The sequence below is a fragment of the Diabrotica virgifera genome, chromosome 4 (assembly GCF_917563875.1).
Source record: "Diabrotica virgifera virgifera chromosome 4, PGI_DIABVI_V3a".
Lineage (NCBI taxonomy): Eukaryota > Metazoa > Arthropoda > Insecta > Coleoptera > Chrysomelidae > Diabrotica > Diabrotica virgifera.
Window position 1 is genome coordinate 51,976,540 of NC_065446.1, and position 144,179 is coordinate 52,120,718.

Below are 144,179 nucleotides of genomic sequence, written 5' to 3' on the forward strand. Positions count from 1 at the left end.
AATTAGTGATGTCATTTATAAAGATAAGGAACAGAAGAGGACCCAATACTGAACCTTGCGGTACTCCACATACAATGTTTTTGAGACTAGAGTCAGTATCATTTGCTCTAACTAGTTGTTTCCTATTATTCAAGTAGGATTGGAACCAATTCAAAGAAATACCTCTAATTCCATAGAAATTTAGTTTTTTAATCAAGATGTCGTGATTTACACAATCAAAAGCTTTGGCATAGTCACAGAAAACAGTGACAGTATAAGGATTATTGTTTAGTGCTTGATAAACCTCATGTAGTACAGAAAACATGGCATCAGTATGTACCATTTATTAGTTAGAAAGCCAAACTGATTTTGAGATAAAATGTTGTTATCAACGATAAAGGACATAAGTCGAGTTTTAATGAGTCTCTCAATAATTTTGGAGACTGCCGGTAGTAAAGCAATAGGTCTATATTTGCAGGCATTAGATTTTTCACCACCCTTATGAAGAGGAATAATAATGGCTGTCTTTAGGCACTCTGGAAATTTACCTTTTTCGAAGGAATCATTAATTAGTGAGACGAGGATTTCCAACACATTTTCTGTGAGATTAGAGAAATTTTTTATAGATAGTCCATCAGTACTACAGGATGATTTGCTTTTGATACTATTGATTGTTTGGGTCAGTTCAGAGTTATCGACTGGTTTTAAAAAGAATGAATTCGAGGCCTTTCTTGAATTAGGGAGATAAGAAATGGGATCTTGTTGCGGCAGAATAGTTGATGTTATATTTTTACTCACATTAACGAAGTAATCGTTTAGACTTTCAGGATTTGGAAGGAAAAATGATTGAGCTGTATGAGTTTTATTTCGAAGATCGTTTATTATAGACCAGGTTTCTTTTGCAACACTTTTAGAGCTTCCCAGACGATTTTGATAATAGGCTTTTTTAGCTGATTTGACAAGTTTTAGATATGTTGTCCTGTACTTCGTGATATATTCAGTGACAGAAACATTGGTAGTAAATTTCTTGATGTATAGAAGTGAACGCATATTCTTGGCTGATATGCGGATACCTTTCGTAACCCAAGGTTTCCGATGTTTTGGCTTAATAGGAATTAAAGGAAATGCCTTAAAAAACACTGAAATTATAGTCCACGTCTATAGAAGGAAACTGCCACTCAGAAGTTAAGCATAAATTTTGGAATTTACGAAAATTCTGGGCGGAAAAAATCCTACCTAAACGTCGGGTTTTTGAGGAGGGTTTGCTAAAGATGTTAAACTTCGTATACACTGCTTCATGATCAGATAGTCCCGCATTAATAACTGTAGAGCAGACATCAAGGGGTGAGAAATCTGAGACAATATAATCGATTATGGTAGATGTAGTTTTTGTAATTCTTGTAGGAGAACTAACGTGCATTGAGAGACCATACCATTCAAATATGTTGACCAGGGACACTTGGGTAGCACAAGCAGCAGCATAATCAATGTTAAAGTCACCGCATAGAATTTGTCTGCTTTTATGAGTCATGTCGTCTAACAAATTTAGCAGGTTCTGAAAAAATAGTTCCACTGTAGAGTCAGGTGATCTATAAATTCAAATAATGTAAAGATTAAGATTTTTATAATAAACTAAGGAAAACTCAAAGACGGATTCACTTAACAAAAAGTCATATTTTGTTACCAGAGAAAAATCATTATTTCTAGAGAGAATTAGGGTGCCTCCATGAGCCGAACTTGGACGATCATATCTGGCAATTGTGGTATATTTTTCTACAAAAAAAGGCTCGTTGACTTCAAGCCAGTGCTCTGTAACCGCAACTATCGGGGGAAATCCTAATTCCTCCAGAAACAAAAATAATTCATCAGTTTTATTTCTTATAGAACGAATATTAATCAGAACCATGCCAAAGTTGTCATCACTAAAATATTACCCCTTAAAGTTACCCCTTAAAGAACATGGCTAGTTGTTAACCTACCTAACTTTTTTATTATCCAACATAATCAAATGAGTCAAAAAAGAAAATGTTAATAGAGCCTAAGGCTATAATTGAGTTTTAATTTCAATATTTTATATATGCTAGAATATTCCACAGGGTGTTCCGAACTTTAAGGAAAAAACACAGTATGATAGTTACACCCGGTGTAAAATTAAATTTACCTATCTAGCAACAATATTATTACACTGATTTTTTTAAATAATAAGCCTATAACAATAAAAAAATCAGGTTTAGGAAATTCGAGACATCCAAAGTGTATAATTGATCGAGTGACCCGATTTTTTTGCTCGCAAGTGTATTATATAATATTATGTATAATTCAAAACCACTGAAAATGTCCCTGCCTATATTAACATTATTTTTATTCCTTTTATCAAATACATAGTCTAAAAAAACGTTAATTTAGAGGTGTTGTCTAAGCTATAATATCACACTCGTTATTTTAAAGAGGAATTTTGTTTTTCCATCGTTACAGCATTTTGCATGCCGCCGGCGAAAGGAATCAAATTAAATCGAGGCAAATTGGGTTTTCGCGCAAACGTACACCTCCAATATAATTTTCCATCCCGGATTTTCATCGGTAGAGGATAAAGCAGTTGTAAACATAATTACCCTTAAAATTCCTTGCCTATAAATAAGATTTTATTAAATTTTAGCAGTTGTTTACGGTCGGCATTATCTCAAATTGTTGTAATAAAAATTATCTGATGGTTATCGTTTATAATCGTTTGGTAGGACACTGCAGCATTAAAGAGATTTTACGTGCACTTGCCTAGCAACAAAGGGATTCCGATAATTAGAGGGTGTTAAAAGATTAAGCCACACTTTTGTACCGTTAGACACGTTTTTAATGGATAAACAAACTGTAGGTTCCATAAAGTTTCATTACTTGTAAAGCTTGTTATTAAAGCTAAAAACTGTTTTATGTTCATCCACGTAATCATATTTTTTTGTTTATTTAAACTTACTTTGCAGTACGAGTATCTATTGTCACATCTTTTCCTTCATATCATTATTGTGATACAGTGGAACCCCGATAAGTCGGCCCCCGATAACCCGGATGTCGGGCTTACCCTGACCGATTTTCATCAGACAAACATTTCAACAATAAAAATGTATGTAATATGTATTAACATTTGAGAGATAATGTGTATTTGTGTCATTTGAACTATACGATAGTAAAAATGACTCATGGCACACGGCGGCAGAGCGACGTTCATTGGCTCGGATTATCGAAACAACAGGCACCTGCATTTATTTCAAACTGTGTTAGCATTGTTCAAACACGTCTAAAAGACTATTTAAAAAATTCTTTTTTAAACAATGGTCTTAGTCTCCACTGTTCTTAAATAACATAACATCGTTCCGATTGTGACCGTATTGTGTGTAGTACAGTCGTATTTTTGGCTTCCGTTCTGTAATCGTGCTTCAGATAGGTTTGTGTTTGCGTGTTTTTTTTGTCTACGCATGAGTTTTTTACCAGGAAATGAACAATACTTTATACTCCATACAACTATAAGTAATTTAGATGTGTACTGTGCACAATATAGATTTCATGTTATTTCAATTATAACTGAGTTTATCTGTAATTATCCCGTATTTTATTAATTTTTACCATATTCTCCGGCTAACCCGGATTTTCGATAACCCGGATCGGCCGCGGTCCCGATTAATCCTAGTTATCGACGTTCCACTATAGTAGTATTTTTCCTTGTTTTATATTCACTATTTCACTATACTCCTTTTAACGATAGTCATTGTTTGGGGCACACAAAATGAACGAGACTTCGTTGCTCAGAATTGGAAGAGATGCCGGTGGTTTTTTGGATCAGCGTTACTAGCACATAAACAAAAATAAAATTGAAGAAAAAGAAAAAATTTATAGAATGGATAGCTACTAGAGCTAAACCAGGAATAGTGAATAAATAAAACGAGTAACGGGTAAGAACAATTTGCCAAAAAGGGCAACCACTTTGTCTTTCTTTGGAGAAACAAACAAAAGTGTTAACGCCAAAATACATAAATAAACAAATATCTAGTAACAATCACACCTACCTTGTATGCTCGTTCAGCAAACCTGTTAGCAATTATTATTTTGTGTCTAAGACAAAAGAAGATTATCAGAGATTATCTTGTAACATACTGATTATATTTATTAATAGCTGAATCATAAATTTGCTTCTTACAATCTTCATACAGATTTAATGGAACAATACATAGATAATAATTCTCTTTTAATTTCGAGAGTATCAACAAAAGATATAAAAAATATCCCAAATGCACTGTGGAAGCTGTCACAACATTACCATTAAACACTGACAAGTTTATTTTTATTGTTTTTAAAAAATTGAGTTTCCTTCCATAGAAAATATCAGCTTCCATTGTTTGGTCAAAGAGAAAAACGGAACAAAAAAATTTTATAACTTACCGTTTGTCCTGATTTCACAAAAATTTTCGTAGGCTGCAGAAACACCTTTTACCTGCATACTACAACTAAATATCTGGAGAATAACTTGCTGGCAAATATTTAATTATCTCATATTGTTTGACTGTATGATATCACCAAACAACACTACTGCCAAAGAGAATTTTGATCTCCAAAAAATACTCAACTATGAGTACTGCCTCACGTAGCGGAACGATGTGATTCCCTCTAGATGCAATTCGGGAATTAACAATTTCTTAACGATCCAACGCCAAGGGAATTTTACTGATCGAACGGTTTACTTAAGCCAATCGAAAAAAGTTTTCAGACAACATTTAACAACAAAGTGCTTATATCCACTTATGAGATTCTAAGAGAAAGCGTAACTAAGGAACATCAGATATACAGAGAAACGATTACCCAAGGTAATTTTTTCTGAATAAAACAAACATTTTTAAATTTTGTTTATTCTATTCCAAGAAAACTCAAGTGTTTTCTTGGGAGATTTTTAAAAGCAAATTATAATTTGCAAAGGGCCCCGCACAAACCTTATGGAAAATAGGTCCCAGTGGATTTCGTTCATACTTTGGGAAAATACTGTTTGAAGCATCCTGATAAAAAGTTCTCATGGGCACAACTCAATCGTATGAAGGATTTTCAAGATATAGAGGTCCAAACTGGGAAAATTATAAGATTTACGGGGTATTCCAGTTCCGTGAGTTACTGGTTATTATCAAGGAAAAGTACTAGTAGTCTAGGATTTTTTCCTAGCTATCCAATGGCAACCTTTATTTTGACCTTGACCTTCAACGGACGTTATCTTCTAGAGTTTCGAGGGTTTTAGGCATTAAATTGATATAAACTGATTACTCATGGGTTTTTGGGATCGCAAAACACGAACATGCCACCGACTCCCGGAGCACCTGGTTTCCAAGGTCAATGAAAGGGTCTCCTGGAGTTTCGAGGGTCTTTGGTACTACATTGATGCAAACGGATTAATTATAGGTTTTTGGGGTTGCTGAACACGATAACATTGAGTGAGTGAGTGATCACTAGAGAGCGGAATATATGCAACACAACATTACCAAAATATGCGCATATATATGCATTACTTTTACTACAAATATGCAGATATTTTTTCTAAATTTGTCTAAATATGCAAATGCATATTAAAAATACTCAAAATAAAACAATATATTAAGTCGTAAGATCTTCAGAAAAGTTGCCTTCAAAAATACGTACAACTTTCCTCAAAAAATCGAAGCCGTCATTTTTTTCTAAAATAGTTTTTAATTTTTTCTAATTGTAATCCCTGTATTTCCGGGAATTTTTTGTCAATGAGCAGAAAAAGTGTTAACAAGATTAACCGAATCACTTAATTGTAAATTCCTTTGTTCTAATGACTTTATTAGATCTAGTAAAAAACTAAAATTAACTTTTATGAACATAAGTTCTTTAGCAATTTGTACGTTACTTAAAGAACAAAGTACGTTACTTAAGCTGAAGAACAAAAGCGGAATGGTCTACAATTTGATGGATTTTTGTATTTTGATGCTTCTCTCTATGTCCGTCTTTATAGAAGTAAAAGCGAATTTGTCGAATAAAAACACTCTTTCCAGAAAAATTTCTTTTGTGGGACATAATGCTTTTGTTTGTCAGTTCCTCATTTAACCCGCGAGTAGTCCCGCGGTGAGATAGAATCTCAATTTTTATCCTTTTTCGCAATAACTTGATGAAAAATTTTGCAATTTTGAAAAAATTTCGTAAGTGCCTCGAGGAAGGGTGTAGTAATGCGTAGGAATTTTTTTTCTTCTTCTTCTTTTTGTGGAATTTATGGCTTTGGGGAGAGCCAATTAGCTTTAACCCGCGAGTAGTCCCGCCGTTAGATAGAATCTCACATTTCATCCTTTTTCGTAATACAGTAAAACCTGTCAGTAACGGCCACTAAAAATGAAAGAACTATTGGCCGATATAGAAAGGTGACCGCTATTGCCAGTTTTTGTATTCTACATATAATTGGTTTGGGAAATTTTTAAACTGGCCGTTAGGACAGGTGGCCGATGTTGACAGGTGGCCGTTAACACAGGTTTTACTGTACAGTAAAATTTGTCAGTAACGGCCACTAAAAATGAAAGAACTATTGGCCGATATAGAAAGGTGGACGGTATTGCCAGTTTTTGTAGTCTACATATAATTGGTTTGGGAAATTTTTAAACTGGCCGTTAGGACAGGTGGCCGATGTTGGCAGGTGGCCGTTAACACAGGTTTTTTTAATGAAATTGTTAGAAATATATATTTTCAATATAAAAAGTAGATAAAAATAGTACAAAATAAAAATTTGTTTTAAATTCGTATTTTGAGATAGAATCTCACACGCGACTATCGACGTTACAGAAGCGAGCGCGACTACTCCCGGGTTAAAAAATTAAATGTGAAAATGAATGTAACTTACGATTTTGGAACAGGCCTTGCAAAATACTTTGTCTCTACTTAGCTTTAACTCGGGAAAATACTTTATCCAAGCACTTTTTTGAATGGTAGACATATTTAAATTTAATATATACCAATCACTTCAGAAACACTAAATACGATAGATACAACGTTTACTTTAAACAAATGTTGGCCGGAAACTAACAAAATAATTATTAGACCCTTAAAAGCAGGTAGGTACCTACGACTTGCTACGCTAATAAAATAATATTTTTCTGGGAACACCCATAATTGTTAAATTCAGGTAGTAATGGGAAAGTTCAGATGAGCGATAGATAGATAGATAAATAACGAGCTCGTTCATATCGAAGTTATAAAATTCCAACTAAGAGAGGAAAATTTTAAACTTTTATATAATTTATTTTTAAAATATGCAAAATAAATCGTGTTTAGCTTAAATATGCAATGTTGTGTTTGTTGTCTGAAAATATGCAATATATGCATCTATATGCACTTTGCATATATTCCGCTCTCTAGTGATCACATTGTGCCGTAGGCACAATGTGATTCGTGGGTCGGATCTGATAGTGTACGCATATTCAGCAACCCCAAAAACCTATAACTACTCCGTTTGCATTAATGTAGTACCAAAGACCCTCGAAACTCCAGGAGCCCCTTTCATTGACCTTGGAAATCAGGTGCTCCGGGAGTCGGTTCTGATGCCGAAAACCGTCGAAACTCTAGAAGATGGCGTCCCTTGCAGAGGCCCTGGCCACCACGTCATCCGGAGGGCAATTCTCATGGCATGTTCGTGTTTAGCGATCCCAAAAACCCATAAGTAATCTGTTTATATCAATTGAATGCCGAAAACCCTCGAAACTTTAAAAGATGACGTCCGTTGAAGGTCAAAGTAAAGGTCACCCTTGGATAGCCAGGAAAAAATCATAGACTACTAGTACTTTTCCTTGATCCAAACTTCTACATGTTGCCAAATAACCAGAAACTCACGGAATACCCCGTAAATCTTATAATTGTCCGAGTTTGGGCCTTTATATCTTGAAAATCCTTCATACGATTGAGTTGTGCCCATGAGAAGTTTTTATCAGGATGCTTCAAAGAGTATTTTCCCAAAGTATGAACTAAATCCACTGGGACCTATTTTCCATAAGGTTTGTGCGGGGTCCTTTAAAAAAAATAATAGATTTTTGAATTCTGTAAAATCTGTAAAGTCTCTAACAGAGCTATAATAGTGACAACACGAATATGGCTAGAAGACTCAAGAGGAAGAAACCCTTCCTCTTCAGTTAGAGGAGAGAGTTAGTGAAGTGCCGTGAAAAGCAGAGCATAGTGCAAGTGATGGTACAGGTTAATATTTGTACAATAAATTAACAGAACTAGTAGTATGGTAAAACTAAACCCAAACCCAGACATCCAAAGTGAAAGTTATCCTCCAACACCAAATTGTTCTATATGGTCCACATAATGTTCAGAAAAAAGTCACACCATTTTGAGCGTCGGGTTTGGGGGGAGGGAGAGAGGGGGGAAATCGGTAAATTCGTAGTTTTTTACGTTTTTCGTCAATAGTTACGGAGGGTGAAAGGTGGAGGTTTTCGATACTTTTTATATTTTCTGGGCAATTTATAATATTATTACTGATGAAAGAAATTTTTTTTAACAGGATTCTGTTTGGTAAATAGAATTTGCTATTTCAGTGACCGATGGTATGTTAGTGATAAGCCCTTGAAGAAACGTCAACCTCACCACCCAAAATCATCATCAATTGCCCAAATAATATAAAAGCCTTCACTTTTCACCCTCCGTAACTCCGGAACCGTTGATTTTATAACAATTATGTATAGGACCTCTTTTGTTTTAAATTGTATGTAGAACATTTTTGTATAGAACGTTCTTTACGCTAGAACATAGTTTTAGAAATATCGACGAAAAACGTAAAACAAACTACTAATTTAGGGCTTCTTCATTCGTGGGCGGCTTGCCAACTTCGACTGCGCGGTTTACCTGTTTAACTTGATTTCACCCTAATGCCGCCTTTGAAGTTTCACCCAAATACCAAGAGAAAAACAGGTAAACCGCGCAGTCGACGTTGGCAAACCGCCCGCATATGGACAAACCCTTACCGACTTCTCCCCCCCCCCCCCAAACCGGACGCTCAAAATGGTGTGACTTTTTTCTGAACATTATGTGGACCATATGGAACAATTTGGTGTTCGAGGATAACTTTCACTTTGGATGTCATTCACTTTGGTGGTTATGCTATTATTTGGATCAATTGTATCATACTATAGGGATACTAGTGAGTTTGTCCTTAGTCTAAAGTTTTTAGTAGTAATCTTGGCTAGAAAGAAGTTGCTCATTGATCATATTGTTTGATCAGATTGTAATGTTCTTAACCATCTTGTTAGTTAAAGAATTAGTAAATTATTAGTAAATAAAAAAGAATAAAAATTTATAAGAGGTACGTAACTAAAACGTGAAAGTCCCAATAGAATTTTAAAAATTCCCTTTTAAGGTATTTGTAAGGGGTGCTTGACGTATAGTTTGTGAGTAAACTTGGATGCTGGTAAACTGTTCCAACTAAACTGTAACGTACCAACCAAATAAATGTAAGTCAACAAGGTAAATGTGTTGGTAGCGACAATGTTTGAATTTGCCGGAACTGGCCTATCGGAGTCCCGCCTTGAAGAAAATTACTCTGTAAACTTAGCGGTGGTTTATGTTCGCAAATTACCCACCGGTCGCTTAAAATAAACAACTCCACGATAGTGGTTGAAGTAACGATGCCGGTGATGTGTCGCCGTACATAAATTAGTTAATTCTGTACACATACAATTGCCTGACTGCCCTGCCCTGTTTTTCCTATAATTTTACTTAGCTAAGTAAACTGTCCGATAAACGAATCAACATCGTAAAAGTGACATCAAGTCTCGTATTTCATAACAATGTTTACATACAAAAATACAGGGTTGCCCCCTTTACTTTGTTTTCAGGTAAGTAAGATCTAAGAAAATGTAATAACCGTGGAGCAAGATTATTACTTGGTTCATTGTTTTTGAATCAAGTTATTCAAGTAAATTCTATTTTATATAGGAAAATTATTAGTTCAGAGAAATAAGGAAAAAAATATCCTGTTGGTGACACAACCCCCTCTAGGCCGAAACTAAATTTTTTGAGTAGTATGGACATTGGACATCTATTATAATAACAACCTATATGTTTCCTGCAGCCGATTTGATGATATACATAGTTATAAACAAATGAAGATCAAAAAACGGTAAATTTTCGGTTTTTTCGTCTATTGCCAAAAAGTTAAGCATTTTAAGCATATTTGAGAGTAAGAATCTCATAAATCGGATAAAAAACTTCAATATGGCGTTCGCTGAATATGTCTATCCTTATTGGTTGCTTAGAAAATTGCAAAATAAATCATAAATTTTGAGATTTTATAAATATTCATAACTTTTGTAAAAATTAACTTAGAACCTTCTTATTGCACGGAATGCTGAGACCTCTGGTGCTTAAATCATAACCTAAATTTCAAATCAATCGGTCAAATAGTTTAAAAGTTATTTAATTTGTTAATTAATTATTTACTTAATTAATTTTAATTAATTTTTTAATTATTTTTTTTTGCAACACTATAAGTCAGAAAATGATGAAGTTACAGTAATACTTTGGATAGTTTATGAAAGAAGAAGATTTACACTATTAATTTAATTAAAAAAAATGACAAAAAATAATTCTAAATATTGCAAAATTATTTTGCAAGAACATGTGAATTAAAAAAAAGGTGGGGGCTAACTTCGTCCCTAATTGTCCTAGGACAATTGTTTTTCTTTCTAAATGTGTATAAAAATTCAGTCTTTCTAAATATGGAAAAATAATTTTTCTACCTGTAACGGTTAAAAAGTAATTCTAATTGTTTATAAGTAAGCAAAAAATCGACATTTTTTGTTTACACTGTTTAAAATTACTTTTTGTCATTTTGTAATTTAAGTTAATAGTGTAAATGTTCTTCTTTCATAAACTGTCCGAAGTATTACTATTACTGTAACCTCATAATTTTCTGACTAGAGTGTTGCAAAAAAATGAATTTGGGATAAACAAATTAAATAACTTTTAAACTATTTGGCCAATTGCTTTGAAATTTAAAATATAATTTAAGCACAAGAAGTCTAAGCATTCCGTGTAATAAGAAGGTTCTATCTAATTTTTACATACGAGTAAGTTATGAAAATTTATAAAATCTCAAAATTTATGATTTATTTTGCAATTTTCTAAGCAACAAATAAGGATAGACATATTCAGAGAACGCCATATTGAAGTTTTTTGTATGATTTATGAGTTTCTTATTCTTAAATTTGTTTAGAATGCTTCACGTTTTAGTAATAGACGAAAAAACGAAAATTTACTGTTTTTTGATCTTAATTTGATTATAACTATGTATATCATCAAAATCGGCTGCAGGAAACATATAGTTTATTACTATAGATGTCCATACTACTCAAAAAATTTCGGTTTCGGCCTGGAGGGGGATGTGTCACGAGAAAAATCTTATTTCTCTGGACTATATATAAAATTAGTGAAACGTAAGTAAAAACAACGAATGCAATTAACGGAGACTGCTTAGAGGGATGACTCCTTGGAGTAAAAAAAAGATAAAATTGAAATTGATACTTCGCTCTGTGCGTGACCATGGTGGGGATACACGAAACTATGCCAGCGACCTTAGCGGCGAAATATGACAATTTTGGCCAATTTTTGTAATGTTAGTGTCATTATGTTCGTTCGCGGACCCTGTCGGTAACTTTTAGTCCACGACAACGCATGTGCGCTTTAATTCCATGTTATGTTTATTTAATGTATTACCGTTTATTGATAAATATACCGGTATATTAATAATTAATTAATAATATTAATTAATAAAAATATACCGTTTATATTTATCTATCAACGGTATTATTTATGTTAATTTAAAGTGCTCATGCTTCACTCGTCGTGGACTAGTCCCTGAGTGTCTCTGCGAACACACCTATTGTTTGTATAACAAATTTGATTAAAAATGGTAAATAAATGTTATATATTAACGTCAAATATGTCATACGTGTATCAATATGTTTAACGTCAAAATATTAACAAAAATATACAATATTCTATCATCATACTATTTTTATAGTTCCAGTTGCTTTGTTACCATTACTAATATGAATTCTTCTAATGAGGAATTGATTAAACTGGTTTTTGTGCTAGGAGAACGTAACAAAAATGTGCTACTAGCAGTAAGAAGCAATTCCCTGATACACGGCTACCAATAAGAGAAACTTTTGAAAGTACATATACTAAAACGGTTTTAACAGACTAGACACAGATTATAAGAACGGTCGTACAAATATGCAGATCCTCAGTGACATTAAGGATTACATTTATTTCCTTTTTTCTTCACTTACAATAGTAGTTGTTGTTCGATCAGATTTATCGTAATATAAGTGTCAAGTCCGTTGAAACCGTTCTAGTATAGTTTCAAAAGTTTATCTTCTTGGTTGTCGTCTATCAGGGAATTGTTGATGAAAAAATTTTATTGATAGTAGTTAGCACATTTTTGTAATGCTCTTTTAGCACAAAAAAAGTTTAATCAGTTCCTCAGTAGAAAAATTCATATTAATAATGGTAACAAAAGCAACTGGAACTATAAAAATAGTATGATGTCAAATTTTTACTTAAGTAAATTTAGTGTCATAACCAACTAGGTAGAATATTGTATATTTTTGTTAATATTTTACGCAAAAACAATCTGAACTACGTTGCTATGTAGATAGCTCATCCAATGTTAATACATTAAGGATCAGTCTAGGTTATTATGTAATATTTTCAAGGCCACCTAATAGAATTTCACTTAATTTTTGTTACAATTAATGTTTGGCTTAAAAAATCATGAATAACTCACAAATTAAAGCACTTATGTAAAGGGTTTGCTTAAGAAATAAAAAAGTACCATAAAATATCATTTGATTACAATACTAAAATACAGGGTGTTCCATTTAAGAAAACTCATAAAATAATCATTCCCAGTTTCGACCAAATCTGTATACTAAAATTAAACATTTTGCCATATTAATAATGTTTAACAATAGTAGACTATATTAAAAATTGTTTGAACATAAATAGAGATTTTGATGTGAAATCACTACAATTCTACAGGGTGTGAACGTTGCTACGAAATTAACAAAAAAACATAATTATCTTTTAAACTACCTCGTATAATATAACACAATCCTATATTTTGAGACGAAGACATTAAGGAGAATCCAAAAATGTAAAAATATACAGCATGTTCCATTTAAAAAAACATAAGTTTGTGTCACCCTGTCAATACGGGTGGCCCTGTATATTTGAAAATATTTTTAAATTATGGTCTTATCTGTACCCCAACTTTTACCTAAAGAACCTTTTTTCGTATCGCTTACTATAAACGAGTCATTGGACTTTGTCACACTAATGCCCCACCCTGTATATTATAATTTGAAATACAATAATAAAAGTGTTTGCAATACATATTTTTATTTATTTTTTTTAATTTTGAAATAAATTGTTAATAGGAAATTATCTATTATTCGTACAAAAAAAATAATTAGGTTTTTTGTTTCAAATGATATGAACACTCGATTACACTTCGTTCTGATCAGTAGTCTTAATTTGGGGGGTTGTTTGGTTTTTTATCCATATTTTTGGGGTGCGTCGCTTGCCTATAACAACACTTCCTGTTAAATTATGAAATTTAATATTTCCTCCCATGATTGAATTAAAAAAAAAATTAATAATATATGTTGTTTTCACATCATATCTAAGTATAGCTTTCTGCTACTTATAAATATTATTCTTTCTGAGTCACTGATCAAGTGCGACCGCAGACTTGTAAATAAATCTTATGTATTGCAAAATTTTCGCAGTAAAACATGTCATTGAAACACGAAGCCAGTGATTTAATTAATTGAAATAAATGTCAATGTAATTTATTATGTTCGTGGTTACCTACTTTTCATACCATTTTTACTCAATGAAGAGATAGATCATGTTTTCCTCTTATGAATAATCTTGTCTTATTGATAATTCTAAAACAAACAAGTGGTTATGCTGCAATTTTAAAACTTTTTACATAATATGTAATTACATCTATAGTATATACAGGGTGGTTTCTTTAAGACAACGTATTCAGAATTCTCATTTGTATAACTGCGCGAATTTGAATATTTTTATTCGTATCGTAAGGTGCCATGTTCTTTCAAATGTTGGTGAAGTGTTGAAAGGATTGAAATGAATTAGAATCAACTTACTTGCGAATTCAAATTCATAGCAACAGATCCACTTTAGAATTGGTACTTTTGCGAAAAATGTATCTGGATGGCAGATATACCTACAATCTGATAGAAAAATCTATCCGATTTTTCGTTCACACAGTACTTTGCTCATTCAGTTCCAGTTAAACAAAGCATACATTTTGATAGCAATTTCTCGATATAGTGTCCCATTTTCGTTATGTAGAAGTCAAGATATTTTAATTCTCTTACTCATCCTACTTTTTCCCCAAGCAATTCTGTCACCAATAATTATTGTTCCTCCAAACCATATATACTTCGTTTTCGGCGATAACCTGTTAACTTGATAATTCCGCTAACCTTAAGACCTCCCACTTCAATACCCTGTCCCAGCCCTCCAACTTCTCTTCCAACATATCTTTGCTCTACGGACAAGATATCTTATAAGCACTAAAATATTTATCTAATATAAATCATTCAAAGTTTATAATTTATAGTGACAGTAAAAGTTCTCTAAGTAAAATTAGTGCTATAAATGCTAAATCAAAAGTGAACTACATTGAATTATATATAATAAATAAAATTAAAGAACTTCAGCAACAAGGAAAGTCTGTTAAGTTACCATGGGTTAAAAGCCACTGTGGAATAACTGGAAATGAAATGGTAGATGAATTGGCTAAAAACGCGGTGACAAAAGGAGTATTAACACATTATCTTTGTACGTCTGGAGATATTGAATCAGATTTATTCAAGGAGCTTAAGAAAGAATGGAAAGAAAGGTATATTGATGAGAACATAAATACAGGAAACCACTACAGATCAATCAGAAACTATATCACAGATAAACCTTGGTTTTCTAAAATGGAGTCGACAAAGGATATGACAAGAACCATATGCAGAATGGGATTTAACCACTGTCTTACACCATCATATATATTTAAACTTAATATAGCTGATAGCCCTCAATGTATTTGTGGTCAGTTTGGTAACCTCCAACACAAAATTTTGACCTGTTCTCTTATTTCTAATAAAGTTAATATGTTTTTAAATTCACTGTATTCTTTTTCTGATGTCCACCATCCCATTAATTTAAATTATTTATTAACATTAGAAAACAATGAGTTGGTATATCGACTATTGTATAAACATATTTTAGATATTAAACTTAAGTTGTATGTAATTGTAAAATATAGTTTAAGTATTTCTTGTAAATTGTTATATATTAAAAGAAAAAAGAAAAGAAAAAAAAATAAAAAAAAAGAAAAAAAAATAAAAAAAATAATAGAAAAAAATATATAATAAAAAAATATATAATAAAAAAAAAATGAATGACGAACTTGGACAGTCCATAGTAAAAAGCTTTCGAATGAAGTAGAGGGCCAAAGAAGAAAAGAAGAATGTTGCAGTTTTTACTGTGGAACTCTGAGAACATCATTTAGAAAAAAAATAAAAAAAAATATAATATAAAAAATTATTTAAAAAAAATCCAAAAATAATTATTTATTAGTAGAATTGTTCATTAGAGATTAATATTAGTATTAGTTTTAGGATAAGATACGAAAAAATGACTAATAAAATAAAAAATAGTAAAATTGATGAATGGATTTAGTGTCCGCAGTCATATAAACCCAAATAAACAACAACAAGATATCTTATGCACACGGTATCTATGCAAAAAATATTGGCCAAGGATCCCCTACCTTACTTTCTCTGTAAGTACATCCATATTGAGATTAAACAGGTAGGGACTCAGTGAAAAACCTTGATGCAAACCAACAGTCACCGTAAAACTTTCGGTTAATTCGATACAAGTCTTTACTTTGATACGCTTCCTCATACATGTCCTTCATAACCCTTACGTACTTCTCAGGAACCCATTTCTCTCCCATTCACCTCCATAGCTCTTGTCTTGGAACTGTGTCGTACACCTTCTCAAGATCCATAAGTACCAAGTCTAGCTCTCTGTTCTTATCGCCGTAATATTTCTCTATCAACTGTCTCAAAGCAAACAATGCATTTTATCTATCCACCAACAACTTTGTTTTGCTTAGGAGGCCCTTTATATACCAGATATTTTAAATAATTGATGGATTCGACCGTTCATTTTATCTAACAATAAAACACTGAAAACGTTTGTTTTCTGTACTTCCCCAAAATTTATTATAACTATGTGACTACAGCTGTTTCGGCAGAGTGCCTTTCTCAAGTGATTTAGTTTACTATGTGTTTGCCTTTTTAAAGTCTTTAACTGAAGAGGTTGAGGAGTGGGGAGCTGTTTGTCTCGAGTTGTTCATTCAGAATTATATCTGTATTTTTCAATTTATTAATTTCCATAGATTCTAATAAAGATAGCTTAAGGCCTTTATTTTGAATATGCAGAAATTGAATTTCTTCATTAAAACAATGATTATGATCTAAAAGGTGAAGTGCGTATGTAAAAGTGTCTGTTTTTGTATTGTTGAAAGCCCTTTTGTGTTCTGCTATCCGTTTGTCAAAGGTTCTGCCAGTTTGACCGATGTAAGTTTTCGGACAGTCACCACAAGTTAGTTTGTAAACACTACTCTGTAGTTGCTAGCCGAAAGAGAAAGCAACTACAGAGCGGTTTTTACAAACTAACTTGTGGTGACTGTCCGAAAACTTACATTTTTCAAACTGGCAGCTGTAGTCACATAGTTATAATAAATTTTGTGAAAGTATAGAAAACAAACGTTTTCAGTGTTTTATTGTTAGACCAGATATTTTTCTTAACATTTACTCTCCTAAATGTACCACAACTTTGCTGTTAGCCTCCCACCCGTCACTGATCGTATCTTTTTTCTCAAACTCTTCCATCACTCTACTCATGAAGACTACCAAATTCTTATCCTTCAACTTCCACCACTTTACTTTCTGGTGTCCTACTTTCCATCCTTTTCTCCTCACCGTTGTAACGAGGTCGTTGCATTGTTGCTCCAGGTAACTAAATCAGTCGAAGAAAAGAGTTCGCTTTTTAAGACCTTTTTATTTGGAATCAGAACAAACAAAAGATAAGATAATTAGCATTAATTACTCGTTAATGTCGGTAATAAAATATATTTATAATCTACGCATCGAGCTTTCTGTTCGGGCCGATGTGACGATATTTTGTACATGAATGAATGATTTTGACGATCGCGTGAAATAGGAATTGCTTTAATTAATACGACATGAATGTATAAGCAAAAAGGGAAGAAAGAGAATCTCGCTCAGCTCGCCAGATGAAAAGACATATTAGGGATATACGATCACCACTCTATAAGGATAGGTAAAAGGATATGTAAGAGGAAAACTGTCGGATTCGCTCAGCTTGCCAAAACGACAGCGGAAAATGGTCGGAAATACTACCTACATAAACTCATCTCTTATACCTCGCTGTTGTTTATTATTCTTCGATCAACGCTCCAAGAAAAATAATCAGCTAGGCTTTTCGTTCCGACTTTTATATCATCCAAGACGGTACAAAAACACGTTTTACTTAATTCATTGGCGTACTCTAGATGATAAAATTATATTATCATCATACCGTGTGTACCCAATGTACTCCAATATACTCTGATTTTTGCTACCTGGCGAAATCCGAGCTCAGTGTTGCTAATAGCAACAAAATCTATTGTTTTGTATATGCGGTTATGAATAATTTTCAGAATGAGTTTTAGAGTGTGGCTCATTAATTGTTCTGTTCTATGAGTATGGTGTTTATATTATTTGGCGGTGTTATTCTTCAGCTGAACAGACTTTAGAAGTTAAGTACAAATTAGCACAAGCACGTAGAAGAAGAACGCAAAAAGTCTGGTAGCCTATGTAATAGACAAATGTATTTATGACTGTATGTTCCAAAATCTACTATATTCATTTATTTAGAACACGAACACTTCACCAGTTGGTAAATTGACTTGGTGAATGTCTCTTGTTCTTCACATAAGACAGGAACCAGCTACTGTAGTGGTTGATTACGAAGGCTCTGATTATTTTTGTCGAATCGAAGCAAGGTGTTTAAGTGAATAATAAATGGAGATAAATGTTTTAATTTATAACACAAACATTTTTTACAAACACTGTACAATAATAACGATTACGAATTTTAATACACAACTTTGCTATATCTTAGCGAACCGGGAGTAAAGTAGACCGCGTTTTGAGTGTCAAACTTGTACATAATAATGATAGAATGAGAAATATGCGTAATAAACGCGATATTGTCCAAAGTATGGACGAATCGAGAGTAGCGGCGAGACAATAATTGTAAATTGATACTACATTAGTGTGTACACTGTGACTACAATACACTGAGTTGTATTAAATGCGACCAACTAACTCTGAGACTGGTTGGTAAGCAACTAAACTGACTAACTGAGCAGCATAAGAAATCGGCTTCTTTAGACTTTTACAAGGAGGGGGAAATCAATAATTAAGTCTGGCGGCATTTTAGGGCGGTCTGGTACCATAAAGGACTTTTAGAGGTTTGGAGAGCATAAATGCAATAATACCGAACTGAGATTCTGTTTCTAATCCTAGCTATGTTAATCCACATATGGTGAATTTAGGCTATAAATCGTTTTTGTGAAGGCTCAAAACGTATGAAAAAGAAGAAATAACTGGGGATCGAGATTATAAATTTGTTTTCAGAGCGTAGCAATCTTTGAGTCAAAGTTTGCGAAAGTGCCAACAGAAATATTGTATTAATTTGATGACCTTTCTCATATTCGAGATAATTGGAAGCTGCAAAGGGACAGATGGGATCTTGCATGAAGTAGTAGAAGATGTGATACATTATATTAAGATCGTGTAAATAGAAATACTCTTATCGATATGTTACGAAATTGTAACACCATTTAATAATAACACTTTTGTTGCAGGTATGTTCACCAAATATTTTGTTCAACCTCACCGAACCATTTTTGGTAAGTAATTCTAATGAAGAGCGATTTTTACACTGACTTATTCCAAATAAAATCAAAATAGAATTGCGCATTTTGAAACTACTTGACTTAAGCTTTCATCTCATATTTTCTGTTTTTTAAATTCGATATAAGCTTATTGAACAAATAGCCTCTAAAAACGCTAAAATTTGTATTTTTCGGCATTTTTAATGTTTATTTACATTTTGCGCCTAAAATAAACATTTTACAAAAAATCACAAAAATAGCGTTCGTCGTGATTCCAAGCGAAGAAAGTAATTTTTTATCATTTGAAAATTGTTGCAAATAAATAGGTAGCCATGGATAATTTTCGATAAACTTTTAAATATAGCATCTTGTCATCATAATCTATCAATTAAAACAAGTTTCTTGGGAGTATGAAATCGACTTATTTAGACAAAAAGCCACCCACCTATAAGGAATGTAATCAAATTAATTTTTTTAGCCAAGATTAAGTTTGAACTACCATTTACATTCAATTTATCGTCATCATTATAAGCCGTTTTGAGTCCACTGCTGGACATATGCGTCCCGTAAATAATTTCATCTTGATCCATCTTCCATCTTTGAATCTGGCAACATGTCTCGCCCAGTTTCATTTCAGCATTGTAATTCTTTTAGCTGCGTCCATAACACCAGTTTTTCTCCTAACTATTTTATTTTAAACTCAGTCTCTGAGGGATATATTCAACATTAACCTCTTCATTGCTCTCTAAGCCATTTAGGAATTGATTATTTTTTGATTGATTGACATTCAATTAATATTCATTTAGCTACAGTTAACTTCCTTAATTGGCGTATATTCTGTTAAACGATCTTTGTAGTAAAAGTAGAATATATAGAACGTTGAGGTCGTGTTTTCTTTTTACACTGAATGATCATCTTAGCTTTACTTACTTTTTCAATTACCATTAGAAAGGGAACATACGGTACACATTCCTCGACCAATTTGAAAAGTGACCAGGCCATTTGTTCGCGGTGTGTTCTGGAATTTGTCGTTCTCTTCTTATATAAAATTCGTCGTTTCGAGAAAGAACCATTGTTCGTCGTCTAGTAGTCCATTTTACCAGGAGAAGTCTGTACGATATACATTGAGGACAATCTTTCCAGTGTTGGATGAAAGGGGGTCGAAGTGACAAAATGTTTTTCTTGTATTATAGCCAAATATAGACCACATTAATACTGTGAGGGTAATAATGGAACAATCGGTTGAATGAAACACACCCCTATACACGGTTCTTGTTGATTTCGAACGTGCCTTTGACAGCCTATCTCATGCTGCCATATGGAAAATTTTAGAGCTAAGAAACATTCCTCATAAAATAATTTCCATTATAAAGTCACTGTACACTGAGGTGACATGCAGTGTGACGCACAATGGAATCAACAGTGACAAATTTGACGTACTTACTGGAGTCAGACATGGATGCATGCTTTCTTCGTTTCTTTTTAACATGGATTTAGACTATGTTCTCTCCAAACTAGACTCCGACACAAAAGGGATACAATGGACGTTAACTACACGCCTACGCGATCTAGAATACGCCGACGATATATGCATGTTAGGACAAAGGTTCCAAGATGTGGCCAACCAATTGGAAACACTTTCCACTGAAGTCAGTAAAATAGGTTTGAAAATCAAAATCAGTAAAACCAAATCTATCAGAAAAAAATGCAAGGAACAACACGCTATTTACTATCGATAACATACAGATTGAAAATGTGGAAAACTTCACGTATCTTGGAAGTGTCATAGAAAACGGAGGTAGAGAAGACGATATTCGTATGAGGATACGAAAATCTCAACAAGCATTCAGCATACTCAACCCTGTTTGGAGGTCTGGCGAATATGCTACAAGGACAAAGATCCGAATAGTCCAGTCAAATGTCATGTCTGTTCTACACTACGGATGTGAAACCTGGAAAGTGACAAATTGCCAGTCGTTGTTAACAAATTTCTACGTAGAATGGTCCGTATTTTCTGGCCAAACATAATCAGAAACGAAGATGTGCTACACCTGACCCAACAATAGTAGGTAGAAAATGTAACTAAGTCCAGAAAGTGGACTTGTGGAGTGTGTGACCGAAGGGTCACACACTCCGAAAAGATAGCTCCAGTATTGTAAAGACTGCTAGGGTGAAATCCCCAAGGAAATAGAAAAAGAGGCGCCCAGCGCAAACCTGGAGAAGATCCATCATGGACGAGATAAGAGGTCAAGGAAAGTCTTGGAATGAGGTGAAGACCTTAGCGCAAAATAGAACCCGATGGCGCGTTTTCACTGAAGCTCTATACTTCACTTAGGAGTTCAAGAACAATATATATAGCCAAATATTGGGAAAATTAGTGTTCGTACAAGATTGATCTTATTTTTTTTGTTATGTGTATGTTTCAATATTTTAGTAAGGTTGGACATATACCCCAGGCTGTGGGTGAAAAAACGTGATATAATTCAGGAATTTTTGAAACCTATCAGGTGTTGTAAAGGACGATGCCAGGAATAACTTCTACTAAAATGTAACCAAAAACAAGAATAAAAAACCGCTAAACGCCGTAAAAATGAGTGGCGCATAAAATATTCCAGCTACAAAAGATCTGATATGAATGTTACGTGGCGCGAAAATGGATTTTCATTTGATGCAAAACAAAATTTTAGTTTTATTTTAAAATATTTTTCCATAATATTTGCTAAATTTGAAGTAAACGCGCCACAAAAGAGTTACTTTGATACAGTTTGAATTTTGAAACTCTTTTGTGGCGCGTTTACTTCAAATTTAGCAAATATTATGGAAAAATATTTTAAAATAAAACTAAAATTTTGTTTTGCATCAAATGAAAATCCATTTTCGCGCCACGTAACATTCATATCAGATCTTTTGTAGCTGGAATATTTTATGCGCCACTCATTTTTACGGCGTTTAGCGGTTTTTTATTCTTGTATCATGAGTTTTTCAAAGGTATTTACAAATTAAATGTATGAAGTTGAATGCAATGTTCCTCTATTACACGTCAAGCTTTATAAATTGTCACCTTTGTTGCATTATCTCCCAAATGATCTAGTGTCCATCGAATGTATACTAGATTTTTTTCTATTCGAAATAGATTGAAAAAAAATATATATTGAGATGGCCGGTAAATGAAGTCGGATTGCCCGTTGCCAGATCAAATTTGCATCGTAACCACTACAACTACATAAACCATTTGGGGAATAATTGTTAATTGGATTATACTTTTGTATCTTAATAACTTCTAAACGGCTTAACCGATTTTGATCAGTAAACATGAGTTTGAAACGTATTAACCAGTAGTATCTGATGGATCTAAGGTCAAGTATGATAACTGAAGCTATTACAGGAATTATTGAGCTTTCGAAACCGTTGTTCCCACAGGAAATAGATTTTATCATATTTATGAAGCCTATAACCTAAAAATTCGAATTTTCCCGGATATGAGGTATACATCGTTAGATTCGTCTTGAGTCCTTCTACAAACGCTAAGTTATTGGAGCAATAATTCGTACGTTGAAATGTTAAGTAATTGTCGAAAGACCAAAATTTTCAAAGTTTAGTTTTTCAGTTTTTCGGCTATACTGAGCCGTGTATACGTTTGATCCTGACGGCTTAGACACCATTTGAAAGCTTAAGTTAACACTATTGATTTGATGTATTTGCAGTTCTCCTGCCTCTTCGTGATCCGAATATATATATCCCCAAAAATATGCCGTTTTGTACTTACCAAGTCCTATAGCTGGCTTATGGGTCGTCAAAAGTAACAAACTACACCGGTTCTAAATCGGCCCTGACCCCCTCTTTAAACACAGAGAAAAATATCAAATCGGTTTAACTTTCAAACACACATACATACATATCCACAAACATTTTCCCTTTTTTAATTAAAAATTGAGTCACATTTCTAAGCTCTATAACTTTTGAATGGTATAACCGATTTTCAAAATTAGACATGCGTTGAAAAGGTAATGATCAGTTCTATTAGAAGCCGCAAAGGTTGGACAAATTTTTAAACTTTTTGGGAGTTTTGGTGACGAGAACGAAAAAGAGTCCCTAAATAGGAAGGGCCGTAAAATCTACACCCTTGGACCAAAATCGATGGTTGACATATAAATGGGTGAGTCTTTTCTTAACTTTAAGATGGGAGTTGGTCCAATTTTCAATTCAGTCAGATTTAGAAAATCGAAAATTTTGTGTATATATAGTGTCACGTGTAGGGTGGTGTGGGTGTGCGCCACTGGCGAGAACTGCCGTTCTCTGGTAATGTTCAAAATTAGACATGCGTTGGAAAGGTAATGATCAGTACTGTTAGAAGCCGCAAAAGTCGGACTTAAATTTTCGAAGTTTTTGGGAGTTTTGGGGACCAGAACGAAAAACAGACCCTAAATAGGAAGGGCCGTAAAATCGACACCCTTGGACCAAAATGGATGGTTGACATATGAATGGGTGAGTCTTTTTTTAAACTTGAAGATGGGAGTTGGCAAAATTTTCAATTCAGTCAGATTTAGAAAATTGAAAATTTCGTATATATAAGTGTCGCGTGTAGGGGGGTGTATTTCTGCGCCACTGGCGAGAACTACCGTTATCTGGTAATCTTTCCGATATAAAACTAACAGCTTCGATAACTAATAAATCGAAAACTATTAATTTTATAAAAAAAATGTATAATGAACATTTTTTGCTTATAATTAATATTTTTACCAGCATTTGTGGTCAAAATATAAAAAAAATTCCGCCCTCGAGATGAGATGGCAACCACCCCATGGTAAAAGCGTCTTTCGGCATCATATAGATTTTGATCCTTGGACTATCCACTACTTATTGTCAAATTTTTAAGCAAATTGATCCATTCTGTAAAAATTGCGAAGTGAAAAATTTCAGTTCCTGGACTAATTCTACATTTGAAGCTCTATAACTTCTGAACGGCTTATCTGATGTTGATCACTAAACATGAATTTGAAACGTATTGACAAGTAGTATCTGATGCATCCAAGATCGAGTATGATAACTGAACGTATTACAGGAATTATTGAGCTTGAAAAACCGTTTTTTCCCATAAGAAATAGATTTGATCATACTTATGAAGCCTATAACTTAAAAATTCGAATTTTCCCAGATATAAGGTATACACTGTTAGACGCTTCCTGAGTCCTTCTACAAACGCTCAGTTATTGGCGAAATTCGTAGGTTGAAATTTTGAGTAATTGTCGAAAAACCAAAATTTTCAAAGTTTAATTTTTCAGCTTTTTGGCTATGGTGAGCACTGCGTATGTCTCAGCTTGATCGCTTAAACGCCATTTGAAAGCTTAACTCAACCCTATTGATTTGGTGTATTTGTGGTTTTCCTGTCTTTCCTTAAACCTAAGATATATACGCCCAAAAAATATGCTATTTTGCATTTACCTAGTCCTCTAGCTAACTTACGGGTAGCCAGAAGTCAAAAATTGGACCGGTTCTGAATCGGCCCTCACACCCTCTTGAAACACAGAAAAAAAAATTCAGATCGGTTTAACTTTTCCACACACATACTGATGTGATCTTGATTATTGATATGAGATAATATTCTTATATGTCACTTAATTTAATCAATGTATTAATACTAATCTAATTAATTAACCAGATCACATATCAATATGTTTTCAATCTCAGGGCGAATTATAAATTAATTACTTACTTTCGTGGCTTCTAAATATTTCTTAATGGTTCCTAATCGGGATAGAAAAGAAAAGAGTAAAAAAAATACACATATGGGTTACAATTATAATCAAAATATTTTTTATTTTATTTAAAAGGCAATCAATGCTTAATATTTGCTATTTCTTATTATTCTTAAACATAACATTTACAAATGGGAATCTTATTTCCTTTTGGTTTTCAATTGAAAGTTTTTATTAACATTTAACTATTAGGAGTTATTAGGAACAACTCTATTTAAGTTTGATGAAGCTTTTCTGATATTATTGATTATGTTATTCAATTTTTTATGTGGAATTTAATACGAAAAACCCATACATTCATGTCCAAACAAATGAGACTGACCTTTTCCTGGTGAACTGAAAATGTCCTCACACAAGACCCGTTTCCTGCTATCCTTGGCTGCGATCAAACCTCGTCCTGGCTTCCAGTAATGTTCTCCTTTGAAAAACTAGCTCGTATAGCTCTCGTTCCTGCGTCTGTCGTGATGCTGTGTTCTACCTTTCTCGAAACTGCTATCAGCTACCGGGACACTCTTGGCTCAAGGAGGTTCTTTTACTCTCGACCTGGCCTACTTCTCGTTCCACGATAGATACTCCACACTCACGGAACTACATCGGCTTTCTCACTCTCCGTACACTACCGTCTACTACTCGACTTCACTTCTCGACAGCTCAAAACATTCTGATCTCTATTTTTCATTCATTCCCCTACTTTCTAAATATCCCTTCCAGATTCACAAATCAACCTTCCACCACCAACTCTCATTCGCAGTATTCCTCAAAACCAATTTTTAAACTTTCTAAATATGCTTAATGGATTTCCAAAGAAAATATTTAATTCCCATTCTAAAATACTTTCTAACTATTTACAAATTTTAATGACCTATTCTCTCTTTCAAATGAGTCTTATTTAGCATAGGCTAATGATCGAAACCTTCCGAGAAGAACGATAATGGTACGCGTCATTCACTTTGTTTATCTAAGCACATTGTTCCGAGTTTCGTACGCTTATTCTAATCACTTCTTAAAATTAAATATAACAATTTGTTGTATACAGGTTGTTCTAAATTTATATGCCCGAGGTTGAGAAAATTAAAAATATTTTATATTAAAGTGAATTTTGTTTATAATTATCAAATTTTAATTTTTATATCAAATAGAAATATAACAATACATACATACATACATACATACATATCCACAAACATTTTCCATTTTTTAAATAAAAATTGAGTCATATGTCTGAGCTCGATAACTTTTGAATGGTATAACCGATTTTCAAAATTAAACATGCGTTGGAAAGGTAATGATCTATGCTATCAGAAGCCGCAAAGGTCGGGCTTAAATTTTTGAAATTTTTGGGAGTTTTGGGGACGAGAACGAAAAACGGGCTTTAAATGGGAAGGGCCATAAAATCCACACCCTTGGACCAAAATGGAGAAGTAATATATGGATGGACGATTCTTTTCCTAAACTTTAATATGGGATTTGGCCCAATTTTAAATTCAGTCAGGTTTAGAAAATCGAAAATTTCGTGTATATATAGTGTCGCTTGTAGGGGTGTTGTGCGCCACTGGTGAGAACTGCCGTTCTCTGTGGATATTGTGCGCTTTTTTTTAATTGCGATTTTCATTTGTTAAATTTGCAATTTTTATTGATTTTTAATTTTGTAGCTTAGGATATTGATTTTAGAGAAAAACTTTTTAATAGAAAGTTGTAGTAAATTAAAAAACCTACAATTTGAGGTACGGTAAGTTTAATTTTGTTAACTGGTTATTGCAAAACAGCCTGCGAAAGGTCCAAAATGGCCGTTTTTTACAATTGCATTATTTATTGTACAAATAATTTTTTTATTTTTTAAAGCTTTAAAATGAAGATCTTTCGATTTCAAACATAAAAAAAAATTGTAGAGCCAGATTAACGAATTTGTTGCTTAGATATTATAAATTGTTTATCCCAAGAGGTCAAATGTCGAAGGCCATAACTTTTTGAAAAAAAAATCGTAGAAAGTTGGTGAAACATCCAGTCTCCTTCGAAAGAGTTATATTTTCATATTCTGATGTAAATAAATGCGTAAAATATTTTTAAACCTCTTTGAAAATATTTTTGGATTTGAAAATAAGGGGGCAAATTTCGTTATAAACATTTAGAGCTGAAGCGGCCCTGTACATCCTATGAGTTTTTAACTTACATTATTGTGTTGCCGAAGATGAAACGAAGATTTATAAAAAAAATTAAAAATTTCTACGACCAACTGAAGCCGAGATAATTGTTTTTTTTTTTTCTTAAATCATAGTGCCTTTATTTATAACAATTAAGAAATTATTTTACAGTCATTGACTAAAGAAAGACTATTATCTTAAAATAAAAATTATTATAAAATATAATTACATTTAATTATTAAAAATTATTTTTTAAATCGGTGCTTTTGCAAGCGGCCGAATTTTGCAAATCGCCCGGCTCGCTTCAAATCCGCGCGCTCGGAAAATTTTTACATAACTTGTATTAAATTTTGACAGAAAACAATTTAATAATATTACCATTATAATATACAGTCTATTTACCACTGTATTTGTTTTCCTTGATAAACTTTTATATGTGAAATCCAAAAAGAATAGGCACTACAAGAAAAAAAAGTTTTATATTGTATATTATAGTAAGAAGTAACATTATTATTATTATATTTATATAACAATGAAAAAATTAAAAATATAATTATATATTTCATATATGTGTATCATTTTTGTAATATTATTTCTATAAAAGTTTATCAAGAAAAACAAATACAGTGGTAAATAGACTGTATATTATAATGGTAATATTATTAAATTGTTTTCTGTCAAAATTTAATACAAGTTACGTAAAAATTTTCCGACCGCGCGGATTTTAAGCGAGCCGGGCGATTTGCAAAATTCGGCCGCTCGCAAAAGCACCGACTATAAAAGTAATTTTTAATAATTAAATGTAATTATATTTTATAATAATTTTTATTTTAAGATAATATAAGTCTTTCTTTAGTCAATGACTGTAAAATAATTTCTTAATTGTTATAAATAAAAGCACTACGACTTAAGAAAAAAAAAACAATTATCTCGGCTTCAGTTGGTTGTAAAAATTTTTAGTTTTTTATAAATCTTCGTTTTGTCTTCAGCAACAATAATCTGTAAGTTAGAAACTCATAGGATGTGCAGGGCCGCTTCAGCTCTAAATGTTTTTAACGAAATTTGCCCCCTTATTTTCAAACCTAAAAATTATCTCGGCTTCAGTTGGTCGTAGAAATTTTTTATTTCTTTTATAGATCCTTGTTTCATCTTTAGCAACAATAATCTGTAAGTTAAAAACTCATAGGATGTACAGGGCCGCTTCAGCTCTAAATGTTTATAACGAAATTTGCCCCCTTATTTTCAAACCCAAAAATTAGAGGTTTAAAAATGTTTTACGCATTTATTTACATCAGAATATGAAAATACAACTCTTTAGAAGGAGATTAGATGTTTCACCAACTCTCTACGATTTTTTTTCAAAAAGTTATAGCCTTCGACATTTGACCTCTTGGGATAAACAATTTATGATATCTAAGCAACAAATTCGTTAATCTGGCTTTACAATTTTTTTTTATGTTTGAAATTGAAAGATCTTCATTTTAAAGCTTTAAAAAATAAAAAAATTATTTGTACAATAAATAATGCAATTGTAAAAAACGGCCATTTAGACTTTTCGCAGGCTGTTTTGCAATAACCAATTAACCAAATTAAACTTACCGTACCTCAAATTGTAGGTTTTTTAACTTACTACAACTTTCTATTAAAAAGTTTTTCTCTAAAATCAATATCCTAAGCTGCAAAATTAAAAATCATTAAAAATTGCAAATTTAACAAATGAAAATCGCAATAAAAAAAAGCGCACAATATTTTTGGTTACATTTTAGTAGAAGTTATTCCTGGCATCATCCTTTACAACACCTGATAGGTTTCAAAAATTCCTGAATTATATCCTGAAATCGACCTATTTTTTACCCACAGCCTGGGGTAATAGCGGTTCTACCGATCTGTACACGTTGTAGAATTTTCTGTTTACAGCTTTCATTGTTATTGACGATGCTGTCTAAGTAAATGAAATTTTCAGCTACTTCATATCCAGTAAAAGTGAAGAATCTTAACAAATTAGAAGCGTTCGAGTTGTGGTGTTACCGTCGCATGCTCAGGATCCCGTGGACAGCACACATATCCAACGAACGTGTGCTGGAGACCATGCACAAAGAGTGAGAATTGACCAACGTCATAAAAATGAGAAAGGTTCAATACTTCGGTCATATAATGAGAGGACCTAAATATCGCTTACTTCGGTTGATCATTCAGGACAAAATCGAAGGAAAACGCTGGATTGAAAGAAAACAACTGTCCTGGCTGCGTAGCATTAGACGATGGACAGGTCGTCGAACGGACGAGGAGTTGTTTCATGTAGCTGCCAACCGAGAAACATTTCATCAGCTTTTTAATACGACGACAGCCAATGCTTGAAAATAAGCACGGCACACAAAGAAGAAGATACCCAGCAACGTACTGAATGTCTGTTCTGGTGTTGTTGGTTTTATCGCCAGTCATTACTTTTATCTTTTTTTTTATTTTGCAGAGTATCAATATGCTCTTTTCTTTTTTCTTGAAGAAAAAAGAATGGCCAAAAATAGATCCGTCCATCTGACTTTCGTAGATCTTAAGAAGGCGTATGACTCGATATCTAGAACCAAGCTATGGAAAGCAATGGAAGACATCGAAGTCCCACGAAGATTAATAACAGCAGTAAAAGCACTCTACAAGAATAACACAGTAGCTATCAAAATGGGCAATAGAATATGCAGTCCATTTAAGACGACAAAGGGACTACTACAGGGCTGCTCCACATCCCCTACCCTGTTCATAATATTCCTCGCTGTCCTTACTATTCTATTTGTTGTCCTTCGGCTGATGTGGTCATTCCATTCTATTCTTCTGTTTCGTACCCAGTTATTATTGTTATCCACCTTACCTCTCCGTCGCATATCTGTACTTTTAGCTCTGTCCCATAGAGTCTTACCATCGATTTTTCGAAGGGTTTTCATCTCCGCTGTTTCGAGAAATATTTTTGACCTTTCTGTATCAGGTCGTGTTTCTGCCGCGTATGTCATTATTGGTCTGATGACTGTTTTGTAAATTCTGCGTTTCATTTCTTTTCCGATATTTTTATTTCTCCATATTGTGTCATTCTGGCAACCTGCGTCTCTGTTTGCTCGATTCACTTGATCTTCCACTTCTGTTTCGAGCCTTGCCTATCTTATTGGAGTTGCTGTTATAACCATGCATTTTGTCTTTTTTGGGAAAATTAATTTTGGGGAGTTAAATTTTCTGGCGGCTATGTTAAATTGGTGCAGCATACGTTGTAAATCATCTTCATTTTGAGAGATTAGTATTGCATCGTCTGCATAGCAAATTATTTAAAGTTGTTTTTCTCCCATTTGGTATCTTTTTTAGTTCTTATTTTTTTTATTATTTCATCCATGATCAGGTTTTACAATAAAGGACTCAAGGAATTCTCCGGTCTTATCCCAATGCCGGCTTCAATTGGATCAGTTAGTTCATCTTCTACTTTTACTTTTATTGTGTTGTTCTGGTAGATGATTTCGATCGTTTTAATTATTCCTAGAGGTATCTCTCTTGAGTATAACAAATGGATAACGTCCTTTAATTTGACCCTGTCAAATGCTTTCTTAAGGTCCACGAAACATAAATATGCCGGTTTGTTGTATTCTAACGATTTCTCTTAATCTTGTCTATTATTATAAATATAGCGTCGGTGCATGATCTTCCCGACCTAAAACCTTGTTGGTCTTCTGCTACTGTAAGTAGTAATTGTATTCAGTTTGTTTGTTATCACTTTGGTTATTAATTTTAATGTTGTGTTTAATAAGTTAATTTCTCTGTAATTCTCCGGGTCCGATTTGTCTCCTTTTTTGAAGAGAGGTATTAGGATGCTTGATCTCCATTCTTTTGGTATTCTGTTTTGTTCTATTATTTATTGTATTAGTTTTAATAGTTGTTTAGTCCGATCTTGCCCTCCGTACTTTAGGAGTTCGTTCGATATTCTGTCCTCTCCTGGAGATTTCCTATTTTTTAATTTTCTTAATGCTTTACCTCTCCTTCATCGATTCTTCGTTTGTCGTAACTTTAGATGTTGGTGGTTCATTTTCGTCGGATTTAGCAAATAGAGATTGGAAGTTGTCTGAACATGTTTCCTTCTGAATCTGTTTCGTTTTTATTAATTCCCTTATCCCATTTCTTTGTCCTCTGATCATTCTCCATACTTCTTTCCGATCAGGTTCTGAGGTTCTTTAACCAGGATGTTCTTCTTCCTGGATTTCTTCTTGCTGAACGTCGCTTTCCAAATGTTTCCCTTGCAGGATGGCTTGTAGGAGGGCTTATCTGGATTCATTTCGCATAATGTGTCCGAAGTGCTCTAATTTTCGAGATTTGATGTTCCTCAGCACCTCTCGGTTTTTCTTCATTCTACTGAAGACCCCGTCATTTAGTGACTTCCTCAGTCCGCGGGGTCTTAAGTATTATTCGATGATATAAACACATCTCAAATTCTTCCAATCTTCTGCACCTCTCTTGGTTCAAGGTCGACGACTCAACACCATAAAAAGGGCTGAGAAGACATAGCATGGCAGCATTCTTACTTTTATACGAAGAGAGAGGCTATGGCTCTTGACGAGCTTTTCCGATGCGCTCTCTTAGCTCTTGGTTATTGGTCCAGTCTTCTTTTATTATGGTGCTGAGGTAGTTGTAGTGCGTCACTCCTTCTACAGGGGTTTGATTAAAGTAGAGTTGATCTTCTGTTTTTTTTTTCCTGCTAATGATCACAAGATTTGTCTTCTTTACGTTTATGTATTAAGTTCATATTGGTTTACTGTAATACGTGATTTTGGTCATAGGGACTTGTAGGTTTTCTAGGGTATCCGCAGATACTATGGTGTCATATGTATATCTGATGTTGGTCCATTCTTCCTTTATTACGGTGCTAAGTAGAGTAGAGCTGACCTTTTGTTATTTTTTCCTGCTAATGATTGTCTTCTTTACGTTTATATTGGGTTCGTATTGGTTTACTGTAATGCGTGATTTTGTTCATAGGGACTTGTAGGTCTTCTTAGATTCTAGGGTGTCCGCAGATACTATGGTGTCATGCGTATATCTGGTGTTGTTTAGTCGGTACTCATTTATTAAAATACTTTTTCAGTTTCATGAAAAGCTCTGATAACTATTCTCTCAGTGTAGAAATTGGAATTTCGAGGTAATAAAATACAGACTTGCCCCACTCCACGCATGATTTTCACAGACCGGTGTGTTCACCTTTAACTCTTAGATTTACAGTTGATCCAAGTAAAGGTTTCTACTTATTATTAGATCTTTATTATTAATTTCTGCTTATTTTACTATTTGCATCATCTTGACATGCTGTATTCGATCAAAAGCTTTCTCGTAATCCATATATGCGTATGCGTTTGTGTATCTGGAATAAGACTTGTACTGAGAACAAATCTTTTTTCGTACTTTCAGTAGTACTTTTAATTTTATATTTTTTATTTTTAATTTTATAATTTTTTTAATAACTTTTCTTTGCAACAATTATAAGCATAAGACACCGGTCCTGCATCGATAACTATAATGTTGTATTCAATGTGGGCTCCGAATATTTTTAATATTAAAACAGTTTAATATAAGTTATAAATTGTAAATCTCAGTGATATATTGAAATAAACTGTAAGTGTACAAACTCTTTATATAATATCCAGTTAAATTAGCATTAAAGTCAGCAAATTGCAATTATTTGTTATTGTTGTCAATAAACAAATCCAGTTTTACCAGCAAAATAATCGCTTTTATTAAAGACCGATATATGGGCCATTCCACGAACATACGCCTGTTTTGGATTACTTCGACAACGAATATTTTACTGTGCAACATAAGAAGTACGAAAGTAAATGGCGCTAATAATTATTCCAATAAACAACAATGTAATTTGCAATTTACTTTCGTTCTTCTTATTTTGCACAGTAAAATATTCGTTGTCGAAGTAATGCAAAACAGGCGTATGTTCGTGGAATAGGGTATACCTGTTTTAGCAGGTGTACAGGGTCGGACTTACAAACATGGAATCACACAACAGTTCTACAATACAAGACCATCAAAGTCAAATAAACGGATCACAGTCATACTCTTTGGCAGCGTCGAGAGTGCAATTTCCTTTAAAGTCTCAAGCAATTATCTTTAGTGCCTTAGAAAATACCAAACTTCAAGACTACCTTCTCCCACTTGGAAATATATTTCAACCGAAAAATATAATCTTCTCTTCTAGTTTATCTAATAATCGCATATGTATGTATTTATCCAATAAACAAATAGTGGATGAATTTATGAATAATCATGATCAAATAGAAATACAAGGTGAAATTGTCAGAGCAAAAAGGTTAGTTACACCAGCGGAACGACTTGTGCTCTCCGGCGTATGTCCTTCAGTACCGCACGACTTGCTAATCAATGAGTTACAAAAAATCGGCATAGTTCCTATCTCCCCCATGACATTCCTCAAAATTAGTGCTACTATGCCTGAGTACAATTACATCCTTAGTTTTCGAAGAAAAATCTATATCAGTCCTCACAGTCTAACACTACCAGAGTCATTTACTCTTGTTTTTGACAACACGATATATAGAATATTCATTTCTCAAGACAGTTTAGTGTGCTTTAGATGCAAGAAGCCAGGTCACATTGCATCACAGTGCTCCGAACCACTAGCTCAACTAAACCCCAACCAAAACAATGAAGCATCGGTATCCAGCGCAACAAATATATCTTTACAAGCACCCAATGATACAAAGCCTTCTCAGTGTGAACAAATGTCTATTTCTAATGTCCCAGAGATACCGAACAAAGTAGATGCTTCAAATAAGGACAGTCACATAATTAATCAACCAAAACGTAACTTTGATGAAATTATTTCACCTGAAGCAGATCCATCTTCAAAAGAATTTAACATTTTTCCACCACCTAAAGTCCAAGCAAAATCTAAAAAAGCTAAAATTAGTTCAGCAAGCACTTCTGAATGATCATTTTCTCTCTTACCTGCTAAAAACTTCATAGAAAATCACCCTTTACCTTTCCCTCTAGAGTTAATATGCTCCTAACGAATATCACGGGATCAACGGATCCTATAACCACAATTCAAGAATATACCACAGACCTATCAGCTTTGTCCCATATGCTCAGTCAAGTTTACCCCCATTTAAAGGAACGATCCATAAAACGAAAATTCACGTCCATAAAGAAAAAAAATCAATAGTTATCTTGGCAGTGAGGCATCGGACTGGGAAAGTGACACATCTCAATTAAGCCAACATTAAGATTCAAGTTTCTACTTCAAAAGAATATTGATGGATTTTTTCATCGCCTTGCTATGCTCCTACATCGTTCTCTGAATTCCAGCATCTATACTGCAGAGCTCTTTGGTTTGTATAAAGCCATCAGACATGTATATATTAAAAACCTCCCTTGTTGTCCAGTCCTTTCCGACTCTCTTAGCACAGTTAAAGCTATGCAAAATATATACCATAAACACTCCATTGAGAAAAGAACCAAGGCCAAACTAATGGAAGCTCAAGAAAGTTTCAGAAGAATCCACTTCCTGTGGATACCATCCCACATAGGTATAGAAGAAAATATAAACAAGCAGATATTAGTGCTCGTAACGCTATCACTAATGATGCATCAGAGAGAGAGAGAGAGAGAGAGAGAGAGAGAGAGAGAGAGAGAGAGAGAGAGAGAGAGAGAGAGAGAAAGAGAGAGTGTGTGTGTGTGTCGGAGTGTCTCTGGCGATCTAAAAGTTCATTTCAAAAATAAAGTGTTAGTGCGTGGAATTTAATTATTATTCCAAAGGTTTAATTGTCTACAAATTGTAATTCATTTTTACCAATTTTTGATTTAATATTGTTACAAATGTTACAGAAATGTCGCTAATAACCTTCGGGTGGATGCAACTTTGTCTTTTTTTAAATAAAAAAAAATTATAAGCATACTATCAGTATTAAGATTCAATGGTTTTTGTTTTATATAATTATTTATTTATTCATGAATTTTTTAGTTGTTTATGACAACTTTGTAGTAAATTGTCTAAAATTAAAAACCTTTCAGAATATCTTCTACTTTCAATCCGTTTAAAAGCGAAATATAATATTTAAAATATTCACCGTACTAATCAAAAGTCCTACATTTCTCCCGTTTCTAATAAATAAGAAATTACATCATTAAGAAAGACCTTAGAGCGTAGTGCTTGTTTTGTTCCGTTGTTTGTTCCTAAAATGTATCTCTGACGACCAATACCTAAAATAATCTTGTATCCCTCATAAAAAATTCCTGCTTACGTCCCAGAATAGTGGAACTTGAGACGGTCAGAAACGATTTTGGTTTTACGGTCCTAGTCTCGTCTGTATATTACGGAACATAGAATGTGTAATAAACGTTGTGTAGGGGACATGGAAAAAGAAGAAGCGATATCAACTCGTGTACCTCGAATACTTATTTTCTTCTATGGTCTACCGTGCACAATGTTATTAAAGGAATTTCGATGGATTAGCAGGTGTGTCTGAGAGTGCATTTTGTCGAAAATAAAAGCGCTTTGGACGTCAGTCGCTTGCCTCGTTGAGCATTATGGATGAAATGTTGTTCTATAAGATGTGATGTAAAATCAATAAGCTTATATCAATTTCAAACAAATTTAGTTACAATAATAAAGTAATCCCCTTTGTGGCTCAGGGTAAGAAAGCCTACCCTTGGATTCAAGTGTTGTAAGTTCGAATCCCAGCAGGGTAGGATTTTTTTCTTTATTAAAAATTAATAAAAAAAATAATTTCTATCCTTGTGGGATCGGTACTCAACTGAGGGACCGCAGACGTTCGGATACAAAGCGTCTCTTTGTAAAGACAATGGAATCGACTTTACTAAGTAACAAGACAACCCACACACACAAACACACACACAACTCAAAACACTCACCTTACTACACATTACACTATAATCTGATTGTGAAATCAACCGTAGTTGTCGAGGCATAAAAAAATAAATCAAATCTTTCCCATTGACTTATGTCTAGACTAGGGTGACGTCTCGTAAAAACGGGATTGTCCCGTTTTTTCTTCTTCTCCTTTTTTATATATAGACATTACTATGTCTGTTTTTCAATGTGCCTCCAGTAAGTTGTCATTCCATCTTTTTCGTGGTCTTCCCACTGATCGTCTTCCTATTGGGGAACCGTCTTTCGCCGTCCTTACTACTCTATTTGTTGTCATTCGGCTTATGTGGTCGTTCCATTCTACTTTTCTGCTTTTCACCCAGTCATTAATGTTGTCCACCTTGCATCTCCTTCGTATATCTGCACTTCTAACTCTTCTAACAGAACCTGCGGCTCTGTTTGCTTTATTCACCTGATCTTCCACTTCTGTTTCGAGCTTTCCGTAGCTGCATAGTGTGATGCCTAGATATTTAAACTCCATGACTTGTTCCATTATTTGGCCCTCTATCTCTAATTTACACCTTATTAGATCTGCTGTTATAACCATGCATTTAGTCTTTTTTTTGGGGAAATTAACATGTTAAATTTTCTAGCGGTTATATTAAATTCGTGCAGCATACGTTGTAAATCATCTTCACTTTGAGAGATTAGTATTGCGTCGTCTGCATAGCAGATTATTTTAAGTTGTTTTTCTCCCATTTGGTATCCTTTTTTTGTTCTTACTTTTTTTATTATTTCGTCCATGATGAGGTTGAACAACAGAGGACTCAGGGAATCTCCCTGTCTTATCCCATTGCCAGCTTCAATTGGGTCAGTTAGTTCTTCATCTACTTTTACTTTTATTGTGTTGTTCTGGTAGATATTTTCGATCGTTTTAATTATTCCTAGAGGTAACTCTCTTGCGTACAATAAATGGATAACGTCCTTTAATTTGACCCTGTCAAATGCCTTCTTAAGGTCCATGAAACATAAGTATGCCGGTTTGTTGTATTCTAACGATTTTTCTTGAATCTGCCTCATTATAAATATAGCGTCGGTGCATGATCTTCCCGGCCTAAAACCTTTTTGTTCTTCTGCTAATGTTATAATTTTATTTAGTTTGTTTGTTATCACTTTGGTCGTTAATTTTAGTGTTGTGTTTAATAAATTAATTCCTCTGTAATCCTCCGGTTCCGATTTTTCTCCCTTTTTGAAGAGAGGTATTAGGATGCTTGATCTCCATTCTTGTGGTATTCTGTTTTGTTCTATTATGTTGATTTTTATCAACCTAACACTAACAACAGTTCTTTCTGTATCACAGAGTAGAGAGTTGCCTTTTAGACTTTTACAATAATATCTAATTTATTATAATTTAAATTTCACTTTTATACAGTTACTAATATATAATCCAAATTTTAAACAACACTAATAATTTGAAATTCATAACCAAAAATTGACTACCTGTCTTGTCATGTCACTTCGGTCCGATAATTAGATTGTCATCTCCTTCACTTTTGTTGGTCTGTGTCCATTGAACTGGCAAGAACCACAAGTTCTTATCGAGCAGGGAAGCATGTTGCCCTTTGAGCACTCCTAACATATTTAATCTTCTAACATCGACTTTGAGTCGCTATAAATATCATACAATTATTATGTAAATGTAAACCATAATTCTCGATGTAACCAATTTCAAAAAGTTGCTAGTTTCATATAGTACGCAGAACGTAAGTATTACCACATTTTTCTTTAACTAGTCACAATTTTAACCTTTTGCATTCATTCTAACGTGGAAATACTTCGTTCTAGACACTGAGGATGATCTGATCCAGATTGAAAACGTTTTGCAAATCCTTTTGGATGACTTTTAATGTTTTTTAATAAAACTTTTTTATACCATTATACAAACGAAGTTTTTACTTCTGTATGATTTTATAAAAAATATACTTGATATTTTAGAGTTATTTGTAGTTTTATTTAAAGAGAAAGCGTTGTCAAAAAAGTTTTGTATTGCTTTTTAAATGAATTAAATATTATAGATAAGTCAACCGTCTAGTTGCGTTAAACATAATAGTCCGTTATTTAACGGTAAAAGATTGCTAAACCTCTAAATTAAAAAAAAACCGCTTGAATTGACATGAAATTTGGCATACACATAGCTAACAAGTCAAAGAAAAAAAGTGATATTGTGCCGATATGTGCTTTTGCCCCGGGGGTGCTTTTCACCCGCTCTTGGGGGTGAAAAAGTATTCTTTCAAATTAAGTCCGGAAATTGATAAACTGACTAATTCTAAGTAACTTTTGTTCAACAGAGTTTTTTTACTAAATCAATACTTTTCGAGTTATTTGCCAGTGAATATGTTCATTTTTTCAACAAAATAACCACACTTTTAGACAGTTTTTTGCAAATAACTCAAATAGTACGTATTTTGCCGAAAAAACATTCGTAGCAAAAATATAGCCTGTAAAAAAATTTAAAAAAATGGTGTATATATCACGTTTCTATACCTAGTAGAAGAAAGAGTTATAGCTAATTAAAAATAGGTTCATATTCGTCAAATTCTAAATGGAATACTTTAACGTGAAATAGTGTTTAAAAAAAGCTTTATTTTTGTTTAAAAAAAAAATTTTTAGCATCAAAAGTAAACAAGTTACGCTCAAAATAAAGTTAGTCCCTTTGTTTTTTGGTAAAAAAATCGGGAAAACCACCCCCTAATTAGTATCTCAAATGAACTTAATCGTTACGACTTCACAAGTTTCTTGACTCATGTATGTATTGTTTATATGATCTGTAAGTTTCATCGGTTCAAAGTCCTTATTTTTGAAAGGGCTGTAGTTATTAGGAGTTGAACGAGTCACTCATCACGAATGTATGCAAATTTAGAAACACCAAATCTCAATCAATTTTTGTCTAAGAGAAAAACAAAAAAATGCATGATATTCAGAAAAGCAATGCTGTCTTTTTTTGTTTTCGAGATTTTTGGTATCTCGTAACAATTTTTAAGTAATTTTGAAAAAAAGCATATTTTTCAAAATTAAAATTTTTAAAAATTTTACTTTAAAACCAAATTTTTTCCAAAATAAGCACTTTGAATTGATGAAACTTACAGATCATATAAACACAACAAAAGTAAAATAATTTGTGGAGCGGTAACGATTAATTTCATTTCAGTTGCTAATTAGGGGGCGGTCTTCCGGATTTTTTTTTGCCAAAACAAAAGCAACAAACTTTATTTTGAGCTTAACTTGCCTTAATTTAATGCTAGAAACTTTTTATAAAAATAGAAATAAAGCTTTAAAAAAGTTATAATGGGGTTTCCCCTAAAAGTGCTTAATTTTTTGGATATTTCACTTCGAAGTATTCTATTTGAAATTTGGTGGATATGAATCTATTTTTCATTGGCTATAACTCTGGTTTTACGAGGTCCAGAGACCTAACGCGTACACCATTTTTTTTTACTTTTTTACAGGCTATATTTTTGCTAAGAATGTTTTTTTCGACAAAATACTTACTTTTTGAGTTATTTGCGAAAATCCGTCTAAAAATGTAGTTATTTTGTTGAAAAATGAACATATTCACTCGCAAATAACTCGAAAAGTGTTGACTTGGCGAAAAAGCTCTATAGAACAAAAGTTACTTAAAATTAGTCAGTTTATCCATTTCCGGACTTATTTTGAAAGTCACCCCCAGGGCAAAAGCTCACATCGGCACAATATCACTTTTTTCTTTGACATGTAAGCTATGCGTATGCCTTTCATGTCAATCCAAGCGGTTCTTTAAAATTTAGAGCAAAAACCATGAAAGAATGGACTATAAAATATATTCAATTTCAGCAATATTTTTTTATAGTATGACCTAATACAGAGTAATCGCGATCGTGTTTAGTTCACGTTATCTAAAACGTGGTCACTGATCACGGCGTGATTTAAAAATCACCCTATTCACCATCACTATTTTGTATGTTAAAAAAGAATATTTGAAGTCCTAATACCGTTAAATCAGATCAAACTGAATCGAGGTCAAAGTTTTAAAAACATAATTGTGAATTATTCCGTCTTCAGGGTCGATGGAAACAGCTGCTTGAACAGTTAATGGCTTCCTATTCGCCAGGTCGGACACAGAAAGTCGGGAGCTAATGAAAATTTACAATTTTACGTTTTCACTCTGTGCCGCCTAATAGGAAATTATTAAGGTTCATCGTACGACAGATACCAACCTAACAGTATGGAAGGATTCTAATTAAAATATATACGACGATAGGACGGATCGTTGTGTATCGCCATTTCAATTAAAATGGCCGGATTGGTAAAAATTGGTTGGGTCGGAAATGAGATGGCGCGTATGGGAAAATAATACAAAAATATGGGGACGGATTGTGTTTTGGTAAATTTTAATTAAAAGAATAGCGATACAAATCACTTAGTTGCAGTGTATACAGTAGGAATGAAAAATAATGGATTTTGGATATTGTATTGTATACAGGGTAATGGATATTGAATATTACCTACACTGAGAGAAAAAGAAATCCTCACTTCATGAGAAACTCCAAAGGTGAAATAATTCTCGACTTAAACGAAAAAAGGAAGAATAAAATAATTATATAAAGGAGCTCTTCCTGGATATGAAGCCACCACTTAACACCGCAAAATATGCGCATGCTGGTCTGTCTTTTAAAATCGAAAGTAGAGAAAGCCATCGAACAAAGCAAAAATGGGAAATCTCCAGGCCCTGGCCAAATACCATTAGCTTAGCTCAAACTTCTGGATGAAGGCAATGTCTCTGAACTAACAAACATTTATACATAACTACATACACGAAACTGGAATAATGCCACAAATATGGTTCTTTTCCTTCTTCTTTTTGTATGGACATGACTCTGACTGTTTTTTCAATGTGCCTCTAGTAAGTTGTTGTTCCACCGTTTTGGTGGTCTTCACACTTATCGTCTTCCTATTGGGGAACCGTCTCTCGCTGTCCTGACTACCCTCTTTGTTGTCATTCGGCTTATGTGGTCATTCCATTCTAGAGTTGCACAAGTTTGACTTGAATGTTTGAACTTGACTTGAGTTTGACTTAATTTCAAGTTAAACTAAAGTCAATCTTTCTGACAAATAATTCAAGTCAAGTCAAACTGGTCAATTGTACAGGTTTGAAAATTCAAACTGTTTGTCAAACTAGTTTGAAAGAGTTTGAAAAATAATTTATTTAGTAGATATAGTTTTTTGTCGAGATTGGCATGTTAGTTGCCAATTAAGATAAGAAAATTAATAATACAATGAGTGCCACATAAAAGTATCTTGATACAGGAAGCGATTATAATCAAAATATGGTAAATTTTTTGAAAATTATTCCTGTATGCTTAGAATGAATTGCTTGGTGGTAAGTTTCGTTTTATCGATATAACTTTTTTATATTTGAGTGTCACTAGATTAAAACAAGGAATTCGTTTGATAGTTTTTTTATCATACCAAGTGTAATTTAATCTACTTTGGAAGCTTTAAAGTATTACGTAACGCAAGTTGGGGGAGGGTAACGCAAGTTAGTAAATGGACTAATTAAACATCTAAGATCTAACAACATCAAAAGAAAAAGCAAATGCAAAATATACAAAACCCTGATAAAACCGGTCCTTATAAATGGATCAGAGACATGGACACTGTCGAAAAGCGATGAGAACTTATTAGGTACGTTTGAACGAAAAATCCTCAGACACATATATAAGGGAATGAAAGAAAATGACGTATGGTGCAGAAGATATAATTTTGAACTATATGCAGCATACAACGAACCCGACGTCATAAGATCCATAAAGATCGGACGTCTGCGCTGGATGGGCCATGTTAAATGAATGTTGGAGACCGAAACACCAAAACATATAATGAAGCAAACACCAGTAGGGAGAAGGTCAAAGGGAAGACCCAAACTTAGATACATGGAACAAGTGGAACAAGATCTGAAAACACTTAAGATTACCAACTGAAAAAACAAAGCAAGGAACAAAACAGAATGGCGGAAAATCCTAGAATAAGCCAGGACCCAAAAAGAGTTGTCGAGCTACTGAAGTTGGGGGAGGGGGTCATGTAAAACGTTACAGCGCGTTATACGGGGGAAGGGGGTTCGAACAGCGCGTTACATAACATTGTTTTTTAACTTAATAAACAAAAAAACTACGGAATCACAATCTCCCAACTTTTCAACTTTCGTTTATATTTTACATAGAATCTCCGGATTGTATTATATGTATTACATAGAATTACATAGAATCTCATGTTACAATAGGACAATAGTATTCAAGTGAAAAAATCTTAAAATTTGTATTAACGCAGATCAAGCACAGTAACACGTGTTTGCAATAAATAGCTGGACCTTTCTTCACAACAAAAGATGAAAAGGTACAGATGGGATAAAGAGGTTGTAAAATTGTGTTAGGATACTTGAACGGCCCCTTTAACAAAAATTTATGAAGGAGAAGGAACAACAAAATATTATATTTTTGATAGAGTAGGTTTAATGAATTTTTTGCGACTTTGCAATGTCGTCTTAAAGAATTAGTTCACTAATTGTCATTTTATAAGACAGTTCTTTATTTTTACATATTACAAGTAAGCACTTTTCAATTTTCATTGTTTTGAAATCACCTGCCGCAATATCAAATAAATCAGTATATTTATTTTTCTTAATTAATTCTACTTCAACTACAGATTTTTTAAATTATTGCAGTGGAAGAAAAGGGATACCTTCAAAATCAGACTCAATTTGATCTGGTACTTATTCTGAGCCGAAAAATATTCAGGTTCAGATATTATTTCACAAAGCACACACTTCAAAACGAACGTAATAAACAAGCCAAGCACATGCTTCTTCAAGTCAAAACAAAAGTCGGTACGCTCTCAATTAGAATAATTGGAAATAAACACGTTGCGCAATATGATATTCAAACTTCAAACTGTTCGAAGAAGTTTGATTTCAAGTCAAACCTAAAGATATCGAAATCAAGTCAAGTCAAACCATTTTACAGAAAAAGTTTGGTTTTCAAGTCAAGTCAAGTTTGTTGAGTAAAATCAAACTAGTTTGACTTGATGCATCTCTATTCCATTCTATTCTTCTGTTTCTTACCCAGTTATTAATGTTATCAACCTTGTATCTCCGTCGTATATCTGTACTTCTAGCTCTGTCCCATAGAGTCTTGCCATCGATTTTTCGAAGGGTTTTCATCTCCGCTGTTTCGATCAATATTTTTGTCCTCTCTGTGTCGATTCGTGTTTGTGCCGCATATGTCATTATTGGTCTGATGACTGTTTTGTAAATTCTGCCTTTTATTTAGTTTCCGATATTTTTATTTCTCCATATTGTGTTATTCAGGCAACTTGCGGCTCTTTTTGCTCAATTCACTTGATCTTCCACTTCTGTTTCGAGCCTTCCGTAGCTAGATAGTGTGATGCCTAGGTATTTAAACTCCATCACTTGTTCTATTATCTGACCATCCAGCTCCAATTTACATCCTATTAGGTCTGCTGTTATAACCATGCATTTTGTCTTTTTGAAGGAATTTTGGACACAAATATGGTTGGGGTCTACATTTATCCCACTCCCAGAAAAACCTAATACATGATCATGTGAAGATTTTAGACTAATTAGTCTCATGAATGACTCTCTCACACTGCTTCTCAAGACAATTGTTACTAGAATTAAGCATAAATGTGAAGAAACAATGGGAAACAAACAATTCGGTTTCAGAGAAGGATTCGGAACAAGGGAACCTTTGTTCTCGATGCTAACATTACTTCAAAGGTCATTGATCATCAGATCATCATCATCAAGTACAGAAACCAATTTACGTCTGTTTTATAGATTTTGAAAAGGCGTTTGATAGGGTCCAACATAAAGGTTGTTTTTGAGTATTTAAAAATAATTGGAATAGATGATAAAGATCTGAGATTTTTGCTACATCTATATTAAAATCAAGATGCTTCTATTTTGGTAGACTGCAAAGAAACAGACAAAATTTCCATTCAAAGATGTATCAGATAGGGTTGTGTGTTATCCCCAACTTTGTTTAACGTGTACTCGGAAATAATTTTTAACGAAGCCTTGGAAGAGCAATGGGAGTTCTAATTGGGGAAAAACTATTAGCAATTCAATTCCTTATAGATCGACTCACTCGAGAATGCTCATATAAACTTTTCTAAATCCTGCCCGTTCCATAGGCTAATAATTATCCAGTTTTTTGGGATATTTTATATATAAAATCAGAAATAGCTACAGAAATGTCAAAAAGGTGATATTGCATGTAAAACGTAAGACTCGAAAAAAAGGGAAGGGAACTTTGCATACTCTCTATTCGACAAAATATTGAGAGATGTAATAGGCAGATAATATGTTGGCCCTTGGTAGTTTATTTATTTGTTTAGCGTATGTCATACATAGATAATATAATTACAAATTATTATAACATCGGTTAACAACAAATATACATTAATAGAGACTAACAAACAGTTTAATTATTTTTATACATTAATACAGCTTATTTTTATTTATACAGTGAGTTGAACTTGTTACGATTTTCATATAAAATTGGTTTATAACTTTGTAAATACCATGTATAACATAACAAAACTTTATATTTTTGTAATGGAGAAGTTAAGAAGATTTCGAATATAAAATAAAATATAGGGTCTTCCATTTAAAAAAACATAAATTTGGTCTGCCACTATGTTATCGAAAACCCTGTAACATTCTAATTAATTTTGAAATGTGAAGCTCAAACTTGGCTACAGTTTTTGTTATTAACTTTTATTGCTATCTATTACTATAACGAATCTACGGAGCTTTACCCCACTAATCGATCACCCTGTATAATCGTACTTACCATTATACAAATATGTGTTGGATTTGACAAATATTCAAAATATCTCGATAAAAGCTACTTTCGAGAAAGTACTAAGAGACAAAAAAGTTTTAAAAACATTGTGTTTAACTAATGGTATTACTACAATAATAATTTAATAGGAATGTACACAAAAGTTTAGGGGGTTTAAGGGAACAAACCCCCATAAAATTTTTATGGGGTGCACAAATTTCACTACATATAAGTTTTTTTAAGATGTTCCTCCCCTAAGAATACCACAAGTCCATTTTTAATAAAAAATCACTAATAGTCTTCGATATATTGGAAAAAATTGATTTTCATTTTTTAATTTCAAAGGGCTGTAACTTTTTTTGTGTGCACATTTTTATTAAGGTAAATTAGGTTCAATCAACCTATTTTGACCCCAGAATCCGTGGTATAATTTATGACCAATCTTTTCTGGACACCCTGTATATAATCCTATTGATCGCGCCGATACAACACTTGTCGGGTATAATACAAGTGTCTGTGTTTTCGGTTTGTTTTCTCAGTGTAAATTTAATTGGTTTATCAGGAAACGTTTGCCATTTATCTGTTCACAAATGTAAATTGTACTGTAAAATTCAAAACAATTTTAGTCAAATAAATTTTCGTATTGTCTGTGTATAATCGTATCGATCGCACCAATAAAATACTTACTATTATGTATATAACTACAATGAAACAAAAGATAAATATAAGGATGTGTTCGATTTCTATTCACTTAAAAATTTATTCCAACCCTCTCCAATGGAATTACCCTATTCCTACTTTTATTGGTACCAATAAAATTGTCCCGTTGTCCTAAATCTCTTTAATGTGTAGTACATTCCAAACCGATTTTGCAATAATTCCTAGTCTTCCTCCGCTTACCTTGGAAGCTGTAGATTTTATACCGATAGAAATGCCGATATGATGGGATACATATACAGTACACGTTTGGGCGTAAATACTCCACAGCAATACAGAGCTTACCGTTATTATTGTATTTGGGGTTTATGTGTGCATTAGATAGTTTCTCATTAGCAAATGATTGCTGAGCCTCCAATGGTTTAGTGTACGGGGATGGCATCCGTACTAATACGTTTATGGATTGCTAGATACTTGAGATACTGTATGGTAAATTATGAGGTTATAAAATTATCAAGGAGATTATAAGAGCTTAATTTTTATCGAACTAAGTTATATAAGCCGGTCCAATTAATAAGTCAAAAGTGAACGTACTAATTGGTATCAATCAAGTGTAGTTCAGAGAAATATGGAAAAAAAATATCCTGTTGGTGACACAGCCCCTCCAGGCCGAAACCAAATTTTTTGAGTAGTATTGACATCTATATTAATAACCTATATGTTTCCTGCAGCCGATTTTGATGATATACATAGTTATAAACAAATGAAGATCAAAAAACGGTAAATTTTCGCTTTTTTTTTGTCTATAACCAAAAAGTTAAATATTTTAAACAAATTTGAGAGTGAAAAACTCATAAATCTTATAAAAAAACTTCAATATGGCGTTCGCTGAATATCTCTATCCTTATTGGTTGAAGAAAATTGCAAAATAAATCATAAGTTTTGAGTTTATATAAATATTCATAACGTATCTAAAAATTAACTTAGAACGTTCTTATTACACGGAATGTTGAGACTTCTGGTGCTTAAATCATACCCTAAATTTCAAAGCAATTGGTCAAATAGTTTAAAAGGTATTTAATTTGTTTTTCCAAAATTAATTTTTTTTTGCAACGCTATAAGTCAGAAAATGATGAAGTTACAGTAATACTTTGACTAGTTTATGAAAGAAGAAGATTTATACTAATAATTTAGTTAAAAAAATGACAAAAAATAATTATAAATACTGAAAAATTATTTTGCAAAAACATGTGAATTAAAAAAGGGGGGCTAATTTCGTCCCTAATTGTCCTAGGACAGTTGTTTTTCTTTTTAAATGTGTATAAAAATTCAGTCTTTCCAAATATGAAAAAATAATTTTTCTACGGGTAACGGTTAAAAAGTTATTCTAATTGTTTTCAAGTAAGCAAAAAATCGACGTGTTTTTGCAAAATAATATTACACTGTTTAAAATTATATTTTGTCATTTTTTTTTAAATTAAGCCAATAGTATAAATGTGATTCTTCCATGAACTGTCAGAAGTCTTACTGTAACCTCATAATTTTCTGACTTATAGTGTTGCAAAAAAATTAATTTGGGATAAACAAATTAAATAACTTTTAAACTACTTGACCAATTGCTTTGAAATTTAAAATATAATTTAAGCACCAGAAGTCTCAGCAATTGAGACAATCGTGAGACAATCGTGTAATAAGAAGGTTCTAAGTTAATTTTTACATAAGTTATGAATATTTATAAAAACTCAAAATTTATGATTTATTTTGCAATTTTCTAAGCAACCAATAAGAATAGACATATTTAGTGAACGCCATAGTGAAATTTTTTAGACGATTTATGAGTTTCTTACTCTCAAATTTGTTTAAAATGCTTAACTTTTTGGTTATATACGAAAAAAGCGAAAATTTACCATTTTTTTATCTTTATTTGTTTATAACTATGTATATCATCAAAATCGGCTGCAGGAAACATAAAGGTTATTAATGTAGATATCCATACTACTCAAAAAATTTAGTTTCGGCCTGGAGGGGGATGTGTCACCAAAAAAATCTTATTTCTCTGGACTAGTGCTGTTGCGAGCTTTTTAAGATCTAATTAGAGCTTCACGATACGATACAATATCGATACTTTTTAAGTATTGAGTATTGTATTGGTTATGCCAATGAAGTATTGTATCGAGTATCGATATCGGCAATACTTTCTTATAAAAATATCGTATTGATATTGATTTCTATACGATATCGATACAATACTCGATAAAATATCGACATAAAAAGAATTATACATCTGAGCTGTGTAGGCTCTTTGCGCCCACTTTTGCATGTTTAGCAAATGGACATTATTCTAAAAACATTACGAATATTTCTTATAACTTATAGATTTTTATAAAAATTCAATATGGATGAATGCTTCTTTGAAAGTCGACTAATTCTCTATTGTTTAAAAACTGCTTTTGAAAAGATAGGGAAATCCCGGTGATTCAGAATAAATCACAATTCAATATTTTTGTTGAAAATTATTTTTGCGTCATCATCACTAACTTCCATAATATTGCCACAAGTGTAAAATATTACAACAGCTGATGCTTGGGTTGCAGATCACTTATAGTTTTATACATATACATAACTAATTAGTTATGATCTAAATATTCCACAAAATATAATCCAAACAACTGTGGCGCTTTATTTTTTTTTCTCGATATCGATATTTTCAATAATATCGAGGCAAGCGTATCGACAATACAAGAGTATTGTATTGATTTCAGATAATGAGTATCGTATCGACATTAATATTGCTAAGGATGAATTGTATTGGTATCGTATCGGTTTTCGATACGATATCAATAAAATATCGATATTTTTATCGAATATCATGAAACTCTAGATCTAATAGAAGGCTCATCTTCCTTTATTTTAATTATAAATAAGTTGGACGCTATACTCTGGGAAAATTAGCAAAATACACGGGAAAGTTATTTATCAGCAATTTTATTGCTGAAGTCGAATCTTATGATTCATAATACATATAAAATAACATACATATAAAATCAGAGTTTGGTGTTAGTTGTGAGAATAAACTGAATGTAAGACCAAATACTTACAATGTCGGGATAGTACAGTTGTACTAGCAGACTAAGAGAGTCATTAATATTTAGCTCAGCGGGGTGCTATTGTTGTAAATGTGTACTTAAATAAATAAAGGATTATTCCATAAAACAGGTAGATCCTTTGTTGATAGACTTTCACACCTTGAAGAATAGCGCCCCGCTGAGCTGAATATTAATGACTGTTTTATTATATAGTTCTGCTAAGCGGGGTGCCATTGTCTGAGTTGTGAAATTATACAGGGTGATTCATTAAGAATGTCCAATCTCTGAGTTGTAGATTCTAGACCTCAAAATATTAAGATTTAACCCAAATCACTTATACAGGGTGTTTCATTGGGAAACGGAAATACTTTAATGGTGAATAGAGGTCACCGAGCCGGTTCTAGATATAGTACATTTTTTGCCCTAACGACTTTTATAACCGAGTTACAGGGTGTTTTATCGATTTTGCCCATTTCTTTCCTAAGCCATAACTTTAGAACCACTCTGTATATTTTTTTGATATTTGGTACACATATGTCGCATTCAAAACCCAAACAACCGACATACTAACCATAAGAAAAATCCAGGTCCGGATTAACAAAAAATTATAAAGTAATTGTGACCTTAAAACAACACCCTGTATATTGAAATTTTGAAAATCTGTTTGCATATTTGACAAGAGCACAAAAAAGTAAGTTTAATGGTTCGCTTCAATTTTTCGGCCAGACAATTTTATGACTTTAATTTTGAAATTATATTGAATTTTTTTAGAACTTTGACATTAAAAAGCAGATATTATTAACTTTTAGTTATAAATTATTAAAGCTAATGAATAAATACTCATTTTAAAAATAATCAATACTTATTTACCACATTGGAACGACGCAATTACTAATGACAAGAAAAACCCAGGTCAGGATTAAGAAAAAAATATAAAGTAATTGTGACCTTGAAACAACACCCTGTATATTGAAATTTTGAAAATTTGTTTGTGTATTTTAAAACAGCATAAAAACTGCGTTAAAAGGTGCATGTCAAATTTTTGCGCAGATAATTTAATTACGGCAATTTTGAAATCATATTGATCAATTCTGTCAAGGTCACAAGAAGCTACCAGAAAAATTAAGAACAGTCCTAATGCACTTAGAAAATCGATTCGAAATATTTTAAAACGAGCAAGGAAATGCATCGAACAAAATGGCGGACATTTTGACCAACTGTTATAGTTCAAATATTTTTAATTTATGTTAAATTGTTGAATTGTAACGAATTTTTGTTTTATTAGATATAGCAGTTTTTTTAATTCTTTACTAAATCATTAAAATATCCAAATTCTCGCAATTCTAATTTTTAATTATGTGCATATAGCTACAAATCCAGAGAATATATGAAGCCAGCGTAGTAAATAAGTATTAAGTTTTTTTAAAATAAGTATTGGTTCATTAACATTAAATTATTATTAAAAGTTAACAATACCTGGTTTTTAATCTCAGAGTTCTTTAAAATTTAAATATAATTTCAAATTGATGTAATTAAATCAATGGCGAAAAAATTAAAATAAGCCTTTAATCGCAGTTTTTCATGCTCTTTTAAAATGAGCAGACAAATTTTTAAAATTTCAATATACAGGGTGTTGGTTCACGGTCACAATTACTTTGTATTTTTTTCTTAATCCAGACCTGGATTTTTCTTGTCATTAGTAATTGGGTCGTTCCAATGTGGTAAATAAGTATTGATTATTTTTAAAATGATTATTTATTCATTAACTTTAATAATTTATAACTAAAAGTTAATAATATCTGCTTTTTAATGTCAAAGTTCTAAAAAAATTCAATATAATTTCAAAATTAAAGTCATAAAATTGTCTGGCCGAAAAATTGAAGCGAACCATTAAACTTACTTTTTTGTGCTCTTTTCAAATATGCAAACAGATTTTCAAAATTTCAATATACAGGGTGTTGTTTTAAGGTCACAATTACTTTATAATTTTTTGTTAATCCGGACCTGGATTTTTCTTATGGTTAGTATGTCGGTCGTTTGGGTTTTGAATGAGACATATGTGTACCAAATATCAAAAAAATATACAGAGTGGTTCTAAAGTTATGGCTTAGGAAAGAAATGGGCAAAATCGATAAAACACCCTGTAACTCGGTTATAAAAGTCGTTAGGGCAAAAAATGTACTATATCTAGAACCGGCTCGGTGACCTCTATTCACCATTAAAGTATTTCCGTTTCCCAATGAAACACCCTGTATAAAATGTGCCTCGTTACTGAGTTACAAGGTGTTCTATTTAAAAATTTAATAACCATTTTTACCCGGTACTTTAAAACTATTGGACATATCCTTGTCATACTTTACAGAAAGTGTAGTTGCCGTACACTACCTACTAAATTATGATAAACAAACGTTTCTGGCTACTACCAGAGGCGTACGACAGGGGACAGTGCATGGTTTACCCTTCCCAAATTCTACGCCACTGGCGAAATTGCTATTTTAGCACAATATTTCGATTTTACAATACTTTCTATATAAATAATATACTCTTCATTCGTAACGTTAAGGTCATTAGTTTTCGAGATACCTATTTGAAGTTGAAAATTAAACTTTACAGTTATTTTGATTAATAGGTTTGTTCTAGCATCAGTTTCAAACGGTTTGAAACCATCAGCGAATAGCGGACCAGCGCCAGTAGAGGGGATAGCACTGACTGGTGACTGTATTATGTTCTCTCACTGACCAAATGTTTGCTGACGGTTTCTGACTAGTTTGACTGTTTGCTAGAACAAACCTAATGTATTGTGCTCTTTCATTTTTAACTTCAAATATCTCGAAAACTAATGATTTTATCGATACGAATAAAGAGTATATTATTTGCATAGAAACTATTGGAGAATCTAAAAATTATGCTGAAATGGCAATTCCATCAGTGGCGTAGAATTTGGGAAGGTTCAACCATTCATTTTCCCCTGTACGCCTCTGGTAATAGCCAGAAACGTTTATTTAACATAAATTAGTAAGGTGTGCAGTACCTACACTTTTTGGCAAGTATGATACGGCAATTTCAAATACTTTTAAAGTACTGGGTACAAGTAATGTTTAAATTTTAAATCAAACTTCCCTATTACATAAATATTAACTATTTGTATCCAGTATTTTAAAAGTATTTGACATATCCTTATCATACTTAGCAAATAGGATAGATACTGTACAACCTACTAAAATATGTTAAATAAAACTTTCTGGCTAGTACCAGAGGCGTACGACAGGGGAAAGTGAATGGTTGACCCTTCCCATATTCTACGCCACTGGCGGAATTACTATTTTTTGCAATTTTTCGATTCTCCAATACTTTCTATGCAAATAATATACTCTTCATCCGTACCGATAAAATCATTAGTTTTCGAGATATTTAAAGTTAAAAATGAAGGAGCACAATACATCAATCAAAATAGCTATGCCATTCCATTTTCAATTTCAAATATCTCGAAAACTAATGACTTTAACGTTACGAATGAAGAGTATATTACTTACATAGAAAGTATTGTAAAATCGAAATATTGTGCTAAAATAGCAATTTCGCCAGTGGCGTAGCATTTGGGAAGGGTCAACCATTCACTTTCCCCTGTCGTACGCCTCTGGTAGTAGCCAGAAAAGTTTGTTTGTCATAGTTTAGTAGGATGTATAGTACTTATATTTTCTGCCAAGTATGACAAGGATATCGCCTCTTTGCTTCAATAACGTGACAAGTCCAAAAACTCAATATTTTTTTTATTTGATAATTAAAACCGCCGTGTCAAACTTTATTTTCTCCAAAAACGCGGTATCTATTCAGTGAGTAATAGCAAATGTATGAGGAAAAGAAACAGTGGAACGGTGCTACATTGCGATATCACGTTATCTCTTTTTTCCGAGTGCTTTGCTTCAAAAACGAGACAAGACAGTTGTCATTCCGCAAGCAAAGCCTAGTTTTTCGACGAAAAAGTGATATCACGACCATATTACATTGTGATTGCAAAGGTATGTATTAATTCAATAATATTTTTTGATTCTATAGTGTGATATGTTTATTTTAAAACAGTGTTGTTGAAAAATGTCCATGGAGTGTGAATTGGTATATACCTTCGTGTCACACTGTTGCTGAAAATATATAAACTTTGCTTTGTGTTATCTAAGGATACCACGTTGTATATGATAAAAGTTTTCCCAGTACAAAAAACAAGTTCAAGTTACATTCTGATGTTTCGTTCTTCCAGAAAAAAAACAATATTTTTGTGGAGAATATTTTTGAATATTACATTGTTCATACTAAAATAAATAACTAGTATGTACTTATTTTTTCAGATGGAATCGTGATCTAAGAGGATCCTTGAACTTGCAATGGCAACCGAGAAATCGAACATTCCCGTTCTAATGACTAGGACAGGTATGTAAGTTTTAGTTATCTACGAAGTATTTAGGCACCCATTAGACGATAGGTGTTGTTGTCATTCATCGCCGATTCTGGCTACGATTGACCGATAACTTGTGTAAAATTTAAATATCTGTGTTAGGTAGGGTATGCCTAGGTTTACGTATATGACTGTTATTACTATTATTTTCTTGTTTTATTCTTATCTTCTATTATATAATATTATTAAATTTGACGTACCGTTTTTTAGATAATGGCACAACATAAAACATACAGAATGGAACTTCAAACATAGAGGACTCATTGTTAACAGAAGGAAAAGTTGACTTAACATTTCCTAATCGTAGTCGTTGTGATTCGACTAGCTGTAGTTCGTCTATTGACTCGTCAACCAGCTCATCAAGCTCTTTCAGTGAAGGTAATTTTATGTATTCAATTAATGTTCATTTCAATGTAATCAAAAGCATTTCATTTTTTTTTAACTAATTTCAGTAATATTCTATTCAATGTAATCAAAAGCATTTCATTTTTTTTACCTAATTCTGGTAATATTCTAACCATATCTTTCTTTACAGATAGCGACGACTCCGTAAAAGACCCAGACTATGAAGATGCAGAACTAAGACATCGTAATCGAAGAAATGCTTCATGTTCTGACGAATAAGATTTACCTATTAGCACAAGAAATCAAGACAATTTTTTATGTGAAAATGTGAATCAGCTACCTAGGGAAGATCATGAAATGATACTTAATAACATACCAATACAAAGTAAACCGTCTGATAAGGAAAATATAAGCGCCCCTCAACAGAAGTTAACAAATCCAGATTGTAGTCAAAATAAAATAGAAAAGAAAAGACGAAGACAAGAAGATAATTGGCAAAAAAATTGTAGTAAAGAAACTGATAAATTGTGGAAAATCTCATCAAACACTAAAGGCAAAGAAATCCATTCCAGAATGTACATTGAAACCACCTTGCAGAAAAAGTTGTGCTTTCAAATGTCGGTCAAATATCACAGAGGAGCGACGTTTGCAATTATTTAAAGAATACTGGGATTTAGAAAACATCGAAAACAGTGGTCATTTATCTCAAAGAGTGTTGCAGTAGTCGTCCCAAAATATCGTTACGTTAAAATGGATGCCGATGGGAACGTTGCACCTTCTCGTGACAATAATAACGCTTTCTTTTTAATTGTTGCTGATGTAAAGACTAAAGTGTGTAAACTATTTTTTAAAAATACTTTAGCAATTAATAACCGGCCTATTGAGACGGCCTTAAAGAAGACAAATAGAGCCAGCAGCATTTCAGCAATGAAAGATAATTGCGGATGTCATGAAGTTCTCTCACATATAGAGAAAGAAAATGATAAAAAAGACAATACAATTCTGGTCGCAGTGTATGACTTGAAAGCAGTGTTTCAATGCCCCAAAAGGGAGATCTCAGTCTGCTACTATAAATCGACATTGAATATTTTTAATTCAACCATACAACATTCAGAATAACTGTGTTGAAAGCTATGTTTGGGATGAGTCAAACGCCCATAGAGTTGTGAATGAAATCGGTACATGTGTTTACAAATACCTTAAGAAAGTTTCAGAAACAGTCAACAATTTGGACGTTGTGTTAATTCTGTGGACTATTCTGATAATTGTGTAGGCCAGCAAACAAATAAATTTATGACCTGTATGTATCTATACACAGTAAAAACAATTGAAAATCTTAACTCAGTAACGCATAAATATTTGATAAAAGGGCATACCCAAAACGAGAGAGATCCTGCTCATTCTCAAATTGAGAGAGAAATTAAACGTCAATTAAGATGCAGCCCTATGTAACGGCTCTAATTAACTTTTCTTTACTGAAAGATGAACATAATGAGACAGTAAAACTAGCAGGTTTAAAGGTGAATCAACTTAAAAAAAGCGAACCGATGCTATATTTTTTAAAAATTCATACGCTGACAAACAATTTAAGAAAGCAATAGTTATTGTTATTAATAAAAAGAAAAAGAGCAAGAATTTGGAATTGAGAGATGCATACAGCGCAAAACCAGGTATGCCCGATAATGAAAAAGCGGATCTCCTGGATTTGGTTAATAAAATCCTAATTCCAATATATCACAGGCCATTTTATGAATCGTTGTAGTTTTAGAAGTCACGTATTTTTGCTTGTTTTGACAAAGACAACATTTTAAGTGTTACATTTTCGTAAATTAATTAAATTAGTTCGTTTAGAATTTAAGTTTTTACGCATTATTAAATTCCTAAGAAATAGTTTTAATTTAAGAATTATTCCAGTTTAATTTCGCCTTGTAATTCTAATATTGTTTGTTATAGTTACACTTTTTCAATAAAGAACATATTCTCAAATTTAAAATCTTTTACTTCGACAACGTTTGTTTATTGTATAACCCAGTAACATAACAAAAATAATATCATCAACAACGTGACAAGTCAGTTTGTAACATTCATCTTATTACATTTTTGCAGGAAAAGTGTGACATATTATCACATTTTTTATAAATATGCAAATTTTTCGCTAAATTTATTACATCATCAGGCCTATCGAACATTTTCAGAGACGTAAGTAGTTAACATTTATAGTTAATATTAGATGGACTATAAAAATGCATTGCTTTGGAGACAATAATTTTTTGTAAGTTAAAAAGGAGGCTCCTGTAAAATTGTACTTTTTAACTTAACACCTTATTGAAGCAAAGAGGCGATATGTCAAATAGTTTTAAAGCCCTGGGTAAAAATAGTTATTAAATTTTTAAATAAAACACCCTGTAACTCAGTAACGAGCCACATTTTATTTAAATGATTTGGGTTAAATCTTAATATTTTGAGGTCTAGAATCTACATCTCAAAGATTGGACATTCTTAATGAATCACCCTGTATAAACATAAAGGTTTAATTTTATAAAACAGGTAGTTCCATTGTTTATGGAATTTCTCAACTCTGACAATAGCACCCCGCTCAGCTGAATATTAATGACTCATTTAGATAGTTGACTAGACATTATCATGAGTTTTTTTCCTGTTTTTTCCTCGTGATTTACCATGAAATTACTAACGCGATAATTTTAGGTTCAAAACCGATGGACCACGCCGCAGCGCTACGCTGCTGTGGATCCACAAAGTAGTTTCCGATGATTAACCGTATATTCCCATGCAAATCAAACGTACCATCCCAGACGAGCCACAGTGGCCAGCCACAGTCCACAGAGGCAGCAATGATGCTGCCTCTCTCTAACACTTTTTGAAATATATTTGGAGCAAGCTCTGGAAAATTGGAAACGGAAATGCAAGAATACACTCAAAAAAATTTAGTTCGTAATATTGATTAACAGTGATTATTGAATAGTATTTTGTTGTAACAACAATTTAATTTTTAGTTTCAACGAACTTTTAGACATTGATGAATTTATTTGGATACTGTGACAATGATTGAATAATAATTGTGAAAATAACTAGAGTACCTACATTAATCAATAACATTCAATTTATTCAGCCAATAAGTTAGTTTAGTATATTTAATAAATAATGTTAATTCTGGCAGCAACTCACTTTCTTGATTTGGTTGATGATAAAGAATTACCTTGGTTTATCGTGACAACGTGCAGATTTCATTAAAACAATGTACAAATGTTGTTAATATAGAGTAATATTTAATTATTCAATAGATGTAAAGTGATTGTTGTGACAACGAGTGCATTAATCAATCTACTACTGCGTTTAATAATCACAATCAATGCGTTGATGGTAACAATAAACGCAGTTGTTGAAACAATAAATGTTTTGCTTGACCAATTGAAATGTAACGGCTTTTCCTTATCGTGATACCCCGAGCTTCTCTGTTACCTCTGCCGAAGTGCCGAATAATTTCATTTCGTTTCCAAGTGTAGTCCGTACTGGAAGAAGGTTTTCGTGTGTCTAAAATCGTATTCATTTTTTTAGAATCTTGAGAAAACTAATTAATATTTTTTAAGAATTTAAACACAGAATAAAATACTACAGTATTATCGAGGGTCTGAAGTCCCTGAGAACTTCTATAATGATTATTTTAATAAGTCACGGGGGTGAAAAAGAGAAAATTTAGTATGCTTTTTAATTTCAAATATGTATACCATTCAAAAGAAACTTTCTGTTTATTCTAAGGGACTTTCAGCCCTCGGTAATGATATAATCTTTTATTCTGCGTCTAAATTTTTCAAAAATACTTAGTTTTCTCAGGATTCAAAAAAAATGAATGCGTTTAAAAAGAATTCGATCAAGATTTTGCACCTGCGCTCTCAAAAAGAATTAAAGTGTTATACATTTTTGGAATCACTATTTCAAACGCTTTTAAATGATCTGTCACATGATGTACTTTCCCATTTAAAAAAATCAAAGTTGTGCCTGTCACCTGAAGAGGAATAACGTAAAGTTCGAAACATTCATGTTATAATATACTTTGATTATTTTAAAAATCGACCTGTCCGAGCGTTTTGCTTATGTGCTAAAAAGAAATAAGTTAATAAGGGGGGGGGTAACACTTATTCCAGCGCACTGTATAAGTGAAATCATGTGAGAAATCACACGGTGTAAAGTCCATTAGGTTTAGGACAAAAAAGGGGGATTTGCAAAATTATTATTAATTAATTAATATCATACATTGAGCTAATGCATTCAGTAATTATTAATATATAAAATACGTTCATAATAGGAATGAACGAAACTGATCGTAGGAATAAATAGAATTGCTTGTAATAATAACCGTATTTATTGTGGGAATGAACGGGATTAATTGTAAGAATAAACGGAAATAATTGTAGAAATAAACGAAATTTATTGGATGCATGAAGCAGTATACGTTAGGAGAAATAACACTGTTATTGACACAACGAATAGTCTTCGTCGGTCAATTAACGACGTTGTTGTTTCAATGAATAATGTTCGTTGACTCAGTGAACAGTAAATAAATTAACATTTTTATTAATATTACGTACCTTTTTCGTTGAGTGTATGGGACTCCCATTGAATGACTATGACTATACACTATATACTCTTTGTTTCGCAGACGACCAAATACTAATAGCACAAGACTACGATGATATCTGTTAGATGACAAGAAACCGAATAGAGGAATATAGGAAATGAGAACTAGAGATCAACACAGGAAAAACTAAATATACGAATATGGGTGGGACGCAGCAGGACTTGATTTTAGACGGAGGAGAAACAATTAATAAATGTAACGAATATAAATACCTGGGTATGAACAGGACGAATGACGGAATACTGGACGGAGCCATTAAAGAACGAAATATTCTGGGCAGGAAAGGAATTACGCTTCTTAGGTCAGTACTCCGGGACAAGCAGACAAACAAGAAAAATATCTATAATGTCGCCGTAGTGAAAAGCATTATAACATACAGGTACGAAGTATGACCTATGAAGGAAAAATCGAAAGAAATATTAGAGGTTACCGAAATTGAGTTTTAAAGAAGAACTGCAGGAAGATCAAGAAGAGAACATGTCACGAATGAACGGATACGAGAAATAATGAAGGTAACACATACAATAAATAAGTAAATCAACGAAATACAACTAAGATGGTTTGGTCACGTACAAAGAATGCATGTGGAGAATCCCAAAACCACATTCTTTATTCAATAATCGAAACAAATGTTAGAGGTCACCGAAATGAATTTTTTGAGAAGAGCTGCAGGAAGATCAAGAAGAGAACATGTCACCAATGAACGGATACGAGAAATCGTGAAGGTAACACATACAATAAATGAGAAAATCAACTAAATACAACTAAGATGGTTACTGGATGGAAGATAAAAATTTGACATTTATCAAATTGTTAATTTCTCATAGCCTACATTAGGTTTGTTTATTAAACTAAGCAGAAAATGAGTGTATTTTGATGAAAAACATTGCTAGTTGTTAAAGTACCTAACTTTTTTGTTATCTGACATAAGCGAATGAATAAAAAAACGAAATGTTAAGAAAACTTGAGGCTATAGTTAGGTTTTAATTTCAGTATTTTATAAATCCTAGAGTACTCCACAGGGTGTTGCGAAATTTTAGAAAAAGCAGAGTTTGATTGGTACACCCGGTATAAAATGACAATTTACAAGTCTAGCAATAATATTATTACAGCGATATTGTTAGGCCATAAAATATTGGAAAAGTCACTTAAATCGGACAGCACATTTCGGAAATTCTAGACATCAAAAATTACCCATTTTTAATAGGCCTAGATCCCGCGTACCAAAAAAAAAGTTGATTAATAGCAAGCTGAAACTTTGTTAATAGCTTAACGGTGTCGAGTCGGACAAACGTTGATGTACGGAAACACTGGAACAGGGGAAGTTTTAATTGTGGAACATGATTTTAATTGTGGAACATGTCATACTGTCAAGCTTATGATTGTGAAAACTAGCAGGTTGTTTTTAAGTTTATTCAATAGCAAACTTTATATAATATATGAAAAAATATTTGTCCGACAAATATGTTGGGCGTTTTAATAAGTCCGACACGTAGAACATGTCAAATGACAGGAATTATATTGGTGGTAAATAGCAGTCTGGCTTTTGCATGAGAGTTTAATAAAAGGGTAACAAATCAATTGGAAGTTCTGTCCGATAAAATACATGGGACGTTTTCGTAGTCTGACTTTCGAAACCTGTAACCTGTTCCACAATTAACACTTTCTCTGTTCCAGTGTTCCCGTACATCAAAGTTTGCCCGCCTAGACACCGTTAAGCTACTAACAAATTTTCCGCTTACTATTAATCAACTTTTTTTTGGTACGTAGAATCCAGGCCTATAAGGTGGTGCGTTAATTTCTTGGAGAATTGTAGTATCATAAAGCGCGGTGTGTTCTTGTGAATTAGTCATCATAACAACAGTTTTAATTTATTTTATGAAATTACCTATAGAGTAGTGTAACATGTTTAAAGATGTCCTTAACTTCCATTCGTAGAGTTGTTAGACATGCAGACAAGCTTTCAAGTCGCAAGCTTTCGAGAAACTTTGATTTCCTGCTCGCTCTTCTCAAACTTTGATTTCCTGCAGTATTATGATAAGTTGATCTGTTTTTCGCGTGTGCCTCTCATTCTTACCCGGACTAGTTTTCGCTCGCTTCTTCAGTATACTCGAAAACGTAAATTTAATACCCAGAGATATTTGCATAAATTTACCTGACTAATAAAATTTCTGGCAGAGTTGTTTTTGGCCCGCTAAGGTAGCAGGGAATCTTCTCGTTCCTAATTATCTAAGTTTCAGAATAATGTTTGGCAAAGTGAGAGCAAACTTGCAGATGTTTTAAAAATTTGAATATCCCGACGAAACGGCATTAAAATTTAAATTATGGCGACCCCATTACTTTGCTGTTGCACTTCTCGTTGAGAAGAAGGCTTGCAGACTAAAATCACGTAATTATCTGTTCTTTTTTCACGGTGATAGAGGCAGAGGGTTTTGCTCTCTGAAAAGCGGTGGTTGTAACCATCACGTACGCCGTTTGCCGTTACGATAACGATATCGTAGAGGTGGCGACGACAGTCGAGCACATAATTACTAAAAGCAAACGACCAACACAAAAAATAAAATGAAGTGGCGCAGTTAGTAGAATATTTTGGATTGTGTTTTGCAAGCATAGTTAAAATACAATTGATTTTAATTTTAAAGCATATACCGAAGACAACATTCGTGTACGGTTTAGCCGTCTAAATAAAATGTAATAAAATAAGGTATGCTTGAAATATAATACAATGATAAATATTAACATAGCTATCTTTAGATTGGCAGGACTGAATATTTTTCTCTGCTGTGCATATTCACTTTTATCCAGACGATTGTTTAAAAAAATATTTAGTAGTAGGGGAGGAAAGTATGCTAAATTTGCAGTTACTCGAGCGTCATGGGGGCTTATTGGTTTGTAAAGATTAGGTCCTAAAACCAAAAAAAGTTAAGAAAGTTTTCCATTTAAGTGGGGACTTTCCATTTTTAATTTAATTTTCCATTTCCAATAATCGTGTTGTTAGATTATAGCGTCATTTATCCACAATTCGAAAAAATGTCTCGAATAAAAGATGCTTATTTTTACGTAAGGAATCTAAATCTGCAATAAAAAATGTGGGCTCATATTTAAGATTTTAAAGTAACCCCACGGGGGGATCGTGTTTGATGTGATTCGATAGATTTTTCAAAAATATTGAATGCGTGTATTTTGCAGTTTTCCGATCTGATGTTCATTTCGCGAGAAATCGCGGGGTTTCTATTTAAAAGTTTAAATTTTCCCTCTCCGTGGGGGTGGTGTTTGGTATTGTTCGATAGATTTTTGAAAAATATTGAATACGTATTTTTTAGTATTTAGATCTGACGTCTATTTCTCGAAATATTCGCTTTTCTCTTGTAAAACTTTGTGACTCACCCTTTTCCTTGCGCCCAGCTCAAATCGTCAGATTTTTGAAATATACACTGTTCTGCATGTACTTAACTTACCTTATCTTAATCTGACGATTTCGACTTTTTCTAAGGATAGATTTTTTTTCGAACCCCCCTTAACGAACTCCCCTGTATTAAAATCCAATAATATGGTAGAGGTACATTTACAGGGTATAAGGTTTCTCCCCATGTGATAATCTGACGCGCTTGAGTAACTGCAAAAATCGCCGCTTGGGTTCCCCTACCATAGTAACTACAATCCCTTAGAAGGTATTTTAATATGTTGTTTTGTTTTTGCACATTGAATCCATTGCATAGAAGACAAATATGCTATTAGTTTTCGTGTCTCCGTATAATATCTTATAAATTTATTGATATTTAATATATTCATAGTATATTATTCAACGAGCATGTAATGATGGCTATTACTCACGATGATGGAGTTTGCGATACGAGCCGTAGGCGAGTATCGTAATTCATCAGAGTGGGTAATAGCCATTACATGCAAATAGAATACTATACTTTTCCTACGACCTTTTTTTATTTTAATTAGTAAAACAACATAACTATCCACTACTCGAGATTAAAATTATAATTTACAAATATAAATTTTGTTTACCAATAGTACACGGCTGAATAATTGGTTGCTTACTATTAATTAGCAATGTTGTCTTAAGAGGATCGGTACGTATTTTCGGCTGCAATGCTATTCAAATGGGGATTCATTTTTTTCGAATCCTGAGAAAACTAATAAGTATTTTTGAAAAATTTAAACGCAGAATGAAAGATTACGTTATTAGCGAGGGCCGAAAGTCCCGGAGAACTTCTATAATGTTTATTTTAATAAGTTACAGGGGTAAAAAACTAAGAAAAAATTTAGTGTGATTTTTAATTTCAAATATCTCATTCAAAATAAACTTTTTATTTATTTTAAGGGACTTTCGGCCCTCGGTAATAATTTAGTCTTTCTTTCTGCGTTTAAATTTTTCAAAAATATTTATTGGTTTTTTCAGGATTCGAAAAAAATGAACACAATGCCGTGGTAATATTTTCCAAATCTATCTCTGTCTTACAACGCACTCAGCCGAATATAATATTGTCAGCATATTGTCAGTCAGGCACTGACAATCAGTGACAATCACGACAATTTTAAATATTTGACATTGCATCGGGAATATTTTAAGTTATTGATTAAATATTATTGATATATAGTGTATTTGATAAATAATTGATTTAATACGTGAACTTAATAAAAAGTTATTTATTGTGCATTATTTGTGGAAGATCCAAGCAGAGAATACATCAGGATAATAATATATTCTGTGATCCAAGTATTTTGTTGTTAAAGATGTTCAAAATTGTAAGCGTTCCATAACAATATATTATTAAAAAATCACTTTAACACTTTTCCTCTTTTCTCGATTGAGTATTAATTTTTGGTTGTACAAATAAATTATTACAATCACTGAATACATAGTTAGTGAAAAAATTATCACATTTTTTAACTGAATTAATAATTTGCAATTATAAAAATAACAGTTATCCAAAAACATTCAAAAGCCATATCTTAAAATTAATGATGACATTTTCAAGTAGAATGACATTCTAGTAATGTTTACATATCCATACCAGTGAGTTTTACTACACGTAATTTGCCGTGTAAAGGCAGATAAAGTAGGGATACACGTAAAATATTTGCGAATTATGTACCCATAGCCTTAATTATATATTGTAAAAGACACAACAAGAAATAGTCAATTGAAATTATTTTCATTTCCGAAAAATTATAAATATTTTGTATCTACGTAGTGTCATTATAATAAATAAGAAATGGCTATTACCGGTGCGTGGATGTATTTTTAAAAAGTTATAATGCACATTTATATTTATCTATACATAATGTTATAAGATAACTATCTATAATATGTTATAATATATTTAGAATATATAAAACAAGATAACTTTTTAAAATAGACACAATATAAGTTTTAAATTCCAATAAACACACCAAATACGCTAATGTCACTGTCATTGAACATGGTAAACGTCAAAATTCCTAATAGTAAACAGGGTATAAAAGTAAAAAATATACTAACGCATTGTGACAGTTAAAAATCCTTTAAAATTTTTCGAAGTTAATTATTGATATACATTACAATAATTATTATGTTAAATAAACAAGTTTTCCACCTACCTCTACCGAAAGTATACTTTTCCGGGCCTGATTGTAGGGAGCAAAGTTGTACTTTTCCTCCCTAGGGAGGAAAATATTTTTCCTCCCTAGGGAGGAAAAGTAAAAGTGACGTCATGGTATTTCATTCATGAAATATAACTTATTGACGCCCTGTATAATATCTATTTTCTATTACGAAGTATCTATACATTTTAACGTTTATTTATAAAACATCCTGTATTTTGCAGAATGGTAAAAAACAGTAAATTGTTATTTTGATTTAACAATGTTTACATTAATAATTTGACTTATATTTGACAGTTGACAGTTATATTGTACCTACTTGTTGTTTTAGTTCTAATAAATTTTGTTGGTTAGTTACATAAATAAATTAAGTAAAAATAAAAAAAATGACTTGTTATTTGAGGAAGGCGGAAAACCCATATGTATAACATGGGAGTAAAGTGCCTTTTCCTCCCTTGAATGATTACTGCCCTCCGCTACGCGTCGGGCAGTAAACTTCATTCTCGGGAGGAAAAGTTACACTTTCCTCCCTTGTTATACAAATAGCTATTAAGTAATTAATTTTATTTGCAGTTTATACAGGGTGCTTCATCTTATTCGCCTCGGTCTCTGTACGGAAAACCACTTGATATTTTAAAAAATTTTCTTCACAGAAATATACAGGGTCTTTAATACTACAACCCAAAAATAATGTGAATTATACAGGGTGTTCCAAAAAAGAGTGGTATATCAAAGTTATATTTTTTCTTATGGAATGCCCTATATCTGATAACATTATTAAATTGACCTTAAAAAATAAGCTATACTTTCATAAGGGTTCCCTATACCTAAATACAGAGTGTTTTGATTTATTTCGATTTTTATAAAAATGTAAGGTTTTAGAAAAAAATAAATATCTACGAATCTAAGAAGCAGTAACAAATTCTTTCTTGGATCTTAATAATAGACTATTTAGCATACTTAAACAGATGCTTATTGCAACAAAATTTCTTACAGGGTGGTCAAAATATGAGATTATTCTGTTAACAAATTCAAGCTGTAATAACTTACTTATTTTAAATGGAACACCCTGTATCTTACTAGTCTATCGCGTAGAAAATTTAATTGGCTTTCAATTTGTATTAGGATTTCCTATACCTATCTTTTTACAGGGTGGTCAAAATATTAGATTGTTCTATTAACAAATTCAAGCTGTAATAACTCACTTATTTTAAATAGAACACCCTATATCTTACTAGTCTATCGCGCAGAAAATATACTTAGCTTTCAATTCTTATTAGGGTTTCCTATACCTATCTTTTTACAGGGTGGTCAAAATATTAGATTGTTCTATTAACAAATTCAAGCTGTAATAACTTACTTATTTTAAATGGAACACCCTGTATCATACTAGTCTATCGCGTAGAAAATTTACTTAGCTTTCAATTCTTATTAGGGTTCCCTATACCTATCTTTTTACAGGGTGGTCAAAATATTAGATTGTTCTATTAACAAATTCAAGCTGTAATAACTTACTTATTTTAAATGGAACACACTGTATCTTACTAGTCTATCGCGTAGAAAATTTACTTAGCTTTCAATTCTTATTAGGGTTTCCTATACCTATCTCCCTTCGTTTTTTAAATATTTAAAGATTTCCTAATTTGTAAGCTTTAAAAATTAGAATTAAGTACCTATGTCGTGTTTATGTACAACATATCACCAACACCGGCAATATACTTAGAAAAGATACTGTCATTAATAAAATTTTCATTGTTATCATGTAATCACACAGAGTGTTGTATTATTCTAGTTGATTTTGGCCTACATGTGACATTGAATAATATGTTTATATTAAACTGCATACCCTATATTAGATGCCGTATTCTGGAAGATATTTAAATTATATTTCATTCCGTATAAATATTTTCCATATCTTAACCCAACGGTTATTAAGTAAATTTAAGAACACCACTTTTTGTTTGAATCTTTGAATCGCAATTACAAACAATTAAATGTAATGGCTACTTTGACGAAAACGAGCCTATTGTACAAAAATATGTAAAAATGGGTATTTACAGAATAACATGGAATTTATATTTACAGAATAACATGTGTATTGAGAATATTTACATGGAATTGTAGAGATTTTAAATATCTTCCATTATAAAGAATAGAATATCGAGTTTGTCATTTAAAATAAGAACAGTCTGTGTGATTAAATGATAATAATGTAAATTTTATTAATGAAACTATCTGATATTTAAGTATATTGGCGGTGTTGATGATGTGTTGTACATAGGTATTTAATTCTAATTTTTAAAGTTTACAAATTAGGAAATCTTTAAATATTTAAAAAATGAAGGGAGATAGGTATAGGAAACCCTAATAAGAATTAACAGCTAAGTAAATTTTATACGCAATAGACTAATAAGATACAGGGTGTTCCATTTAAAATAAGTAAGTTATTACAAAAATGAATAACCATTTTCAATTTCGTTGCAAAACGAAAATACAGCCGAACCATATTTCAGTCCAATCAGAGAGTGCTGCAAGCACCTCTACCGGTTTCGAAACTTATTAGTCTCTCATCAGGAGGCACATATGCTGCTCTCCCCGATCCAACCAAAACAAACCCCAGCGTGCAGTCCCGAATTGCAACGAACGAAATGGCATAGATGCCCTAGCGGCAACTGCTAGCAAAAGACTAAGTTTTCACTCTAATGGCATATAACATATCCCACCAGAATGAAAACAATGGGAACCTTCTCTGGTTACACCTCCGAGGCTTCTACAATTTGCAAGCCATACGGATGCTGAGACTAAGGAAGATGAGGGAATTCTACAATTTACAATTCACGTCACATCTGCTCAGCGCGGTAAAGTTCCAACGAGACTGGTTCCCTTCATACTCCACACAGAGTAAATGTAAATCAAAAATGAATAACCATTTTCAATTTCGTTGCAAAACGAAAATACAGCCGAACCATATTTCAGTCCAATCAGAGAGTGCTGCAAGCACCTCTACCGGTTTCGAAACTTATTAGTCTCTCATCAGGAGGCACATATGCTGCTCTCCCCGATCCAACCAAAACAAACCCCAGCGTGCAGTCCCGAATTGCAACGAACGAAATGGCATAGATGCCCTAGCGGCAACTGCTAGCAAAAGACTAAGTTTTCACTCTAATGGCATATAACATATCCCACCAGAATGAAAACAATGGGAACCTTCTCTGGTTACACCTCCGAGGCTTCTACAATTTGCAAGCCATACGGATGCTGAGACTAAGGAAGATGAGGGAATTCTACAATTTACAATTCACGTCACATCTGCTCAGCGCGGTAAAGTTCCAACGAGACTGGTTCCCTTCATACTCCACACAGAGTAAATGTAAATCAAAAATGAATAACCATTTTCAATTTCGTTGCAAAACGAAAATACAGCCGAACCATATTTCAGTCCAATCAGAGAGTGCTGCAAGCACCTCTACCGGTTTCGAAACTTATTAGTCTCTCATCAGGAGGCACATATGCTGCTCTCCCCGATCCAACCAAAACAAACCCCAGCGTGCAGTCCCGAATTGCAACGAACGAAATGGCATAGATGCCCTAGCGGCAACTGCTAGCAAAAGACTAAGTTTTCACTCTAATGGCATATAACATATCCCATCAGAATGAAAACAATGGGAACCTTCTCTGGTTACACCTCCGAGGCTTCTACAATTTGCAAGCCATACGGATGCTGAGACTAAGGATGCTGGTTATTCATTTTTGATTTACATTTACTCTGTGTGGAGTATGAAGGGAACCAGTCTCGTTGGAACTTTACCGCGCTGAGCAGATGTGACGTGAATTGTAAATTGTAGAATTCCCTCATCTTCCTTAGTCTCAGCATCCGTATGGCTTGCAAATTGTAGAAGCCTCGGAGGTGTAACCAGAGAAGGTTCCCATTGTTTTCATTCTGGTGGGATATGTTATATGCCATTAGAGTGAAAACTTAGTCTTTTGCTAGCAGTTGCCGCTAGGGCATCTATGCCATTTCGTTCGTTGCAATTCGGGACTGCACGCTGGGGTTTGTTTTGGTTGGATCGGGGAGAGCAGCATATGTGCCTCCTGATGAGAGACTAATAAGTTTCGAAACCGGTAGAGGTGCTTGCAGCACTCTCTGATTGGACTGAAATATGGTTCGGCTGTATTTTCGTTTTGCAACGAAATTGAAAATGGTTATTCATTTTTGATTTACATTTACTCTGTGTGGAGTATGAAGGGAACCAGTCTCGTTGGAACTTTACCGCGCTGAGCAGATGTGACGTGAATTGTAAATTGTAGAATTCCCTCATCTTCCTTAGTCTCAGCATCCGTATGGCTTGCAAATTGTAGAAGCCTCGGAGGTGTAACCAGAGAAGGTTCCCATTGTTTTCATTCTGGTGGGATATGTTATATGCCATTAGAGTGAAAACTTAGTCTTTTGCTAGCAGTTGCCGCTAGGGCATCTATGCCATTTCGTTCGTTGCAATTCGGGACTGCACGCTGGGGTTTGTTTTGGTTGGATCGGGGAGAGCAGCATATGTGCCTCCTGATGAGAGACTAATAAGTTTCGAAACCGGTAGAGGTGCTTGCAGCACTCTCTGATTGGACTGAAATATGGTTCGGCTGTATTTTCGTTTTGCAACGAAATTGAAAATGGTTATTCATTTTTGATTTACATTTACTCTGTGTGGAGTATGAAGGGAACCAGTCTCGTTGGAACTTTACCGCGCTGAGCAGATGTGACGTGAATTGTAAATTGTAGAATTCCCTCATCTTCCTTAGTCTCAGCATCCGTATGGCTTGCAAATTGTAGAAGCCTCGGAGGTGTAACCAGAGAAGGTTCCCATTGTTTTCATTCTGGTGGGATATGTTATATGCCATTAGAGTGAAAACTTAGTCTTTTGCTAGCAGTTGCCGCTAGGGCATCTATGCCATTTCGTTCGTTGCAATTCGGGACTGCACGCTGGGGTTTGTTTTGGTTGGATCGGGGAGAGCAGCATATGTGCCTCCTGATGAGAGACTAATAAGTTTCGAAACCGGTAGAGGTGCTTGCAGCACTCTCTGATTGGACTGAAATATGGTTCGGCTGTATTTTCGTTTTGCAACGAAATTGAAAATGGTTATTCATTTTTGATTTACATTTACTCTGTGTGGAGTATGAAGGGAACCAGTCTCGTTGGAACTTTACCGCGCTGAGCAGATGTGACGTGAATTGTAAATTGTAGAATTCCCTCATCTTCCTTAGTCTCAGCATCCGTATGGCTTGCAAATTGTAGAAGCCTCGGAGGTGTAACCAGAGAAGGTTCCCATTGTTTTCATTCTGGTGGGATATGTTATATGCCATTAGAGTGAAAACTTAGTCTTAAGTTATTACAGCTTGAATTTGTTAATAGAACAATCTAATATTTTGACCACCCTGTAAAAAATAGGTATAGGAAACTCTAATACAAATTGAAAGCTAAGTAAATTTTCTACGCGATAGACTAGTAAGATACAGGGTGTTCTATTTAAAATAAGTAAGTTATTACAGCTTGAATTTGTTAATAGAACAATCTCATATTTTGACCACCCTGTAAGAAATTTTGTTACAATAAGCATATGTTTAAGTATGCTAAATAGTCTGTTATTAAGATCCAAGAAATAATTTGTTACTGCTTCTTAGATTCGTAAATATTTATTTTTTTCTAAAACCTTACATTTTTATAAAAATCTAAATAAATCAAAACACCCTGTATTTAGGTATAGGGAACCCTTATGAAAGTATAGCTTATTTTTTAAGGTTAATTCAATAATGTCATCAGATATAGGGCATTCCATAAGAAAAAATATAACTTTGATATACCACTCTTTCTTGGAGCACCCTGTATAATTCACATAATTTTTAGATTGTAGTATTAAAGGCCGTGTACATTTTTGTGAAGAAATTTTTTTAAAATATCAAGTGGTTTTCCGTACAGAGACCGAGGCGAATAAGATGAACCACCCTGTATAAGACTAATATTAAAAGTGACATTCGCCAGTTGAACCTAACTTCAGCCCGTGAGTAATGACCCGTGAGTAACTTCAGCCCGTGAGTAATGAACTATTACTCACGGGTAAAGTAATGGGTGTTATTATCAATTCAAAAATAGCGAATAATGAGCATATTATTAAACGGTCGTAGAAAAAATATCTTATTTGATTATTTTATGTAGTTCTATTTGATATAAATAATTAAAAACATCTATATTTGGTATATTTGGTTTAATATTTGATTACTATATCTGAATATTGTTTTCGATTATTGTGTGTGGTATACAGTGGTGAGAGTGCAATAACCGGCAAAATAACATATAAGATGGAAAACTTATTAAGTTTTGAAATAAAAAGAAATAAAACTAGTCGAGCTGGGAAATTTAGCGATTGTAACCTATTAATTTATATTATATTGATTGTTTTCCACCTTTAGACGTATCGGACGAGTTTGGCAAATACCACTGTCACAGTGACAGTTTTAGTTGACGTACTCCTCTGATATGTGTAAAGCTGGGAAACAATCAATATATTGTAAATAAAAAGGTTAATATCGCTAAATTTCCCAGCTCGACTAGTTTCATTTCATTTTATCTCACAGCTTAATACGTTTTCCATCTTTTGTGCTATTTTGCCGGTTATTAGCGCGCTCATCACTGTATAATAATATGATACGTGTATAGTTTTGAATAAAATTTGATACAGTGAATTTTACCATCTTTTATTTAATGATATTTGCTCTTCTATGTTTTGTAAATATCCCATTTATGTTTTTTGGGATTCAGACGTTTAACAACAGAGGCGCCCATTTCTTTTTTGTTGTTTTTATGTTTTTATCTATTTTTTCTTCTGTTTCTCACCTCTAAGAACTACCTCACCCATAATCTACCAGTATTGAGCAACGATGTCTTCGAGCTTATTGTGTACCGGTGTTCTAAGATTAATTTTTTATAATCTAGATCACCAGGTATGGTACAGCTAACGCAGTAAAAACAGCAGCAAATAAATAATTAAAATTAAGACAAAATAGGGAATCTACTAGACAGAAACTATACTTGAAACATTAAAAGTTAGAAGATTGCTGGAGACAATAGAAATATAAATACTTCTTATAATAATGGGAAACACACAAGATACTCTTAGACAAAAAAAGCATAAAAGGGGCAAAAAAAGAGAAAAACAAAGTTAAATTAATACGTTAAGACAACGAAATCAAGCAAGAAATCTCCAATATGACATCGAAGTGTAGACTGTCCTCAAAAGAGGTGTGACGACGACCTAAACACGAAGAGATCAGAAGTATGCAGATAAAATAGGCAATGTTTCTGAAATAAAGAGTAAAAAGGAAAGATTAAACGTTTACAATATTTTTTTTAGAAATCGTTGATGGTTTCCAAGGAGTGGAAGATTAAGTGAATAGAGCAAACAGAGCCGCAGGTTGCCTGAATATAACAATATGGAGAAATAAAAATATCGGGTAAAGAAAGAATTTACAAAACATTCATCAGACCATTAAGGGCACACGCAGTAGAAACAGGACCGACACAGAGGACAAAAAGACTGCTAGAAACAGCAGAGATGAAAACCCTTCGAATAATCGATGGTAAGACACAATGGATAGAGCTATAAGTACATATATACGACGGAGATGCAGAATGGAATGACACGTAAGCCGAATGATAACAAATAGAGTAGTAAGGACGGCGAGAGACGGTTCACCAATTAATAGGAAGACGATCAGTGGGAAGACCACGAAAACGATAGAACGACAACTTACTGGAGGCAAATTGAAAAAACGGGTCATGTCTATACAAAAAAAAGAAGAACAAAAAGAATGGTGATGGATTAGATTCAGATTTATTCTTTTTTGCCAACTAGTTAATATTATTGTCCCAAACGCATAGACACAAAACATTGAACGTGATAATAAAAAAGTGTTAGGTATATGTAGATTGTAGAGCAATGGACTGAAAAGATGTTTAATACATTTTTTTATCGTTTGCTCATAACCTACTAACTGACCTAAATAACTTATAAAGCCTCAACTTTTGAATAGTTAAAAATCCCAATATTCATTTTTTATATTAAACTAATTTCGTTTTCTTTTTGTTTTAGGTATGTTGCAATTAAATACAGTGTCCTCTAAGTAGTAAGTAAAATAATACAATTATGTCAAACATAGCGTATTTTATAGACTTACCGACGACTACCAAAAATTATGCTCATTTTCAATGTTGATTTTACACTATTTGGCACATGTTTGCTCAAACAGCTCTTACTGTTTCCCTTTTGTTGTTTTATATTCTAGTCTTTCTTGTGTTTCTCACATCTAAGAACGACCCCGCCCATGATCTACCAATACTGAGCAAAGGAGCCTTCTAGCCGATTGTGTGCAATAGGCTCGAGAGAATAGCTGATTGGAGAAGAGCTCTCGTGTCAATTCATGGTTTGCGTTCTGGTGCATATACCTATTGACAGTATTTTTTATATCTTTTCTTTATTTTAGATCTACGATTCGAAGATATGTACTTTGTTCGTAGTTTTCTTCTTCAGCCTTCAGTAATCCAACTTTGGACATAGGCCTCCCCCAATTAAATCCAGTGTTGTCTATTTTGCGCCACCTGTTTTCAGTTGTGTCCTCCAAACTTCTTTATGTCATCGGCCTATCTCATTTGTGGCCTTCCTCTACTTTTTCTTCCTAACCACGGTCTCCATTGGTGTATTTCGTGATTCCATCTTTTATCCGTCAGTCGGGCATTGTGTCCTGCGAAGCTCCATTTTAATTTGGCAGCATGTTCTCCTGCGTCTTTTACTTTGGTTTTGCTTCTAATCCATGTATTTGTTTTTTTGGCTATGAGCCTCACCCCGAGCATTGATCTTTCCATCGCTCTATGTGCCTTTACTATTTTATCCATATTGGCCTTGGTGAGTGTCCACGTCTGTGAACCATACGTATAGGGAGGATACACTGATCGTAAACTCTGGGTCTCAAATATTGTTCTATGTTAGTGTTTTTTAAGATCCAACTCAGTTTTCCAAATCCTGCCCACGCTAACCTTATTCTTCTAGTAATTTCGGCAATTTGATTTTCTTTGTTAACTTTCATTATCTGTCCCAGGTAGATGTATTCGCTTACTGTTTCTAAATTTATGTCATTCAACGTTATTTTTGTAATGTTCGGTGTATTCGTCATTACTTTTGTTTTTTCCAAGTTCATCTTAAGACCTACTTTTTCCGAAGCTTGAAATAGTTGCGTCATTATAGTCTGTAATTCTTCGGAAACTTGTAGCGAATATTACAATGTCGTCAGCATATCTCAAATGACTCAGTTTTCTTCCATTAACATTTATTCCTTTATCTACCCAGTTAATGTCTTTGAACACATCTTCAAGTTCCAGCGTGAACAGCTTTGGTGAAATAACGTCTCCCTGGCGAACTCCTCTGTTGATTGATATAGCTGTGGTTTTCTCATCTATTTGTATTTTTATTGTAGCTGTTCGTAGTTTACAAATGATTAAAGAGGAAATATAGAAACACAACTTTGTCTGTATAATGATATTTGGGTAATCAGGCAAAAAATATTTTAGTTACACTTCGTCTTCTTCTACTTCTTCGTCTTCTTCGTGTACCTATTTCTTTAAGGTCATTGGCGATCATCACGGCCCATTTTACCCTGTCTGCAGCGGTTCTAAGGAGTTCTATTGTTATTTTTCTACGCTACAACTTTAAATTTTTTAACCAGGAGGTGCGTCGTCTCCCAGGTCCTCTATTTTCTTTCACTTTCCCTTGTATAACTAATCTCATCAACTCATATTTTTCATTTCCTAATATGAGACCAAATTAGCCCATGTTTCTTTCCTTAATAGTGTTTTTAAGTATCTTTTTTCATCTTTCGTAATGTTTCCGTGTTTGTTTTGTGTTGTGTCCATGATAATACTATTTTCCACATTCTTCGATAACACCACATCTCATATCCGGCAAGTCTTTTTTCAGTTGCGCCGCTAATTGTCAAGGCCTCAACTCCATATAAAAGGACAGAGAATACGTAGTATCACAATACCCTAGTTCTAATTTCTATTCCCAGTTTTTCAATTTTTCAGTGCGTCGTTTTATTTCAAGGCTGCAACCCCATTGTTCATTTTGTACACATCCAATTAATAATTGTATCTGGATACTTTTCTAAAGCTTTTTCCTTTAACGTTGATTATTTCGTCTTCAATCTTGTTCTTTAGTCGAGGAAATGAAGCATTTTGGCTCGCAATTTTTTCGTCCAGCATGGATTTACTTGAAATTTTCACAGAAGGTAGGGAATAGTCCAAGGATCATTTTCTATATCATGCCGCTGTTCACTAAAACCTTGGGGATGGTTGCCACACCATCTCGGGGGTGGGAATTTTTTTATTACATTTTAACTAGGTGAATCGATGTAAAAAGTAATTCAAAGAAAAAAATATATTTTACATTTTCATCGTAAAACTACTATTTTTCGAGTTATTCGCGCTTGATAGTAACAGTTTTTCAATGAAAAAAATCGACTTTTTTATAGGGTTTTTTGAAAATACCTCGAAAAATATACATTTAGTCAAAAAAACTGTAGATATCAAAATTGTACCTTTTAGTAACACAAATCAAATTCTTTTTCTGTATTATCTTTAAGACGAATACAAACCGAGATACGGCATGTTAAAAGTTAGCTTTTTTCGTCAAATGCATAACTTGAAATATTCAAAGTAAAATAACAGAAAACCTTTGCATTTTTCGAGGAAAACTTAAATAATCTTTTTTCAAGTATACAGTTAGGCCTCTCAAAAAATAATAGTAAAAAGTTTCTGGCCTGAAAATTAGGCGACTTATGATCAAAAAAATGTCGGTACCTGCTTTTCTCTATGAAAAAATCAGTGAAAACAATCCCTTAACTGCCCTCCTAATTAAAAATTGGTCTTCACCTTTCTGTAATTCCTTTTATCAATACACTCAAGATGTTTGACCTATTTAAAAGGCCTAATTTTATAAAAATTGGAGTTTAAAGAAAAATAATTTTTTTGGAATTTCCTATTTTTCACCTTTTACTTCAAAATATCTCCGAAAATACTGGAGATACGAAGAAAATTATACAAAACTAAATTGTAGCTATTTTAATAACTAAAATTCCCTTGTGCATAGATTTTCATTACAGTGAACAGTTAGCGAGATATAGCTGTTTAAAACCTCTATTTACGAGCAAACATCCCCTTATTCGAACCCTTTAAACCTACCCTAATTAAAAACTAAGGGATCCTACGAAATTTAGTTTACACAGTCTTATAACTCTTCAAAAGTCCTACAAAGTCATTTTTGAATAAACTTTTTATCGCCAAAAATGAAGGAGCTATGTTTATAAAACGAATTTTGTTTTCGAAAAATTCGGATAGTCCGCTTATGGATCATTTTCAATGTATGTATAATACCACAGAACCGGTTCGTATACTGGAAAATAACTAAAAAACTATTTGTATTTGTATTTGTACATATTTGTAACTTCGTATTTTTCTGTAAATAAATGTTTTTGTAATTCTTTAATTCTACTTTTTTTCTGTATAGATCTATTAAAATATCTACTTATAAAAACTGTAATGTTATTAAGGGTGGTTTTTCAGGGTTGAAATATTATGATATATCCTAAAGTATAAAACAATAATTATTTAACCAATCAAAACCAAATTTTACCCATATGAAATTTTACAATGTTTTTATATAATTTTTGACAATAAGGGGTAGTTTACACCCCTAAAAATAATCAACGCCCTTAAGCATAATATAGAATATGAAGTACAGGGTGAGATGATCCTAATCCCAAATTTTTATGTAAATCGATGCAAGCCGAAATTATTCTTTTAGGATAAGTAATTTTTTTTATATAGCTCCAACAAGGGTGGTTTTAAGGGTTGAAATATTATGATATTATATCTTAAAGCATAAAACAATCATTATGTAACTAATAAGAACCAAATGTTGACAATTTTAAACTTTAAAATGTTATTTTATAATTTTTTCAATTAGGTGTAGTTTTCACCCTTAAAAAACCAAAAGCGTACAACGGCTCATTATAGAAAATGAACTAGAGGGTGAAATGAGCCTAATCCCAAATTTTTGTACAAATCGATCCTGGACCAAAAAATTGCGAGGTTTTGCCATTTTTTCAGCTTTATTTCCTCGACTACTTGCTGACATTTTAATTTTGTTGTGTTCGGAGGTATTCGATACCTCTCGCAGCCCTTCTCTGTTGTCGCAAGGAGTATTGTATTGTCTTCTTCTTCTTCATGTGCCGTGCTTGATTATGGAGCATTGGCTATCAAATTGCCTATAGTAATTTTGTTGACGGCAGCTCGGAAAAGGGATGCAGAGGATCTGTTAAACCATTCTCTCAGGTTTTAAAGCCATGACGTTCGTCTTCTACCTGGCCCACTTCTTTCGTCTACCTTGTCTTGTATTATTAAATGGAGTATATTATATCTCTCTGGGTGTTGCAAAACATGGCCAAAATATTCAAGTTTTCGATTTTTAACTGTTCTGGCGACTTCTGGTGACTTTTTCCATCCGGCGCATTGTATTTTCTGCATGTCTCAGATTATTTACTAGTGTTCCTTTATTTGATATGCCTTCATTCATGTCTGCTATTGCCTCGTTAAACATCTGTTCTGAGCACATATTAAAAATTAGAGGGGATAGTACACATCATTGTCGTACTCCTCTTCTAATAAGTATTTCTTTAGATTTTTGTTGGTCTACTCGTATTATGGCTTTCTGATATCGATATAAATTTGTAACGCTGCTCACATCCTGATCATGTATTTCTATGTTCCGTAATATATTTTCAAGCCTTCTGTGTTGCATTTTGTCAAAGGCTTTCTTAAAGTCAACCAGAAATATGAATACGTCACAGTTCACATCTCGGCAACGTTCGGTGAGTGTATAGTAGGGTGGTGCGAAAAAAGTCAAGTTGATAATTCCGTGTCGCTATAGTGCGGAAAAGTTGCGATTGGTAATTACAAGAAAAACAAAAAAAGAATTATTCAAATTGGACTTTATCTTCCGATCCCGCAGCAGGCCTAAAGATTATGAAAAAAATGAAATTTTACCTTTTTTCCAAAAATTTTTATTTATTCTTCGTGTACGTTTAATTTATTGGTATAGTAAAATTTATTTACACTTTGCATGGTAGAGTAGTAGAAAAAATTGATTTACGCATTTAACGAATATTTTCCGATCCCGCAAGGTCAATCAAAATCTATAAAAGTTTGAAATTTTTGATGATTTTGATAAATTAAAAACATTTCGTTATCTCATTTTTCTGTTACATTGTGAAGCTCTTCGCTTGTTTAGATATTGTATGACAATATTTAAACAACCCAGGACTCAAAACGAGCGGGTGGTTGCATTTCTAGCTCCACACGCACCCCTCTATCCAACCAACCAATGAGTGTGTGTTTTACATTATTTACATAAGTACATTTCTTTTTTATCTGTTTGTGTCCAGTTCTTAAACATCAACTTTGTATTGTGATTTCTTGGTAAAATCTGGCAGCATGGACCTTGGTTTAAATGTTTTCCTGATGAATCCATCTGCTGATTGGGGCCCACATACATTAGCATTAGACGATGCTTCCGTGGGCAACTTTAGACAGCGCTCCTCAGCTTGCATGTGGCAGGGATAGTTTTGTACATTCCAGTCTGGCATGTCTCCCGATGTAATGAAAGAAGTTATATCTTCATTTGAAACTCTTCGCAGAACTGGTGGAGGAGACAGTTTTGTATCATTCCAGTCTATTATTTCAGTGTAGTCCTGCGCTTGAAAATTTAAAGTAGGAGGGATGAAATTTCTAATACTTTTGCCCTTGGCATTAGTCTGTCCGGCTTTTAACACTCTTCTTGGCCCTAGCTCTCTATAATGTGTTTCCTTTCTCCCTACTACTTGAAATTTCAAAGCAGAGGACTAAACTAAAATAATAGACTGGAATGATGCAAAACTATCTTCTCCACCACTTTCTCGAAGAGTTTCAAATGAAGATATAACTCCCTGTATTACATGGGGCGACATCTCAAACTGGAATGTATGTACAAAATTATCCCTGCCACAAGCCAGCTGATGAGCGGTGTCTAAAGTTGGCCACGGAAGAATCGTCTAATGCTAATGTATGTGGGCCTCAATCAAGAGATGGATGCATCATCAGGACAACACTTAAATCAAGGTCCATGCTGCCAGATTTTATCAAGACATCACAATGCAAAGTTGGTACTTGAGAGCTGGACACAAACAGATGAAAAAGAAGTGTACATATGTAAATCATGTAAAAAACACACACTCATTGGTTGGTTGGAGACAAGGGTGCGTGTGGAGCTAGAAGTGCAACCATCCCCTCGTTTTGAGATCTGGGTTGTTTAAGTATTGTCATACAATATCTAAACAAGCGAAGAGCTTCACAATGTAACAAAAAAATGAGATAACTAAATGTTTTTTAATTTTTCAAAATCATCAAAAATTTTAATTTTTTTATAGATTTTAATTGACCTTGCGGGATCGGAAAATATCCGTTAAATGCGTAAAACAATTTTATTTAGTACTCAACCATGCAAAGTCTAAATAAATTTTACTATAGCGATAAATAAAACGTACTCGAAGGATAAATAAAAATTTTTGAAAAAAGGTAATAGGTCTGGATCCCGCGTATGAAAAAAAAGTTGATTAATAGCAAGCTGAAAATTTGTTATTAGCTTAAGGGTGTCTAGTCGGACAAACTTTGATATATGGGAACACTGGAACAGGGGAAGTTTTAATTGTGGAACACGTTAAAAATTTGGAACGGTCAGACCACGAAAACGGCTTATGTATTTTGTCCGACAGAACAAACTTAAACTCTCCGAACAGAGATTAAACTCTCATGCAAAAATCAGACTGCTATTTATCACCAAATGGGCGTTTTAATGAGTGGAACATGTAGAATATGTCAAATGACAGGAATTATGACAGGTGATAAATAGCAGTCTGATTTTTGCATGAGAGTTTAATCTCTGTTCGGAGAGTTTAAGTCTGTTCTGTCGGACAAAATAAATGTGCCGTTTTCGTGGTCTGACCGTTCCAAATTTTTAACCTGTTCCACAATTAAAACTGCCCCTGTTACAGTGTTCCCATACATCAAAGTTTATCCGACTAGACACCCTTAAGCTATTAACAAATTTTCAGCTTGCTATTAATCAACTTTTTTTTCATACGCGGGATCCAGGCCTATAAAATTTCATTTTTTTCATAATCTTTAGGTCCGTTGCGGGATCGGAAGATAAAGTCCGATTTGCATAATTATTTTTTTGTTTTTCTTGTAATTACCAATCGCAACTTTTCCGCACTATAGCGATACGGAATTATCAACTCGACTTTTTTCGCACCACCCTAGTGTATAGTAAATAATGCCTCTTCAATGTCAAAGCCTTGTCAAAGTCCCAGTTGGTTTTTTGTTATGATATCGTCTAGTTTTTTATAGACATGTTTATGTATCACCCGCACGAAGACATGATTCAGCAAGCTGATCGTCCTATATTCTTGGCATTTCATTGCGTCGAGTTTTTTGGATATTGGGATGAATTCAGATATTAGCCATTCTTTCGGAACTTCCCGGTATAGTAAATTTTGTTGAATAATTCTACTATATAATATATTACTAAATCAATGTGGTTCTCTATTAGTAGTCTTAAAATTTCTGTATTTCTTATTATATTCAATAACTTCACTTATTGATTAAAAACCACTATTGAAACAGTCTAACAAAAACATAAAAGAAGGTACAAAACGGTTTTATTTTCAATTCGCTTCGTTTTATTTAAACCAAAAGAAAATTATTTGGTTCTGAAAACTCAGCAACGTCGAAATATGTAACAAGTCGATGTAACAAAATAACACAATCGACTAAAACTGCTGCCAGTGTAAAAGGGACATGTTCGCCAGTGCCTCCGTGTTCAAAATTTGCTAGTGTCGAAAATGACTAAACAAAAATACAAAACAATCGCGAAAATTATGTACTTTTGAAGCGATCCAGATAAACTGGCCGGCAGACGTTAAAAATTCGGCCATAAATATTTGGTCGCCAATTTTGAGGACATTTAGCCCTGGATGTTGATGCTGCTGGCGCTGCTGCTGCAGAGACATAAAATAAAAATAGTTTCGGCATTCGGACGCCGCATAGGGTGCGGGAATAAACTGTGTTTTAATCCATTTGTTATCTATGAAAAATTTATTGTCTAAGATCCGGTCGGTTATTTGTGTAACTGCTTTTTGATAAACTTTGCTTTCAATGCATGATCAAATTATTTAACAATATTTCTTTCTATTAAATTTAATCAAATGTTGATGTTAATAACTAAGGTATGCTTTATTGTTAAAAAATTTTAACAATTTGTGGACAAAGCTTATACAAAATAAAAAATACAATAAAAAACAAAAAATAGTAAAAAACTACAAACAAAACAAAAACAGAAACAGACACCAAGTAAATGGCGTGAGTTATACTACTTAATATAATTTTACAGTTATTAAGTACACATTAAAAAATTAAAAATTTTGCAAACAATATGTATACAACGTCAGAGCAAAAAGAAGGCAAACGAGGAAAGGGGAAAGGGAAAGTAAATCAAAAGTTCTATGCCGCTGCAAATATGTACACAAGTACTCGAAAGTAATAATCCTACAAGTCAATTTGCTGAATTCAAATCGTTTATAAAAAAGTCATTCACTGTATAAAAAGCTTTCTCCAGCAAATAAGCTTTCAAGGCCTTGCGAAAAGCGGGAAATGCTGCAATAGATTTGATGTTAGATGGCAGGTGATTGTACATTTTTCTCGAATTGTATAGTATAGAGCACTTAACCAGCTCAGACCGTGGGATTGGCAGATAAAGATTATGATCCACGTTTCTAAGGGGATAGTTATGAGTGGGTCTCTCTGGACCTTCTGATGCATGTTTGCGGATTAAACAAACGGATTCAAAAACAAAAAAAGAAGGAAGAGTTAATATCTTAAATTTTTTAAAAAATTCTTGGCAATGATCTCTGCTATTGAGTCTCAGGGAGTAACGAAGAGCTCTCTTTTGTAGTTTAAAAATACGCTCAAATTGAGTCGCACAACACGTACCCCAGAATGGAAGCGCGTACCGAAGATGAGACTCAAAAAGGGCATAATAAACGGTCCTAGATGTTGACAAATTCATTTCCGTAGCAACTGATCTTAGCGCAAAACAAGCAGAACTTAATTTTTTGTGTAAGGCATCAATGTGCAAGTTCCATTTTAGAGACTTATCCACAATAAGCCCTAAGAACTTCACCGATTCAACTACCTCTAGACTGTTGTTATTAAGTACTAAAGGTTGCATCATACTGTTGTAAGGTAGGACTTTGGTTTTAGAAACGTTAAATAACAGGAGATTCGAATCGCACCACGATTTAATGGTGACTAGGTCTGTAGCTATGGTATTGCGAAGATCCATAATATCCGTGTTACTCCAAGTAATACTAGTATCATCTGCAAAGAGACATATTTTACCTTTAATGTTCAGACTAGAGATGTCATTTATGTATATCAGAAACAATATAGGGCCTAGAACTGAACCCTGAGGTACCCCACATTCTAATGGCATGCAAGAAGACGTCTTCGTGTCAACCCTTACAAACTGACTTCTTTTATTAAGATATGATTTAAGCCATTTAAGAGCATTTCCCCTAAATCCATAGTGCTGTAATTTGTCAGTCAAGATGTTATGGTTTACACAATCGAATGCTTTAGAGAAATCACAGAAAATTGTTGCTGTAGAGTGATGGTTGTTTAGACTGGAGTAAACATGATCGAAAAGGAAGAACATAGCATCATTCGTGCATTTGTCACTCAGGAATCCAAATTGATGTGGAGTAAGCAATTTGTATTTCAACAGAAAAGATAAGATTCTTTTTTTTACCAGACTTTCAATTATCTTCGACAACGTGGGCAGGAGTGCAATAGGGCGATAATTCGGTGGCGGTGTAGAATCATATTGGAAGAGGTAGCAACTGAGGTGATTGGAAGGCAAAAGCTTGAAAAAATAGGGTCGGACTGATACGATGAGGAATGTGCACAGGCAACACAAAGAAAAAATCAAGCATATGCAAGGCTCCAAGCACGAAGAACGAGACAAGTAGAAGAATAGTATAGGCAGCTGAGACGAGATAAAAAACGAAATAAGAAGGAGCATATAGAAAAACAACTGAAAGAACTAGAGAAGTATAACACACAAATGGAAACGCGAAAATTCTACAAGAAGATTAACCAGACCAGAAAGGAATTCAAACCTTGACTATCAATATTTAGAAACAGAACAGGAGAAATAATTGGTGATCAGACCTTTAGTATAAATCTGAACTTTCGTATAAGTAGGTTAGTAGATCTGATTTGGAAGCAGGTGAAACTACCAGAATAGTGAAACGTAGGTATAATTGTACCTATTCATAAGAAAGAAGACCAAACAGTTTGTCATAACTACAGAGGCATTACCCTGCTAAACGTGACCTACAAAATATTATTACCCATTTAACATTACAAAATATTAGCTTACATTTGTTACGATCGACTGTCGGGATATTGTGAAAGCATAATAGGCAAATACCAGTGTGGGTTTCGCAATGAAAAGTCTACTATCCATCAAGTATTCCTTCTAAGACACGCTTTGGAAAAACATGTGAGTATGGAATTGATACTCACCGTTTATTTGTGGATTTTAGATATGCCTATGACAGCGCAGACAGAAACGCAATATATAAAGCCATGGTAGAATTTAATAATTGCATATTTTCCGTTTTTCTGGAAATCTAATGAACTTTCTTATTTCAAATGAAATACCCTGCATATTTTTTGTGTTTTCAAGTCCTTAAGAAATGCTGATTATTTTTCATGTTATATTCCCTATATCTAAATGCCATAATTTTGGAGTTATTGCTACATTTATTCTAAAACCAAATTTAAACAAATTATAAAAATCAATTTTTTTGGCCCGGTTAAACACTATTTTAGGTTTTTTTGGATCGTTGTGAAAAAAAAAGATCTTTTGTAATTTTTCTCTAAAATTAATCGTTTCCGAGTTATAAACAATTTAAAACTGAAAAAAAAATCGAATAATGACGATTTTCAAGGTTCAAGAACACAAATTAAAAATACTATTTCTGAAACTGCGAAGTACCCAAATTCAAGCTCAAGCCTAATTTTATCAGTTACCGATAAGTAATTTGAGATTGTTTTATTTTAAAACATTGATTTTTAGTTGTTAATGCAGCCCAATATGCACCTCATTAAAAATTAAAAAGCAATGGTTTAGAATAAAACGAGCCAAAAAAATATTATGGCAAGCTATTAGAAGAGTTTTACTTGAATTTTGCTACTTTGACCTTAAAAATCGTCAGTGTTCGATTTTTTTTTCAGTTTTAAATTGTTTATTACTTAAAAACGATTAACTTTACAGAAAAATTACAAAAGACCTTTTTTGTTCCCAATGATCCAAAGAACCTAAAATAATGTCTACCCGGGCCGAAAAAATTGATTTTTATAATTTGTTTAATTTTTTTTTTATAAATGTAGCAATAACTGCGAAATTATGGCATTTAGATATAGGGGATATAACATGAAACATAATCAGTATTTTTTTAAGGACTTCAAAACGCAAAAAATATATAGGGTATATATATATTTCATTTGAAATAAGAAAGTTCATTATATTTCCAGAAAAACGGAAGATCTGATAATAATATAATTAGAACTAAAATATCGACCGAATTAGAAGCCCCCACCTACCAAAATCTATAAAAATCATGCAAGCCGTTTTCGAGATGATTGAGTGTTTCCATACATAAAACTCACTCTGTATTTTGAATTAGTGACAGGTTGCTAAATATCAGACTGCTTTTTTTAACCGCTATCTGGTTCTTAGTAACTGCTAATTCGAAATTAGCTGCTACTTTTGTAGCAGTCGCTTATCGAAAAAATACTAAGAGGCAAAAGTTTTAAAAACTTGTTTTTTACTAATGGTACTACAATAATAATTTAATTGGAACGTACACATATGTTTGGGGGGCTTTAAGGAAACAAAAACCCCATAAAATTTTTATGGGGTGCACAAATTTTACTGTCAATTTTTACACAAATTTTACACAAATTTTTTTAAGAGGTTCCTGTCATAAGAATGACACATGTCCATTTTCAATAAAAAGTCTCTTATAGTTTTCGAGATATTGGAAAAAATGATATTCATTTTGTAACTTCAAAGGGCTGTAATTTTTTTTGTGCACATTTGTACTAAGGTAACTTAGGTTTAATCGAACTATTTTTGGTCCCAGAATATGTTATTTATGACCTGCCTTTTTGTTACACCCTGTATTTTAATTCAGTTAGATGGATGTAACAAAAGGCATCTGCGACCGTTTTTGGATTAACAAAAGGCGTCGATATATTTCTCGGTCGGAAGTCCATTTAAAAAATAAAAAAAAAAGACAAAAACCTTTCACGTATTTTTTTATTTTGTCACCCACGGTATTCCAAGTAGGAGGACGTCGCGACATAGACGTTGGTCGGGAACGTTCGTTTCTCTAGATATGAGCAGTTCACTTCGTTCTTTATTCGAGCGGCGTTTCGCCAGAGGCATTCTCAATTTTAATTGGAGTTTTCGGTCGATTGAACACGAGATACCGATGCTGTGATGGCAGACGTCGAAACAGATCCGCTAATAGTATAGTCGATTGCGCGAAAGTTGCAAAAACAGGATTTAAAACATGGTATTATATTATCTTTCGAGTCATATCGATGGGTTTTTGACAAAACATCGTAACCGACAAAACGCACATTTACAGGAGACGACTTTTTCTTCTACCGACTTTTTGGTTAATATAAATAAAATTTTGAAACTATGATAAATTAGTACATAAAAAAATATTAATTTAAGAAAAAAAACTGTAATATAACATTCTTTTATTAAATTATGTAACATACGATACTTTGTTAGACCTTGTCTGTGTAAATTTTAGTTGAAGCTTGTCGCTTAAGATAAACATACGATAGTTTCAAGGTATCAATCTATAAATGAATATTCATAAATAAAGTATCTTAACAGAAAAAATATTTTTAATAATAAAAATCGACAAAGAAAAATAAAATTTAATACGTATATTAATCTGTGACACTCTGTGACACTGTACTAAATGATGTTCTATTCAAAAAAATCTTAAAAATTTAATTCAAATGATACGACGTTCCAAAAAATGTAATTTTTGAAAACTTCGTAGTTTTACAGAATTGCTACCAGTTTAACTACAGAATTACTAATTTAAGAGGGTATTACTCAAGTTTGAACAGATATTACAATTTTATAGGTGTTTTTTAAAGTTTAAGACGTAATCTTTAAAATACACTAATAGGTCTGGATCCCGCGTATGAAAAAAAAAGTTGATTAATAGCAAGCTGAAGATTTGTTAATAGCTTAAGGGTGTCTAGTCGGACAAACTTTGATATATAGAAATACTGGAACAGGGGAAGTTTTAATTGTGGAACAGGTTAAAAATTTGGAAAGGTCAGACCACGAAAACGTCAAATGTATTTTGTCCGACAAAACTTCCAATTTATTTGTTACCCTTTCATTAAACTCTCAAGCAAAAATCAGGCTGATATTTATCACCAAATGGGAATTATAATGAGTGGAACACGTAGAATATGTCAACTGACAGGAATTATGGCAGGTGATAAATAGCATTCTGATTTTTGCATGAGAGTTTAATGATAGGGTAACAAATCAATTGGAAGTTCTGTCGTACAAAATACATGTGACGTTTTCGTGGTCTGACCGTTCCAAATTTTTAACCTGTTCCTCAATTAAAACTTTCCCTGTTCCAGTATTCCCATATATCAAAGTTTGTCCGACTAGACACCCTTAAGCTATTAACAAATTTTCAGCTTGCTATTAAACAACTTTTTTTTAATACGCGGGATCCAGACCTATAAACTATTTTGCTTTAGACATGAAATAAACAACTTCTTTTTTAGAAAATTAAGAAAGATAAAAAAAATGTAATACAATAACCCAAAAATATCAGTTAAAAAAATGTTTGTACATAGGCATCAAAACCTTTTTCTGTACAACCTACTTAAAATACATTTTAACAAGCAAAAAATTATAAATGTAATTTTTTTGAGCTCTTATACAGTATGTCTGCATAACTTGGAACCTATTGATAACTTTTTATCATCAGGTTTAAAAAAAAGCTATCAGATATTAAATTTTATTAATATCATACGAGGTATGTCAAAAAATATGAATCTTGTTCAAGAGTAAAGTAGCTTTATATTTCACATCGAAAATTGTTAATAAAATAAGTTGTTTGGAATTAAAAACTATGTTTAAATATTCGTTCTATATTGACTCCCCTACATTTGTTTCAGGTTTCAGTGAACTTACTACAAGTTGATATATGTTTGTGCAAATATAATATTTATGATATTTGCACAAGAACAACTAAAAACATAGGTTATGTCATTACCAAATTAGTAAATTAGACTTCAAATTCTATTAAAAAGACAATAAACTATAAAAACAAGTATTAAAAACTTACCGCATCTATTGAATAAGAGGTTTTATTAACACTACCACTATTTTCGTTTTAAATTGTTCTAGCGAAATAAAATTTGCACTGAATTCTAACAGATTTAAGATAACACTGAGCAATCCTAACGGTCATTTAATCTTATCGTAAGCGGCAAAATATGCAAACGTAACCGACAAGATTTATGACGTTTATTTAATTTTTAGCAATGCAAATAATCAAAATCGGTATAATTTGACTTGAACTTTCAAATGCGGTAAGCAGAATTGCTATTTTGTTTTTTAATCAAAAATTATTCGGGTTCAAAAATTGCAATTTTTCGATTTTTTGAAAGTTCAACCGCGTTTATCTTGAAAACTATGCATCCTACGGGAAAACTTTTAAAACATTTTTTGCTTAGAATGACCCAAAAAATCCAAAAAAATGTTTTGTTTTGCGAAAAATCGCTGTTATGTAATTCCTCAAGTTCTTTGTTTATAACAATCTGATCGACATCCGGATCAACTGTTACCCAAAAAATTCGTGTTCTACGGGTCAAAATACATAAAAAAACTTGGGTAAGCCCATCTGAATAAAGGAGGCCGTTGTACCCCCCCCCCCCCCCCCGGGCGACAAAACTAAATAATTTCACATATATTTTGACGAAAAACTATTTTTCTCTTAATTATGAGCATTTTTCACCAACAACACACCAGACTAAACTTGCAAAGAAAGCGAGAAAAAGAGAGGGGAACGCGAAGAAAGAAAAGGAGAGAACTTTGCTCTTCTAACAGTGCAGTTCATGCGTGAGCTTCTCACCCGATTCTCCTTTTAACTCTCTCGGCGCGATCAAAATTCAGTAATGAACCGAAATCTGTGAGCTGCATCAGATAAGTGTACTAGTCGGTTGTTTATTATTGAGGACCAGCTATAATGAATTTTGATTCGGGAAATGAACTAGAGATTATGGGGTTTTTATTGTTTCTTGTGGTTGTGGGTAACCTTTGCAAAGCCCTGGGCAAAGCCATAAATAATTTATGATCGATAGTTAATTAACCCGTTTTCTCTTATATAAAATAATATCTTAAAATTACCAGTTGTATAAGCAAAAATATAGCACAACAAAAAATAATTTGACCTTATGAGTCCTATGAAAAACTAAAGTTTAGACTTGTGTTTTAAATATCAATAGCATTGTTTAATAGTATATTATTCAACGAACATGTAATGATGGCTATTTCTCACAATGATGAATTAGGGAGCGTTCAAGTATTACGTAACGCAGATTGGGGGGAGGGGGGTCTTGTAAAACGTTACGGCGCGTTACATGGGGGGGAGGGGGGTTCGAACAGCGCGTTACGTAACATTATTTTTTTAAAAATTAGTAAATCCTTTATAAAAGGTATCTATTTTAAGGTAAATATATACCTTTTATAAAGGATTTACTATTTTTTGTATTACATGGCATACAGCCAACTACAGGAAAACTTTTTCCTTGTGGATTCTTTTTTAACTTAAATGAAAAAAACTACGGAATTTCTTTTATGTTTTACATAGACCCCTGAATTGTATTATGTTGCACCCTCACGCTCCGGTCATGTTCCGACAACAGGACAATAATTAATAGTACCTATTCAAGTGAAAAAATCTTAAATTTGTAACACAGATGAAGCACAGTAACATCTGTTTCCAACAATTAGATGGACCTGTCTCCACAACAAAAGATTAAAAGATACAGACGTTATTTAAGAGGTTGCAGAAGGGAACTACATGTTCATAAATCTTGTATGTTTTCTGAAATCGTTTTCTGCAGTAGGTATTCATTAATGTTTTAAATACGCAAATTCTCAAATTATTTAAAAATGTCTTTAAATAAAAAGCATTAAATACAAAACCCACTATATTGATACTTAGTTTAGAAAATTGATAGATATTTAAAAAAAAATAGTACCCTTATTTAAAGTGTGATTTCAAAATTTCAAGTGAATTTCAAAATTTCACCTTGCATTATTCATAATAGACCCTACATAATACACATTTTTGAGATGAGGTTGTTAAGCAGCTTCTAAAAACAAAAATATACATGGTGTTTAATTAAAATTAAAGATAATGGACTATGCTAGACTTGAGTGAATCACCCTGTATATTCAAATTTATGTTTAAATAGTCCATAGTTGAATTTAAAAGTTGACGTATCCTAGCGTTTTTATAATTTTCTAAAATAATGACACATGACAAAAACAATTTTATTCCATAAGTGGTTTCCATACATTATAATTTTAAATGATCATAAAGACCATAAATTCAGATTGTTAAGCAGCTTTTAAACATATAAAAATATACAGGGTGTTAAAAAATAAAGCTTATGGACTACGGTAGTCTTGCATGAATCACCCTGTACATTTAAATTTATGTTTTTATATATGAAAATCTACGGGTCTCAGCGTTTTTTAATATTGATTAAAACATGGACAGAAATAATTTTATTCCATAAGTGCCTTCTTATATATACAGAGTGTTTCAGAAAAAGGTAACACGATCTCTAAGATATGTGAAAAACTGAAAAATAATTGGGGTTTGCTTAGTATAAAATTTTTGTAACGGCATGCGTTTTCACGATACAGGACGTTGAAGAACAAAAAGTTTTACACATTTTTTTCAATATTTTTCCGAAACTACTGGCAACATCGTATAATATTTGTTATACAAAAATTTTTACTAAGCAAAATAAAATATTGAAATAATAAATATGTTATTTTATTTTAAGTTTTTATTAAAGAAGATCAAATAGAAGAATGCATGAGAAGAACAATAAAGGATGAAGCCTAAAATGTATGTAAGGATGGGGCCAAGCAGGGAAAATGTAAATGTAAATGTAAAATTAGTAATAAAAGATTATTATTCTAAGTTTTGGACATATTTCATGTCATGGGACATGAAATTACGATTGGCAGGGATAACCAGACACATGAACTAAAAAGAAGAATCGTTCTTGGGTGGGCAGCATTTGGAAAACTGAGAGAAACTTTTAAGAGTGAGTTGCTCATATGCCTAAAGAGAAAGGTATTTGATCAGTGCGTCCTCCCAGTCTTGACGTACGAATCAGAAACACTTACCTTACCTAAAGCCTCGGCTACCAAACTAAGAGTAACGCAGAGAAGAATGGAGCGGTCAATGTTAGGAATAACTCTGCGAGACAAAATCAGAAACGAAGAAATCAGGAGAAGAACAAAGGTGACTGACGCCAACAAAAGAATAGCTAACTTGAAGTGGAGATGGGCAGGACACATAGCGAGAATGACACATGGGCGATGGACAAAAAGGTTATTGGAATGGAGGCCAAGAGAAAACAAGAGAAGCGCCGGTTGACCGCCTACAAGATGGACAGACGACGTAAGAAAGTTAAATAAAAACTGGATGAGAGCGGCGCAGGATAGACGTGGTTGGAAATGAGGGGAGGAGGCCTATGTTCAGCAGTAGACTTTTGAGGCTGGATGATGATTGTAAGTTTTTATTATTACCTCAAATGCGATTAAAATAATAACTCCGGTACTTCTGGCAACCTAGTTTTCCATTTAGGTTCAAATGGTGACTTGGGTGTTACGTAACGTTTAGGTAGGGGGAGGGGGTACATAAAAACGTTACGGTGCGTTACATGGGGGAGGGGGGTCAAAAATCTTCAAAAATTGCGTTACGTAATATTTGAACGCTCCCTTATGACACGAGCCGTTCACAAAATAATCTTTTCAAATACCATTCGTCCTCTAAATTTTGCTTGATAAATTTTTTCGTTTTCATACTCAAACAAACCGAAATGGATAAAATCACTCGTCCTTCGGACTCGTGATTTTATCATTCGGTTTGTTTTCGTAATTTTACCAAATAAAGAAGTTTTCGTGAAAACAAAAAAATTTATCGATAAAATTTAGAGGACTCGTGGTATTACCTTTGATTATTTTATTAAATAAGAAGTTTAAGTAATTTTATTTGCTAATAATAAGTATATTAAAAGTGCCATGCACCACTTGAATCTAACTTCAACCCGTGAGTAATGACCTGTGAGTAATGAACTATTACTCACGGGTAAAGTAATGGGTGTTATCTATTCAAAACTAGTGAATAATGAGCATATTATTAAACGGTCGCAGAAAAAAGATTCTTTTTTATTCTGTACACAATGTCAATAGTGTAAGATGCAGTCTAAATTATAAATAATAAACATTGATAATATAATAGTGTGAATGTAATAAAATGAACATTGGGAATAAACGGATTTCTTAATCCCAGATCATTAAACCAAGGAAATTCAGGAAAGAATATTTTCATCACACATTATCTTCACGCTGTTGAACATAAACTCAGTTGCCTTTAGCGTTCCCAATCTTCTGCTTTGTAAATCCAGTTTGTTTTAAACATCTTATATCATCCATCCAATCTAAGGACGATGATCCGTGTGTCCAGCCCAGTTCCATTTCATATGTGCTATCCTTTTCACAGAATGTGTAACCTCTGTGTTGTTTTCTTCTAGTTCCATGATATATTTTTATCCATATTCATGGTCCTAAATCATTTTTAAAATTTGATTTATAGTTGATAACTTTCATCGTTGTGAAAGTTAAACAAAAAAAAGTGAACAAACGATTGAAGACAACAACAGCCTCAAAGTTCTAAGAAGAAAATTAACAAATGTCAATGATGAATAATCATCTTAGTTTACTTTGGATATTCATACAGATTTTCCACTGTACATTAAAATTTCTGACAGTTTATTATTCCAATTAATCTTTGAAAACAATGTGATTATCAACATTTCAATACAAACAGACATTTCAGATGTATTTTCTCTCTAAATAAAGAATTAAAGCAATAAATCCGTTAACGCCAGAAGAATGTAACAAAGTGCAAATTACCTAATCAATATCAGCTTAATCGAGATTTTTTAATACCCATACTTGGAATCCCTAAGGCAAACGAAATAAATCCCGATTCATCGGCGGAGTATGAAAAAAAGAGCCTTTAAAACATTTCAATGAAGTCGATTGCAATTTTTCCCGGCCACAAAAGAACTTTTCCGTTTCTTGCCCGCAGTAATTACTGACGTGCGGTAACAGAAATCTCTTTAAGATTTATAACCTCGTATTTCGGTTCTAAACCGATAAATATTTTCCCGAACGACGCTCTTATTCAATATATAACCTATAGAAATATTGAATAAAAGATGAAGGGCGCTCGAAGCGTATAGATATTGGTGTCACGATATGGCAACTCAAAGTTTCTTTGGAAAACTCTTTGGAAAAAAGAGGGCGGCATTCGACTGCTGCGGCGATGGAAGGAGCCGTCAAAGTATACACGGCTGCCGCCTCCAGGCACCTGTTCACTTCCGTCTACTCGAAGCTTTATAGCGATATAGAGGCCGCTGTCATACTTTACCTATACCCCTTTCCGTCTCGTACCTTCTTCCTAATATTTGGTAGATGTTTTGATGCCGGTAGTCTCCTAACAAAACAAAATCCCTTTTTATTATTAAAAAGGAACATCAGGTTTCACAAGCTAGATATGTCTCATAAAAGCAAAATAGTTTAAAAAATATTTAAGCAGCTTTGATTTTCCAAACTTAACCTCAATTTAGTATTGTATAACATTGGATTTAAAAAATATTTTTACAGTAATGTCATTTTGTTTTGAAGTATGTTGAGCATGTACAAAGTACGACATGAACAATTAATGCATGTCTTGGAATCAAAGAAGTTGGACTACAATGACCTCAGGATTTTATCGAATTTATACTATAAACAACGAGCAAAAGTACGTGTTAACGACCAGCTGTCAGAGGAAATTGAAATCAGACGTGGAGTGAGACAGGGATGCGTGTTGTCGCCAATTCTTTTTAATGCCTACTCGGAAGAGATCTTGGAAAAAGCTCTTGAGGGTGAAACAGCTGGAATAAAGGTAAATGGAGTTCCCATTAACAACATTAGATATGCGGATGACACTGTCATCTTAGCTGAAAATATTGGGGATCTTCAGAGGCTGGTGATCAGAATAGCAGAGTTTGGACAAGAATACGGGCTAACAATGACTATCAAGAAGACAAAGTTTATGAGAATATCGAAAACTCAAAGAAATAACGAAAATCTTTTCATAAACGGATCCAATATCGAACGAGTCGACCAATATGCATACCTTGAAACAATGATCAACTCCACAGGAGATTACTTACAGGAAATCAAAATCAGAATAGAAAAGACTAGAGCAAATTTTAACAAAATGAGAAAAGTGCTCTGCACAAGAGATTCGAAGTTAGAGCTAAGAGTTAGGTTGGATAGGTGCTACGTTTTCTCGACTTTGTTTTCTGGAATGGAAGCTTGGACCTTGAATGCTGCATCAATGAAAAAACTAGAATCATTCGAGCTGTGGGTGTACAGAAGAATTCTGAAAATATCGTGGACAGAACACATCACAAACAAAAAGCTTCTGAGAAAGATTAATAAAGAAATGGAAATCCTAAATACCATCAAAACAAGAAAATTAAAATATCTCGGACATATTACACGTGGAGAGAGATACAGCTTGCTCCAATTGATTATGCAGGGAAAGATTCAAGGAAAGAGAAGCATAGGGAGACGCAGAATATCATGGCTGCGCAACCTGAGAGAGTGGTACGGATGTACATCAAATGAACTTTTTAGAGCAGCCGTCTCTAAAATACGAATAGCTATGATGATTGCCGATCTCCGCCGCGGAGATGGCACTTAAAGAAGAAGATGTTGAGCATCTTTAATCGTCATCAATATTCTGCTTGTGTTCATTGATCTCAATCCAGCCAATCGCTTCCACTGCTGATCATAGGCGTCCCTAAGATCTTTTCAGTGTTTCAATACTGGTCCGCTTGTAACTAGTCTCCCGCTAATATTTTTACGTAATATGTGTTCATCAGGTAGTGGCATATAGCTGCTCAAAATTCATCATATCTAATAGTTTATTCCGGTGGTGTGTGTTGACGGAATTAATTAAAAATAAGTGTAACAATGAACAGTAATATATTTATTTATTTTGGGTAAACATGCGTGGTGTTTTGCTTATATCTCGAAAGGGTATTGTTAGCGAGAGCGAGGGTGTGTCTGAATCGTTTGCATGCTGTGTAGAGACTGGTTTGCCGGACCACCAACTATTATGTCAACTGGTTTGCGGTTTTGCGATAATGGACAGAAGGGCCATAAATTACTGCCTCTGCCTTTTAAAAGATGACAACCTTTTTGTATTTTAAGAAGTTGACATGAAGAGTGTGGCAATCTGGCATCGTAATCAATTAGTGTTTCCTTGAAAAAAACAGTAATTTTATACAATCTGTTTAGGGATAAATTTTCGTTTCTCGAAATCAACGGCCCTTGTTGGCATATGGTTTGTGTATTACATGTGAATTTTAAATGACTAATGTTGTTTTGTTTTGAGAAAAGTTATTAAAAATTAAGAAAATAAACTTAGCAAAAATAGTAATTAACGCGTATCGCTATACATCCCCGTTCGAGAGAATAAGATGATAGATAATACATAATATATACATATTTATGATGAAAATTGAAAATAACAGAAAATAAAACAACGCAATGTTTATACGAGGAAAAAAAATCACTGAATTCACTGTTAACCGACACTTTCTTGATAACTTCCGGTAAATCTTGCTCTTCTCTTCGTTCTGCCGTTTGTTTCGCTGGATACTCTCATTTTTTCTGGCTCGTGATTGATACTTTCGTGAAGCTCGTACTCCGGTTTCAATCTGTCTATGGAAATTGTTGTTTCTTTTCCATTTACACGTACGACAAAAGTCTTGTCACCTCGTTTGACTACAGGAAAGGACCGTGATATGGGTTTTGTAAGCTGCTTTTGATTGTATCACGTCGGGTCACCAATATTCCGGTGGTGTGTGTTGACGGAATTAATTAAAAATAAGTGTAACAACGAACAGTAATATATTTATTTGTTTTGGGTAAACAAGCGTGGTGTTTTGCTTATATCTCGAAAGGATATTGTTAGCGAGAGCGAGGGTGTGTCTGAATCGTTCGCATGCTGTGTAGAGACTGGTTTGCCGGACCACCAACTATTATGTCAACTGGTTTGCGGTTTTGCGATAATGGCCAGAAGGGCCATAAATTACTGCATCTGCCTTTTAAAAGATGAGAACCTTTTTTTTGTATTTTAAGAAGTTGACATGAAGAGTGTGGCAATCTGGCATCGTAATCAATTAGTGTTTCCTTGAAAAGAACATTAATTTTATACAATCTGTTTAAGGATACATTTTCGTTTCTCGAAATCAACGGCCCTTGTTGGCATATGGTTTGTGTATTACATGTGAATTTTAAATGACTAATGTTGTTTCGTTTTGAGAAAAGTTATTAAAAATTAAGAAAATAAAATTAGCAAAAATAGTGATTAAAGCGTATCGCTATATAGTCCTGTCGCCAGGGGGGGTACAACGGCCTCGTTAATTCAGATGGACTTATATATATATATATATATATATATATATATATATATATATATATATATATATAATCTAAACCTTTCTACCTAACGGTGTAAGGTGTTTACAAATACATTTCATACATCTACATCATATATAAATCGTCTCCAATCTTGCTTATTCTTGGCCCTTCGTTTCGCTTCAGTCCACGTTGTATTTTTCGTCCTCAGAATTTCTACCACTTCATCGTTCCAGGTTTTCTTTGGTCTCCCTCTTCCTCTCTTGTTTTGTACTTTTGCCTCCCATATGCGTTTTACCTGTCTATCATCGTTCATTCTACACAAATGTCCAAACCATTTAAGCTTGTTCCTATCTAATATTTGTGTTATTGGTTCGACTTGTAGTTCTTCTCGCACACTGCTGTTTCTTATTCTATCACGTCTTGTAATTCCTTTTACTTTTCTTAGGTACTTCATGTCCATGGAGTTTATTCTGCTTTTCGATGATTGTGTTAGCACCCAGCTCTCACTACCATAGGTAAGGATTGGCCTGAAGATTGTTTTATATACCATCATCTTTGTCCTGCTGCTTACTTCTCTCTTTCCAATGAATGTTCTGTTTAAGCTGTGGTACATTCTGGACGCCATGGTTATCCTTTCGTTGACTTCTTCTTCTGATCTTCCTCCATTCTCTATTTTCACACCCAAGTATTTATATGTTGTTACTTGTTCTAGTTTCTTGTTATTTATCTCTATATTTACTTGTTTATCTTCATTCCCCATGACCATTATCTTTGTTTTCTCCATGTTTATTTTCATATTTCTCTCTTCCAGCTCCTCTTTCCACATTATTAGGTTCCTTTTGAGGTCATCTTCGCTGTGTGCTAGTAACATCAGGTCGTCTGCAAATGCACATACTGAAATTCCTATAGGTTCTAGTCTGTGGTAACCAATGTGTAATTTGCGTGTCTTTGCTTCCATTACTTTTATGATGTCATCCATGAGTACGATGAATAGTGTGGGGCTCAGTACTCCTCCCTGCTTCAGTCCATCATTTATCTCAAAAGTTTCAGAATGGGTATTATCTTTCCTGATGTAGCATTTGTTACGTTTATATAAGCTTTGTATAGCCTGCCTCAGTTTGAGATCAATATCTCTTCGTTCGAGACTTTCCCATACTTTGTATTGTGAAACTTTATCGAATGCTTTTTCTAAATCTATAAATGCTGCATATACTTCAGTTTTAGTAGTTCTCGTTTTTTCTGTTACTTGTTTGATCGTAAAGATGTGGTCTTGGGTACTCCGGCCTTTCCTGAACCCACTTTGTGGTTCTGCTAGGTTGTGTTCAACTATTGAACTAAGTTTTTTGTTTAAAATATATTCGTACGATTTTGACACCACACTTAACAGCGTAATACCTCTGTAGTTGCCGCAATTTCTTGTGTCCCCTTTCTTAAAAATGGGCAATATAATTCCTGTTTTCCAATCTTCTGGTACAGTACCCAAGTGCCATGCTTTGTTGAGAATTTCTGTTAGCATCTCTACCCCTGACACCCCTAGATTTTTCAGCATTTCTGGTGTGATCTTATCATGGCCTGCTGATTTTCCTACTTTTAGATGCGAGATGGCTTCCAGTACTTCATTCTTATCGATATTTTCGTCTTCGTCGTCGTGTTCTACGTTGGGGGTGGTCGTTTGTTCATGTGACTCATTACTGGTGGTTGTTCCATTTAGTAGATCTTGGAAATGCTCCTTCCATCTTTTCATAATTTCGTCTTCATCTGTCAGTAGTACATTATCTTTTGATTTGATCTGTCTTATGTTTGGTTGTTTGTCCTTTCGTAGGTTCTTCAAAACTCTGTAGAGTAACTTTTGATTTCCTTGGCTATTTTCTTCTAATTTTGTTCCAAATTCTTCCCAGGATCTCTGTTTGGCTCGGGTTACTAGTTCTTTGACATTAGTACGTTGTTCTTTATATAGCGTGTAGTTATTATCTGTTCTGTCTCCGAGGTATTGTTTCCATAAACTTTTCTTTCTTTTCACTTGATCTTTAATTTCTTCGTTCCACCACCTTGTCTGTTTTATATTTTTATTCACTACTATTGTACCACATGTTTCTTTTGCTGCCTTTAGGATGGTATCCTTAAATTCTAGCCAGAGTTCTTCTAGATTCAGACTTCGCCATATTTGTCTTCTGTTTTCGATGTGTGTTTCTGTAGTGTTTTTATATTGTTCAGCAATCTTTTTGTCTTGTAACTTATAGGATCTGATTGATTCGTTCCTATTCTTGTTCTGGCTTGTCATTTTTGTTATTTCTTGATGGTTATTATCCTTAATTTTCCACTTAGCTACTAATAAGTAGTGGTCACTGTAGATTTCTGCGCCTCTATTAATTTTCACGTCAGTTATTTCTTTTCGATTTTGTCTGTTGATTAGTACATAATCTATTATTGATCTTTCATTTCTGCTTCTAACTTCTCTGGTATATTTGTGTATATCTTTGTGCATGTAAAACGTATTGGTTACTATCAAGTTGTTCTCCATGCAAAAATTGATCAACCTATTTCCATTATTGTTTCTGGTCTCCTCTCCATGCATTCCAATTACATCTATTGTGTCATTTCCTTTTCCTACTCTACTGTTAAAATCTCCCATGATGATTAGTCTGCCATTTACGTTTTCCACTGTATCTGTCAGCTCCTCCCAGAAGTCATCTTTTTTACTTGCAACTTCATCTTCACCTGGTCCATATACAATTATTATTGTTGTGTTACTAGTTTGATCTATATTCATTTCAATTTTTAATATTTTCTCAGATATAAATTCCCATCTTGTCATGTGCTTTATATGTTCTTTTGTTATAATGCAACCAACCCCTGCGGCCGCTCGTAGCTCTGGTTTTACTCCACTGTATAACAGTAAATGTCCCCCTTCTTGTTCTATGGTTCCCTGTCCTTTCTTTTTTAATTCTGTTACTGCTAGGATGTCTAGTTTGTAACTTTCAAATTCCTGTATGAGTTCTCGTTCTTTATCGTTGATACTTCTGATGTTCCACGTTGCTATTTTCAGTATTTTCATTTTTGTGTTGCTCGTTGTTGTGTCTGTTAAGATCATATCCTTATTCGTTTCCTTTTTCGTTGCCATTTGTCGGTCCATTTCTTCGTCTATTGTCATCAGTTTTTTGACCTAAATTTTTGTTTTTCCGTAGATGAGTGTTTTTCTAATCTATTTTCATTTTCAATCCAATCGAATTGTATGTTATCAACCCATAATTTTTTATATCCAATTCTCACTCTTTTTCCTTTCTCTCTTTCCTCTGATGCCCTCCTTTTTATTATAGATTGCGTTTCTAGTTCTTTTTTAGTGAGGTCGTGGTCAATATATATTCTCTTATGTGGATGGTTCTTCAGTTTCTTTTTGGCTTCCATTACTCTCAGTTTGTCTCCGAATGATTCTAATTCTATGATGCATTTGTTTTTCCCTATGCTATATACTTCTTTCAGGTCCACTTGCAGTTCTAGCAAATCTGTCATGATACTTTTGGCTTGTTCCTTTAGAGATTTATTACCGACGTTGTCTGTCTCTATACCAGTAATGACAATGTTTTTTCTCTTTTTGTCTCTTTCGTTCTTTTCTACTTTTGTTGCGAGCAGTTCTATGTCTTTTTTCATTCTGAAATTTTCTTCAGTTAAAACTCTGTTCATATCAATTAGTTCTGTTATCTGTTTAGAATTTTCCTGCTTTATTTCCCGAATTTCGGTTATGAGGTTTTCCAACATTTTCATCATTTTATTCAGTTTTTGTTCGCTGTCGTCTCCCATATTTAATTGTACACGATGTTTTATTCAATAATTTACTATTGCTGAATTGTGTGTTGCCTATGCTATCGGCGTATTTCACTCTTGCTGTATGTATTATATATTGCCTACTCTATCGGCGTAATAGATGCAAATATGTAATATGTTCTGTGGTTACGTTTGTTTGTGCTGTGTACGTCAGGCGTAAGACATTTGACACACTTCAACGGTGCGGATGTCAGAATATCTATTCCGGCGTACTTTCAAGGTTATATCTATTTTTAATATTAATGATTTTGACCAATATGCATACCTTGAAACAATGATCAACTCCACAGGAGATTACTTACAGGAAATCAAAATCAGAATAGAAAAGACTAGAGCAAATTTTAACAAAATGAGAAAAGTGCTCTGCACAAGAGATTCGAAGTTAGAGCTAAGAGTTAGGTTGGATAGGTGCTACGTTTTCTCGACTTTGTTTTCTGGAATGGAAGCTTGGACCTTGAATGCTGCATCAATGAAAAAACTAGAATCATTCGAGCTGTGGGTGTACAGAAGAATTCTGAAAATATCGTGGACAGAACACATCACAAACAAAAAGCTTCTGAGAAAGATTAATAAAGAAATGGAAATCCTAAATACCATCAAAACAAGAAAATTAAAATATCTCGGACATATTACACGTGGAGAGAGATACAGCTTGCTCCAATTGATTATGCAGGGAAAGATTCAAGGAAAGAGAAGCATAGGGAGACGCAGAATATCATGGCTGCGCAACCTGAGAGAGTGGTACGGATGTACATCAAATGAACTTTTTAGAGCAGCCGTCTCTAAAATACGAATAGCTATGATGATTGCCGATCTCCGCCGCGGAGATGGCACTTAAAGAAGAAGATGTTGAGCATCTTTAATCGTCATCAATATTCTGCTTGTGTTCATTGATCTCAATCCAGCCAATCGCTTCCACTGCTGATCATAGGCGTCCCTAAGATCTTTTCAGTGTTTCAATACTGGTCCGCTTGTAACTAGTCTCCCGCTAATATTTTTACGTAATATGTGTTCATCAGGTAGTGGCATATAGCTGCTCAAAATTCATCATATCTAATAGTTTATTCCGGTGGTGTGTGTTGACGGAATTAATTAAAAATAAGTGTAACAATGAACAGTAATATATTTATTTATTTTGGGTAAACATGCGTGGTGTTTTGCTTATATCTCGAAAGGGTATTGTTAGCGAGAGCGAGGGTGTGTCTGAATCGTTTGCATGCTGTGTAGAGACTGGTTTGCCGGACCACCAACTATTATGTCAACTGGTTTGCGGTTTTGCGATAATGGACAGAAGGGCCATAAATTACTGCCTCTGCCTTTTAAAAGATGACAACCTTTTTGTATTTTAAGAAGTTGACATGAAGAGTGTGGCAATCTGGCATCGTAATCAATTAGTGTTTCCTTGAAAAAAACAGTAATTTTATACAATCTGTTTAGGGATAAATTTTCGTTTCTCGAAATCAACGGCCCTTGTTGGCATATGGTTTGTGTATTACATGTGAATTTTAAATGACTAATGTTGTTTTGTTTTGAGAAAAGTTATTAAAAATTAAGAAAATAAACTTAGCAAAAATAGTAATTAACGCGTATCGCTATACATCCCCGTTCGAGAGAATAAGATGATAGATAATACATAATATATACATATTTATGATGAAAATTGAAAATAACAGAAAATAAAACAACGCAATGTTTATACGAGGAAAAAAAATCACTGAATTCACTGTTAACCGACACTTTCTTGATAACTTCCGGTAAATCTTGCTCTTCTCTTCGTTCTGCCGTTTGTTTCGCTGGATACTCTCATTTTTTCTGGCTCGTGATTGATACTTTCGTGAAGCTCGTACTCCGGTTTCAATCTGTCTATGGAAATTGTTGTTTCTTTTCCATTTACACGTACGACAAAAGTCTTGTCACCTCGTTTGACTACAGGAAAGGACCGTGATATGGGTTTTGTAAGCTGCTTTTGATTGTATCACGTCGGGTCACCAATATTCCGGTGGTGTGTGTTGACGGAATTAATTAAAAATAAGTGTAACAACGAACAGTAATATATTTATTTGTTTTGGGTAAACAAGCGTGGTGTTTTGCTTATATCTCGAAAGGATATTGTTAGCGAGAGCGAGGGTGTGTCTGAATCGTTCGCATGCTGTGTAGAGACTGGTTTGCCGGACCACCAACTATTATGTCAACTGGTTTGCGGTTTTGCGATAATGGCCAGAAGGGCCATAAATTACTGCATCTGCCTTTTAAAAGATGAGAACCTTTTTTTTGTATTTTAAGAAGTTGACATGAAGAGTGTGGCAATCTGGCATCGTAATCAATTAGTGTTTCCTTGAAAAGAACATTAATTTTATACAATCTGTTTAAGGATACATTTTCGTTTCTCGAAATCAACGGCCCTTGTTGGCATATGGTTTGTGTATTACATGTGAATTTTAAATGACTAATGTTGTTTCGTTTTGAGAAAAGTTATTAAAAATTAAGAAAATAAAATTAGCAAAAATAGTGATTAAAGCGTATCGCTATATAGTCCTGTCACCAGGGGGGGTACAACGGCCTCGTTAATTCAGATGGACTTACCCAAGTTTTTTTTATGTATTTTGACCCGTAGAAAACGAATTTTTTGGGTAACAGTTGATCCGGATGTCGATAAGGTTGTTATAGACCAAGAACTTGAGGAATCAAATAACAGCGATTTTTGGCAAAACAAAACAATATTTTGTATTTTTTGGGTCATTTTAAGCAAAAAATATTTCTACAAGTTTTTTAGTAGGATGCAGAGTTTTCGAGATAAACGCGGTTGAACTTTCAAAAAATCGAAAAACTGCAATTTTTAAACCCGAATAACTTTTGATTAAAAAATAAAATAGCAATTCTGCTAAGCGCCTTTGAAAGTTCAAGTCAAATTATGTCGGTTTTGATTATTTGCATTGCTAAAAATTTATTGTGTTATTGTTAAACAAAGCTACAAACAACTAGTGCGTGAGTGATGTTTCTATGATTTCTCATTTAAAATCGAACGAGTAGGTAGAATAGGTACTAGTGCAATCAAGACTATTTCTACGTTACATGCGTTAAAACGCATGTAAAAGCACGGGAAACCCTACGTGTTTATAGCTTTGTTAAACAATAAAAAAATAAATTTTTACCAATGCAAATAATCAAAACCGATATAATTTGACTTAAACTTTCAAATGCGGTAAGCAGACTTGCTATTTTATTTTTTAATCAAAAGTTATTCGGGTTCAAAAATTGCAGTTTTTCGATTTTTTTAAAGTTCAACCGCGTTTATCTCGAAAACTGTGCATCCTACGAAAAAACTTGTAGAAATATTTTTTACTTAAAATGGCCCAAAAAATACAAAATATTGTTTTGTTTTGCCAAAAATCGCTGTTATTTGATTCCTCAAGTTCTTGGTCTATAACAATCTTATCGACATCCGGATCAACTGTTACCCAAAAAATTCGTGTTCTACGGGTGAAAATACATAAAAAAACCTTGAGTAAGTCCATCTGAATTAACGAGGCCGTTGTACCCCCCCTGGCGACAGGACTAATAAGTTTCTTTTTAAAAATTCACGACCATAATAGAAACTTTTATGGTCGCGAATCAGACAGCAAACAGTAGAAGATGCCTACAGTGACTAGGTACCTACAAGAATATAGAGACAGGATATCGATTATTGTCCTGTGCTTTCTATGGTACAGTGCATGGCCACTCAATTTGAGTTTTCATCCTCCCTGTTGGTTCACTATCCTGATTGGAATAAGATGATAGAACAATAACCTACACATCCGTCGGAGCAGTTTCACCTGGTTCACAGATGGGTTAAGAAGTGACGGGCGGGCTGGCGCTGGAATATATGGTGGCGCTGGAATATATGGATTTGAGTCTAGCTCTTAGCTCGCATTAATCAATCTGCCATGACGAGATCTTCGCGATCCTGGTATATGCTCAGGAGAGAAAAATCAAGGCTTGCTCAGGCAGTATAGATATTGGTGTCACGTTATGGCAACTAAAAGTTTCTTTGGAAAACTCTTAGGAACAAAGAGGCGGCATTAGACTGCTGGCCTCCAGGCACCTGTTCACTTCCGTCTACTCGAAGCTTTATAGCGATATAGAGGCCGCTGTCATACTTTACCTATACCCCTTTCCGTCTCGTACCTTCTTCCTAATATTTGGTGGATGTTTTGATGCCGGTAGTCTCCTAACAAAACAAAATCCCTTTTTATTATTAAAAAGGTACATCAGGTTTCACAAGAAGCTAGACATGTCTCATAAAAGCAAAATAGTTGAAAAAATATTAAAAAGATTGGTTTTCCAGACTTAAACCTCAATTTATTATTTTATAGCTTGATTTCAGAATTAGAAAAAAAATGTAAAATACAAAAGTTATACGATTTTTAAATTATGTGATTTTTTGACCTATATGTCATACTAGTGACGTCATCCATCTGGGCGTGATGACGTAATCGACTATTTTTAAATAAAAATGGGGGTCGTATGGTAGCTCATTTGAAAGGTTATTAAATTTTCTATTCAGTAATATAAACATTAAGATAATTATTTATACAAGGTGTCAAAAAAATGTTTTAATTAAATTAATTGGCACAAAAAGAAGAAGGTATGTATTTTATTTAATTTAAAATACATTCTACTGCTGTCAGAAAACAGTAAAAAAATGTTTATTGAGCAAATAAACATTCGTGCAATAAACTTTTATTTCTGTTTTCTAACAGCAGAAGATATTTTGAATTAAATAAATTACATACAATCTTCTTTTTATATCAATTAATTTAATTCAAAAAAAAATTTTGGACACCCTGTATAAATAATTATCTAAATGTTTGTATTACTGAATAGAGAATTTAATAACCTTTCGAATGAGGTATCGAACGACCCCTATTCTCATTTAAAAAAATAGTCGATTACGTCATCACTCCCAGATGGGTGACGTCACTAGTATGACATATATGTAAAAAAATCATAATTTAAAAATTATGATTTTTTTACATTTTTTTCTTATTACATTTGAATAACTTTTATATTTTACATTTTTTTCTAATTCTGTAAATAAAGCAGTTTACAGGGGGTCAAAATATAGTGAATAACCCTGTACATATGAAATTATTAATATAATTTCAGTTGTGTCAACTGTATGTTTTAGGTTGCCGGTTCAAGTGGAAATTTAGAGGGCGATGATGATAATACAGACAATATAAGTTTGTAAAAAATCTTACCCAAAGTCCTGTTGGTCACTGTTCACCCGCGTCTCACTCAAACACATTCGCCTCCTTTTTCGCCACCATATAGTTTTGAAGATCTGTGTCGGATCTGGTTTCCTGCCACTTTTTATATAATTTTCTCTTCTCCCTTATTTTTCCTTGTCTGTACTTCGATCTTTCAGCTAAGTTTATGATTGTAAAAACTAGCAAGTTGTTTTAAGGTTTATTCAACAGCAAGCTTTATATATCAAAAAATATTTGGCCTACAAATATGTTGGTCATTTTAATAAGTCCGACACGTAAACATGTCATATGACAGGAATTATGTTGGTGGTAACTAGCAGTCTGATTTTTGCATAAGAGTTTAATGAAAGGTAACAATTCAATTGGAAGTTCTGTCAATTTAATATTTCATCCTGCGTTTAAATTTTTCAAATATTTATTAGTTTTCTTAGGAGATTCGTGAAATGACTGCATTTAAATAGCATTGGAGCCGAAATTTTGCGCCTATGTCCTTAAAAAAAGAGTAAGAATGTCATGAAAAACATGTTTTTAACAGAAAAAACAGATTTATAGTAATATTTTCATTCTGATCCTTTGTTTACCTTAGTTCACCTTTATACTGTACAGAACTTTATTTATCTAACCTATTTACAAACGTTCAAATTCTAGAATCTGAACAATTAAGGAGCTCGGTAGACTTGCCGGCTTATTCATGCTCTTTCCTTACAAAATATTTGATGTTCCCTAATTGAGATAAGTACTCAAACACAAATCTGCACTATCAAGAGCTTGACATGTACACACTCAGCAAATTACATGTTTAAGGTCTTGTTTAATTAACAACTGAGATATCGCGCAGTTTCGTCGGTACGATACACAAAACTATCTAATTTATTTACCAAATACACAATTAATTGTCAACAATACATCAGCCTTTATCAAACCGATTCTCTATTATTTTGAATACAAGGTGTCTAATAGACAATTTACATATAATTTGGATGTTACCCATATACATGTTGCTAATGCGCATGATACAACCGGAAAAGGAAATTGAGACCATACGTAGGTAAATGGTCTTCATTTGTAGTTCCTTTCTTCTTTTGTAGACTGAAAATGAATTTGAAGAAAACTAAATGCATCATTATTAAATCAGCAGATGCAAACATCCAATTGATTATTGAAGATATTTTACTCGAACGTGTGGCTACCTACAAATACTTAGGAACATGGATAACATCAAATTCAGACCAATCCAAATTAAGACGCGTATTGAAATAGTACAATTTAAGCGCAATAACTATCACCTTTAATAAAATATACAAGCTTGGTGAGATACCTATAGACCAGGATAATAAGCTAGAAATAGACCATGTTCGGGACACTCATAGATCCAGGTAGCTGACTACTTTTTTAGTTATTTTATACCTATAGGATGAAAAACTACCTGTTTCCTGCCTAGAGTTCGCGTTCGTTTTTTAGTTATTAAAAATTTAGTGTAAAAATCGCGATTTTTTCAATTTTTTGCACCCCTTTCAAAAGATAAATAGTTGACATAAAATTACAAAATTTAATTTTTTAGAACATTAAAAAACCTTCAAAATGCCGATTTTTGAAAGTTAAAAAGTTAATTTGTTGCTACGCAAACTGCAAAATAAGTGTAAATCGTTATTTGTTAATAACTTTTACTAAAACTACCTTAGAACTTTAGTGTTTCACCCAAAGTTCGGTATTGGGGTACTTAGCAAACTCTCAAAATTTGAGACCGATCCATTAGTTAGTTTAAGAGTTATTCTAATTGTTTATCCCAGAGACCTTTATTTTGCAATAACATAAGACAGAAAATAATGAAGATAGGGCAATTCTAAGTACGTCAAATGAAAGTAGAAAACTGATACTATCAAAATGTACTAAAAAACGATAAACAGATTATCTAATATAGTTAAAAATCCTAATGCCAAATTTGTGAAATTTTTTAGTTTAAAAACATTTAGAATAACTTTAAAAATATTGTCTGTAGAAAAAGATATTTTACATATTGGAAAAGCTGGTGTTTTACACGAATTTTTAAAAATGTAGTTTAACTGATGACTAGTCGTGCTAAGTGAAGGGGGAGTTGGGAGCCGACAAATGCACGACTTCAAAAACTAAAAAAAAAGCAACTTAAAACTACTATCATTTTCTACATCTCGGGATCTACTGAATATATTTTGATCGTTCTTTTTTAATTTGTATGTAATTTTTCTGTACATTACAAATATGTAATTTGTCTAGACATTTTTACTTTATCGTACTACATACGCAGTATGAGTATAATAGATAAAGTTATAGGATCGTGCAAAAAAAAATTTTTCAGATTTCACTTTTTTTCGACGTTTTGAGTCCCCCTGAGTCTAAAAAGCAAATAAAAAAACATGTCGGAAGTATGTACGTATGTACGTACGTACGTATGTACATACGTACGTTTGAGTGTCCCGAGAAAATCCTTATTACCATGGACTACTATCTGAGAATTTTTTATTGGAATCAACAGGCTGTTGTAACATTAGATGGAAATAGCACGGATGCGCAACAGATAAGTAGAGGTGTGAGACAGGGTTGTGTACTTTCACCATTACTATTTAATATATACTCCGAAGGGATATTTACACCAGCACTTAAAAACAGCACAGAGGGAATCAAGATAAATGGTGAAAATATAAATAGGTCAATAGGTAACATTAAAAATCAAAGTTTCTCAACCTCATAAAAATATTTAAAAAAACTTTTAAAAGTGACCACCATTTTCCAGGTGACACCTCCATGGCTTCTAAAAATTGCAAACCAGATGGATGCTGCAATGAAGACAAGAGGGAATTCTAAAAGTTGCAATTCACAACCCCGTCTGCACAGCTTGGTAAATTACTCGATAGCAATAATACTAATAGAAAAATAAATAATACCAAAAAAAAAATAGAAAAATAAATAAAAAATGTATACCATTTTTATTCAGTTGCAATGAGAAGGCAAAACTGTCTTAATCTTCACTTAGTTCAGAGGGCGCAAACCAGCAGTCTATTCGAAAATCGTTGATTTTCGAATGTAATATTTTGTAGGTGTTGCCGGCCAGTGCCGGTTCACCTTAACTAATTAAAATAAGACGGATCTTGTTTAGGTTCACAACGAAATGATTATTTACTTCGGTATTAGTTATCTGTGCTATCCAAGAAATATTTAATATTCGCCTATATATCCACATTTATAATCCCTCTTTTCGATCCATCGTTGTTTTTAGGGTCCCTGCTTCTCGTTCTTATGACAGTAACATATCAACAGTAGATACTGAATCATTTTTTAATGTTGTTCTGAATCATTTTTTGTTTTAGTTTTAAACTAATATGAATATTACAAAAGAATGTTCCCATTTCTTAAAAAATATTGTAAATACATATTTGTAATTGGACTCCGACTGTCATCCATGTTTCTTATTATATTAATTCCCCATTTATTTTTTTATGTGGTGGGCTTTCTAGTGGTTTTTTGAAAGCTGGGGTGGGTAATAATAATAATAATAATGTCGTATGGCATTTTTGCCGGGGAGATCCTTTCGGACAGGTTCCGGCGCCATTTACATCCTTATCCCTGTCGATGTACACACTAGCCCAGGGGGACCGACGGCTTAACGTACTCTCCGAGGCACGGTGAACAGCTCGTATCATTTTTAGAAATGAAAATGGATTGTCTGTGCCGGGGCTCGAACCTGGGCGCTCTGGCTTATGAGACCAGTTGTCATGCCGCTGCGCTACGGCTGTTCACAAGCTGAAATGGGTATAAAGTGAATAATGAACTGATGAAGTGCATAAACAGCGTGTCTACTTCAGTTATAAACATATGGGAAACTTTTTTATTATTAATTTTAAGAAAAAAAGTTATTCTTCATAAAATGTTCTGCATGCTCTAAAACCTAATATTCAATCAAATTTTATCAATATTATACAAGGTATGTCCAAAAATATGAATTTCGTTCAAGGGTAAAGTACCTTTATTTCTCTGAATGTCGAAAATTCTTATTATGAAAAGTGGTTTGGAGTTAAAAACTAAGATCAAATATGCAATTACATGCTTCTAATTGAGAAAAAAATATTTTACAAATTTTTCTCAAATTTATGTATACCCAACATCGTTTTTATTTATTACAAATATGATAACTCTTTTATTACTCATTTTTCGAAAAAAAATTATTCTTTATAAAACGTTCAGCATAGTCTAGATTCTAAAATGCAACCATGATATATCAATTTTTATTAATTTTATACGAGGTGTGTCAAAAAATAGGAATTTCGCTCATGAGTATAATATTATAGTACTTTTATATTTCACAATATTTCAATTAAAAGGATGTAATTGCATCTTGAAACATAGTTTTTAATTCTAAACAACTTTTTGTAATAACAATTTACAATATTGTGAAAAATAAAGGTACTTTACTCCTGAGTGAAATTCATATTTTTTGACATACCTCGTATAAAATTAATAAAATGTATTATCTGATGGTTGCATTTTAGATGTGAGGACATACAGAGCTTTTTATAAAGAATACTTTTTTTTCGTAAACTAATAATAAAAGAGTTATCACATGTGTAATAAATAAAAACGAAGTACCTACCTATCCATAAATTTGAGAAAAATTTGGAAAGCATTTTTTTCGATTAGAAGCATGTAATTGTATATTTTATCTGAGTTTTTAATTACAAACAACTTTTCATTATAAGAATTTTCGATATTGAGAGAAATAAAGGTATTTTACTCTTGAACGAAATTCACATTTTTTGACATACCTCGTATAATATTGATAAAATTTGATATCTGATGATTGAATGATAGGTTCTAGAGTGTGCAGAACTTTTTATGAAAAATAACTTTTTTTCGTAAAATTAATAATAAAAAAGATTCCCAGATGTTTCCAACTTAAGTAGACACGCTGTATATAGTAAAATGTATATTGGACGGTCCTGAGCTAATAGTGCTGACGTACTGCGAAAACAAGCAGGAATGAACTCAGAGTCATAACAGGGGTCCTCTTTTCGAATTCATTCGAGCATATTTCGCATATGAAATTGGAAGAATTTCGCTCTAAATCCAGTTTCTTGTATTTTCGAATACTTCGTGTACGAATTTTTTCGTATACGATGACTCGAATGGGTATGAACCATTCGAATTTGGATGCTCGTATACGAATTGTTTTGTTGTTGTCATTTCAAGGTCACTTCAGTTGTCATTGATAGTTTTAATCGTTGGTGTATACAATATTTTTACATTAAACTGTCTTTTCAATGGCTGGTTATAATTTTGTATAAAGTTATCTAAAAAATAGTTTCGAAACACCCAAAAAATTTAAGTTTTGAAAGGTAAATAATAAAATATCAGTGTAAATTCTCAATTTTTTCTTACTATCATATTACATAACCGTGCATTTAAATAATCGTTTTGAAACACCAAAAAACTAGTAAAATATCAGTGTAAATACTGGATACAAAAATAATAATAAACAAAATAGTGGACTTTGCAAACCGATATTACTAATATTATGCAAGCTTAAGATTCGATTCCAGCTAATATTTTAGCTATTTTCTTTAATAATGTGATTATACCGTTGATTGAAATTATACAAAAAATAAACAAAAAGGTATGGCAACACTGTGCCTCTTCAAATGAAGGTTAAGCCCAATGTTGTTCGAATTTGCAGTGTTGCCGGTGCAAATTCTTCTCGTATACGTATAACATTTCGAAGGACGTTCAAAAATACAGATTCAGATTCGTATACGAAATTTTTCATTCGAGTTAACTCGTATACGAACAAATTCGATTGAATTCGAAAATACGACCCCAGGCTTTCAAGCTTAGATAAACCTAATTATTTTTGGAAATACTCAACATCATGTAAGCTGTGCTTTATATAGAATTGTTCATGTTTTTAGGATAATTTCTTTTGAGGAGTATTTCCAAAGTTTGTGAAAATATGTATAGGTACTACGCTTCGAAGTATATGTATCTACTATTGATGATAGACATTATCAATTTAACGACTACAAGAATAGTTGTACGATTTATTTGCAAAAATAAGAAGAAAAATGCAAAAAAAACAATTACCTAATCATGGCACTGAAGTATATAAACAATAATTTTTATATTAATAAATAAAAAGTAGTGTAATTGTTTCTCTTCGTTATAATGTGTTAATCTTATTTTCACAATAAATAATAATATCATTTTAACAATCTTTCTACAAGAGTTCCTTAAAATACATATATTCATTGCCAAAAGACATTAAGGCTTCATAACTACCCTCCAGAAGATAAAGAGGAGCACCGTCTCTCTGTCTGTTATTGCCAATACGTCATCTTAACAAACGAGCCGATTAATTTTCATGGGCTAGGCGATGTGTCTTCATAATTGCTCAAGAGTAAAGTCTGCTATGTAAGGGTTTTTGTCACTTTGCACGGGACGCAGCTTGGTGCTTGCACATCGTGAAATATGGCTTTCGGAGAGAACGAAAGGGGTCAAGTTTGTGTTTATCGCGGTTGAACACAACCAGGTGCAATGTGACACATTAGGTGGAGATTGGGGACGTGTTTAACGTTGGCGATGTTAAGCTCAAATTGGAATTGTGTACATTGGATGAGAGACAATATAGAGTGAATTATGTTTCACAGTGTTGGCAGTTGTTATTTTATGCAATTAGACCACATTTTTGATAATGCTACTAGGAAAATTATTCTCTTTAATTTAACATAATGTTTTACGTATATGAGGTTGGTTATTTTATTCTTAGTATACGGTACATACAAATTTGTAAGATAATCACAGTAAGTTTTATGTATGGAAACACTCAATTACCTCGGAAATGGCTTGCACGATTTTTATAGATTTTGGTGGGTAAGGATTTTCTGAGGCGCCCAATATTATAATGGCAATTACATTGTTGTCAGATTTTCCGTTTTTTTTTTAATGTAATTGCTACAATTATTAACAAAAAGTTAAACAAATTATAAAAATCAATTTTTTCGGCGCGGGTAAATATTATTTTAGGTTCTTTGGATCATTGGGAACAAAAAAGATTTTTGGTAATTTTTCTATAAAAGTAACCGTTTCCGAGTTATAAACAATTTAAAACTGAAAAAATTAATTTACGCTAGCAGTAGCCGTAAAACGAACTTAAGGTTCCGCGGAACGGAATAGGAATAGCCGAACTGAACCGACAACAGGACTTGTGCATAGTTGGTTCAGTTCGGCTATTCCTATTCCGTTCGCTCGGAACCTTAAGTTCGTTTTACGGCTACTGCTAGCGTAAATTTGTCGCCCGTGGAGCCTTAGCCTAAGATCGCGCCTACCTACGTGTAGGATACGCTAAAGCGCGTGATACACACGCAAACTTTAAGCACGCGGGTTTAAAGATCGCGGACTTACTCGGCTCGCCGTCGGTGATACACGGCAGACTTAAAGTACGCGGTTTTAAAAATCGCGGTCGCCGTCGGTGGTTTGTGCTATTTAGGAATTTTATCGTATTATATACTTCGTATCGTATCCTATCGTGTTATATATTTTCAATACTAATAAAAAAAGACGAAATCGAAAAGTGTGGGTAACAAACAAAATATCATAGATAAGAGGGTAATATTTTCATCAGGAGGATAAAACAGCCTATAAATAATTAGGTTTACTCAAAAACAAATAATCAAAAAAGCTTAAAGTAGTGTTTTACGGTTTTTTTAAAACTTATAAAATGTAACTTGTCTCCTTTCAACAATAAACGATGGAATTATTTCTAGGCAATTTGCTTAATTAGTGAAAATATAAGTGTAACTTTAAACGCAAAAACATGGTGGCTCGAGGCCTCGGCTCGTGACAGTGATACACGTACGGGTTACGAGTACGATTTTAAACTTGTTGGATCGACGGCGTACTTACTCGGCGGACTTAAAATACGCGTACTTGCAGTGATACACGTGCGAAAAAGGTCGTCGAGCTATAAGTTCGCGTACTTACTCTCGTGTGTATCACCCCTTTAAGATCACACACACATGCCTACTTTCGGGCAGTGAACGTCCCTTGTGCGACTTATATGCTACGCCTCTTGCTCTCATCCATTTGTTAATAGTGTCCAAAATATCAAAGAGAAAGCACCGAATAAACAATCTACCAAACACTATACCAGCTCTATTAGGAGAAAACTCTCCAATAAAAAACATATTAAATTACCTAAGGTCAATCAATATTTTGTACCAAATCTAAATTTGTTGTTAAGCATTGTTTAGTAAATGAGAAAATCTCGCAGACAATCGAGCATAACAAGAGCATGAAGATATTAAGAAGGAAATTGACGAACATCAGAAAAGAAATTATCAGACTCAAGGGAAAAATGGCAAACTAACATAAAATAGGGAGGAAATGCTAGAGATAGTGGAAGACTTCTATAAAACACTATATATAAATAAACTTGACTTAAACCCGACAGAGCATACAGAACAAAAAATTATGAATAGGTTCAGAGGATATTCCCGAGATAACAACGGCTGAAATCTATCATGCTTTAAAGAAAATGAAAAATAACAAAGCACCAGGAGAGGACGGAGTAGTGGCAGACGCGCTAAAAATCGGAGGCTCTGCTCTCATTAGGGCAATAATATATGCTTAAAAAACCAAGCCATACCAGCTGAATCGAATAATTCTATAACGCTCCTCATACATAAAAAAGGAGATCAAACAGACCTCGAAAACTATAGGCCAATCAGTCTTCTAAACCACATATATAAATTGTTTGCTCAAATAATCACTACCAGAATTGAGAACAAACTGGAGGCATGCCAACCGAGAGAGCAGGCAGGTTTCCGCCCTGGGTATGGTACAAATGACCATCTGACTTGTCTGAAGGTCCTGACGGAAAAACTGTGGAGTACAACTGGCCGCTAGTTCTGGTATTTGTTGACTACAAAAGTGCCTTTGACACTATCGAAATGGTAGCCATCTTAAGAGCTTTGAGAGATTGTAGAATCGACTACTGATATTCCAACGTTATTCAACATATATATGCAAATGTCACAACAGGAATAAACCTCCATACCCAAACTCAAAAAATAAAACTAAAAAGGGGAGTTAGACAAGGAGACAACATGTCACCAAAACAATTCAATGCCGTAATGCAGCATGCATTCCAGATGTTAGAATGGGAAAACAGAGGTTTAAATCTCGATGGCGAAAGGCTGAACCACCTACGATTTGCAGATGATATAGTTCTAATAACCGACGACTTAAAGGAAGCCCACGAAATGCTGCAAGAACTACGAGTTTCTCAAAAAGTAGGGTTGGGAATAAACTTTGGGAAAACTAAAATGATGACCAATTTAGTACGTAGCGGACCATTGAAACTGGAGGACTGCCATATCGAAACAGTTGACAAATACATCTATCTGGACCAAGAAATACAAATAAGTAGAGACAACCAAACATGCGAATTATCTAGAAGAATAGCTTTAGGATAGGCAGCGTATGGCAAACTAAGAGACGTGTTCAAGTAAAACATCCCAATAAAGCTAAAAAGAAAAGCATTCAACCAGTGCCTACTTCCGGTGCTTACTTATGGAGCTGAAACACTGACATTGACTAAAACATCAATAAGAAAATTACAAGTAGCACAACGAAAAATGGAAAGATCCATGCTTGGCCTAACTTTGAGAGACAGAATACGAAATGATGAGTTACGGCGAAGAACTGGAGTGGAAGACATCATAAAACGCATTACGCAGTTGAAGTGGAAATGGTCAGGACACGTCGCAAGACAGAGAGACAACAGATGGACAAAGAAGATTTTAGAGTGGAGGCCAAGAGCAGACAAACGAAGTCGTGGAAGACCACCTGCCAGATGGACCGACGATGTTAAAAGAATAGCTGGATTGCAGCTGCCCATTACAGAGAAGGGTGGAGACATCTTGAGGAGGCCTATGTCCAACAGTGGACAAATTTGGATGTGTGATGATGATGATTGTTTAGTGAATAAATGCTGATTTATGTTAGAACGGGCCGTGGACTAAAGGGCTATGTGAACTTTGAAGAATCGTGTGATATGAAAGGCATGTGGCTGACTATTCTTTTCCCGTACCCGACCCGTACTCGCCCCACTCCGATCTAACAGAAACTACTTGTCAGTGGTAGCAACGTGCTATTCACGGGGAACTATTGTATTTTGATAGTTTTTGACCAGTCAGACTTGTCGGCTTGTATATATTTTATTATATTTTAGTTACATTCTAAAATATCCAAAAGTCTAAATAATTAAAAAAGTATAAAAAATCCAAAAATCCCAGCTTAAAGCGAAAGGTTTTTGACATAGGTCTGGATCCCGCGTATGAAAAAAAAAAGTTGATTAATAGCAAGCTGAAAATTTGTTAATAGCTTAAGGGTGTCTAGTCGGATAAACTTTGATATATGGGAGCACTGGAACAGGGGCAGTTTTAATTGTGGAATAGGTTAAAAATTTGGAAGGGTCAGACCACGAAAGCGGCACATTTGTTTTGTCCGACAGAATAGACTTAAACTCTCCGAACAGAGATTAAACTCTTATACAAAAGTCAGACTGCTATTTATCACCTGTCATAATTCCTGTCATTTGACATATTCTACATGTTCCACTCATTAAAACGCCCATTTGGTGATAAATAGCAGTCTGATTTTTGCACGAGAGTTTAATCTCTGTTCGGAGAGTTTAAGTCTATTCTGTCGAACAAAATACATGTGCCATTTTCGTGGTCTGACCGTTCCAAATTTTTAACCTGTTCCACAATTAAAACTTCCCCTGCTCCAGTGTTCCCATATATCAAAGTTTGTCCGACTAGACACCCTTAAGCTATTAACACATTTTCAGCTTGCTATTAATCAACTTTTTTTTTCATACGCGGGATCCAGACCTAACACATGTATCCTTCCTGTTATGACTTATGGAATGGAGACCATGATACTTACAAATCAATATGTAATGATTATATGAGAAAGGAAGATGTAAGAAGAAGAACCAAAGTAAAAGATCTTAAAACAAAGAGAAGTGAACAATGAGAGAAAACAATGGAGATCAAGAGCACATAAACGAGGCATAGGAAAACCGCAGAATGGATCTTTTGCAGGCCCGTTATCGCCGGCCTGGATCGACACACAAGGGGAGGCCTACGTCCAGAACTGGACCAGAAGGGGTTAATAAAGAAGAAATTACATTCTACAGTGAATTACAAACATTTAATTGAGTATCTGTACCCATCTATTTATGATATTCATGTTGGGTGGACTGCCCATCGCCTTTTCCTTCTTTTATCTTCAACTCAAGACACTCGCAAATAAAACTAATTAAAAAAATCCTTGCGGAAGCCGGAAGCCAAACCTCGTAGCATAAATTAACATCCCGTGCGGAGCCCGGTTGTCCTACGGCCCGTCTGGTACACGTGCCCTCCTAACATAAATCAGCCTTAACCCCGCTAATAACATGTTGGTGGTTGCATAAATTTAATAAAAATGGAAAGAACATCAATCTAGAACTTCGAGTGGTTATAACATATACAGGGTGTCCCCGAAAATAGTGCGTTCCTTAAAGGTATAGGTAGAAGGCACAATGTAGAGCAAAAAAGTCTTATAACATTTTTTTCTAAATTGATCCGTTTGACCAAAAAACGAAAATACATTTTGATATGCAAATTGAAGTCTGGCAACAACGCGCAACTCAAAAATATAAAGATTCAAAAAGTAGGTTTGTAGGTCAGTTGCATCTGGTAGGTAAAATAATGTAAATATCAACCAAACCCATATCCATTATATTGCAGGTAGGTACCTACGATGTCAACAACCCCAAAAATCACACCTCAAAGTAAATAAACAAGGGGTTATTAGGTTAAATTTCCACAGTCACAGCAAGTTCTTCTAGGCTACGTTGCCATGACATTCAAATTTATGAAAATAAAAATTCACTTATATGGAGAACAATGTAATTTTTTTCTTGGAAACGGTTAACTTTAGAAAAAAAAAGGTTATAGGACTTTTTTGTTTTAAATTGTGTATTATATCCATACCTTAAAGGAATGCGCTATTTTCGGGGACACCCTGTATAACGGGTGATTTTATACAGTATATTCCCATTAAAGTTGGTTGCCAAGAACATATCCGCACATATTCGTTTTGTATGAACCCGCCCATTTTCCACAATTCAAGGTGATTCGTTTTGTCTTGGTGAATGGTTAAAACATTTGCAGGTCTTAATGTTAAATTTAGAGGATCGTTCTGACGCTAACTGTATTATTTTATATTTTCCTTGGGTGTGTGCGCCGAATTAAGGATAATTATATTATTACTACACCAGTGGGATAGTGCAGACCGTTTAAATAATGTACTTTTCTAAATTAATGACCAGGAAAGGTTAAAATAATTGCGGTAGAATATTTGGCCACCATATACAGATAAATTACATACAGCAAACGACTTTGAATTGTGTAGATACTTATAAAAGTTATAAATTAGACAGAAAACTTAATCAAAACGAAATCTTGTTCTCTAATCTGGCATAAATATTATTTGAAAACATTCAGTCTCCCAATCGTAGGTTGGATATCATCATCACTATCTTCACTTTATCTACCGCTGCTCTGAAGATTTCTATTAGACGAGGCAATAAAGCACTAAAATCGGCCTTACCTCCGAAAAAAAAACAAGACGGATCTTAATAATTCTTTTTGCATTCGATTCATGAATGCTCCAGGAAACTTTGTGACACGGAGCCATGATATAATATTGAAAAACTGCATACAAAAAATGCATTCTTACATCTCAAACAGACAATAAAAAAAATTCAAAACTCGTCAATTATCGGCGGAAATGAGTTCAATTTTGTTACTTGGGGGTTTTTGGGGTCGCTGAAAACGAATATGACGTCAAAAGTGATCTCCGGAGTACCTGGTGCCAAGAGTACCTACTGTTTACCTCGTCATTAAAATTAATTAAAAAATTAGTCAAAAATCATTACTCGGGGGGTTTTTGGGGCCGCTACCGACGAATATGACATCGGAAGTGATTTTCGGAGTACCTGGTGCCCAGGGTACCTATTGTTTAGCTCTCTTGTGGAGTTTTTGGCAAAAAATGTATTAAAAAATTAGTCAAAAATAATTACTCGGGGCTTTTTGGGGTCGCTAACGACGAATATCTACTTCTTATGAAGCTTTCGACAAATTCATTAAAAAAAGAATGTGTGTGTACTTTGTACGCACGTAAGAAGTTATACTTCTATTATATGATTATATGATTATATGATTATAAACGAAATTAATATACTTTTTATTTATATTTTATTTAAATATTAAATTAATTTATACTTAATACTTCTCAAACATTTTTATTGAAACAGTGCCAAAAATTAAAATAATAAAAAAATAAAACACACACAAACACATTAAAAATGCCACAAATGATTTCTGAACATTAATTGTCGGAAAAATTTTTAACTAAATACGTATTTTCTGCAAATAAAATTATATAATAAATATACTTACAATCATAAAATGTATAAAAAAAAATAAAAAAATAAAAGTTTCTATTGGGATTCGAACCAACTTACCACGCGGCTGGTATTTGCGTTGTATTGGGATTCACCCGCATTAAAACTGCACCACAGAGGCAGCTTGTCATTATGTGCGAAGATCGTCTAACTAAACAGATTAACCTTTTGACATTTTTAACTTATGTAAATCAAATTATTTTGATTTTGAATTGAAATGATTTAGAATTGAAAAAATACAACAAAACATAGGGTAAGAAGACAATATATTAGGTGAATATTGATATAAATTTTGATGGTAATCAAATTATGTAAAAAAAAGTATTACATACTACTTATGTATTTTGGTAGGTTCAAGGTAGGTATCGGAGCCCGTATAACGACTAATACATTTCGCAATCACTTGCGTCGTGCAAAGTGGCTATGTTCAAATATCATAACAAAATTTGATCAACTATTTATAAAACACTTACCAGTGAAAGATTCTTTAGCTTTGAATAAGCGAGATCTGCGGCACTCATACTAGGCACAGTTTGATGAGCTTTCACATTGGCATGCAACAACCATCTCTTCTATGTAAATAAGTCCAAAAATATAATATGAAAACTATTTAAAAAGGCAGTATAACCATTAACTAACTTTTTGTTTGTTGTTTCTCTTCCTACAAATTTTAAAACGCAACAAGCATACATTATAACCAAACACAGTCCCACAGCTGCCATATTGGATAATTTTTGTCATGTCATTTGAACATCCAATCAGAACAAAGTTATAATGCGCATGCGCCCGGTCGCTAGGTTTTCCCATATAAAATTTCACCGTCATTACGCCCGTAAAGAAGTATAACTTCAAAAATAGCCAAAAATCATTACTCGGGAGGTTTTTGGGTCGCTGATGACGAACACTTCATTCAAATTATTTTTAAATGCATTCATTTTTTTCGAATCTTGAGAAAACTAATAAGTATTTAAAAAAAAAAGAATGTGTGTACCACGTAAGAAGTTACTCTTCTATTATATGATTTCAACGAAATCAATATACTTTAAACAGTTTATTTATATTTAATTTAAATATTAAACTAATTTTAATACTTACTACTTTCCAGAATTTTTTAGTAAAACAATACCAAAAATTAAAAAAATAAAAGAATAAAACGCACACAAACACATTGAAAAATACCACAAAGAAATTATTTCTGAACAATAATTGTTGCCAAAAATTTTAAATAAATACGTATTTTCTGAAAAAAATTAAATAATTATATACTGACAATCATAACATTTATAAAAAAATAAAAAAATAGTAACTTGCATTGGGATCGAACCCACTTCCCTTCGATCGAAAATCAAAGCGCTTTCCCACTGCGCCAAATTCGCGTATCTGTCATGTGGGAATATACACCAACTGAACGTTTCCACCGTAAACTTTTTGACATTTGTTTATTATTTATATGAATTTAATCAAATTAGTTTGATTTTTTGTGGAATTAAAGGAATATTTTGTGGAATAACAATATATTAGGTGAATATTGGTAGAAATTTTGATGGTAATCAAAGTATGTAAAATCAAAGCATTACATATACTATTTTGGTAGGTTCATTTTAAATTTTCCAAATAGGATAGGTAAAATTACCTATGTAATTTTTTATTGGGATACTGAAACATTTACAATAATTATTGTGAAGTTGGTGTTGCTAGACGAAGACACTGCCCCGAACAAACAAACTTAAACTTTTTTCTGAAACTTTATTCTTATATAATTAAATGTACAATTACATTACGTTGACCTTGAGATAAGTCGCGAATAACCCATTTCTCGGTAACTAGATTCCCTGACTAGCGCGACAGAGTGCAACGACAACAAAGATGTCTCTGGTACTCGACCTTCCTATTTATATCTGTTATAGTTAAAAACAGTGCCAATATGTATGACCATATATGGTTAGGTTCTATACGTATATCAAGAATGACGTGTACTTTCTTTGCAGTCTTTCAAATGAGTTCAATACTTCAACTTTGCTACTGTCGTAATAAATTATACAAATTGCAATTATAATATTATGACCTTATTTTTATAACAAATAAATTAGGAAAATTCCGTGAGGGTTGTCGTGTACCATCACATTATTACGTACCTGTCGCTTTTAAAAACTATTTAAAAAGTCACTACAATTATAAACTTGCTTTTTTCTCTGCCATCGCAACAATAAAACCTAATATACACAACATTTTTGTTTATCTATAACCTCCATATTGAACAATTATTGACAGATGATTTTAACACCCAATTAGATCCCGTATAACGTTTGAGCGACTAATGTCGGTGTGCGCATGCGCCAGGGAATGCAAAAATTTAGCTTCGTGCCTAAAGAAGTATAACTTGCAAAGATTTAAACGCAGAATGGAATATTACAGTATTACCGATGGTCGAAAGTCCCTGAAAAGTTCTATATTGTTTATTTTAATAAGTCACAGGGGTGAAAAAAAGAGAAAATTTAGTCTGATTTTTAATTTCAAATATATCATTCAAAAGAAACTCTTTTTTTATTATAAGGGACCCTCTGCCCTCGGTAATAATGAAGTCTTTCATTCTGCGTTTAAATTTTTCAAAAATAGTTTTCTCAAGATTCGAAAAAAATAAATGCGTTTAAAAATAATTCGACCGAAATTTTCCGCCTACGCTCTCAAAAAGGATTAGAGTAATATACATTTTTGTAATCTGTATCTCAAAAGCTTTTAAGTGAGGTGTCACGTGATGTACTTTCCGGTTTAAAAAAATCAAAGTTATGCCTGTCACCTGAAGAGGGATCGCGTAAAGTTCGAAACGTTAATGCTATAATATACTATGATTATTTTAAAAATCGACCTGTCCGAGTGTTTTGATTATGTGCTAAAAATAAATGAGTTAATAAGGGGGGGAGTTAATAATAATAAACTTATTCCAGCGCAATGTATGTTTATATGTATATACAAGCAGTTCATTATTCAACAAGGTCAATTAAAGATTATTAATCCCCGATATAAAGGCAATATTATAACGTTGCCGTTCTACAGCAATTACATTGCCCTCGAAATGTACACATCATCCTTAGCGAAATGAGTGCCTTCGAGAGACACCCCTATCATACACACATACTCAAAGCGTCGAGTGCTCCGACGCCATTAAGGGTAATATTAGGAAAATTAAGAGCGATGTACACACGCACATAGAACATTTCTGCCCTTGTGCTAGCTCAACAAACGGTGCAATTACTTTTTATCGTTTTTCGTGTGATTAGGGACTTATTATTTACACATATAGTATTAGGCAAATGTTCACGTTTGCACTGGTAAAATGGAACAGTGAGAACTGAAACATTCATAGAGGAGATATAAATATGATATAATATGGTTTTTAGTTATGCAGAAGATAATGTCTATTGTGCAGAGCACTTTTCTCATTTTGTTAAAATTTGCTCTATCTTTTCTGTTTTGATTCTCATTTCCCCAAAGTAATCACCTGTGGAGTTGATCATTGTTCCAAGATATGCATAATGGTCTACTCATTCTACACTGGCTCCGTTTATAAAAAAAATTCTCGTTATTTCTTTTAGTTTTCGATATTCTTATAAATTTTGTCTTCTTGACGTTCATTGCTAGGCCGTAATCTTGTCCAAACTCCCACGATACACTTAACCAGAGATAGGATCGAGCGCATTCGTGGGCGGATCCTCCTTGGAGCGAACTACGTCACTCACAGAGTTGTTTTAAAAGTTAGCGTGCAGTAAACATATGTTTTCACTTATAAATTCGTTACATTTGTGTTTATTTGAGCTTTTGTGACTTCTTTTTGAATCCACATTATGAAATGAGAAGCGTTGAAAAGTGATAATTATGTCTGTCTGATTAATAATAATTTTAAAGTATTCCACTTAAAATATTTCTTTTTCAATTATATGTTAAACCTTCCAATTTTGGCGTTAAATCAGGGTGTATCATATCGGTCAGCATAAACATTCTATTGTTTATGTAACCGATCTGATTCATTTTGAAGCGTCCAGAATTATAAGGAATAGCTATTTGTATAACAAGGGAGGAAAGTGTAACTTTTCCTCCCGAGAATGAAGTTTACTGCCCGACGCGTAGCGGAGGGCAGTAATCATTCAAGGGAGGAAAAGGCACTTTACTCCCATGTTATACATATGGGTTTTCCACCTTCCTCAAATAACAAGTCATTTTTTAATTTTTACTTAATTTATTTATGTAACTAACCAACAAAATGTATTAGAACTAAAACAACAAGTAGGTACAATATAACTGTCAACTGTCAAATATAAGTCAAATTATTAATGTAAACATTGTTAAATCAAACTAACAATTTACTGTTTTTTACCATTCTGCAAAATACAGGATGTTTTATAAATAAACGTTAAAATGTATAGATACTTCGTAATAGAAAATAGATATTATACAGGGCGTCAATAAGTTATATTTCATGAATGAAATACCATGACGTCACTTTTACTTTTCCTCCCTAGGGAGGAAAAATATTTTCCTCCCTAGGGAGGAAAAGTACAACTTTGCTCCCTACAATCAGGTCCGGAAAAGTATACTTTCGGTAGAGGTAGGTGGAAATAGCTATTTGTATAACAAGGGAGGAAAGTGCTACTTTTCCTCCCGATAATGAAGTTTACTGCCCGACGCCTAGCGGAGGGCAGTAATCATTCGAGGGAGGAAAAGGCACTTTACTCCCATGTTATACATATGGTTTTTCCACCTTCCTCAAATAATAAGTCATTTTTTCATTTTTACTTAATTTATTTATATAACTAACCAACAAAATTTATTAGAATTAAAACTAACAAGTAGGTACAATATAACTGTCAACTGTCAAATATAAGTCAAATTATCAATGTAAACATTGTTAAATCAAAACAACAATTTACTGTTTTTTACCATTCTGCAAAATACAAGGTGTTTTATAAATAAACGTTAAAATGTATAAATACTTACGTAATAGAAAACAGATATTGTACAGGGCGTCAATAAGTTATATTTCATGAATGAAATACCATGACGTCACTTTTACTTTTCCTCCCTAGGGAGGAAAAGTACAACTTTGCTCCCTACAATCAGGTCCGAAAAAGTATACTTTCGGTATAGGTAGGAGGTAGGTGGAAAAATATTTATTTTTAATTTAATTTATGGTTATGCAGAATTATAAACGGTCATCAAAAAAAGAGGTCGCGTTGTACGACAATTCAAATCAGCTGACCGGATATTTAAAAAATTACTCACTGCACTAAAAAGCATCGGACGTTCTGACCTTCATCAACAGAAAGCGAATGTGTGTTTATAACTTCAGCAATCTGTACAAAAAAAAGGAGACAGCCGGAAAGATCAAACACTGAACAATTTATTATTTTTTAAAACTTATTTCAATAATAAAAACAACGAAAATTCAGATTAAACACACATTTATAATTTTTCTATTTTTCAAATTTCCTTTAAAGTTTTTAAATTTTTGAATTTTTCTTCTTCTTCTTGTAATAGGACTATGCCCTGTTTCTTCTGATACAGTCTTTGCTGCGATGCGGAGCTCCAACTCTCGTACCATCGTTTTTTGGGTCTTCCTATGGGTCGCTTGGTGTTGGGCTTCTGTGTTTTCGCCCAATGCGCCATACGTTCAGAGTCCATCCGATCTACGTGGTCTCTCCACATGCGTCGTCGCGCTCTTGTCCATCTCACTACGTCTTGAACGCCTAGGTCTCTCAATGTGTCTTCGTTTCGTATTATATCTGGAATTTTTCTGAAAATGTTTATATATAATTAAATTTATACGTTTTTATACTAATTGCATTGAAAAATAATAATACATTAAAAAAACTAATTCTTCTCTTTATTTGTAAATTTCCATATTACAGGGGAATCAAAAGGGGCCGGAAAAATGGAGCTCTAACTGTAAGAGCTAAAATATGAAGATATTGTAAATATTTTTGTGGACAAAATGAATACTATTTTCTAAGTTATTTATATTTTTTATTATTAGGTACATGCATATTTTTTAGATAAACAAATAATTTGACTTCGTAAGTTCTAGATTTTCACACAAAGTGATCGAAAGTAGAACCGGAAGTAGATATTTGAAATTTTCGTGAAATTTTGCGTCGATTAATATACCTACGATTTCACTAATTTGGAGTCATATTTACTAAACTTTCGGTTATAATTGTTTAAACGGAAATGACTTTAAAACCGGAACTAAAAATTCAAGCTCACTCTTCAATACAATTTTATTGATATGTCACATATAGGTACTATTTCTGCGACTTCTGACTGCGAATATATGGCACTTCCGGTTAGAACTTTTTAACCGGAAATTATATAAAAAACAAAAGTATCTCTATATTTGTTCTCGTCTTGCTAGGGCATGTCGAATAATATATCGCTTATACTATTTCGTTGACTTTAAAACGGTACTTTCGGTTGCAACTTTAAAACAAAAAGTCCGATGTCAAATTTCTGATCTTTACCATTTGAATACCATTTGACACCTCACTTGTCATTCTATCTGGTATAATGACGGAGGAGTTGCGTCTACGGACGGACGGACGGACAGACGGGCGTGAATAATTCAACGTTTTCACATTTTTTTAAATTTTCTTAAGATTGCGCATATTTCATACGTTTTTATTAGCATACTTGCCTAAAATTTAATAAAAGTATAGGAATAAGAATTTTATTTATACAAACGTTAAGTCAAAAACAGCACATTATATTTATTTTTCTGGTAGTATCTACGCTCTAGTATGTTAACTTGTTTGATTGCTTGTTTAGTTTTTAAGTTATTTATACACATTTATTTGGACTTCCAAATATGTTTTTTAATTTTAATTTGTGGCAATTATTTTGAAATTTCTTGGACAAAAAGTTGTATTTACATAGGTATACAGAGTTGGGCTAAAGAATGGAACCAAGCAAATATCTTTGAAACGAAAAGATCAGTATTTTTGAAACTTTGAATGCAAGTACAGTGACGCAAAACGCATCTGTTGCTGTACTTTTTGTTACTAGTTCACTTCCGGTTTCACCGGAAATACCCTTAACTTATTTACTTTAAATGGGATACCCTGTATATTTTTGCAGCTTTTAAAAGAACTTTTTATTTGTAATTCATAAATACCAAGCTTGGAAGAAAAAACTATTAAAACAAGAACTAAATCTCTTTACAGTTAAAAAATAGGTTAATTTATTTACGTTAGACCAATGATAATAAAAATAAAAAAAAAATCATTTCAAATGTTGAAAATACCCGCCATTCACCTCTTGACAACGTGCAAGCCTATAAATAAATTCTTGAGTCACTCTTTCCAGAATTTCTCCACGTATTAGATCACATTCATCAATTATTCTTTGTCTCAAATCCTGCAAGCCTGTTGGTCTATTAACGTAAACCCGTGATTTTAGATAACCCCAAAGAAAAAAATCTAACGGGTTGAGGTCGGGAGAACGAGCTGGCCACTCTAGGAATCCTCTACGTCCAATCCATTGATTTGTAAAATTCATATCCAAAAAATCCCTAACCCGTCGATCATAGTGGCGATCCCTCCATCTTGTTGAAACCAAAAATTTTGTGGTAACTGTCCATTCTGTTGAAGTGCAGGAATAATTTGGTTATTTAGTAAATTTAAATACTTGTCACGATTCAAATTTCCGTCTATGAAAAAAGGGCCTATTAGTCTATTTTGAACAATTCCCATCCAAACATTTAACTTTTGTGGATGTTGGGTATGTGCTTCAATAATTCAACGAGGATTCTCATTCGACCAATACCTACAGTTATGGCGGTTAACGGTTCCATTTAAGCAAAAAGTTGCCTCATCGGAAAACACTACATTACTTGCAAAATGTTCGTCATTGTTACAAATGTCCATCATTCGTTCGCAAAACTCTAGCCGTCGGTCAAAATCATCATCTAACAATTCTTGAACCAATTGTATCTTATACGGATGATATTTTTCCATTTTCAATATTCTCCTTACAGAACGTTGACTTATTCCATGGTTTAGTGCCAAATTTGTTGTGGAAGTTTGAGGTGACTCCTCTAAATCAATTGCAATATTTTGTTTAATAACTTCGTTCGTTGCAGTCCGTGGTCGTCCAGTTTTTGGAAAATTTTTGACTATCCCAACTGCGTTAAAACGTTTCAATGTTTTAGTAACCGTTGAACGTGATATAGGATTTCTTTCAGGATGCAATTTATTAAAAATATTACACACCTCGTCATGAGTTCTAACACGATCACCATGACCGATTATCATTAATATTTCAATGCGATCTCTTTCACTTAAATGAACAATTTTGAATAAAACTTATTTCTGTCAATTAGTTCAGTAACAGTTACCTACTATGCTAAATTCAAATAAATACAACAATAGTTTTAGTCTATAGTATGGATGGTAGTACTCGTTTATTTTTAATACAAAAAATTATCTACAGACACTTTTTAACTATTTTTTTCTTCCAAATTTGGTATGTATGAATTAAAAATAATAAGACGAAGTAGTTTTCAATCCTAATAGTAAATTATTAATATTGAAAATATTAAAAATATTACTAAAAGATTTTTAAATTGAAAACTTATTGGTACACTTTCCTGGTGACACCTCCAAGACTTCTACAATTTGCAAGTCAAATGGATGCTGCAGTGAAGACGAGAGGGAAGGAATTCTACACTATGCAATTCACATCCCCCGTCTGCAACTGGTAAAGTTCCAACGGAAAAATGCACCTAGTTACTCTACGGAGTAATACGACTATAAAATAAAAATGTATACCATTTTTATTCAGTTCCAATGCGAAGGCAAAACAATCTTACTTTTCAATTAGAATACGGAGTGCAGTCCAGTCCCTTGAATCGCGATTTTCGGCTCTTATTGGAGCCTTCATCGGAAGGAACGTAGGCACTGTTCTCCATATTTTAACTGATTCGTATCGAGAGGTTTTCCCACCCATTGCAACTGAAGTGATGATAGTAGGTGGCTAGCGCCATCTGGCATTGAAAGACGAAGTAGTTTTCAATCCTAATAGTAAATTATTAATATTGAAAATATTAAAAATATTACTAAAAGATTTTTAAATTGAAAACATCCATTTGACTTGCAAATTGTAGAAGTCTTGGAGGTGGCACCAGGAAAGTGTACCAATAAGTTTTCAATTTAAAAATCTTTTAGTAATGTTTTTAATATTTTCAATATTAATAATTTACTATTAGGATTGAAAACTACTTCGTCTTTCAATGCCAGATGGCGCTAGCCACCTACTATCATCACTTCAGTTGCAATGGGTGGGAAAACCTCTCGATACGAATCAGTTAAAATATGGAGAACAGTGCCTACGTTCCTTCCGATGAATGCTCCAATAAGAGCCGAAAATCGCGATTCAAGGGACTGGACTGCACTCCGTATTCTAATTGAAAAGTAAGATTGTTTTGCCTTCGCATTGCAACTGAATAAAAATGGTATACAATTTTATTTTAAAAATAATAAGTTCTTTCAAAATCTGCAAAAATATACAGGGTGTCCCATTTAAAATAAATAAGTTAAGGGTATTTCCGGTGAAACCGGAAGTGAACTAGTAACAAAAAGTATAGCCAAAGATGCGTTTTGCGTGACTGTACTTGCATGCAAAGTTTCAAAAAGATTGTTCTTTTCGTTTCTAAGATATTTGCTTGGTTCCATTCTTTAGCCCAACCCAGTATAGTAAGTTCTTTGTAAAGTTCAGATTTTTTCCTTTTGTAATTTGAATAAAATAAGAAAAACTGACCGTTATTTATATTGGTTTCTATATATCCCGCCAGCGATTACTCTGTGAGTGACGTCATGCACACGGCAGACGAAAACTCGTTCATGGGATCATCCGGGCCTGCAAACTCCGTTATTCTGATCACCAGTCTTTGAAGATCCCCAATATTTTCCATGGGAATAAAAAACACTCTTTATTCCAGCTGTTTCATCCTCAACAGCTTTTTTCAAGATCTCTTCCGAGTGGGCATTAAAAAGAATTGGCGACAACACGCATCCCTGTCTCACCCCACGTGTGATTTCAATTTCCTCTGACAACTGTTCATTAACACGTACTTTTGCTCGTTACTTAATGTATAAATTCGATAATCCTGAGGTCGTTGTAGTCTATCTTCTTTGATTTCAGGACATGCATTAATTGTTCATGTCGTACTTTGTCAAACGCTTTATGATAGTCAATAAAACACGCATATATATCTTGATTGACGTTATAATATATTGTTTATTTTACACATCGTTAATTTCTATTTTGTCATATTTTCACATTCAATACTCAAAGTACGTGAAATTGTTATTTAAAATTATACGACCTACCGGAACTACCTACCATGTATATTTATAATTTTTCTATTTTCCATATATAACCAAATTCAACCCACAGCCTTTTTCCGCATACTTGAGATGCACTCTCCTTTACGCTTACTACGATTTACTCTATCTTTATCTGTCAATTTCACGCTTATATCTTTTATATCTTACAAGTAGAATTACCATAACAGTATGTAGCCTCCTTCCTAGAGAAACACTCAATGTTGCGATGCATATCTTTACTGCTATCAGTTAGATACAAGATAGAGGAATTTTATGAAAATAAAGCATGAACTGAAAATGAACAATGCTTGGAGAAGTACTAATTTAAATTATAAATTTAGTGATCAAGATAATTGTGTTGTAACAGCGTTTAAAACTTGTTTTTCTTGTTTTTTCTCCGAACTAAGCTTATTCCACAAGTCATCAGTTATAAAGTTTTATATCTCTTCATTTTTTAACCCGCCGTTACACGCGTCTTCTATTGTGACGTGGTTGCACGCGTATGAGCGGCACCCTCACCTACATCAATTCCACTTATTTCGAGGAAGAATAAATGTCAACATGTATAAATATAAAATGGGTTGTACTCACATATTATACAAAGTCTCGTAAACCAATTTTTTTATTAATTTAACAAAACAAAAGTAAAAATAATATAGATCAAAAGCAAATTTTCTTAAGTTTCAATTTCAGCAAGCCACTGAAGAAATTAACGTTCTTACGCGAATTCATGTTACTAAAAATACAAATTAAAATTAACAACTGTTCTGAAGCTATTTCTTTGTGGCATTTATGTAATTAACTATTAATATTTTGTATTTTGATAACGACGTCCGAGGTGGAATTCGAAACGTCAATAAAATTAATTTTTCAAGTTAAATTGTGGCTTATTTACCAATTAGAATAGGTAAATTTAAAAATGGGTTCTTAACCAGTGGCGCACCTAGAATTTTCCTCTGGGGGGGAGGGGGGTTTGCTTGGGCACGAAAGTTTTTTGTATTATTTGTGAAAGATAAGTTACATTTTCCTACTTTCTTTTATATATATTTCTCTATGCTCTGGGTGGGATTTTAACCCCCAAACCCCCACTCGGTGTGCCACTGTTCCTAACCTAATCCAAACAATAATATTTTAATTAAACCTACCTAAATATTAAATAAAAACCTAAAAGTTTCTTTGAGATAACAGAAACGTGATTTCACCGTGATTGCTCGCGCAGTGAGGAATTCCCTCACTTGAAGAGGGATGTCTCTTCTTTCAACTATCATACACAGCACACTGACCGCCTGAAATATTCTATAACTTCTTCATACCCTCTCATGAACCATGCTAAAGGCATTCCTGGGTGCTTAAGGTTATCGTATTAGTTTACACAATTTCATTGGTTATAAACAAATATGGTGAGGGATTCCCTCATAGCGCATGTAATGGCGGGTTAAAGAGCATACCAAAAAGATTATTTTTTGTATTACACTTTTCTCAAATATTTAATTTAATTTGTATTACTTTCTGTTATATGTTACTGTGAAAGTCCAAAATACGGTGAATGTCGAGATGCACCACTGAATGTCAACATTCATCAAGTCGCTTGGCGTATGTCCCAGTCCCAATTATTGGTTAAAATTTCATATTTTCTAACATTCACCGGTTAATGTCGATATTTGCCATACATTTTTGGGGTATGTTAAAAATACAGCGTGATTGATTAGTAGGGTAAAGCTCAATAGCTCCGCTATAGTAATAGATAGCAATAAAAGTTAATAACAAAAATTGTAGTCAACTTTCAGTTTCACATTACGAAATTAGTTATTCATAGAATGTTACAATTAGTTACAATTTACAATGTTATCTCGATCATGAGCGTCATAAATTAGTTATTCATAGAATGTTACAATTAGTTACAATTTACAATGTTATCTCGATCATGAGCGTCATAAAAAAATAATAAATTCCGCGACTTTGACCCCTTATAACTACCCTCGGCCCCAACTCTGGTTTTCGGCCGTTGGTGAAAGTCATGTACACAACCAATTCAACTTATCCCCGTATAGTTTTTCCATATTACTTATCACGCACAAAATCCGCTTCTATCTCTCCGACTGGTAGCACTCTGCGGTTTTTCCAAATATAGGGGTCCATTGACTATATGAAACAATAAAACCCTGTTAACGTTGTAGTTCCTTTCTAAAATACATAATCAATAACCTAATAATTTCATTCTGATGAAAGCCCAAAGACAATCATCTATTTTGTGTGCACTGTTAACATACATATTAAACAAAACCAGCGGTATTAACAAGCGAAACCTTCATTTCCTATTTCCCGTCAAATGGAGCGGATCTAAACAAATTCGGCAACGCAAAGTGATTGGTGATAGCGCATACGTTACATTGACGGTTGCCATTTATATGTTTAATTATAGTCGGCCGATTGCTACCCAAACCGAAACATTAGCACCCGAAATCGAAAATGATGTTACTTGCCGCCTAATGTGTTCTATGTATTCAGTTAATCGAACTATTAGTCTTCTGCTATTGATAATTTGGGCTGTCCATTCGTTTCGAGCGTTTCGCCAGAACACGGAACAGCAATGGTGAACAGTTTATGAAATTTAAAATTCAGATCCGGTTTGAACAAATTCCTTGTTTTAAAAACATTCAAAGTGTGCTAATACATTACGTATTCTCTAACATAAAGAGTACTGCAAATGAGATATTGTATTTAACTAGGTATTTTTTATAACTGACAACTGACATTCAATAGATGCATGATATACATAGATATGCATACCAAATCGTTGTGAAATTTGGTAGATTACACTACACAGGATAACAGACATCTTGTTGTCTTAAACCTGTAATTTGTTTTTAACTAACTTTTGGCCTCTGAATCCAAAAATATCCACAGTTTTTGTCCATTACGTCAAATTTTTAAGATACAGGGTACCCCCATAATTCATAAAAATTGTGAATATAACAGAAAATAGGGTAAAAATTTACAAATATACTATTTACAAAAATCTTTAGTTTTTCTGGAGGGTTGAATCTGAGGGTATTCACGATTTTTTCACGTAATTTTTATTTTCCCATTGAAACTGGGGGATTTCCCATTGGGAAATTTTCCCATTAGTGAAGTTTCCCCATTGATTTTGTAATTTTTATTCTTGTAGGTTTCTATTGTTCAGAATCTCTATGAATGAGATAATCACTGAGTTTTTTATTTTTGTATGTTCCTATTGGTCAAAATGTTTACGAATGAAATAATTTAAATAATTAAACAACGTTAAAAATAAATCTAGATAATTGAATTCTAGAACAATTGTCCATTGTGTATATCAAGTAGTGAAAAAGTGAACAATATCAAGAAGCAGTCGGAATGATGGATGTATAAATTAATCAAGCCAGTACTGGAAAACCAGGATTAAAACCAGGAATTTAACTCAGATTGTAGACGTACAGAGTTTTCCACTAATGTAGATATTTGATTGCTGTGTTCGGTTCAGATTGTTCAGCTATGACAATAACCGATTAAATGCTTTGACACACAGGCTTGTTTTGTGAAGTGTTTGCTTGAGTTTCACTTTATCTAACGAGATATCAATTTCGTTATCATTTGTTCGCAGCGGTTTTGGGAGTATTATCCTTTTAATAAATTATTTTCAATTAGGTTAATAAATATAATACATCTAATTAGAATAAATAAATATCTCCCCTTCAGAATATGTTGTCAATAGATTGTTATCAGAAATTTGTTTCGCTAAAGTTGTAGCGTACAGTATAATTCTAAATATATGTATATTTTCTAATATACAGGGTGTTTGGTAGGTCGATGTAAATTTTTTAAGGGATAATAGGGGACGCCATTTGCAACATTTTTTGCTAATAATGTATCGCTCAAACTGTTAAGGTTTCTTTTTTTTTAATTGTTATGAGTTCGGAGAATAACGATAGCTGATGGAAATTGTATGCGAAGAGAATTGGAGAATTGTAAAACAGGGAGGTAGTACGTCTAGATAATTTTTAAACGTGAAATAGACGGTTGTCGAATATTGACAAATTTAACTTTATTTCGGAAACCTTAACAGTTTGAGCGATACATTATTAGCAAAAAATGTTGCAAATGGCGTCCCCTATTATCCCTTAAAAAATTTCCATTGACCTACCAAACACCCTGTATGTAATAAAATTGCGTGCATAGAAATCGGCTCAATTAAAAATTTGGTCATTTTTGATGTATCGAAGTTCCTAAACCTGTTTCTGATTTAAGTGATTTAATATATTTAAGCCTTATTCTTTAACAATATCGCTGTAATAATATTTTTGCTAAACAGGTAAATTTTCATTGTATACCGGGTGTACGAATCAAACTAACTGTGTTTTTTATTCAAAGTTCGAATCAGCCTGTGGAATATTCTAGCATCTACAGGGTGTTTTATTAATAATTGTCCATATAGTAACTGGAGAAACCTTAGCACAAAATACGAAGGTTTAACCTAAAACACTTAAATAAAATATGGTTCCTTACTGAGTTACAGGGTGTTTTATCTAAAAATTTAAAAACTACTTTTGCTCAGCATTTTAAAACTATTCGACGTATCCTTTTCATACTTGGCAGAAAGTGCGACTACTATACACCCTACTAAATTGTGATAAACAAACGTTTCTAGATACTACCAGTGGCGTACGACAGAGGATGGTGAACGGTTGATCCTTCTCAAATTCTACGCCACTGGAGGAATTACTATTTTAGTGCCATTTTTAGATTCTCCAATATTTTCTACGTAAATAATATACTCTTTATTGGTAACGATAAAGTCATTAGTTTTCGAGATATTTGAAGTTAAATATGAAACGGCACAGTTATTTTGAATAATTTATGATATGATTCATATGATTAAAATTTAAAAATTATTTGTACCCAGTACTTTAAAACTATTTGGCATATCCTTTTCATACTTGGCAGAAAGTTCAGGTACTGTACACCCTACTAAATTAAGATAAATAAACGTTTCTAGCTACTACCAGAGGCGTACGACAGGGGATAGTGACAGGTTAACCCTTCCCAAATTCTACGCCACTGGCAAAATTGCTATTTTAGTGTAATTTTTTCATTTTCCAATATTTTTATGTAAATAATATACTCTTCATTCGTAACGATAAAATGATTAGTTTTCGAGATATTTGAAATTAAAAATGAAGGGACACAATACATTAATCAAAAATGACCGTGTCGTTTCATTTTTAACTTCAAAGATCTCGAAAACTAATGACTTTATCTTTACCAATGAAGAGTATATTATTTTGATAGAAAGTATTGGGGAATCCAAAAATTAACTAAAATAGCAATTCCGCCAGTGGCGTAGAATTTGGAAAGGGTCAACCATTTACTTTCCCAAATCTTACGCCTCTGGTAATAGCCAGAAACGTTTGTTTAATATAATTTAGTAGTTTGTATAGTATCTATACTTCCTGCCAAGTATGAAAAGGATACATTAAATGGTTTTAAAATGCTGAGCAAAAATAGTTTAAATTTTTAGATAAAACACCCTGTAACTCAGTAACGAACCACATTTTATTTAAGTGTTTTAGGTTAAATCTTCATATTTTGTGCTAAGGTTTCTCCAGTTACTATATGGACAATTATTAATGAAACACCCTGTATAAAATACTGAAATGAAAACCCAACTGTAGCCCTAGGTTTTCTTAACATTCTGTTTTTTGGTTCATTCATTTGGTTACTATATTGGACAATAAGAAAGTTAGGTACTTTAACAACTAGCCACGTTCTTCATCAGTAATCAGTACAGAGTGTTTCTAAATAAGTGCGACCAACTTTAAGGGGTAATTCTGCATGAAAAAATAATGATTGCTTGCTTTAATATTGTTCTAAAACCAGTTGTGATACGCAAATGAAGTTGGTAGGTTTTAAGAGATAGTTATTGCGGATTTTTAAAATACAATTACGAATTTTTTATTCACCATTGCTTATATTGAAGATAATAAACATAAAGAAGACCAAATTTATGACAATTACTGGGGTGGCAAATAAGTTACGCTAATCAAATTTTGAGCGGACTGTAGGGAAATTATAACAAAAAAATTCTTACCTTATTTAACTGGTAGGTGTTGATGTCTTCAGTTATTACTAAGGAAAGAAAGGAAGGATAGAGGGTTAATTTATTTTCTAGTATAACTGAATCGGCGATTTATGGCGGCTTTTTTACTATGTAAATACGGCTTTAAACTAGGTGTATACGGAACGACGACTAAACAACGAATTGTTCTTACTATCAAAATCTAAAGGTAATTAACGAGAAACCAAAAAATTTTAGTACAGGATCTGGACAATGTACTTCGAATAAAATAAATATAATGAGGCCAAAACAATTACTAAAAATCCAATACTAAACGCTCAACCAACAGAATATCGAAAGAGTTGGGCAATATACATACTTGGACACGAATTTAAATAGCCAATGGGACCCCTCGACAGAAATTAAACAGCGAATAATAAAAGCGAAAGCAGCATACGTTAGAATGAGACCCATTTTCAACAGTTGAGACATATCATTAAAAACAAAATACCATCTGTTGAAATGCTACATATTCACAGTTCTGCTCTACGGAATGGAAGCGTGGACACTAACTGTTGCATCTATGAATCGGCTCGAAGCTTTCGAAATGTGGTGTTATAGGCGCATCTTACGTATATCCTGGGTTGACCGAATTACTAATGTGGAAGTCCTGCGTAGAATGGGGAAAGAGTAGGAAATTCTCATAACCATCAAAAAAAAAATTTGAATATCTAGGACATCTAATGAGAAATCAAGAACGTTACGGCCTTCTCCAACTGATTCTTCAAGGGAAGGTAAATGGTAAAAGCGGACCGGGAAGAAGACGCATTTCCTGGCTTCAAAAATTACGAAAGTGGTATAACACGACTACCACTGAACTGTTCCGCGCTGCGGTAAACAAAGTCAAGATAGCCATGATGATCGCCAACATTCGGAACGGTTAGGCACTTTAAGAAGAAGAAGAATATTGAATATTGAAGAAGAAACAGGCTTTAAAGCCTACATACAATAAGGAAGAAGGAGAAGAAGAAGAAACATATTCAGATAGGATACAAAAAGAAAGACAAATTCCCATAAAAAATGATAAAATGACTCCAATAAATTCAACAGCACGAATATACTATTTTTATGCTCACTGGTGGAGGAAAATACCACAAGCAAATTAAAAAGTGTCACTTTTTTCATTTTATTCAAATCTGAAAACTTCAACTAAAATTGTTTTGAGTCAATTGAATCTAGAGATGCATCAAGTCAAACTAGTTTGATTTCATTCAACAAACTTGACTTGACTTTAGAATCAAACTTTTTTTGTAAAAAAGTTTGACTTGACTTGATTTCGATATCTTTAGGTTTGACTTGAAATCAAACTTCTTCAAACAGTTTGAAGTTTGAATGTCATATTGGCAACGTGTTTATTTCCAATTCTAATTGAGAGCGTACGGATTTTGTTGTGACTTATTTGGATAGGTCTGAATCTGTATTCTGCTACTCCGCAAATTAGTTTGTAGTTCATATTTAGACGTCCTTGTTTGGCTTGTTTATTACGTTCGTTTTGAAGTATGTGGCTTTGGGAGATAATATCTGAATGTGGATATTTTTGGTTCAGAATAAGTACCAGAACAAATTGAGTCTGATATTGAAGGTATTCCCACTGCAAAAATTAAGAGAAACAATCTGTAGTCGAAGCAGTATTAATTAAGAAAAATAAATATACTGATTTATTTGATGTTGCGGCAGGTAATTTCAAAAAAATGAAAATTGCAAAGTGCATACATAAGGTAATTGTACCATATTCCGGCCTATTAAGACTTTTCTACCTTTGAGACAAAATTCTAATTGTTAAAATAAGTATATTTGTATGTCGTATAATTTTAACTCAAAAATAGAACTTTTATATTTTGAGTGCGGTATTTTTTTATATAGAGTAACCTACATTTCATATCAAATTTAATATTTTTAATTACCACTCCAATGTCTTTAATTACGTGCTATAATTTCGAGGACTAGAGTAATTCCGTTCTAGTTGGTACCTATTTCCGGCCTACGGTTAGGTGGTCAAATAAACTTGTGTACTAGGAATAATAGCACTAGAAAATACAAGTAAAAGACGTAATAATAAGAAAATGGGATATACCTTGTTAGTTGAAATTAGTCACAAGGATGTTACTGAAATAAGTTTAAAAAATATTACTTACAAAATGTAATTAAGTATTAAGTACACACAAAAAAAAATTAAAATTAAACAGTTTGGAAATCCACAATAGAAACTAATTATCGGCATCATTAAAGTCCGGAACAGAAAATATACCCCTTTTGTTGACTGGTATAGGACATTTTATTTTCTTCAAGACATCCTCAGAGTTGTAAATTAGTATATCGTCCTTATCAGGCCAGCGCCAATTGGTTCCACTATATGTCATTGTTTTGACCTCGTATTGTTTTGGATTTTTGTTTATAACTGCCTTTACAATTCCTGGAAACCTTTCACCTTCGTATGAAATCACTACGTAATCTCCTATCTGGATTGCCTTAGGAAGAGGTTGGAGTGTGTGATTTTTTGTTTCGCGGTTATCATCTTTATTTTATTGATCGGATAAATTCTTTTCTCCTACTTCTTGTTCTTTTTTTCTTTTTCCATTATTGGACAGTTTCTTTTGTTTTGCGCTTTTAGTTTTCTTTTTATTTTCATTTATTAGTCGGTTTTCTTTCTCCATCTTCCTCAATGCTGCTTTTTCCAGTTTACTTTTCTTTTCTTGTTCTACACGTCTTTGGTACTCTATGTATTCTGAACACGTCGCTACTGCTGGAGTTATTTTTCTCTTGACCGTTTTTTTATTTTGGCTAGTAGAGGCAGTTTCTGGCCAATAGAATGCATTTTTAAACGGTGTAGAAAATTCTGACTTAGAATCATTTTGTGTCCTAATTGTTTGTTGATAGGACTGAACTGCTATAGTTTCACTTTTTTCTGGTGTGAAATGTCTTTCGCTTGTAATATTTTCAGGTATTACTCGTTCTTCCATGTCGCAGTTATTCTTACAAAGTATGGTTTTAGTTTTTTCTGGTGTAAAATGTCTTTCGCTTGTAATATTTTCAGGTATGACTCCTTCCTCCATGTCGCAGTTATTCTTACTAAGTGTGGTTTTAGTTTTTTCTGGTGTGAAATGTCTTTCGCTTGTAATATTTTCAGGCATTACTCGTTCTTCCATGTCGCAGTTATTCTTACTAAGTATGGTTTTAGTTTTTTCTGGTGTAAAATGTCTTTCGCTTGTAATATTTTCAGGTATTACTCCTTCTTCTATGTCGCAGTTATTCTTACTAAGTGTGGTTTTAGTTTTTTCTGGTGTGAAATGTCTTTCGCTGGTAATATTTTCAGGTATTATTCCTTCTTCCATGTCGCAGTTATTCTTACTAAGTGTAATTTCAGTTTTTTGTGGTGTTGAATGGGTACGTCTTGTAAGATCTTCAGGTATTAGTAGGTTATCAGATAGTGTCACCGATTGTTGTTGTGAGTCTGGTGTTGAATCAATATTTGTTGTTAAATTATTAACCTGGGAAGAATATTCCAAAAAGCCATCCTTTTGTACGTCAAACTGTATAAATTCTCATCGTTGACGGCAGACCAATCCACATTAATGTCAGACAGGTTATCCACAAAGTTTGCTTCCAGCGTTGAGTTGCCCAAATCAAAATTATTATCGTTTGTATTTTCACTTGTCGTTACACTGCTGTTGACTGTTTTCCAAAAATGATACAAATTTGTATCCTTTACATCTCCTATCCAATCCCCATTGCATTTTTTAAATTCACGTATTTTCTCACTACCTGCCCACTCCTCTAAGTATTTGACTATTTGGTGCGAATTCTCGGTGGTTGAAGTTCCTGGGGAGGATTGTATCGGGAAGTTGATAGATGGAGTGTTGACATTAGTAGTGCTATTAGAACTCGAAGATTTTATGAGCTTGCTATAATTTACGGCATCCGGATTGAAAGGAAATAATCCACAAGCACGAAATCCATGTTGTATAGTTTCAGGTTTTAAAGAAACTAAAATGCAGTCTTCTAACAGTGGACCAAATTCGCAACGTTTTAAACGTCGACCATTATTTTGCATTCGCCAGTCATGGACTTTTTTCCTCCACGCATTTTTGAGGCTGTGAAAAACTGCCACATCCATGGGTTGCAATATATGTGTAGAGTTAGGCAACAAGGCAATCAAAACAATGTCATTGTCTCTACAAAATTCACTTAGAGGTAGCGACAGGTGGGAAGAGTGTCCATCCATGAATAGTATAACTGGTCTTTTAATATTTTGTTTCAATAAGTATGGATAAAAAACATTTGTGACGTATTCATAGAATGTTTGGCACGTCATCCAGCCACTATCCGATCTACCTAGTGCCCATGTGGAGGGATATTTTGATAATATATTTTGTGGAATCCTCTTGTACGGAAACAAAACGAAAATGGGCATTAATTTACCATCAGCAGAAGAGCCCAGGGAAAGAGTCAAACATTCCTTTTCATCATTTCCAGACATGGAATACACGGTCCGAGTACCTTTTCGTACTAAAACACCTTGACCTTTGGGACATAGAAAAAATGCTGACTCATCGCAGTTAAAAATTCTGGAAGGGTCTTCGAGAATTTCGACCAAATTATTATCTTCCAAGTAACTGTAAATTTTTTGAAACCAAGCTCTGATCTTCTCTTCATTGGCACCAACCCTCGCTGTGGTAAGGGTTTGAGAGACTCTTTTAGTAATAGTTGAATTCCTTTTTAAAAATCCCTCATACCAATGTCTGCCTGGTAAACCATTTTTAAATTTGTGTGGACGATTTAGCTCTTTGACCAGTTTTGAGACTGAATATAATAACTGATCTTTAGTAACCGGAAAGCCAATGTCTGCTAAATGATGTACCCATTTTACTATAAGATTTTCTTCAGTTGTTGTTAGAATAGTTGGGGCTCCAGCAAATGATTGTTTTGTGTATTTTCTGTGTATCTTATCTAATAATGTCTGTTTAGGTATATTGTATAATTTCGAAGCTTTATACGCAGACATTGTTTTACTTTGGATAGATTCCAGGGCTTCGTTTAATAATTCCGGGGTGTACCTTTTTGATGGCATTTTATCTGAAAAAAATTACATATATAAGACTCAAGTAGGTATAGTAAGAATATAATCATACATACTGCTTGATATAGTTTAGCTGCGTATAAATGTAATAATGGACAAAAGCTACATTGCCATTTCAAATTATGGTCTAAAGGACGTTTTTATGGTCATTTAATATTCTGTGAACCTATAACCGTGCTATTTAAATTAAATGTATTTATCTAATTTAATACAGTCCCAGTTAATTTAAAATAAAACCAATGAAATCAGTAATGTGTTTTGAAATGCCGTTTAAAAAAAACTAACAAAATTGATTAAATACGTTTCTTAATTAAACCAAAACAAATACTCATAAAAAGATTACTATACAGCATAACTCTATTAAGGAATAGTTGGACAAATACCATTATAAAATTCAAATAACAACAAACAGACTGGTCAAATACTGGCACGTAAATATCTCAATCGAACCGTTACAGGTTTTAGTAGCACTAAAAAGTAATAATCTTACCCGTTGAAGTGATTATGAATAAAAAAATAATAATAATATTTAACCCTTCCCATCCGTAATTCCGTCCATAAGACGGAATAATGTACATGAGATATAAAATGCGAACATAATTGCGTGCGTCATTAAAAAGACATTTTTTCAAGAAAATATTAATTACACGTAACGAAATTAAAAGTAATAATATCAGTAAGAAGTAAGGCCCAGAAATAATTACTATTTCCTCAAATAAACAAATAAAAATGCCCACTGAAAAATCGAATTCATGGTATGACTTCGGTTAATTTTTGAGATATAACACAGTTTAGAATTCAAATAATAAGAAGGTGGTTGACAGAATATTAGTACGTAATTATCTCAAGCAAACTTTTAGGTTTCAATGTTCCACTATAAACAAAATGTTGACCAATTCGGTTAATAAATCGTTACAAACAAGTAATAACAGTTGAACCTTTTATTCCTTAATTCCGTCCGTAGAACGGAATAGCGTACATGACATACAGAATGAGAACATAATTGCGTGCGTCATTAAAATGTAATTTTTTAATAAAATATTAAAAATTATCTTACGAAAGAATTAAAACGAAATAAATAAATGCATATTGGTTATTGGAAATATAGATATTTCTTATAAAATCTTACCAACTTCTATTGAGAACTCTATGATGATTGGGATCACTCGTTAAACAAAAACAATAACACGTGGTGCTTATTCAACGATTCTGTGCATACTGGGTATTCATGACAAGTGAAGGTGCCAGCAGCCGCATGAAAAATGGCGGGAATTTTAATTACTGCTTTCAAAAGCATCATAGATTTGAATATAGTGTGTGAGTATTCCGCCTTTTCAAAATATATCTTATTTTACGACTTTAAATGTAATGGACCGCAATTGTGTACTAGGCCGTAATATCGTGCAGTTACCTTACTTCTATTATGTAAAAATAAAGAACAGCGTTATAAAATCACAAACAGTGAACTAATTCTTTAAAAGGACAGCGTTATGCATAACTCGACCAAGCGCCATTTCTTTAAAATCGAGATAACAGCGGATTCTCGTGACACATAGCTAAAACTATCTTGGAAAAATCCCTGTTATTGCCACGTTAACGGTTACTAAGAAAAACAAAAATAAACAAGCGACATTCTGTCTATTAAGGGTTTTTAGTTTTGCATAAAAAGATCATATTCATAACTGCCATTCATAACTGCCATATATCCATAACTGCCATTCATAACAGTTTCGCAATTGTAGACTAAGCGCCGACTTTATTCTGTTTATGCTAAACTAAGCGTTTGGCCAGTATAACAGTTTTGTCCCCATTAATGTACACATTAATTTTGAAGTTTCCGTCAAAAAATTATGGAATTTTTTTAAAGTGAAAATGTTGTGTTTATATATATATATCTAATTAAATTGAAAAATACAAATAATCTTTATAAAATCTTTTTATTATGTCTAACGTGCTATGTACTAAGAATATAGTGTAAGTCATAAAATGGGCCTTTCGGGATTCTTCTATATTTTGAATTTTGAATGTTTATTAATCATTTCTGTACTAAGAGTATAAATCAATAGCCTGTTTTTCATGTATAAATATTTTTATTCCAACAGTACAACTTTTAATTTCAAAAGTCTGCTTTGTAGGTACAGGTCAACTTCTACTGTTAGTACCTTCTGCTTTCACTGCTTTCACTTACGCAGCTTGACTTATACTTTTAGTACACACCACATGTTATGAGATTCTGGGTCATTTGTATTGAAAAATGTAGATAATCCAAATTTGACCATAAAATTTCAAGGAATTAACATCCTTAAAAAGGGGTTGGTACGGAAACAGATTTTTGAGGTTCTTTGTTTTCTTCCTTTTTAACTTTCCTGAACCTTTTTTTATGACTTTCGTTCTGTCGTTGAAGAAGGTGCCGATGTTTATTGTTATCGGTTATAAAAGCAGAAAATTATAAAAATAGCTAGATCCCATTTAAATCAAAAACTGTTCATTTAGTATTTTTTTATTTAATTTTGTTGTGCGTGCTAAAAAATAGTTTACTGTGAAAGTGTCAGCGTTCTATTGTACATGATTTTTAAAAATGAGTAGAGGGAAACAAATACTAAAATTATTGGAACTAAAGGATGATTTATATGGCACTCAATGTATTATTAAATTCCTTATCTTAATTGGCAACTGACATGTCCATCTCAACAAAAAAGTATATAAAAAAATTAAAAAAAAAATAAAATACAGGATCCTTTGTAAAAGGTATATTTAAAAGACCCTAATAAGGGTTACATCACAAAACAAAACGGTTTCGGATTAAGAAGTAATCCGTCATCAGTGTTAAGCCAATAACATGCATGCGTGAGCCACCAAAAAGTTATGGGTAAAAACCCTTTAAAAGATATAGTTGACACTCAATTTTAAATATGTGAGGTTCATCCCTTTCATATCACATCCACGTGGGTTAGAGTCCTGTGTTGCCCTGGGTAATATCCAGGAATATTTGCAACATCTAACTATTTTAAACATAATATGTAGTATAATATAAGATCTTATACCTTTTAAAGGGTTTTTACCCGTAACTTTATGTGGCTCACGCATGCATGTTATTGGCTTAACACTGATGATGGATTACTTGTTAATCCGAAAACGTTTTGTTTTGTGATGCAACCTTTATTAGGGTCTTTTAAATATACCTTTTACGAAGGCTCCTGTATTTTTGTGATTTATGGTATACAGTCGAACCCGTTTATTGGAATAGGCTTCGTGCAAGCAAAAATATTCGTATAACCAGGATATTCTATTAATCGATAATTGATAGCTAGTAGAAAGGTTTCGGGACCTCAAATTTTATTCCTTAAACCGGGATATTCTTATAACCGGTATTCTAATAAGCGGGTTCGACTGTACAGCCAGCTACAGGAATTTTATTTTCCTCGTGGATTGTTAAAAAAGTATATCTACGAAATAAATTATTTTTCAAACTCTTTCAAACTAGTTTGACAAACAGTTTGAATTTTCAAACCTGTATGATTGACCAGTTTGACTTGACTTGAATTATTTGTCAGAAGGATTGACTTGAGTTTGACTTGAAATTAAGTCAAACTCAAGTCAAATTCAAACATTCAAGTCAAACTTGTGCAACTCTAATTGAATCAGTCGTTCCATTACAATCACAATCTTATCTCAATAATAATTTTATTTGTGTATTATGTAACATTCCAACGTAATTTCGCAGACAATAAACTTAAATCTTGATGACCATAAAGTGAATACGCAATAAAACGTCCGGAGTAAGTAAATATATACAAAGCTTTCTCTCTCTGTCTCTCTCTGATTGAGGTTTATAACCACCTAAGCGTAATTCTCTCCTTCAAGCACGTACCTTGTTTATTCGATGCATCGACAATTTCGAGTCAATCAAACAAAATGCCAAATCAAACGGTTGTCGAGAACTCCACCAGCTTTTGGTAATAAAATCACGGAGTTTCAGAGTTATAGAAAAATAAAGCGATTGGAAGAGGGGAGATTGGATTTCATTCAATCAGTGGGGAGTTATGATAGGGGATCGAGTAAATTCTGGTTTTGACGATGTCAACTGCTTTAGATAATGAATGAAAATTAGCATTAAAGGCATTAATTAAAGATATAATCCGAGTGCTGAAAGAGAAAAAAATAGATATATGCGCTCTACAGGAAACAAAAAAGAATGGAAAATGACAATCAAAATTAGGCAAACATTTTACTAATCTACAGTGGAGTAGCAAAGGAAAACAGGGGCAAAGAAGGTGTAGTATATAATTATAATACACCTTCTTCTTCTTTAAGTTCCATCTCTTATCAAAGGTTGAAAATCATCATGGCAATGCGGACCCTGTTTACTGCCGCTCTAAATATCTCTGCACTACTGCATTCGAACCATTCCCTTAAGTTCTTAAGCCAGGATGTTCTTCGTCTTCCCACATAATACACCAAAGATACCAAAATAACATCATGAGTTCAATACGTATCAGAAAGAATTGTAGCAGCAAAAATAAGAATGGAGAAGGAAGATCTACACATCATCGGAGTATACAGCCCAGAAAGTAACAAGCCCCAACCAAGGGAAATAGTTTATTAATAATAATTTATATAATAATTACAACAAGTATTAGATCAAGTTAAAGAGAAGTTAATAATACTGTAGGATTTTATCGCTCAAAGACGCAACCGAATAATACCCGGAATAGAGCAAAAATATAATGAGAATGTTAAAAACGAAAATGGAGAACTGATGATAAACTTCTGCAAGAATAACGAACTCAGAATAAACAACACCTTTTTTGTCCACAAAGACCAACACAAATATACATTCAATAACACCCGTCGACAAAGATTTATGATATTATTAGTCGAGACATCGAAGCACAAAAAAAGGCCTTACTGTCGATTTTTGGCGCAGTAAGACGGATTTTAATGCAGTTTGGTGCGTTGGATTCGTGAGAATGTAAGGAAATTTTGTGAACTAATGAAATGAATAAGGAATCTGAAATTGCATTTGTGCATAAGAAAAATGCATTTTGAAATAGGCAATTATTATAAATTTGCAACTCGGTAAATTTTCTTACTCGGGGGTTTTTGGGGTCGCTGAAAACGAATATGAGGTCGGCGAGAGTGCGCAAACTACCTGGTGCCTGCAGCGGGTGTAATAAACGTCTTCCTCTGGAGTATTGTGGTAATTTATCATATAATTGACTGAAACTCGTTACTCGGGGGGTTTTTGGGGTCGCTGAAAATAAATATGAGGTCGGCGAGAGTGTGCAAACTACCTGGTGTCTGCAGCGGGTGTAATAAACGTCTTCCTCTGGACTAT